The sequence below is a fragment of the Oreochromis aureus genome, linkage group 23 (assembly GCF_013358895.1).
Source record: "Oreochromis aureus strain Israel breed Guangdong linkage group 23, ZZ_aureus, whole genome shotgun sequence".
Taxonomy (NCBI): Eukaryota; Metazoa; Chordata; class Actinopteri; order Cichliformes; family Cichlidae; genus Oreochromis; species Oreochromis aureus.
Window position 1 is genome coordinate 29344162 of NC_052963.1, and position 111389 is coordinate 29455550.

Below are 111389 nucleotides of genomic sequence, written 5' to 3' on the forward strand. Positions count from 1 at the left end.
CTTGCCGCCCTGGTTTCTTCCGTTATTTTCACCGGTAGCTGATAGCGCCATGATTATCAGCAGCTACCCTGGCTAACTAGCCACATTAGAGCCACGTCTGTCAACAACTGCCATTTTAGAGTCAGATACAAACATGTGACTGGATAGATACCATATGCCGTAAATCTGGGCCCACTTGTAGTCAGGCCTAGCAACTTTTGATTGGTTGAAGTGACATGGTTACAGTGAGTCTTTTGGCTCAAACGATTAAAAAGATGTGTCAATCAATCAAATTATTCACAAAACAAGCATTTTAAGGTATGTTAATAAAATTAAATGATTTCTGCCCTTTAATACTTATTCAACTTACAAATGGTGTCCAGTGTGTGCCAAAATCGGACTTCTGGTACAACACCTGGATGTTTATGTATTAACAGTGTTGTAATTTCTCACTGTTTCACTTTAGAAACATAAATCTTTGCACATGATGTGTCATGATCCTGGGTCCGTTTGACCCAGCGTTTTGTGTTTTTCTATTTAGTGTGATTTTGGTTCTGTTCTTCTTCTGTTTAGTGTTTACTCTGTTCGGCCCGTGTGTGTCCTTGTATGTGTAGTTCCTGTTTTATTGTGACGGTCTGTGTCTTATGTCAGTGTGTCCTGTTTACGTTCCCCCACCTCGTCAGCTGTTATGTCTCCCAGGTGTGTTCCCTCCTGTTTCCCATCCCCCTGATTACTGGTGTGTATTTATTGTGTGTGTTCACTCGTCCTTGTTGCTGGTTCGTCTGTGTTGTTTCCCCTCAATCTCCCTGCGTCTCTCCATGTGTGATTTCCCCGGACCTCCCTGCATTTTCGTTTCTGGTTTGTTTTGTTAGTTAACCCAGTTTAGGTTCTAGTTTCATGTTCCCAGTGCCTCGTTGTTTGGATGTCCATCATTAATAAATACTCACCTGCACTTGAGCTGCCGCTTCCTGGTCCTAAGTAATTTCCACACGGCTTGCCCCGGCAATCCGTGACAGTATGTTTATATGTTGATTACTGAATTTCTACAATAAAATGCTGACTAAAGCCTATTTTTAAAAGGGTTATACGTCAAAAAATAAACACATAAATTAGGCGACAAAAAAATCTACTTGCTTTTTCTTTATTCCAGCCTCAGTAACTTTGACACAGTAACATCTGCTGCAAATTTACACCTCTGATGGAAATCTCACAAGTGCTGGCATTATTTTGATATCAAGATTGTTTACACGGAGTTTTTAATTGCAGAGAAATATGAGCCAGGAAAGCCCTTTGGTTAGGAACAGGTTAAGCTGCCATTTCCAAATGTTAGCTGCTCCTGTCTGCCTCTCTGTCACACAGACTGAAATGATTCACAGCCTTGTTTCTCAGACAACATGTGGTTTCAGTCTATCTAAACCTGTTCATACTTCTGTCAGTGGTACTGTCATTGTAACTGTGGACATACAGCATGGGAAACACACACACTTAATATTGCCAACACTTTTTTTAGGTACATAGTGGCCACTATCTCAGATATTCTTGACAGTCTATTAGCTTCTCTACCACCTCACCATTTCCATCTGTTCTTTCTCCTCCCCAGATGTTCATGTTTCCACACAGTGAACTTGAAGTTTTTATTTTTTATTTTTACAAGGATTATAATAGTCTATTACAGCTAGAGCCCCCCTACCTAACCATACTTCTAATGCCAGGTGCTCTGGATCATCTGCTTTACTCACTTCCCTGTATGTGATGTTTGGTTTAATAAATGTTGCAGATACTCCACCAGCAGCATCAAGCCTGTGATGTTTCACTTCAGCGTACCCATGGAAAAGTAAATCTAACTTCATCTTAGGCCATGTTTCCTGTACAGAGATCACTATGAAAAACTGCCTCTGCCAGTTTCTTCTCCTCGGTCTTTGATGTTTTCTTCACTTTCTTCATCAGGTCTTCAGACGCACTTTCCAGAAGGAAGCAACACTTTCTGCACAGAAACAGGCAGGGTACCGGTCCGGACCTATACAGGCTATCAGTCAGTACGACTACCACCGTTCCTTCGTCTGAAGTCTATAATCCTTAATCTAAATCCTTAATTTGAGAATAACCAACAGCAGCAATATCATCCACTAGCAATTCAAAAAGCTACCAATCCTGACATGTTCACACCGTCCAATCAGCTTGTCTCTCACCAACCAAACACACATTTCTTTAACTGTACAGAAAACATCTCCCTGTAGTTGACAGCTTCTACCACAGCTTTCATTGTAAAATAACGATTTTTTTTTTCTTTTGATGAAGCTAGGCTAACAGTTTACCCTGGTTCCAGTGTTTATTTTAATCTAGCATAAATACAGTATGTCCTTGGCCTGTCTATACAGAGAATAATCTAATTCTAATCAGTATCAAAGGAAGAAAAATATCTCACACATTTAAATATACTGAGATATATGTCACTTGCTTCTAGTTAATTGTTAGAGCTGCAGAGGCTTCAAGACTTCCTTCTCTGGCAAACATTCTCGCCATACCTCAGAGTGTCCAGTCTCCAGCGTGGATCCTTCAGTCCAGCCGACAGTAGCTTCAGTCCTGAGTCTCCTGGATGATTGTAGCTGAGGTCCAGCTCTCTCAGATGGGAGGGGTTTGAGCTCAAAGCTGAAGCCATGTAGGTACAGCCTTTCTCTGTGATCAGACAGCCTGACAGACTGCAGACACAGAAAACAACAATCCATCTGTGAGCAATGATTTTCTGTTTGTCAGATACAATAACATCTATTATACATTTTATCCATTCAATTTAATTTATTTATTAATTTATCTTTATTTATAAAAGACAATTCCCACGGTTTTTGTTTTCCCATCAATTCCCATGTTAAGGATGTTTCTAAGTAAAGTTCATCCATTATTTTTTATTTTTAAAGCTTATTCAATTTAGGGTTGGATTAATGAAAGCAGTTTTGAATTCTGAAAAAAATTCCTTTAAGGATGCAGGTGTAGTGCAAGGTTTATCCAAAGTAGAACTTCATTATCACAAACTGTTCCAGCATATAAACCTGAAATCTGTGTGGAACAACCGACCTGTACAATGTGCAGAACACTGAACGTTATTTACCGGCAGATCACGAGTCACCGCAGTTACTGTGTTTCTGTACCATGTTGAACGCAGTGATGAGAAAAAGAAGCTTAGCTCATTTCTGCTTTGTTTCATGAATACACTGTTATTGAGGAACAATAGGGTGAGCTCACCTCTAAACACTCAGCCTGAGGACTGAGGGAAGAGTTTTAGGACTAAGGTAAAGTTTTGGCACTGCAATAACAGCTTTGATGTTCCAATTACACACACGTTATGATTACATCTGCCCTCCTGAAAATAAACTCTCCTAGTAGTAACTATCACACCCTCAGCAAGCAAATAATATATTTTTTCCAGTGTTAGATTTCAGTAGAGATCATGCAACTGGACTGTAGCTGTTGTAGCACCCGACTGCTGTAGCTAGTATTCAAACAAGATCAAAGTGGTATTGCAGTACTATGGGCAGGGCCTGGGATTTCTAAATTAGTGATTTGCCATGGAATAACAGTTCAGAGATTACAAAATGTTAGTAATATTATTTACTAACATTTGCTTACTCTGGGCTCTTGATGGAGGCGGTCGCATCTCTCTCCCTCTCCCTATCTTTCTTGCTTGGCTTCTCATGTCCTTGTCTAGTCTCATGTAACTTTAACCCTCAGAGAGTCTCTCAGTCTTCTCCTCTAAAACCTAAACAATATGGATTTGATCAATTCGTCCTTCAACACAATTGACACCCTTCTCACAATGAGAAGCCTGGGTTCGGGAGAACTCGATTGTCCTGGAGGGATGTTTCCTGCTGGATACACGATGAATAGGTTGCAGCAGTGGTGCGTCATGTGTCTGGCGGGACTGTTGATTAAGGGCACAGAAGATTTACACCTATTCAGAACCATGATAACACGGTTCTTGCTGATCAGAGCTGGCTTATCAAAGATTAAAGAAAGCGGTCATGGCCATTCAAAACCCTACAAGGCTAGCCACTATGATCAAAGTGATGGGGAGAGCTGTGAGCACTTAGACTGTGCTTATTGAATGCGATATGGAAAAGATCTTGGAGAAGCACACGGCTGTTCAATGGGAAATTGACAGACCTGGTGACCAACGGACATTAGAATGGATGCAAAATTTGATGCAGCTTGTTCGCGCTAAACCCAAACAACCATTGTTGCAATAAATTGTTGCAGGCCTCTGTTGATGCTTGTGAGTGTTGTGTCAATATCTGTGTGTGTTGCGGTCTGAAAGCAAACAGGCAAATAAAATAAGAGTGATCACATGCACTAGTTTTAATTTTTTAACACTATTTACTCGTTAGCCATAGTCACTTACAGACTGGTCTACACCATGGCGACTGACTATGGATGATAAATGAATAACCTGGACCAGTATCTTGGCAGACAGGAGAGCCCTTTATCTGTTTCACTTTCACTGCAAGGACTGATACAGAAAATGTTTCCTTGTTTTATTATATTTACATTTTGAATTTATTAAGCAGTCTTATATATATATATATATATATATATACATATATATATATATATATATATATATTTTTTTTTTTTTTCCATGTTGTATTTTCACAACTTCTGGCATATTAAATACTTCTCTCCTTGAAACGCAACAATAGTTGCCCAGTTTTACTTTTGTTTTGTTTTGTTTTTCAGCTGGCAATGCTAAATCTGACCTTCTGATAAATCCGAACAAGAAAATAGCATAAATCAAAGTCGGATATACGAATAAACAGCTCTCTAAAAATGAATACAAACATGAAACTGAAGCTTTGATTGATGGAGGTCCTGCAGACATGAAGGCATATTCTCACAGGATCCGATTACAATGAAATTGAATAAAATGTAAAATAAATGAAAAACAAAACACGCCACCAAAGAAACAAGCTATGAACCAATATCTCTCTACACATGTAAAAGAAAGAAATTTCAATCATGTGTTTCCTGAAATATGGATATGGAGATTATTAAATAGCATAGAATATGCATTTTAATTGATGCCCAGTAGACACCATACTATTTAATTTGGAAACGGTTTTCATCCCATGCATGAAACGAGGGATGGGTCCACCCCACTTAGGTGACCAGAACCAGGAAACTGGAGAAGCTTGGCAAGAAATGACATCTAAGTCATCTGATCAATCTTGCACATCGGGAGGAGCCACTGTGTCAGCACTGGGAACCCCACAGTGTCGTATAAAGAGAATTACTGGCCATAGACTGAAACTTTAGACCAAAAATGCAGAAAAAAAAAGTTGCCACAATAAATATCCAAACCAGTCAATGTGGAAAAAGAGCTCAACATGCTCACAAACTCATCAAATTGAATATTTGGATTGTAGCAAAATCTGAATGATGTATTTGTGGACCTGGCACTATGATTTCTAACATACTTGCCATTGATGGGACACTGACTCTTTTCTACTCTGGAAAATGAGAAATGAGAAGTTAGCTCTTTCGTGGATACTCAGGCTTTGAATATTATTCTGGCCTTCCAACCCATCTCTGACCACCTGGCTGTCCTCACTATTAACAGCACCATAAGGACCTATATCATTGCTGTCTGGATAAATTGGGAATTAGCGATACAGTGAGCAGAACAACTGAAAGGAGCAGGCATCTTGTTGGCTGCATTGACTGCTGTGAAAGAAATGGCCTGCTCATCTGTGTGTCAAACAAAACATACCACAGAAAACATGAACCAAAGAATACTTCTCTTTTACCAATTAAACAGCAAATGTGACTGTAAAAAATCTTCAAACAGTAATTAAAAAGCTACTAAGCCATCCAAAGGTAAGTAAAAGGTCACTTGCCAATTCTAAAATGTTCAGTTGTTTATAGAATAATGTGATTCAGACTTTAAATGATCAGCAGTGACGACTTTTGGATCCTGACCTGAGAGTTTCTAGTGTACAATGTGGATTCTGCAGTGCAACAGACAAAAGCTTCACTCCTGAATCCTGTATGTCATTGTTACTCAGGTCCAGCTCTTTCAGACAAGAGGACTGGGAGTTGAGAACTGAAGACAGAGCATCATGGCTTCTCTCTGAGAGGTTACAGTGACTCAGTCTGAAAAATCAAACAAAGAAACAAATAAATAAATTAAATCACTCAAATGAAACAAATGTTTTAAATGCCAGCATGCAATACCATTAATGGTTAATTAAATAGCTTCATTAAAACACACCTGTCCTTCTATATTAGCACTTACTCCTTGTAAGCTCCACCTCCTCCACCTTCTAATTCAGAAGAAATAAAAACAAACTGCAAATCTAGTAGAAACATAATTTCAGAGTCATGATTGGATATTTAATCTTCTCAGATTCATTTTTACATTTTAGACCCGGATACTGAAATATGGCAGTGGTCAGCACGTACTTTCATAGCAGGCAAATGTTACAGACGATGACTCTGATCAGTAAATATTACGCTCATGCTGTAAGGAAATACCAAAGATAGGTAACATTGTGGTTATTGCAGCTATCCAGTAAGACATACTTTGTGCTGTTCTGCTGCATTTTCTGAACCTTGGTGAATGAGTTGTCAAGGATGATGAAACAGGCAACTAAGTGCAAGTTTACTTCTAGCCTTGATGTAATTTTGACAGCCGCAAATTTTTCACACTCTATCCCAGATGCAAATCAGACACACACACACACACACACACACACACACACACACACACAAGCACCAAATAAATAACTTTAACCACATGGATCCTTATCACTCAAGATTGGCAGAAGATTCTCTACTCAGAGAATATTGGTGATTTTAGATGAGAGAGATCATGTGGAAGATAATGACAGGGAAGAGTTTTCAGAACTTGAGGTATTCACTTTTGTCTTCACTGTATAGGATAGAGAAGACAGGAAGGGAGGGGGAAATGAGGAGAATGACACACGGGAAATGGTCTTGAGCAGACTCAGTCCCAGGCACTGGAGTCACGACTCAACTTTCAAAACAATGGGTCACCTGCTAAGCTGGGTAATCTATAGCAGCAGTCAGGAGTCTGTAATTTGAAGACAATGATGAGAATGACTATAAGTCAGCTAAAAAAACAAACTAAATGAACATCATCAGCCAACAAGGGGAAAAAACTGTGAGACTGGATGGTCTTCTTGCCCAAGGAGAGAGCCACCTTCATGGCTACCAATGTGGGGCAACCAAGGCTATCATAAAGGACAGCTATTATTGTACAAGCAGTTCAAGCCGATTTTTAACTCTGCTTCCTAGAATCCACTTTACAAATCATCCAGGTTAGGAGATGTTGCCTGATTTGAATTGTGTTCTAGATCCAATTGCAACAAAAAGAGCTGTTCTATGTGTGTCTAAGATGAACAGGAAGACAATATACATGCATAAATCTACAAAATAGGTATGCAACACACTGAAGAAAAGTCTGCCCATCATGTGTTTTATAAGCTGTTAGTAAATTATTATTCTTTCAATGGTGTTGAACTACAGGCTGAGATCAATGCTTAACTTCTAATTAAGCTTACAAAAGTAACAAATAATAATGATGAGAAAGCCTGTTTTAGACTGTGGTGCAGTTTATCAGCAAAGGCTGACAAAACCTTAAGAATTTGGTGCCATGAATTCGGACTTAGGTTGTTTGTTGTTGTTGTTTTTTTATTTGGTTGTTTATTTTTAAATTCAAGATTAAATTTTATGGCAACAATAGGAGGGATGACGAGGGAAGGTGTGTTTAAAGGTTAAATAGCTAAAACAGCTAGTTTCAGATTGAGGATAAACTGAGGTGCTGGACAATCTGCTTCAACCAGTTTGGAGTGAGGGGAGAGGACAGGCCAAAAACAAAACAAAAAAAAAAAATCACAATGTCGAAGACCAAGGCACAGTGTAGCAGACAGATTTTGTAGGGAGTTTATTAGTAAGTTACATTCAACAGTGGTGCATGAACACACAGAGTGGAAAGAGGTGAGTGAAGAAGCAATGCTCAGTACATCCAAAGAAGCACCCAGAAATCCAAGCTTAAAATAGTGTAACTAAGGATGATTCTATGGCTGCAATGATTCACTGAGTAATTCAAATAATTTGATTATTACTAAGTCACAATGGAAATGCTTTGTTTAATGCACGACCCGCCACCCAAGTAAAAGCTGTTGTTTGCCAAATAAATGTGTCAGAAATAAGTTACTGACACAACTGGATGTTAAATGGATGAGTACAATTGTACTTACAGAGCTTTGTTGGAGGCTTTGACCACTGGCAGCAGCCTCAGAAGAGCCTCCTCTGAAGCAGAGTATTTCTTCAGGTCAAACACATCCAGATCTTTTTCTGATGACAGTAAGATGAAGACCAGAGCTGACCACTGACCAGGAGACAGTTTACCAGTGGAGAGACTTCCTGAAGTCAGGCACTGTTGGATCTCCTCCACTAGAGAAAGATTGTTCAGTTCATTCAGACAGTGGAACAGAGTAATGCTTTTCTCTGCAGACAAATTCTCACTGAGCTTCTCCTTGATGAATTTGACTATTTTCTGATTGGTCTGTGAGCTACTTCCTGTCTGTGTTAGAAGACCTCTTAGGAGAGTCTGATTGGTCTGCAGTGAAAGACCCAGGAGGAAGCGGAGGAACAAGTCCAGGTGTCCATTTGGACTCTGTAAGGCCTTGTCCACAGCACTCTGGTGGACATGCTGTAGTTTTGGTGCATTAATAAATTTTGACCACCAGGAGGTTGTCTGTTGTTCTTCCAGCAGATTGACTGCAGAGTTGATGAAGGTCAGATGGACATGAAGAGCAGCCAGAAACTCCTGAACACTCAGATGGATGAAGCAGAACACCTTGTTCTGGTACAGTCCACTCTCCTCTTTAAAGATCTGTGTGAACACTCCTGAGTACACTGGGGCTGCTCTGATATCGATGCCACACTCTGTCAGGTCTGATTCATAGAAGATCAAGTTTTCTTTCTGCAACTGATCAAAAGCCAGTTTTCCCAGAGACTCAATCATCTTTCTGCTCTCTGGACTCCAGTGTGGATCTGTCTCAGCTCCTCCATCATACTTGACCTTCTTCAGTTTGGCCTGAACCACCAGGAAGTGGATGTACATCTCAGTCAGGTTCTTGGGCAGCTGTCCTCCCTCTCTGGTTTCCAGCACATCCTCCAGAACTGTAGCAGTGATCCAGCAGAAGACTGGGATGTGGCACATGATGTGGAGACTTCGTGATGTCTTGATGTGGGAGATGATCCTGCTGGCCTGTTCCTCATCTTTGAAGTACTCCTCCTTCTGTGGGTCAGTGAACCCTCTGATCTCTGTCGCCATGCCAACACAGTATGGAGGGATCTGACTGGCTGCTGCAGGACGTGTGGTTATCCAGATGTGAGCAGAAGGAAGCAGGTTCCCCCTGATGAGGTTTATTAGCAGTACGTCCACTGAGGTGGACTTGCAAGGGTCAGTTAGGATTGTAGTTTTGTGGAAGTTCAGAGGAGGTCGACACTCATCCAGACCATCAAAGATGAACACAACCTGGAAGTCTTCAAAGCTGCAGATTCCTGCTTCTTTGGTTTCAGTAAAGAAGTGATGAACAAGTTCCACCAAGCTGAACTTTTCCTCTTCCAACATATTCAGCTCTCTGAAAGTAAATGGAAATATAAACTGGATGTCCTGGTTGGCTTTGTCTTCAGCCCAGTCAAGAATGAACTTTTGTGTTAAGACTGTTTTCCCAATGCCAGCCACTCCCTTTGTCAGCACTGTTCTGATTGGTTTATCTCTTCCAGGTGAATCTTTAAAGATGTCTTCTTGTCTGATTTTTGCTTCTGGCCTGTCTGGTTTCCTGTATACTGTTTCAATTTGCCTGACCTCATGTTCATCATTGACCTCTGCAGTCCCTCCCTCTGTGATGTAGAGCTCTGTGTAGATTTGATTCAGAAGGGTTGGGTTTCCTGCTTTAGCAATCCCCTCAAACACACACTGGAACTTCCTCTTCAGATTAGACTTGAATTTAGGCTGAAAATCCTGAAGAACATCTGAATTTTTTTTTTTTTTTTAAAAAGAAAGAAAAAACAGAAAAAAAACAAAAGAAAAAACTTTGTTACCAAAAAGTACAATGTTCAAGTGTTATAATGTACCCTTACTGCTATGTTCACCATTTAAAAGAAGCACCTGACAGAGATTCAGTATTCAAATATAATTCCTGCTGTAAATTAGAAAGGAGACAGATAATGTAAACCTTTTCTGGCCACAAAAAAAAAAAAAAAAAAAATGCTTTACATTATTCTATATAAAAATGGCATTTTGTTTTCTGTTTTTTTCCTTAAAGCACTCAGGTCAAATGACTATGGCTTTTCTTTTTTTAAGGCAATCACTTTGCATTGTTTTAACAAGTAAAGAAGACTGGTGATTAATTAAATACAGCTCACATCAAATCTTCTAAGTAGTTTCATAGGTTTATGATGATTACCAAAACTCCTCCATGTCCGTTGGAAAATATTTTTGCAGCCCTTTAACAAATCCAAACATATGTTGTAGAGTGAAGATCTTTTCCTCCCCTTTTCTTACAATGAATTCTGAAGTTTCACACTTTTACATCGCAACAAACTGGTGGTGACCATTCTCATAGAGATACATGACCTCACCTTGCTGAGCAGATGGATCAGAGTTTAAACGCAGCTGAGAAAAAAGAGAGAGATCTATACTCTGAAGATGTCTGATCATTATCCTGCAGGCTTTGTCCCCTTTCTTCCTCACTGTATCAATGAAGCAACGTGCCTTGTCTGCTCTGGCTGGGTTCCTCTCCAGTATCGATTCTTTCTCCAGTTCATTTAAAACACCGTCAATTACAAGAGCTTCAAGGAGCTGTGTGAGGACTTCTGTTGACACCCTCCAAACAAAGGCTGACCGCACGCTGGCAAGCTCCTCCTCTACAGGAAGAAGAAAGAGACACAAACATGCTTCTCAATCTAAATCATGTGAAAAATACTCTAAATCTGTTGAATTAAAACTTTATCTCATGTTCAAATACTGAATTTTAGGGTGTGTGGGTTCAAAAAAAAAAGATTAAGACATGTTTCGAAACATTTGATTTTGATGTACTTATAATGATAGAAACTGTTTGTTTTAAAGGCAAGCATATACATAATGATGTGTAAATGTTCTGACATTTTTTTCTAACAAATGTCAGAATATCTTTGTAACATTTTTTTCTAAAAAAAACATTACAAAAAGGGAATCTACTTCATGTACATCCATACATCTCATCAGACAAACCATAGATTTCCTACCTGCTGATGATTTGGTTGGTGGTTGTTCTACTGTTTCTTCCATGATCTTTCAATAAAAACACAAGAAAATGATTTTACCAGAAGAAACTGTGAACGCAGTTATGTATCACATCACATTAATTTCTTTATGTTAAGGTTTTAGTGTCTCGGCCACATACATCCAACACTGATCTGTTTGGAATAAAACATCAATGACATGATAATAAGGTGATAACGGTTCATGTTTATACTTTTTTCAGTTATAAGTTCAATATAATGACAAAATAATATGACTTTATAAACCCCAAATTCTACTTATGGGAAACACTACTCATCACTCTCCATGGACTTCATTAGCAAGGTCCACATTTTAAACTATCAGCTCACACTTCACAACTGAGGCAGCCGCCACCATCAGAAAGTGTCTACAGAGAGACAGCTCCTTACATGGAAGACTCAGCTTCACCCCCCTTTAGATTTGCACCCTGTTAGACCTCTTCCTTATCACCACAAACACAACAAACATTTCTACAGGCAAAAGTAACTAGGTGTCCCCTACTACAGCCAACCTTCAGGAGGAAGAGGAAATTAAAGCTGTAGGCTCTTTCAAAGACACAGCATATATCCACTGGTTTAGACATGTAGATGACACCTGGTTTGAAATCAAAACTGAAGAAGCAGAGGCTTTCACTTATGGACAAATATAATGGTACTTAATGATGTCATAGACTGGCTGTGTGGAGGGCAAAGAAACTATAATTTCCTGTCCAGAAAAAAGAGTATCTATCCATTAAATCAGATCAGACACACACATTAGATAACCTTCAGGAATGTCGTAAAGACATAAAGATGAGAATGATTTCCTGCTTCTAAATACAGATAAAACTCAGATTTTTGTGCTTGACCCTAAAAATCTTAGAAATATGATATCTAACTAGATGTTTACTCTGGAATGAATTACCATGGCTTCCGGTTAATCTGTGGGGGAATCTTGGAGTCATATTTGACCAGGGCCCTATTCTAGGAGTGATGCTTCACAAACTCTGGGATAACATCTTTTCAACTTATGAGAGACACTTTAATTTGATGAATGTACTCTAACTCTGGAAACCAAAACAGGCTGTGTTAGCTTCACTTTACCTGCTGTTAGTACTGGAGATCAGTTAAAAAGTAAATAAAATCCTTCATATGTCCATCCCTGGAATAACATCAGCTATAGCAGTGGTTTCCAAAGTGTTGTGGGGGCGCACGGTATGAATTTAAAAAAAGAAAAAAAAGAATGCTTGGACACTGCTAGCATGATGGACAGGTTTTTTGATCGGGATCCCACAGAAACGTGAAGCATCACCAAATTTGCTTCCAAACCAACTTCCTTCCAAACCAAAGACTGGAAAATATGATGACACTTATCTCGCCTTTGTCTTCACCTGCACAACTGGAGCCAAGGTAGGTCTCTGCAACAGAATTAGTTTCCCCTGCATCGGGAGCACACGCTGGGCTGTCCAAATGACGGGCAAACGGTATGTCACTTTTTAAATTTTTAGTTCACAAACACTTCTTATAATGAAAATTTGGCAATGTTAGCTCTTTATACAGTAAAGTTACAGTGGGATGCAAATAATATTAGGCTGATCCTGCCACAATTTGTTCCCCCAGTTCAAATCATGGACAAACAGTATCCCACAGTTGTTTGTGTTTTTGTGACAGTCTGGCTGAGGCAGACTGTAAGAAGTGAAGGTGGACCCAACTGAAAAACGATGTTTATTAAAGGATGGGCTTAGAAATACAAACTAATAACTAAATCGTAAACTAAACTGGGTGAGCTAAACATAACAAAACCCTGGAACATGGATGTTTATGTAGAAACTTGGCATGAATTCATAATGTTGGAAGGATGACATGAAGACAAGGTAAAGTAACAGGCGCTTGGACAAGGAATGAATGAACACACACAGACTAAAAGTACACATGAGGTGATCAGGGGAAGTGGAAACACATGGGGAAACAGCTGACACAAGTTAACATAATGACGTCACACTGGAAGAGTAAAACTAAACACAACACAATAAGTTTTTCTTGTAGATAAAAGGGGGCCTAGCAAAAAAAGTTTGGGAACCCCTGAGCTATAGAGACAGGTAACGTTTCAGTTACCATTTAAATAGGTGGTAATCAGAATACAGTTAAAATAAATACAATACACGGCAGTCATTTCCTGTTTCATATGTTAGGCTATCCCCTCTCTATGCCTTCTTCAATTTTGATGATTAAATGCAGTTGAGCACAGGATTAGCTCAGTTGGATGAGCATGTAATCATCGCACGGCTGAGAGCTAGTGCTGTGCGATACCATTGATTTCCTTTCCCATCCGATACCAAGTAAAATTCAGGATGGTATCGACGATACTGATCCGATACTGATACTTTGTACAAAAACTTAATGTTTTATTGTTTTTCAAATTATAGCTTCATAATGATTACAGGACATCAGACTACTTGTTCTTATCGCTTTATAATGCAAAATCATCATATAGAAATAAAAAACCTAAAGTTGTGCACTATTTGAACACGTTGCCTGGCTGTCCCTCTCCTCCTCTTCAGTTTGCCTCAACATAAGCTTGTCATATTCGGTGATATGATTTACTCTGGGGTGTTTGACGAGGTTAGTGGTGTTGCCACAACACCTCACTGTCTTGCCACATGTATCGCAAAAACGCATCTTGGCTGTTTGTGGAGTTAAAATACGTCCACATATGACTCTGTTTACGCTCAGCTATTGTTATGAGTGCGCACGCCAAGGGGCTGCAACGCATTTATACAGCCGTACTTTGCACATGGGCGGAAGAGGAAGTAGTTCCTTCCAATGCAGACAATCTGAATAATATATATTCTTTCCACTGTGTTCCTGTTAATGATAAACTACAAATTTACCCCAAATTACTAAAATATAGATATTTTACTATGAGAATTGATTCTAGAACATAAATTACTGGTATTGGAGGAATCGATGTGTCAGTATCGATCCGCACACCACTACTGAGAGCGGCCGGTCTGGGAATCAAGTACAACCTGTGCCCCTCCCCTTTTTTAATATATATTACAGTTTTTCTCGATTGGTTTGGCTCATTTCCTGAAACCGAGATGACATTCTCAAAATAACATGGACAAATCTCCAAACCACCTTGCAATTGTTCACAACAGAATGTCATTTTTCATTGGTTTAATCAAATTGCAAATGCTTTAGTACATGTCTCAAGTGACTCTGTGCTTCTTTTCAAATGATTATGTACAAGTAGCTACAGTTAGCACAATGAGCCCACATTTAGCACATTTTCCAAATAAATAGATCTTGCCGATCTAAACTGATTAGTTGATTTTTCAGTGAAATGGTCACTCACTCCAAAACATATCAGCATGGTTTCATTGTGTAAGTCATCATATGCACAATTGTCTGTTCAACTGTCAAAATTAGTCAAAGATATAATACCATGAAAGAATATCTTGGAACATTTGATAAAGTTATGACAGTACTTGACAATCAATCAGGTGAAATTAGAACTAACGAAGGAGCAGTTTCCCACATCTCAGATGACCAATCAAACAGGTTGTTCAGATGTCTATGATTATGACTGCTGCCAAAAGTATATAGACAGAGCTTGGCCCGGGGCCAGTTTCATTTGCAGTGTGAACATGGAAGCACCTCGCCAAGTACAACAGCAACTTCCTGCTCGAGGAAGAGGAGGAAGAAGAAGAGGAAGAGGAGGAGTGAGAATGCGTGGAGGAATAGGGGGAAGAGGCCGAGGAGCACGGAGGCACCATGATGTCCCAGATGAAATCCGGGCCACCCTTATTGACCACGTTATAAACCATCGCCTCACAATGGCAGAGGCAGGTCGCCGAGTGCAGCCTAATGTGCCTCGGTCTACAGTCTCCTCCATCATCCAAACCTTTCGCAGGGAAAACAGGTACAGAACTATGCTATTGAACTATTCAGTGTTGGTGTGTGTAGGCCTAGAGTACTGTAATATCGTCATGTGATGTTATATGATACTATAAAAATGACAAAGACAGAAAAATGGAGAAAATACTGTGAATAGTATTCCAGTCACTGTGCAGTGCATCACACTTCTAGTACCATAAGACAGCAGTACAATTACATTGGTAACTCATTTTGTAACAAATTTACAGTGTTGACCTGTGACTTGTATGTCTAGGATTGGACGACAGCCTCAAGTGGGTGGCAGAAGAAAACTTCTAAATGAACAACAAGAACGAGAAATATGCAACATGGTCATTGCAAATAATGCCATCACACTGAGACAGATTCGTAATGCAATCCTGCTAGACAATGTAATGTTCCAAAATATAAACTCTATCAGCATCTCCACAATAGACCGGGTATTGAAGAAACATCAGATGACCATGAAACAGATTTACAGGGTACCATTTGAGAGAAACTCTGACAGAGTGAAAGGGCTGCGGTACCAGTATGTGCATGTAAGTCAACTACTGGTTGTCTATCATTGTAACACTATTACAGTAAGACATGGTTACCACTGTTTTTTTGTTTTGCGTTATCCTTTTCACCTTCAGAATCCAGCTTTGTGTGACTAGAGCATTTTGCCTAGAAATTGTCTTCAGTTTTCCACTCCCTGTTTGTACAGTACTTTAGATCCTCCCTGCAGTATCTGTCTCTACTTGACTGATTAGATTTATTTCTATTCTATTGTAGAGAATAATGGCATTAGAAGGCATCGAAACCCCTCACATCCTAGTGTTCGTTGATGAAGCTGGCTTCAACCTGGCCAAAGGTCGAAGGCGTGGCCGTAACATCATTGGCCACCGAGCCACTGTGGATGTCCCAGGCCAGCGAGGAGCAAATATAACAATGTGTGCCGCTATATCAGAAAGAGGTGTGGCCACACACATTCCCAGTTTAGGGCCCTACAATACACAAAAGCTCCTCAATTTTTTGGACCACCTTTATACTGATCTGATCCCAGAAAATGAGAGAGGTGTAGAAGGACCTCAGCTACCACATTATGTCATTGTGTGGGATAATGTGAACTTCCACCATGCCCACGCATCAGAACCTGGTTCACCACCCATCCCGGATGCTAATGGAGTTTCTTCCACCTTACTCTCCTTTCCTAAATCCAATTGAGGAGTTTTTTTCAGCTTGGAGGTGGAGGGTGTATGAGCATCAGGCTCAAGACCAGAGGGCCCTGCTGCATGCAATGGATGCTGCATGTGAGGACATCACAGGGGATCAATGTAGGGATGGTTGAGACATTCACGCCGTTTTCTTCCCTCGCTGCATCGCACGAGAAAATATCCGTTATGATGTGGATGAGAATTTATGGCCTGACAGAGAGCAGCGTCGATGGCCAGGAGGATGAGGATGGTGGCCAGGAAAGAGAGGGTGACAATGGTGACCACTGAAAATATTACTGTACTATAGTTCTGAAACTTTATTTACAGTATGGTAGGCTAGAGGTTTTTTTGTTTTTTTTGTTTTTTGTTTGTGTTTATAACTGTTCACATTTACAGAATCCTGTATATGTTTTCTTTTCACAGTATGTTCTCTAATGTTAACATTTCTTTGTACGAATAAAAATGTTTACAGTTTCCTTGAGTATGAGTGGTTTATTGGAGGCTGATTTTACTGTAAAATCTTTTGGTTTTATTCATAGTGGTATTCTGTTGCTAGACCTGTGCCTCAGTGACAAAAACGTCTAAGCATTTTGACTTGCAGTGCTTAAACAATGCCAAAGGTATAATGCATTTTGGGGCATTGACTATTTATATGGGAAGGATATTTACTTTTGACACATGGATAAACTCTTTTGGGAGAGATATGAGCTTTTGCAGGGGATCCATGGTGTTGTGCTAAACCATCCAGGTTATTCTGACAAAAGCACTAAATGAATGCGCATGTGCCAAGGCAATTGAGAAGGATCTGTGCTATTTTGACTGTACTGACCTTTTATATGGGAAAGGAATCTGCTTTTGAAGCATGGACGAAGAGTTTGGGGAAAGATATTTGATTTTGCTAGTGAGCTATAATGTTGGGCAGCACTGTAAGACTGTTTGGCCAAATGACCTTATGGTTTTGAGAATGTCATCTCGGTTTCAAGAAATGAGCCAAACCAATTGAGAAAAACTGTAAAAGGTAAAAGTCAAAAGCAAAGTTCTAATAAGCTCCAACTTTTACATTCATCAAATTACAAAGAATTAAGGTAATTAGTTGCCTTAGGGTAGGTATTTTTATTATGTTTTTTATGTCAAGAAACGTTCTTCCGCGGAACTTCCCATCAGCAAACTAGAAAAACTAGTAACTGCATGCAGCATACCTTCAGTTTGCACTACACCTGATCTTTGTGACGCATCAACAGTAACAACATGTTATTTAACAGAGCTAAATAAAGGCTGACAATTCAGGTTTGATTCACACTTTAATTCAGATTATAAAGGTTATACTTAAATTATACAGATTATAATTCAGATCAGATTAATTTAAAACAAATACATTTCAGTGCCATCATTTCTGTGTGGGACACGAATGAGGACCCACACACACGGCGTTGCACTTTGCTATGCACTTTATTGATTATGAGCTTGACACACTGAGCAGCTTTTCAGCTAACATACTGCTCTCTCTCCTCTGGTCCTGGCACCATCCTTAAAAGGGTTGACATGATTTGATGATGGAGGTGAGGTCTGTGAGTCAGCGTCCCCTGACACCACATCCTGAACTCATTGCTCCACCCCTCCCCTGCAGCTGAGCCATAAATCACACCCTGCCACACCCCCCCCCCAATGCAGCAACCCAAATACTGTACCTCCGTCCATTGGACTGCATACTTCTTCAGGTTGGCTGTGAGCCCCGCCTGCAACCACCAGTTGCATATGCTCTGCACAGGTGACACTGTGGATGATGACGTCATTTAAGTAGGTGGCAGCATATGCAGCACCCATTCCATTAGGCACTGAAAAGAGGCAGGGGCTCTGAGCAAACCAAATGAAAGTGTGACAAATTGGTACAAACTGTACGGAGTGGAGAAGGTTGTTTTTTCCTTGAACTCCACAGACAAGGGAATTTGCCGGTAACCCTTATAAAAGCGACCAGGGCCGAACCAGTCCAGGAGCTTTTCAAGCATCAAACTGTGACACTTTGATCCCTTAATTATCATCTGTAGGCAGAGAAATATTTAACTGAACAGACCCTCACATTATGTGTTCACTCAGTGCCTTCATCAATGTGGAACTAAATTCTCCTTGTTATCAGCCAAATATTCTTGGGCAAGATACGAACCTGTAGTTGCTCTCTGATCCATCCATCAGAGTATGAATGTATGCTACTGTTAGCTAGAGCACTTATGTAGAAAAGTGAATGGTTGAATGCTGAAGCAGGACCAGTGAAAGGGACTGTGTGAACACACTGATCACAGTTTAGCTCTGACACAGTCATACGGTTTACTTTATTTAAAATGTTTTTATTTAATTATTTATTAACTATAGATCCAGTCACACTTTCTACCTTCACCTGTGCAGTAAAGACTGAGAGCAGAGGTGAAACCAACCATCCAATCAATGAGCAGCATCAACACCTGACTTTATTCAGACTTTGTTATTGAAGATGCTGTTCTGTGGATGAAATGAGTGCAGATAAATGAAATTATGTAAATAGCCATTATGGATTTGGTACTGTCACAATTCAAAGCTTCCTAGATAGGTCAGCCAATGACTATGCAGCCTTTTGTTGGGTCTGAGACTAATATTTGCTAACATGTTGCTGGACACAAAATTCAGAAAGAACTTTTCAAAAATAACAGAAATCTGTAGAAAAAAGACATTAAGAACACCACCATCAGAAGCAAAAATTAAACCTTTGAGAAACTTTTGTTTCTCAAGAATACCCCAATTTTTCCAGTTATTTGTTGCATTTCAAGTTGTTCAAATCCAATGACTAGCTTGAAATGGTACAAAGGTAAGTGTTGAACTACGAGAGGTTTTAAAAAAAACATAAGGGTACCCAAAACTGAAACATAATGTACATTTCAGAATTATACAAAAAGGTCTTTTGAGGCACACTGAAATGGGTTAACAATTTAAAGCTGTTCTACAGCACAGGAGGTTGATCAAGCCTTGAAAGCTGGTGCTACTAATTCCTACAGGTGTTCCAACTTTTCTGCATTATATACAACCTCCTCTGTCTGTATAAAAGCAGTTTTGGAACACAGTGTGGTATCATACCCTCATGAGCAACAGCTGAACAGTATTAGGAATCAAAATTTGAAATTTTCAGTTCATCATGGAGGATCTTTGTATGCCATCAAGTAGGCGAAAGGATGGTTCCACAGTGTGTGACATCAGCAGTCAAACATGGAGGAGGAAGTGTCACGCTGTGACAGAGGAGGGCTCTGTCATTAATGCACCAGAGAAATGGAAGTGGTTCCTCAGAGTGACCCAGGCAGTAGCGGTTTTAGATACGGGCGACACGGGCGGTTGCCCGGGGCGGCATCGTGATGGGGGGGCGGCATCACGGGCATCGGCAAAAAAAAAAATTGTTCGTACTCATGCTGCCACGACATCATGCCAGCACATATTGGGAATGGCATAGGCACTGATCGGTTTTCTATCGCCCATTTGCAAATGAAAACCCAGTGATCATTAAAATTCAATACATTTAATTCTGGCTCCTACAAAGAGAAACGAGCAAAAGATACAGGTAAGCAGATGTGTCATTGGATAATGGCAGGTCATGTATCCTGAAACATTAAGAATCAGAATACTTTCTTAATTCCTAAGGTAATTATGTGGGTTACAGTTCCTCCAAGAAGAAATGGTAAAAATAGTAACAGTAACAGACTAAACTCCAAACAATATATACAATAATATAATATTAATTAGTCAGTTTGTTGATTGTTGATTTGTCCTGTTCTCATTGTATGACGAATTATGATGTCTGTTTAGTAGCCGTTTGCATACTATGCATACTCTCTCTCTCTTCATATGTGTATGTGTGTGTGTGTGGGGTGGGGGGGGGGGGGTGGGGGGGGGTGTTCGCCCAGGGCACCAAACAGGCTAGGACCGCCACTGGACCCAGGGAACGGTTACTTTGTCCCATTTGGATGAAAATTATCTTAAATTCTAAAGGAAGATCTGAACAATACTTTTGTCCTCATCACTTTCCAAATCAACGCTGCACTCCTTCAGAGAGCACTTCAAAGTCTCCTGAGCTTAGAAACCAAATTAAAGGTGCAATCTCAATTTAATAATGCTGTCTTCTTCCTTTTTATTTTTCACAACATACAAACTGGTGTTTATAAGTTTCTGTATGAATATGCTGTTTATTTCCTTATTTTGACACTAAGTCTTCAGCAGCTGACTCACTCTTACCAGTAGATGGCACAATCTCCTCATTCTCCTTTTCCATTAAGTGACTGAAAACAGCACTGATGTGGATTATTTAACTCTTAGTTTTTCCTTAGTTTTTTATTTTCCAAAAAGTAACCTTTCTCCAAAGCGGATACATTTGAAAACGTTGTTGCAGTGTGGACAGCGTAACCGCAGGCTTTCGGAAACGATGACACAGTTTAGTCATGTGATGCAGTCATGTGACTAATTAAACTAAGATAGCAGAGGGCATTATACAGTAGTTATTTTGTTTGCTCTCAATTTTGACAGCCCTATTAAAGATTAATATCAGTTTGTACATGCTTCAGATAGCTTTTCTTCAAATTCTGTAATTCTCAATCGGTTTTGCAACTTTGCACTTTTGTGTTACTCGCAGCAACAACTCCACCTCATTGTCAGTCCATTTAAAAAACTCAGTGCTTTTCCTTGACATTTTGCTGTGATGTTTCAAAGAGCCGGAAAGTAAATAAACGGCAGGCAGAAATAACACAGGTCGAATCATCATACATTTCACGCATGCGTAAAACAGGAACATAAGCGTTTCAGGCGTTTCAGTGTTGACGAACAACTGTTCGGAAATGATTAAAAACACAAGTGTGGACGCGTAGTGTTTTCAGACGAAAATGTTTTGAAATTTATCCGGATTAGTGTAGACATAGCCTTAGGAAGCTAGAAATACAAAGGACTAAACTATGAAAAACATTAAATCAAAGAAGATTAAATATTAATAAATAATCAAAACATAAGCACTGGGTCACCAGACCCAGGACCATGACATCTGGCAGCTGTTTTGCTGTGGCTGCATTAGAGATATGCATACAATAAAAATAAGCTCTAAGCTAAAATTCACATAGAAACAGTAAAATATGATGGTGATCAAAAAAGTCATGAAAAAAGGAATGATATTAAACATTAGCTCAAACTGAGCAATGTCATTGTCATTTGTGGACATCAACACATCTGTCTTTGTTTTTGATGCAGCATTTTATAAAATTCAGATCTGATATCATAACAAAGAAACAGCTTTAAAAAAAAATTAGCATCAAAACAAATCTAATGTATATCACCAAAATCCACCAGATTCTACTCCAGGGCCCTTTGTGATAGTTTTCATGTTTTATTCAAACTAAGGTGAAACACAGCATATGCAGTGCTATTCAGGCATATTAAAATATTCCTAAAAATGGATCCTGGAATAATTGTAGCTTTCATCTTTAAAGGAGTGAAGAGGAAGAAGTTTACAAGGAATCATTTAGAACAGTTTAAAACATCAACTCATTGAATCCATTAACCTTAAAATGCGTTTCTGAGTCAAAGACACAGACATGTACAGACTGATCTGTTCAACAGTCAGAGTATTTCTCTAACAGGAGGACACTCTTTACACTCAACTCAGCACAGACACACTGAGGCACCATGAAAAGACAATAAAAATCCAGGATAAACAGGTTCAGTGAATGTGGTGTTGAAGGTGTGGAGGCGGATCAGAGTGCCAGATGAGACTTTGTAGAAGGACAAAGTGCCAGCAGGACAGTCCACATACACTGCTACTCTGTTAGAGATAGAGGAGGAGTAGGAAGAGGAGGGGGGGATGGTTGTGGATCTGCAATTGTGACAGACAAACTGAGGACCACCATCAGTGCAGTGCAGACTCCAGGAATGATCATTGAGTCCAAACCAACAGTCATCATTGTTTCCTTTCCTTCCGATTCTTCTGTAACTCACTGATATAGAAATGTTTCCTTTCCACTCGACCTCCCAGTAACAGCGACCAGTTATTTCATTACTACATAGCAGCTGAGGCCAAACATCAAATCTGTCTGGATGATCAGGATATGACTGAACCTCCATAATATTATGTGTCACCTTCCTGTTGTTGTCAGACAGTTTGAGGTTTCTATTTACTGTGTTTGTGTCGATTGCGAGTTGACAGGAATCTGATGGAGAGAACAAACACAATCCAACTGCAGTTATTGATCCATCATCTGTTCATTGATTAACACTTTGATGATGAATACTGACATCAGAGATGTAAATCAGTGATGTGACAGTTTGAAGATGTCATTGTTGAGGTGTGGTGAGAGAGAAGAGAGGACCCAAATGCAGGACTTGCAGCCAGATTGAGGATGTGGATGGTGTTTATTGCAAGGACTGGACGGACAGAACATAAACTGACTGAAACTGAATGAGTGGTGGACTGAACTGAACCAGAAAACACACATGCAGATTAGAGGACAAGACAAGTAACTGAGGAAAACTGATGACTTAAATATCCTGGATAATGAGTTAAAAATAAATGAGCGGCTGCGTGGCCAGTTGCTAAGATGACTCAATTTGGGTGGATGACCGCATGGACAGTGCGTAAGATGGATCAGTTCGAGTGGGCAACTGTGTGGCCAGTGCCAAAGACAAATCAGTTCAGGTGGGTGGTCGTGTGGCCAGCGGCAGCACCCGCGATGCTCCACTGTGGACCAGCAGAGGTGATGGGACACCTTTAACAGGTGGGAAGGTTGCTGGTGGTGTGGTTTGGCAAAGCTCTCCAGTGGAGAAAAAGCAGGACCCGCAGGTGGGAAACCTCTGGTGGAGACTTGGCACCGGAACAGGTGGAGGAATTGGCCTAGGAATTGACCCTAGCCGTCCCAACTCGAGAAACAAGTATGGATGCAGGGATAGGTTGAGTGGCTTCCCTCACCTTAGGTGCAGGGACAGGTGCAGGAGCTGGCTGGACATCAGTCACCCAAGCCCAGGGAACAGGTATGGGTGCTGGAGTGGACTGGGTCTCAGCTGTCCTTGCCCTGGGAGCAGGCATGGGTGACGGCTGGACGTCAGTTGCCCCTACCCGAGGAACTGGCAAGGGTGTGGGGAAATGCTGAGCGCTATCTGCCCGGGGAGTGGTACAGGGACTGGCTGGGCCCTAACGGCACTGCGAACAGGAGCAGTCTGAGAGACAGGTCTTGGGGCTGGGAGACAGGTCTTGGCATGGAGACAGGATGAGAGAAGTGATCAGATCTGGACTTAAGAATGTCCTTTGTGAAGCCTAAAATGGCAAAACAGTTTTATGGGTGCAGGGTGGTAATTAAAATTTTTTTGACAGTCCACCACAGGTTGACAATAACCAATCACTGGCTTTTTTAGTAGAAGAAACGGTATTTGGTCTATGGTGAGGAGGAGTCTTTGGCTCATGGTGAAAACGAGGAAAAATGTCTGACTCACTCACCACCAGATATTGCAGCTTGCGAGAGCAGCGGCAGCAGCGGGAGCTTTGCCTCCTCTTGACAGAAACAGCAGACCTGCTAAATGATGTAACCTCCATCACGATGAGATGCCACGACAAGGTGGGAGTGCTGGTGAGTGAGGCAGTAGGTGGACGCTTGAGGACCGAGCAGCCGGAGGTCAGAGGCTGACGCCCATTCCCCATGACTAAGGCTTGCGTGCAGGCGAGGCAGCAGGTGGAGGACTGCAGTGCCTTCAAGGACTCTCCAGAGCCAGATGAGTCCCCTCAAAGACATGCTCATGTTGGAGCATAAGCGACAGATTAACCCCAGCTTTCTTTCCAGAAAGAAGAAAGCGGCCTGCTGTGACTGGTATAATTCGAGGTCCACTGCGTTCATATCGTGTCTTCGCAGCACGAGTCTCGTCATTCTGTCAGCATCATGGTGTGGTGTGGTGAGAGAGAAGAGGGGACCTAAGTGCAGGATTCGCTGGCAGATTGTGAATGTAGATGGTGCGTATTGTAAGGAATGGATGGACAGAACATAAGCTGACTTAAACTGAACTGGGTAACACACACATGGATTAGACTGTGACAAGACAGGGAACTGAGGAGAACTGACGGATTAAATACACTGAATAATGAGGATGATAAGAAACAGGTGAGTACACAGCTGAACTTAATCTAACTAACAATACATAGGAAGTGGAACAGAACATAATGCACACAGAAAGATAACTAAGACAGTAAAACAGGAAACGGGAATAGAAAACTCAATGGTGACGAAGCTTAACTGAAAACACTGGGTCAACAACCCAGGCACCCTGACAAAAGATGGTTGGATGTGTGCTGCTTTGTTTTTATAAATCACATTAAAAACACACTTACACTTCCTCAGACCTGGTTTTAACCATGGGACTCCAGCAGGCTCCACCCTGGGAGGAGGAGGGGAGGGGAAAAATCATTTGTCATTAAGATTACTTCCGGTCTGAGTTATTGTCTGATTACTGACAACTTAGTGAAGACAAGCAGAGAATTAGAAAATCATTCATTTTCAAATATATATTCTGTTCCATCAAAATATAACAATAAAAATTAAATTGCAACTGTTGTTGGCTACAATGTTAAAAATAATAAAATGAACAACAGCAGCATCTCTGACTGTGGTAATACAAACCTAAATATGTGAAGAAGGCAGCAAACACTGATCCTTGAATATTTTATTTATATATACAAAGATTTAACAGCACAGTAGCTAACAACACTATGCTAAGTGAACTGCTGTGGATGATTAGCAGCAAAGCACATTTTGTTCAACAAAATCATTCTCAGCTTATGCCGAGGCTTTTTGTTAACTGTTCTCTACATTCACAGCCGATCCACAATAAATATGTTAAAGTACTCTCTTCCTGTTCTATCAGACACTCTTCCCCATACCTGAGAGTCTTGAGTCTCCAGCGTGGATTCTTCAGTCCAGACGACAGCAGCTTTATTCCTGAGTCTCCTGGATGATTGTAGCTCAGGTCTAGCTCTTTCAGATGGGAGGGGTTGGAGCTCAGAGCTGAGGCCAGAAAAGTACAGCCGTCTGCTGTGACCAAACAGCCTGACAGACTGAAAACACACAAACTCCATCTGTGAGCTATGATTTTGTGTTTGTCAGATACAATAACATCTTTCAATTTCCATCCATTCAATTTCATTTAACTTTATTTATAAGAGACAATTCCCAATGGACAACAGTAGTCAGCTCAAGTTGTCAACAGAGTAAGGCAACACACTACAATATTAGCGAGAAAGCAGCGTCCAAGATGCAGCTGTGCACATTGGCATACTCCCCCATGTTGCTTGTCTTGTGTTTTTATGGTGTGATGATATTTGTCCTCTATGTGCTGAAGTTTTTTGTCTTCTCCTCATGCCAACTCCTTTGGGGATCAGTTGGAGCAGAAATTCTTTTTTCTCCTGATCTGCCCTTTTGTGTTACACATTACACATTCCTGTCTCCCCAAACAAGTTTGTGTATTGTATGTATGGTCGGCAAGGTCAGTCATCTCAGTTGCAGGGGCAACTGCAACCGACAAAGAAACCACCCACCTCTCTCTCTCTCTCTCTCTCTATAGATATATCTATATATCTCTATAGATATATCTATATATCTCTATAGATATATCTATATATCTCTATAGATATATCTATATATCTCTATAGATATATCTATATATCTCTATAGATATATCTATATATCTCTATAGATATATCTATATATCTCTATATATATATCTATATATCTCTATATATATATACACACACACATACACATATACACACACACACACACACACACACAGTTAAGCCCATAATTATTCATACCCCTGCCAAATTTTAACTTAAAGTTACTTTTATTCAACTAGCAAGATAATAAGATGATGTACAAGATGCATCATTGTGGGAAAAAAAAAATATTTCTCAGCTTTTATTTACATTTGAGCAAAAAGTATCATGTCCTGAATTATTCATACCCTTCACAAACTGTCACAGTCTCTGGGAAAATCCAAAGTTCCATCCATTCCAAATAGTCAAAGCTGTTCTAAAGCATCCTAATTACCCTGATTAATTGGGAATAGCTGTTTTAATCAACTCAACAGGTGAAAAAGAGCAGCTCTCTGCAGGTGGTTTGTGGACAGTCATGGCTAAGACAAAGGAACTCAGTGAGGACCTGCTGTTACGTTCCCCTGAGGGGTCTAGGCGGTGAGGGGAAGTAACAAAAAGTGTCCGGGTCAGAAAAAGGAGACAAGAAGGCAAAATGGTTAAAGTAAATAGTTTTAATACAAACTTTAATAAAGCTAACTAAGAGACGGACAAGCCGCTATCACCATTTAAAGAAACAAACAAAACTCAAGCGTTGGTCAATAAAGTACAAAGTAAGTCAAAAAGAGAGAGCAGCTCACCAGCTGCAAACACAGACACGCAGCTCACTAGCTGCAAACCACAAAACACAGCTCACTAGCTGCAACCACACTAATGGCACTCTGGCCCAGAGCTCACCTTTCCCTGTGCTTAAATACTCTTAATTACTGACGAGAGTCAGCTGCACAAAAGAAAGGTGGCACCTCAGGCAGATGGGAGATTGTAGGACACACCCACACAGGCACCTTCAGGATGAGGCCCTGCTAGGGCCGTAACACCCCCTCCCATAAATACAAACCCGTGGTTTGTCAAATGATTACAATAACCAAAACAATAAAGTCCCATAACCGTTGCACCACCAAAACTGTAGGCTTTCCACCTACCAAACCCCATAGGAATGGTTAGGCATTTCCTGTGGGAACTGCCAACCCCATCTCAGTGGGTTCACAACATTGCCAGAGAGTGGCCCCAGACCCTCAAAACAGTGTCCCATGTGATAGCCAGGGCTTTGGACCATCACATGTAGAGAACCCAGCAGGCAGCTAGCAGGCTTTACTGAAACACAGACATGTTTGTTAGCAAGGGGTGCAGGTCTGAGTGGTGGTTTTATACAAGATCTATCCACCTGCAGGTCATTTTGAGGAACTGGGACATTGTCAACCAGCAGCAGCTCAGGGCTAGTTGACCCCTTACACTGACCACAGGAGCCCCGTAAACAACTATGCCCCAAGTGTGGTCCTTTGCTGGGCCTGAAAACCTTGTCAGTTTGAGAACCACGACTGACTGCTTTAAAATCAGGCCTTCCTCCCTTTGGATGCACTTTCCGCTTAAGTGCCAGTTTCACACAATCAGCAACCACATGGCCAGGCTTGTGGCAGAAGAAACACAGTTTTGCTTTGGAACTCGAAACCACCACTTCTTCAGCCTTTCTAGCTGGCTCACTCCTAGCTCTCCAAGGTGTATTATGGTGAGAAAGGATGTCACATTCTACAGCGTTTGTTTTATGAGTTAGGGTAAACTCATCTGCCAGTGCGGCAGCCTGCTGTAAAGTGAGAGCCCTTTGTTCACTTAAATAAAGGGCAATATACTCAGGCACTGCGTTCTTGAAATCCTCCACCAGCACAAGCTCACGTAACGACCCCATATTGTTAACCTGGCTTGCAGAGCACCACCTATCAAAGAGCTTTGCCTTTTCCCTTGCAAAGTCAAGATAGGACTGACCCTGTGCCAACTCCAAACCTCGAAAATGCTGTCTGTAGGCTTCAGGTACAAGCTCATAGGCTTGAAGGACAGCACTTTTAATTTTCTCATAAGCTAGGCAGTTGTCACCAGACAGACTAGAACAAGCTTCCTGAGCCTTACCTGTAACTTTACACAGCAACATCACCCCCCCCACACATCTTGAGGCCACTGCAATGCAGTCGCTATGCGTTCAAACACACTGAAGAAGCTCTCAACACTGGCTTCACAGAAAACTGGAACCAGGTGGATGTTACTGCTCACAAACGAGCCTCTAGACGCCTGTGCGCTGATAGCTGTATCATCCATTTTAGGGGCGGAGAAGGCTTAGCAAACACACCCTAATTAAGACTCTACCACACCCCTCTGCCAACTCACTCAGAGACTACTGAACAATTAACGGAAAACTACACAATTTACTTTAACTGACCAACTTACCTCTTGCTGCATACACATTAACAAATACAACTTACCCAGTTCCTAAGCACACCAAACTATACCTACCTATCTTCTGGAGCGTGCTGGGCTCGAGGCAACTTTAAAGGCAGAACTTCAGCGACCGGAGCCCTGAATTGCCTACCCCCAACAGGGAACTTATCCCCACCCAGGATTACTCCAAAAATAAGAAAGGCAAAACAACAAAAGAGTGCCCGAAGGAAAAACTTAAGAAGCTCAGCTGGACACTCACCTAACTTAACTGGGAAGTTGTGAATCTCTAAAGGTGACAAAAAGCAAGATAATCAAAAACCAATTCCAACTCAAAACTCCCTTTTCGACAATCCCGGATGAGCCCCCCCTTGTTACGTTCCCCTGAGGGGTCTAGGCGGTGAGGGGAAGTAACAAAAAGTGTTCGGGTCAGAAAAAGGAGACAAGAAGGCAAAATGGTTAAAGTAAATAGCTTTATTAAAGTTTGTATTAAAACTAACTAAAAGAGACGGACAAGCCGCTATCACCATTTAAAGAAACAAACAAAACTCAAGCGTTGGTCAATAAAGTACAAAGTAAGTCAAAAAGAGAGAGCAGCTCACCAGCTGCAAACACAGACACGCAGCTCACTAGCTGCAAGCTGCAAGCTGCAAACCACAAAACACAGCTCACTAGCTGCAACCCACAAAAGCACAGCTCACTAGCTGCAACCACACTAATGGCACTCTGGCCCAGAGCTCACCTTTCCCTGTGCTTAAATACTCTTAATTACTGACGAGAGTCAGCTGCACAAAAGAAAGAAGGTGGCACCTCAGGCAGATGGGAGATTGTAGGACACACCCACACAGGCACCTTCAGGATGAGGCCCTGCTAGGGCCGTAACACCTGCGGCTGCGCATTGTGGCTGCTCACAAGTGAGGAAAGGGCTACAAGGCCATATCCAAATGTTTTCAAGTTCCAGTGGCTACAGTGCAAAGTATTATTAAAAAATACAAGATGTTCCGCACTGTGGAAAATCTCAGAGGATGTTGTCGGAAGCCAAAAGTGAAACCTGTGCTGGCCAGGAGGATAGTGAGAGAGGTGAAAAAGAATCCAAGGATCACCACCAAGGCCATTCTGGTGAATCTGGGCTCTGCTGGTGGCAATGTCTCAGGGCAGACAGTCCAACGGACACTGTTGGGTTCCACGGATGCTGACCAAGGAAAATGCCACTTCTCCAGATAAGGCACACAAAAGCTCGTTTGGCCTTTGCAAATGCTCATCTGGACAAAGGAGAAGATTTCTGGTCTTCAGTGTTATGGTCAGATGAAACAAAAATTGAATTATTTGGTCACAATGATGTTGCCTTCATTTGGCATAAAAAAGGAGAAGCCTTCAACCCAAAGAACACCATCCCCACTGTCAAACATGGTGGTGGGAACCTAATGCTTTGGGGGTGTTTTTCAGCCAATGGACCATGGAACCTAATCACAGTAAACAGCACCATGAAAAAAGAGCAATACATGAAGATTCTCAACAACAATATCAGGCAGTCTGCAGAAAAACTTGGCCTTGGGAACCAGTGAACATTTCAGCATGACAATGACCCAAAACATACAGCAAAAGTGGTGAAGAAATGGTTAGCAGACAACAACTTTAACGTTTTGCAGTGGCCTAGCCAGAGTCCTGACTTGAATCCAATTGAGAATCTGTGGAGGGAGCTAAAGATCAGGGTGATGGCAAGAAGACCCTCCAACCTGAAAGATTTGGAGCTCATTGCTAAAGATGAATGGGCAAAAATGCCTGTGGAGACATGCAAAAAGCTGGTCTGCAATTATAGGAAGCGTTTGATTGCTGTAATAGCCAATAAAGGCTTTTCTATTGATTATTGAGAAGGGTATGAATAATTCTGGACATGATACTTTTGCTAAAATATAAATAAAACCTGAGAAATATTTTTTTTCCACAATGATGCCTCTTGTACATCGTCTTATTATCTTTTGGGAGACACCTGTGTCATTTCTGGTCAAAAAGAACTTGCTGGTTGAACAAAAGTAACTTTAAGTCAAAATTTGTCAGGGGTATGAATAATTATGGGCTTAACTGTATATATATATATATATATATATATATATATAGTGCAGTCTTTTTTTAGTTGCTGTTTTTTTTCATAGTTACTCAACAGCTATCGAGCTGGTGAGTAACAGGTGTCTCCAAAAACATCAGAGCAGTTTTGCCAATATGTGATGTCTTGATAAATCGAACAGATATTTGAAGTTTACACAGCTACATTCTCATCTTTCGGCTGAGGACCAAGTGGAGTCCCTGACCCGGGTCAGGGACAAGTTCCCCCCCCAAGTGGAGGAGTTCAAGTATCTTGGGGTCTTGTTTATGAGTGATGGGAGAAGGGAGCAGGAAATCGACAGACAGATTAGTGCTGCGGCCGCAGTGGTTCAAACACTGTACCGATCTGTTGTGGTGAAGAGAGAGCTGAGTGTAAAAGCGAAGTTCTCAATTCAATTTATCGGTTGATCTACATCCCTACCCTCACCTATGGTTATGAGCTGTGGGTAGCGACCGAAAGAACAAGATCGCGGATACAAGCGGCGGAAATGGGCTTCCTCCGAAGGTTAGCTGGCATCTCCCTTAGAGATAGGGTGAGAAGTTTGGCCAATCAGGAGGGGCTCTCCAATGGCGAAAAAGCAGGACCAGGATCAGTAGAGCCACTGCTCCTTCACATTGAAAGGAGCCAGTTGAGGTGGTTTGGGCATGTGACAAGGATGCCTCCTGGGTGAGGTGTTCTGGCCATGGCCACCTCCTCCGCACAAGCTAGAGGAGGTGGCTGATGAGAGGGAGGTCTGGGCTTCTCTGCTTGAGCTGCTGCCCCCACAACCCGGCCTCGGATAAGCGGAAGAAAATGGATGGATGGATGGATGGATGGATATTCTCATCTGAAAATATCTTAAAAGTTTATTTTGTGACCCAGAAAGAGTAATAATATAGCTAAGTAGCTGACACCATATTCGGAAACTGGAATTGGCTGAACCGTGCTATGAATTCTGAAATACGTTGGGCCACGAACCTGACCCATCCTTCAAATCCGGGGAAATGAAGGACGTGTTTGTCAGTGCAAACGCATTTGTTGCCCTTTTACTGAAAAGACTTTAGTTTGGAGATCTTATTGGATTGCTACATTCTCAAGTATTAGCATAGGCCTGCAAAGTAGGATGTATTTGTGCCAGCTTTACGTTTACTTTTTGGGGCAGTAATTGTTCCTATTACCAGTGCTCTACACTGTATGTGGGGATTCATTGTACAGTTAGTATATTGCTGTTTTTTGGTTAGCCTGAATACTAAAACATGCCATTTTATTATTTTGGCTAATTAAAGGACTGTTGCTAAGATCTACTTTACATTGTGTATTGTGTAATTTACTGCACTGTTAGTCACTACTGTTCATTTTCATGGGTAATACTACTTTTACAAATCAGACAAGTAAATTAAAAGTAAATTAAATTATATAGTACGAAAGTACACTGAAAAAAGAACCCAGAGCCCACTTACTTAATAGCATTGCGTAAATAAGGCCTAAAATAAGTATAATATTGCTTAAAAATATCAAAATTGTTTTCAACATGATACATATGAATACAGATTATTTATGAACAAATACTATCTATTATGTATTATCCTATTGATTTGTTCAGTACGTATTTTTATTTTATTTTTTATTTTGCATTTTCCTGCTTTTGTTTGTTGAAATATTAAAGACATAAAGAGATTCAGTAGACGTCAGGTCTTTGGGTCCTTGTGCTGCTAAAAGAGGAAAAGGAACGCAAATTAGCCATGTGATGTAGGTTAAGGGGCTATCTGATTAGTTGAGAGAGTACCCTGACTACCCTGCTGTTTGCGTGCTTTGCCTTGCACTACTGTGGAGAGCTTTTAAAGAAGTGCATGTACTGGATGTAGCCCGGATAGGAATTCCGCAGTAAGTACTTATAATTCCCATGGACTTAAATGCAACAATAAAATAGGTGTTACTTTCCCGGTCATTTCTCAATATGCGTATTTGTGTGTACTTGCGTTGTCGTGGACTTGTGATATGTCATCATTCACAGACCAAGTACTGTTCCAATTCAAAGTAAGCATCAAGCCAAGTAGGCTTAAAATTCCCGGGTGTGTTCTCGCTCCTCCGATTCTGTCGAGCATGCATCAGTGGTGACTTGTGTGGACTTGGTGAAGCCAAATATCCCAGAATGCATTTTGTCCAAAATTCAAACACGGCAATGGAGGAGAAAAACAGCTAAAAAGTTTTAAATATTATTGTTTCTGTGACACAAAATAAACTTTTAAGATATTTTCAGGTGAGAATGTAGCTGTGTAAACCTATAATATCTGCTCAATTTATCAAGACATCACATATTTGCAAAAGTGCTCTGATATTTTTGGAGAGGTCTGTTAGCCCACCAGCTCAGTGGCTGACTGGAAGGTCAAGGCTCATTAAAGCTGGCGAGAACAGCGGACTCCCGGGACGTCGCTTGACTGTCTACTAAAAATAAAAATAAAAGCGTTCTAACATCTCACCTGTCTGTTTTTATTCAAACATACATGTATACTATTTTTCTTAATAGAGAGATTAAGCTTGTCTTTCTGTCATGTAGTGATTGTACTTAACTGTATAAAGCCTATTAGACATTATAAAACAAATCATATGCAATGGCGAATTTTGCCAAACTGCTTAAAATACCTTTTTAAACTCTTTTTTTTCCCTTAAAGAAATCTACTAAAAATTGCTAGGTGGCAATTTTTTACATCATGTGTGATTTCCATTCCAAATATTAATCACAGTTAAATTGACGGGAGATGGCAGTAAAAACTCTGAAGCTGAGGTATCACCAACTACACTGCCGTTCCAATTGTAGAATGATTGCGCTGCGTTCTGGGGAAGTCTGGACTTCCGTCTAATTTTACAAAGTACAGACTAGCAAAAACAGACTTGCATACTTGAGTACTTAGACAACACCTGTGTTTCCGTCTGTGTTTTCCAGCTGACAAACTGGCCTGTAATGAGTGTGAATGTCAGTGTGCTGGGGGCCTATATGTGAGTATAGCGCATTTAGTATATTTACATAGAGTATTTCTGATAAGGTATCAGTGAGTTAACCACTAAGACTTAGTATCATTTCAAAGGGTATTCAAAGAGTATATTTCATTTACTGAAGGAACTGTAATATCATTTGAGTTAAAAAAAAAACAAAAACAAAAAAAACGTGTGTTTTTGTACATTGTCTGTCCTACCCTTATGTTCAGTAAATGTTCAGTTTCTGTCCTAAAGAGTGGTCTGGGGTCAATTCTTTCTTTAATGTTTATACAGGCAAGGGATTTACTGTTAGTATCCCTGATTCCTGTCCATACGAGAACCATTTGTGGTATCTGTGCTATAAAGAACCCAACACCCCAACTAGGAGGTCGAAACTGAGGTAAGTGGGGTTAGACTCAGTATAACGAGTGGGTTGCTACATGTACAAGGACTTCTGACCTTAAACAAGAGCAATAAACTACAAAAAATCTGAGACCAAGTCTATCAAAATGTCCAGCATGGATATATGAAAAATGAAGAGGCACTGCATTGTATATAAAATGAAATATACTTGGGGAAGACTACTACATTTATTGCGGTAACCACACAGGTTTAAAGCTGTTTTGTGGGAGGAGCAAGAGCTGGTCTGGTGTTTTGGGGAAGTCAAACCCAGGGTCGGAACTGCTTCAGTAATGCCTACCATGAGTCTTATTTTTAATTAATTGAAAATAATAATCCAAAAAAAACAAAACAAAAAAAAAAACTAACCAAGCTCAAATGTGTCCTATTACAGGCAATCACATGGGTATATTTCACATTGACCAATACCTCTTTTTTTTTTAAAACTGAACAAACATGTCCTAAGTTCTGAGGTTGCTAATACAGGATGAAGAAACTTTCCTTCTACTTCTGTGGATGCCATGTCTTAGACAATCTGAGGTTTTTATTACACTGTTTTCGCCCCTTTATGAAGTATTTACACCAAAAGTGTTAGTGGGGGGAAAAGAAAGTGAAAAAAAAGTTTGAGAGAACTGTTAACAAATAGGTCACCTGTAATAAATGGGTTACAGTCTTATGAAACATTCCATCAGTTTTTCATTGCACACAATGCAGGGGAAAGGTTAGAATAACAATTAAGTGACTTTATTATATTTAGGTTTTTTCCTACTTTCTAAAGAAAATATACTTTCTGCATTAATATGACTTAGAACTGATATTTGGGCAGGATTTATTTTCTCCTTCAAACCATTGGTGTTTTTTTTTTTTTAGATAATTCTCTCTCTCTCTCTCTCTCTCTCTGCTTTTTTGAGTCACTGAAGTTCACCCAGCTGTTCTTTCTTCCTCCTATGATGAAGTCAGGCTCAAAATTCTTGTTTTTTTGTGGGGGGGTTTTGACAAAAACAGTAAATCCGAGCAAATATTTAGGAATATGTTGCTAATAATTGTGTAATGAACAATCAATACTGCAAGAACCTTCAGAATACTGTCAGAAATTGGGATTTTAAGTTTAGTGGACAAAGTGCCTCTGAAATAAAGACTTCTGTTTTTAAGAAAGAATAAAAATCTCAATTTTAAGAAATTTAACATTATGTTGTGTAAATTCAAATTAAACAGTGAATAAATATCACCGATAACCTCCTATACTGATTATTTCTATGAAGACATTTCTATAATGTTTCCCAAAATTCTATATCATTAATGCCCATAAGAAGCTTAAATATGTCATTTGGAAGTTTTTGTCCTACTAGCGTGAAAGGATATTGGTATGTCATAGACACAAAATCTCTCTATATATGTAAGTTTATCAGTTCATAAAGTAATTTTCTAAAAAGAAAGAATAACAAAAACAAAACGTGACTATAAAAAATGTTATGACTGTTTTTCAGAGTAGAATCATCCACTCAAAGGTAAATAAAAGGTCCCTTAACAATTGCTAAGCTTAGCTGTTTGTGCAACAATATAGATTTTAAATGACAGTGTATGGACATTTTTGAATCCTGACCTGAGAGTTTTAAGTCTACATTGTGGAGTCTCCACTGCGCCAGACAGAAGCTTCACGCCTGAATCATGCACGTTGTTGTTACTCAGGTCCAGCTCTCTCAGACTAGAGGACCGGGAGCTAAGAAACGAGGACAGAGCTTCATAGCTTCTCTCTGAGAGGTTACAGGCGCTCAGTCTGAAAATTAATCAAGAACACAAATAATATGTTTCATATATTTAATCACATTTTTTTCAGTAATACTATGGAAACCTCATAAGATGCAACAACAAATGGATGGACTTTAATTGGTTAATTTTCAGAAACAAAATATCTCTTGATCTGACCTCAGACTAGTCAGCTTGCAGTTCAGATTTTGCAGTCCAGCAGAAAGACTGTCAGAGCTTCTCAATGAGAGGTTAAAAAGACTCAGTCTGAAAATTAAAACATGAACAATGAAACAACACTCGTTAAACTGTAATCAGGGTTCAGTAAGGAGCTACTTACTACTACATTTAGCGCTATTTACTTGCAATGTGTTTTAAAGAATCCTTATCATCTGAGGTTAAACAGGTTAAAAATGTGACAGTTTCACTTAAAACTAATTTAAAAACAACAATTGATAAAGCGGACATTCATGGGCTAAATCTTTAACTGTTTAATTTTGTCAGCTGAAAAAAAAGACCAAAAGAAAAACAATGAATATACTTGATCTGACCTCAGAGTTCTCAGTTTACAATGTGGACTCTCCATTGCTTCAGACAGAAGCTTCACTCCGGAATCCTCCAAGCTATTGTTACTCAGGTCCAGCTCTCTCAGGCTCGAGGACTGGGAGGTGAGAACTGAGGACAGAGCTCTACAGCTTCTCTCTGAAAGTTCACAGATGCTCAGCCTACAAAAAAATAAGAAAAAATACAGAAAGATTATATTTATGGCATTTGTTCAACCTAGACAATAAAAACTAATATATTGGAGTCCACTAGAAGTTATCGTTAACTAGAAATCTCTTCAGTCATAAAATGAAGGAAACTATTTAAATTTCCTTAAAATCCTAATTACACTTCTGTATTTGCATATAAATAAGTTACAGGCTGTTCAGTGCGCAGGGTCTTTTAGGAGATCCATCTGTGGTGATCTGAATTAGGCTCTCCTGCTCAGACACTGATGACGAAGTAGGCACGGAGGTGAATGGGTGATGTATCCAATCATTTAACCCGCCCATCTATGAGAAGTATCAGCATAACTGCGCCGACAGCTCCTGAAGGTGCATGTTACAGTCATGCTTTACACTGTTTGATAATGTGTGCTTCTGTGTTGTTTTTGACCATGCAGTTCTTCCAAAGGTTTAACTTCTTTATCATGGCCACAACTTTATCGTAAACAATGAATATGGTTGTAGAAATGCGTTGTAATCCGAGAGTGAGTTTGTTCAGACAGGAAAATATATCACACAGATGAGCCAGGCACATAAGGTACTCTACATCATGCAAATGTTCAGACAGGTCAAAGGGATGGTTACTGAAGAAAACCTTACGTTCTTCCCTCAGCTCAAAGAAACAGGTCAGCACTTTCCCTCTTGAGAGCAAGCAAACCTCTGTGTGGAGTAATAAAGTCTCAGGCTTGCTGCCCATCTCATTGCACAATGCAGCAAATAAGTGGGAGTTCAAAAAGTTAACAATTTTTACAGTGGTGTCCAAGACATGTTTCAGACGGACAGGTATTCCCTTTGCAGCAAGAGCCTCTCTGGATGCTGCAGTGTACCCAAGAGGAATCTGGCGCTACTGCTTGCACACGTAAACCACACCTCTGTGTCTCCCAGTCATGGCCCGTGCACCATCAGTGCAGATGCCAACACATCTGTCCCACACGAGTCCATGTGTGATCATGAATGTGTCCAACTTTTGAAAAATATCTACTGCAGTTGTCCTTTCTTCGAGTGGTTTACAGAACAGCGTGTTCTCCTTGACGGTTCCTTCATGAATGTTGCGCAAATATACAAGGAGATGCGCCAGGCCAGCCACATTCGTGGACTCATTCAGTTGTATTGCATAAAATCCACTGTGGCGTATGTGCTGAAGTAGCTGCTGTAAAACATTTTCTGATGTTGCATTGATGAGACAGCATTGTTTGATGATGGAATGGACTGTATTGTCTTTTTTGCCTTTTCCCCTCAACATTCTCACTACCATATCTAAAGCAGCAGGGAGAATGCGGTCCTCCACAATAGTGTGGGGTTTGTTGTTTTTAGCCACTCTAAAATTGACCATGTAAGATGCTTGTGGTCTGTTTTTATTCATAGGATCTGGATCTCGAATACAGCTTTTACTTGTTGAAAGTGATTTTAACTGTCGCTCAAAATATTCTCTTGGTTTATTTTTCAAATGGGGATGATTTGTCTCTAAATGTCTGCGCAATACTTAAGGTTTCATTGAGTTGTGAAACAATACTTGCACAATTATCACATTATGGCTGGGAAAATCACCAGTATTTATACATGTGAACACCAGTGAAATATAATTGTCATCATATTTGCGCTTCTTTGTGTTACAGTCAGAGGCGACATGCTTTCTCCCACTTTGAGGCTCCACATCAGACCCTTCGTTACTTTCCACATGACTGTCTCCATCTATGCTAGCTACTTGGCTAGTAACCACAGATACATCTGTGCTGGCATCCCAATCTGATGAACACATTGTTGAACAATCACCTGCACGGTCACTGGCAAATGCATCTTCAGATATGAGCTGACTGGTGGTAGTGGCCACTGTTTCGGTGGCAGAGCATTTTTTCTGGTTAACCATTTGTCCATTTCTTCAACAGTGCAACTTCAACAGTCAGGCGTCAGTCAATTGGGGAAGTCGCACCCATGTATTTTGTCAGTGCAATTGTTTTGCTAAACACCAGAGGGTGGTATATACACATGTATGTAATAGCCACATTAAACTGTATTAGTGCAAATTTAGGTGTTTTGAATTGGTAATTACCCTGTCCCATGTATCACCTACAGCCTCTCCCATACCCCCGAGGGTAGGTGTACCCTAGTTTGGAAACCAGCGCAATAAAGAATAATAATATAGAAAAAAGTGAACTCCCATATTGAACTGAGCAGTGCACTAATGCAGAGAAATTACTTTAGAACACCAGAGATGAAATGAATGATAACTGAAGAGTAAACAGTAACAGAACACTGGACTGGTCCATGAGCTTTTGGTACAAAGAAAAAAGTTCTGGAAGGTACTTTGATAAGTGATAAACCCACAGATGTCTCAGAAATGCTGATAATTTCTGCTGCTCTGACAACTTAAAAGGATCATATGCTTGCAGATGATCATTCATTTCAATTTTTAAGGTTTTTTAATGGATCAGCACCCATCACAATGTTTAAATTTGTTAATTGCTCACTTGATTGTTTTTTTGTTAAGTAGAATCAACATTTCAAAAATAAAGGGATGAGTACATTTTTACTTACAAAGCTTTGTTGGAGGCTTTGATCACCGGTAGGAGTTTTAGAAAAGCCTCCTCTGAAGCAGAGTATTTCTTCAGGTCAAACACATCCAGATCTTTTTCTGATGACAGTAAAATGAAGACCAGAGCTGACCACTGAGCAGGAGAAAGTTTCTCCGTGGAGAGACTTCCTGAAGTCAGACACTGTTGGATCTCCTCCACTAAAGAACTGTCATTCAGTTCATTCAGACAGTGGAACAGATTGATGCTTTTCTCTGCAGATAGATTCTCACTGAGCTTCTTCTTGATGTACTGGACTGTTTCCTGACTGCTCTGTAAGTTTCTTCCTGTCTGTGTGAGCATTCCTCGTAGGAGAATCTGACTGTTCTCTAGTGAAAGACCCAGGAGGAAGCGGAGGAACAAGTCCAGGTGTCCATTTGGACTCTGTAAGGCCTTGTCCACAGCACTCTGGTGGAAGTGCTTAAATGTAGATTGTCCCGTTTCAGACTTCTGGGAGGTTGTTTGTTCTTTCAGCAGATTGAGTCCAGAGTTGATGAAGGTCAGATGGACATGAAGAGCAGCCAGAAACTCCTGAACACTCAGGTGGATGAAGCAGAACACCTTGTCCTGGTACAGTCCACTCTCCTCTTTAAAGATCTGTGTGAACACTCCTGAGTACACTGAGGCTGCTCTGATATCGATGCCACACTCTGCCAGGTCTGATTCATAGAAGATCAGGTTTCCTTTCTGCAGCTGATCAAAAGCCAGTTTTCCCAGAGAATCAATCATCTTCCTGCTCTCTGGACTCCAGTGTGGATCTGTCTCAGCTCCTTCATCATACTTGACCTTCTTCACTTTGGCCTGAACCACCAGGAAGTGGATGTACATCTCAGTCAGGGTCTTGGGCAGCTGTCCTCCCGTTCTGGTTTTCAGCACATCCTCCAGAACTGTAGCAGTGATCCAGCAGAAGACTGGGATGTGGCACATGATGTGGAGGCTTCGTGATGTCTTGATGTGGGAGATGAGCCTGCTGGCCTGCTCCTCATCTCTGAATCTCTTCCTGAAGTACTCCTCCTTCTGCAGGTCAGTGAATCCTCTGACCTCTGTTACCATGGAAACACAGTCAGGAGGGATTTGATTGGCTGCTGCAGGTCGTGTGGTTATCCAGAGGCGAGCAGAGGGAAGCAGGTTCCCCCTGATGAGATTTATTAGCAGCACATCCACTGAGGTGGACTTTCTAGGGTCAGTTAGGATTGTAGTTTTGTGGAAGTCCAGAGGAAGTCGACACTCATCCAGACCATCAAAGATGAACACAACCTGGAAGTCTTCAATGCTGCTGATTCCTCCTTCTTTGGTTTCAGTAAAGAAGTGATGAACAAGTTCCACCAAGCTGAACTTTTCCTCTTTCAGCACATTCAGCTCTCTGAAAGTAAATGGAAATATGAACTGGATGTCCTGGTTGGCTTTGTCTTCAGCCCAGTCCAGAGTGAACTTCTGAGTTAAAACTGTTTTCCCAATGCCAGCCACTCCATTTGTCAGCACTGTTCTGATTGGTTCATCTCTTCCAGGTGAATCTTTAAACATGTCTTCTTGTCTGACTCTGGTTTCTGGTCTATCTGATTTCCTGGATGCAGTTTCAATCTGTCTGACCTCATGTTCATCATTGATCTCTGCAGTCCCTCCCTCTGTGATGTAGAGCTTTGTGTAGATCTTATTCAGAAGGGTTGGGTTTCCTGCTTTAGCAATCCCCTCAAACACACACTGGAACTTCTTCTTCAACTTAGATTTAAGCAGAGGCTGACAACTTTGAAGAGCCTCTAAATAAATCATTAAAAATAACAAGAAAAAAAAACAGTCTGTTTATTTCTTTGTCTTTTTTTTTTTTTTTGCATTTTTACATATTTTTTCTTCAAATGTACTTAGATCTCAAATTACAATACTGAAGAAATCTTATTAATTATAAGTGCACCATCCTGCTATTAAAGTGAAGAGAAAATTGTTTCAGTTACATTAGTACTAAACCAAAAAGCTTGGATGCCGGACATTGTTTACATTCTAATGTTTATTCATATTTCTTGTAGTTTTTTTCACTTCAGGGTATCTGCCTGGAGGATAGACAGCAGGTAGTATTTTGCCTGTTACCAGCATGATGAGGAAGTGGGAGAGAAGCAAACAGCTGCTGACGTTGTTTATATTCAACAGTGAATGATTTAGTCTATCTTCTTGGACATACGCAGATGGATATTAGCCATCACATAACAATCATATATTTACCAGCATTCCCTTTAACAAGTTTTAGATCATTTTATTATATTATCAAATCTGTGTCTTTTAGTGATTGTACACAGGGCAAGAGCATGGTGACAACTGATCACTCATACCAACATTTACCATCTTTGTGTTTGGTTTTAAACAGGTTTTAAACTGTGATGAAGGACGGGCAAAGATATCACTTTTCCTCTTCCTTTTTGATCAAGTGTGTACTTCCACTGACATTTTAACGAATGGTCTCAAAGAGTTACTTAAATTACTTTTCCTCTTGTTTGGATTGTTGTGTTATTTGTGCTTCTTCAATGTTGATGTCATGAAAATACATCTGTCTTCATTCACTGAGTGATGCTCAGCTTGAGATACAACAAATCATCACCAAACCAAAGAAGCTCCTGTTCTGTTATAATTTTAATAAATGGAACTTCTGCACAGTCACACTAAAGGTTTTTAAACCTACATATGTAAAATTAAAAAAAATGGCTTTGTGGCTTGTGTAACCAATGGGAACATTTAAAAACTAAACAGGTTTTCAACTCTGGACTTCTCCAAATTTTGTCACTAAAAATCCCACTGAACTTTCATGCTGTCTTTCAACTGCTACCTACACTGTTTCAAATAAACGTCTGAGGGGAATTCAATATTTCACATTAAATTCCTGCCGTAAACTCGAAAATGGATTATGCACATTGTGACTCTTAGAAGACTGGAATATTTTTCCTTTATGGGCTTCTGAAGCACTCAAGGCAATCAGTTTTCACGGTTTTAACAACTAAATAAGATTACTGTTCACATAAATAGAGCTAAGAAAAAAATCAATGTTAAAAAAATAATTCTGAGCAGTCTATTTTAAGTTAAACGCTTATGTGATATAATTTCTCTCAAGTGTAATACTTTAGTTTACTATTCTCTGTAAGTACAACACACTTAAAGCCCTTGGTTAGTACAACATACTTCTTATTCCACCTCATTACTTTTCAGGGAGTTGTTTTCAGCATGTCTCTAAGAGATTTTTTTATTCTTTTGTACATGTTTGTAGTTTGTACATGTGATGATTGTGGTCAGAGTGGTCTTGCAGGCAAGGATTTAAGAGGTAATTGCAGGGTTTATTCTGCTACCAATACATCTAACGATCTTCAATCCTTCATGGCCGTTTGGGAAAGGGTTTTTTTTTTCCATTGTGAGCAGCCCTTTAATAAATCCAAATGTATGTTGTGGAATGAAGTTCCCGCTTTCTGCTTTTCATTATATTAAATTCTGAGGTTTTACACTTCACATCTCAACAAACTACAGAGAAAAGTGGACTCACCTTTTTGAGCAGATGGATCAGAGTATAAACGCAGCTGAGAGAAAAGGGAGAGATCTATAGTCTGAAGATGTCTGACCATTATCCTGCTGGCTTTGTCCCCTTTCTTCCTCACTGTATCAATGAAGCAACGTGCCTTATCTGCTCTGACTGGGTTCCCTTCCAGTATTGATTCTTTCTCCAATTCATTTAAGACACCGTCACTTACAAGGGCCTCAAGGAGCTGTTTAAGGATTTCTGTTGACACCCTCCAAACAAAAGCTGACCGCACCCTGGCAAGCTCCTCTTCTACAAGAAGAAGGAAGAGACATAAACATGTATCCCCCTCAAACATTGATGCCAAGGGGATCATTCTGAGTAAAGTTGCTTTCTTTTCCAAGCCCCTTAGACTGACAGTTGTCATGTTATGAAAATGTGCCAAAGAAAGATTAAGACATGTTGCAACAGATTTGAATTCGTGACCATTTTTAAAGACAGTATATAGATACAGGGAGTGCAGAATTATTAGGCAAATGAGTATTTTGTCCACATCATCCTCTTCATGCATGTTGTCTTACTCCAAGCTGTATAGGCTCGAAAGCCTACTACCAATTAAGCATATTAGGTGATGTGCATCTCTGTAATGAGAAGGGGTGTGGTCTAATGACATCAACACCCTATATCAGGTGTGCATAATTATTAGGCAACTTCCTTTCCTTTGGCAAAATGGGTCAAAAGAAGGACTTGACAGGCTCAGAAAAGTCAAAAATAGTGAGATATCTTGCAGAGGGATGCAGCAGTCTTAAAATTGCAAAGCTTCTGAAGCGTGATCATCGAACAATCAAGCGTTTCATTCAAAATAGTCAACAGGGTGGCAAGAAGCGTGTGGAAAAACCAAGGCGCAAAATAACTGCCCATGAACTGAGAAAAGTCAAGCGTGCAGCTGCCAAGATGCCACTTGCCACCAGTTTGGCCATATTTCAGAGCTGCAACATCACTGGGTGCCCAAAAGCACAAGGTGTGCAATACTCAGAGACATGGCCAAGGTAAGAAAGGCTGAAAGACGACCACCACTGAACAAGACACACAAGCTGAAACGTCAAGACTGGGCCAAGAAATATCTCAAGACTGATTTTTCTAAGGTTTTATGGACTGATGAAATGAGAGTGAGTCTTGATGGGCCAGATGGATGGGCCCGTGGCTGGATTGGTAAAGGGCAGAGAGCTCCAGTCCGACTCAGACGCCAGCAAGGTGGAGGTGGAGTACTGGTTTGGGCTGGTATCATCAAAGATGAGCTTGTGGGGCCTTTTCGGGTTGAGGATGGAGTCAAGCTCAACTCCCAGTCCTACTGCCAGTTTCTGGAAGACACCTTCTTCAAGCAGTGGTACAGGAAGAAGTCTGCATCCTTCAAGAAAAACATGATTTTCATGCAGGACAATGCTCCATCACACGCGTCCAAGTACTCCACAGCGTGGCTGGCAAGAAAGGGTATAAAAGAAGAAAAACTAATGACATGGCCTCCTTGTTCACCTGATCTGAACCCCATTGAGAACCTGTGGTCCATCATCAAATGTGAGATTTACAAGGAGGGAAAACAGTACACCTCTCTGAACAGTGTCTGGGAGGCTGTGGTTGCTGCTGCACGCAATGTTGATGGTGAACAGATCAAAACACTGACAGAATCCATGGATGGCAGGCTTTTGAGTGTCCTTGCAAAGAAAGGTGGCTATATTGGTCGCTGATTTGTTTTTGTTTTGTTTTTGAATGTCAGAAATGTATATTTGTGAATGTGGAGATGTTATATTGGTTTCACTGGTAAAAATAAATAATTGAAATGGGTATATATTTGTTTTTGTTAAGTTGCCTAATAATTATGCACAGTAATAGTCACCTGCACACACAGATATCCCCTAAAATAGCTAAAACTAAAAACAAACTAAAAACTACTTCCAAAAACATTCAGCTTTGATATTAATGAGTTTTTTGGGTTCATTGAGAACATGGTTGTTGTTCAATAATAAAATTATTCCTCAAAAATACAACTTGCCTAATAATTCTGCACTCCCTGTAACTATGTGCAAGTGCTCTGACATTTTTTTTTCTCCAATAAGCGTTACAAAAAGGCAAAGGGTTGTACCTCGTCTCTTTACATCCATACAGCTCATCAGACAAACCATTGATCTCCTACCTGCTGTAGAAGCTGCTTTAGTTGGTGGTTCTTCTACAGGTTCTTTCATCATCTTTCTATGAAAACATGAGAAGATGATTTTAACAGAAGAAATTGTGAACACAGCCATGTGTCACATTAATTTATTTATATTAAGGTTTTAGTGTCTCGGCCACATACATCCAAAACTGACCTGTTTGAAATAAAACATCAATGACATGTGAATGTGGTGGTAACCACATGATAATAAGGTAATAATGGTTGATGCTTTTACTTTTTCAGGTATTAGTTCAGTGCAATAATAAAATAATCTAACCTTGTAAACCACAAATGCATCCTTATCCTCATCTTTAACTTATACTGTCAGTCTTCAGTTTTATACCCAAACTGGGTATAGAAGTGTGATCCTCCTACAGTAATGTGTGTATGTGTATATATATATATATATATATACACACATATATTCCCAGTGGAACCACCAAAGCAGCTGGATAGCGTAGTGGTTAAACTACACGCCTTTGGAGCAGAAGATCGCAAGTTCGATTCCTGCCTAGGGCGTCTGTATCCAGTAAGGGTCCTAAGGCTAGACCCCCTATGCTAAGCGAGCCTACCGCAGACATGAGCGAGACAGATAAATATGAAGGCATGCCGGCTCGGACGTCGCCCGGATCAACAAGGTCCGCGTCAGGTGTTGAGGAACCAGGGAGCCCTGATGACAAGTGGGCTACTGGAACAAGAAGGCATTGGTGGGCAAGAGACGAAAACAGGGCGTTGTTGGAATGCTACTACGCAAGTAACCCTGGCGGAAGGGGTTACATGAATAGGATGAGGGACCTATGGATTCTTCGATACCCAACATCCACAATGAGGGCGAAACAACTAGTAGCTCAGTGTTCCAACATTTGAAAGAAGGGACTGCTCTCACAGTTAGAGATTGACGAGGTACAACATAAATGCTACGGCAAGGAGGAGTCAGAACGCCAGGTCAGGGGGGAGATATCATCACCCCCACCCGAGATTGGGTACATAGCCCCAAGTGCGATAAGAGAAGGATCGTTGAGTGCCAGAGGAACTGACCTGAAGGATAGGATCATGGCCAAGCTTAAAACCTGGATCCCCCGTAGCCGGTTACCAAGATTACGTGAAGTACCCTCAGAAGGTCTGCTAGATGATGTTAACGCAGCACTACGGATGATACCTACAAGCTGATCTACACTACGGCAGCAGTGATCAGTGAGATGCTTGGCTACAAGTTGAACAGCCACAAGGGGCAATACCCTCCATGGAGGAGTAGCACGAAGGGAGGTTAGCCAACTAACGGAGTTGCGACAAAGAAGGTGCATAAGAAATACAGCAAGCTGCCCATACCTGCGGCCTTGGAAACTGCCAAGCAAAGACTCACAGCCTTGGCCAGCCGCTTGAGGAGGTACACCAGAGAGAGAGAAGGCAGGAGAATAAACCAGCTGTTCTTCACAGAACCAGCAAAGGTGTACTCTCAGTGGCAAGGGAACAATAAGAGAACAGCACCACCAAGGCTGGAGACGGAGCAATACTGGAAGAGCATATGGGAGAAGGACGCAACCCATAACGGCAATGCTCAGTGGCTAGTGGATCTGAGGGCAGACCATAGCGACCTCCCTGAACAGGGTCCAGTAACCATCACAGTGGCAGACATCCAAGAAAGGGTCTGAAGAATATAAAGAATTGGACAGCACCAGGGCCCGACATGGTTCACGCCTACTGGCTGAAGAAGCTGACTGCACTCCACGAGCGTCTGGCAGCACAAATGAACCAGCTGCTAGTTAACGAGAGACACCCGGAATGGCTAACCGAAGGTCGGACGGTCCTGATCCCCAAGGACCCCAAGAAGGGACCGGTCCCATCCAACTACCGACCAATAACCTGCCTCAGTACTACATGGAAGCTCCTGTCAGGCATCATATCGGCTAAGATGAACAGGCACATGGGTCAATACATGAGCGGGGCACAGAAAGGGATTGGCAAGAATACCAGAGGTGCAAAACACCAGCTACTGGTAGACAGAACAGACTGACCAACCTGTGCACAGCCTGGATTGATTACAAGAAGGCCTATGACTCAATGCCCCACAGCTGGATACTGGAATGCCTAGAATTGTATAAGATCAACAGGACCCTAAGAGCCTTCATCAGGAACTCAATGGGGATGTGGCACACAACACTAGAGGCCAACTCCAAGCCCATAGCACAAGTCACCATCAAGTGCGGGATCTACCAAGGAGATGCTCTGTCCCCACTGCTGTTCTGCATAGGCCTGAACCCCCTCAGTGAGATCATTAACAAGACTGGCTACGGATACTGACTACGGAACGGAGCAGTTGTCAGTCACCTCCTGTACATGGATGACATCAAGCTGTATGCCAAGAGTGAACGAGACATCGATTCACTGATACACACTACCAGGATATACAGCAATGACATTGGAATGTCATTCGGACTGGAGAAGTGTAGTCGGATGGTAACAAAGAGAGGGAAGGTAGTCAGAACTGAGGGGATTGAACTACCAGAAGGCAACATTGCAGACATAGAGGACAGTTACAAGTACCTGGGGATCCCGCAAGCGAATGGGAACCATGAAGAGGCCGCTAGGAAAGCTGCAACCACCAAGTACCTGCAAAGGGTCAGGCAAGTCCTGAGGAGTCAGCTGAACGGTAAGAACAAGATCCGGGCCATCAACACCTCGCCCTGCCCGTGATCAGGTACCCTGCTGGGGTAATAGGCTGGCCAAAGGAGGAGATAGAAGCCACTGACATCAAGACAAGAAAGCTCCTTACCATGCATGGAGGGTTTCACCCCAAGTCCAGCACCCTGAGGCTGTACGCTAAGCGGAAGGAAGGGGCCGGGGACTGGTGAGTGTCAGCACCACAGTCCAGGATGAGACAAGAAACATCCACGAATACATCACGAAGATGGCCCCAACTGACAGCGTGCTCAGTGAATACCTCAGGCAGCAGAAACCCAAGAAAGAGGAGGAAGGCGAGGAACCATCATGGAAGGACAGGCCCCTGCACGGTATGTACCACCGGCAGATAGAGGAGGTGGCTGATATCCAGAAATCCTACCAGTGGCTGGACAAAGCTGGACTGAAAGACAGCACAGAGGCACTAATCATGGCAGCACAAGAACAAGCTCTGAGTACAAGATCCATAGAGGCTGGGGTCTATCACACCAGGCAAGACCCCAGGTGCAGGCTGTGTAAAGATGCCCCAGAGACAATCCAGCACATAACAGCAGGGTGCAAGATGCTAGCAGGCAAGGCATACATGGAACGCCATAACCAAGTGGCGGCATAGTGTACAGGAGTATATGTGCGAGTATAACCTGGAAGTCCCGAGGTCAAAATGGGAGATGCCCCAAGGGTGATGGAGAATGACCGAGCTAAGATCCTGTGGGACTTCCAGATGCAGACGGACAAAATGGTGGTGGCTAACCAACCGGACATAGTGGTGGTAGACAAACAGAAGAAGACGGCTGTAGTGATCGATGTAGCTGTTCCGAATGACAGCAATATCAGGAAGAAGGAACACGAGAAGCTGGAGAAATACCAAGGGCTCAGAGAAGAGCTCGAGAGGATGTGGAGGGTGAAGGTAACGGTGGTCCCCGTGGTAATCGGAGCACTAGGTGCGGTGACTCCCAAGCTAGGCGAGTGGCTCCAGCAGATCCCGGGAACAACATCGGAGATCTCTGTCCAGAAGAGCGCAGTCCTGGGAACAGCTAAGATACTGCAGGGACCCTCAAGCTCCCAGGCCTCTGGTAGAGGACCCGAGCTTGAAGGATAAAACCGCCCGCAGGGGGCGTGCTGGAGTGTTTTTTTTTTTTATATATATATATATATATATATATATATATACATACATACATATATGTAGATATATAGATATATATAAAATTAAGAATATTTAGCCGAAAGTTTATTAACTTTGCTGCAATTCTCAACAGGCATCAGCGCGGTGACATACACTGTCCTTTAGTGCTGGAGCAGCAGGAACACCAGTTAATCTGAAATCTCTTTGTCTCTCTAAAACAAAGTGACAGCAGACTGAGTCAAAGAAAGAAATATTATTTAAACACCAAGGATCAGCAGAGTTAATGTGTTGGAGAATTGGACGTTCCAGTTCATTCAAATGCAGCTGCAATCAGAGAAACAGATGCAGAGACAGAGAAATATCATGTGACTGAACAAGAGCTCAGCCTTCTGGTTCAAACTCTGTACAGACACAAGAGACAGCAGCACCAAGTGATGATTTCAATGACCTTGTTCCTGTTAAACACAGTTACAGTTTTAACAGAATGTTTTACTGAAGTTGTTTGAAAACACGTTTGGTATTATTACTATTACCTGGTTAGTACTTTTTTCTGTGTTGTGTGTTGTAGTACAATCTGAACTTTTATTTGGGTCCAAAAATGTTGGACAGAAAGCAGAATCTCATCTAAACCAGATGTGCAAACCCACAGAGCCGAGAGCAAAGGTAAGTAAGTAAGTAAGTAAACTTTATTTATTAAGCGCTTTTCACAGATAGACCATCACAAAGCGCTGTACATAAATAAACAATAAAATCAATAGACAATGTACACAATATAAAAGATCACATGTAAATAATGTAAAAATATAAAATATGAAGAGATCAACAAAAGGCTTGTTTAAACAGAAAGGTTTTTAACTGTTTTTTAAAACAATCCACAGAGTCAAGCAAACGTAACTGTAGTGGTAAATTGTTCCACAGCCTTGGTGCAACAGACTGAAAGGCTCTGTCCCCTTTTGTCTTAAGTCGTGTACGGGGAACAACTAAGAGACTCTGAGTCTGTGAGCGGAGATGACGAGCAGAAGTGTATTTTATAAGAAGCTTGGATAAATAATCTGGGGCCTGGCCATTTAGTGCTCTGTATGTTAAAACAAGAATTTTAAAGCGAATTCTAAACTCAATTGGGAGCCAATGTAAAGAATATAAGATGGGAGTGATGTGAACACGCTTGGTAGAACGAGTTACTAGTCTGGCTGCTGCGTTTTGTATTGCCTGGAGGCGAGAGAGAGATGATTTATCCAAGCTAGTAAACAGGGAATTACAATAATCTAAGCGTGATGACACAAATGCATGAATTAGTTTTTGCAGTTCAGCTGAGGAAACCATATGTCGCAGTTTAGATATGTTTCTTAAATGATAGAAACAGGAACGAGACAAAGATTTTACATGAGAGTCGAGGCCCAGAAAAGAGTCAAATATTACTCCAAGATTTCGAATATTTGACTTGACAGATGGACAGAAGGAGGCAAGAACCTGACTGATTCTAGAATGTAGCTCAGGAGGAGCTATGATCATGGTCTCTGTCTTGTTAGTATTTAGGACAAGGTAGTTGCTTGAAAGCCAATCAGAAACCTGGGTTAAGCACTGGACTAGGGTGGACAGCCTATCCAGCTGGTGAGGCTTAAAAGACATATGGAGCTGAATGTCATCAGCATAAAAATGATAAGACAGGTCGCTGAAAGATTGAATGATACCAGCTAAAGGAAGCATATAAAAAGAAAATAGTAATGGACCTAAAACTGAACCCTGTGGGACACCACAGGTCAGGGCAGCAATGTCAGAGGTGAAAGGTATCTCTGCACATCTGCCTGTGTTAGAAGAGGAACTTCAACTTCATGTTGTTACAGTCATGTGACTGTTAGTGGCTCAGAGAGCTGTAAAAAAAAAAAAAGGAAGTGGGGTGTCTAAGCAGTTGCTATGTTTCTGATGTCACACAGACTAGGATAAGGTTTCCAGCAGAGACACTAAAATGCAGCAGTGATTGTGTCTAAACAGACAAACATGAAGTAAATGCATTGAAGCTGCTGTCAGTCTGAGTGTAATCAAATGTCTGATTGAATGTATGTCAAGCACCATAGATAACGTATTGGAATGTGTTACCAGAGGTGTGGACTCGAGTCACATGACTTGGACTCGAGTCAGACTCGAGTCATTAATTTTATGACTTTAGACTTGACTTGAAAAAAGGTTGTAAGACTTGTGACTTGACTTGGACTTTTACACCAGTGACTTGGGACTTGAATTGGACTTGAACCTGTTTACTTGAAAAGACTTGATATTTTACCCAAATCTAAAATTTAACATACATATTATATAAAAAGTGCGGACCATTAATTCACTTCATTCATTCATTCATTCTTACCACACTCCGTATGCATGTGAGCGTGGGCTGTAGCACAGCCAATCAAATTAACCAGATTTTTAAAAAACAAGAACAAAAACGCTCGAGCCAAAAATGCTCCCAAGAGTAATTTCTTTCAGGTACATAAACTACGAAGTAGTCAACAAAAAACGAAATGCAATATGCAAAACATGCAAGAAGAGAATCACAGACGGAGATGGAACAACTTCCAACTTTGTCCGACATTTGAAGTTGCATAAAGAAGGTAGGTGGTGCTTTTTTTTTTTCTTTTTTTCTTTTTTTTGCTACGATGAGACAGCTGACTTCATCTTATTAGCAAATGTTCTTCGGGCTACGTTGATGATACTGTTTGGCTTTAACAGGTATGATATGTTTGTCATGCTATTTTAAATCCGGTCCTGCAAGCGCATCCAAGAATAACATGCAACTTGTTAGCTCAGAATTGTCGGTGAATGGTGAGCAGGGTCCGTTTCAGAAAGTGGGTTCTGTAGCTGTACTCAGTCTCTCTCCGTCTCTTCCCCATCATTAACCCCGTAGATTTAACCCAGTTTAGACTGACAAATATTTATTTTACCATCACATCACAATTCAAAATCACTGTGTTTAATTTGCAATTAGTGTATGGTCGTGTTTAACTTTTGCATGTCTGAGCCAGGGAAAAATTTTTTTTTTTGGTTAGAAAATCTGGCCCACCTTAGTGTGTAATTGAGTAGTCCTGCTATACATGGCCTTTTTCTTCTGTCATTTATGTCAATACATCAAATAAAATACTTTGATCTTATATTATTAGCTGTTGTTTATTTGCAAAGGTTATTCTCAACAGGGATGCTAGACAAAACGGCGTTTTCTACAGACAGCCTAGCATACGCTCTCCACTTGCGAGTGAAAAAAAAAAAAAAAAACACCCCTTCCCTATTGGTGTTAGAGTTTACCATGTCAGCCAATCAAAAAAAATGATAAGGCAACATGTGACATTTGGTTGTTTAGGAGAAGGGGAAGTTTTAGGAGTGACACCATGACGGAAAGCGGGCGAGCGAAAGAAAGAGAGAGAGAGAGAGTTTTCATATGTGAGACATTAGTGACGTTTAGCGTGTTTGGAGGCTGTAGTTAGTTTGTTGTGTAGTTATTGTTTTGTATTGTGTGTCGGTTAGACTGCTGAATTTCATATTTGATCTAAAAAAGCTGTCACAGGCAGATTCCAGTGTAAACGCTGTCTCCACATAGAAAACTGGACTGTTGCACCTCCAGTTGTCAGACCTGCAGGGTTTAGGCCTGTGGTGTTCTCCTCCGTCTTATACTGAACACAAACTACATTTTTGGACTGGCACAAATAATTTGTGTGCCTTCTTATTTGATGCAGCACACCTGATTGTTCTGTAAATAGATTTAAATGGTTATATAAAAAACGCCTGAGGCCTTGGCTGCATTTTTAGGTAAATAGTACCATATAACTTTGTTGTTTGCAAAACTTGTGCATAATTTTTAGAAATGTACAATTTCTATTTGCATTTCAAGTTATGAAAATGATTCGTTAAACATGTAAAAAATATAACTTTTGTTCTACTCGGATTCTGAATTTTTGTCTGAATTTAGATCAACTGTGCTAATATAGTATACCAAAATGAAAAAATAACTCAAATTTCAGATATTTGAGGTTGTGCTGTAAATAATGATACCAAACAAGGCAAGAGAAACATATTTTAAAAGTGAAATATAGAAGTAAAATCAAAAGTAGTCAAGAACGGCCAATTATACCCGGGACCCCAGAGGGTTAAAAAAAAGACTTGAAAGGACTTGAAATTCAAAGTTTCGGACTTGGGACTTGACTTGAAAGTTGTCTGTCTTGACTTGCGACTTGACTCTGACTTGCTTGACTTTACTTGAGACTTGACTTGTGACTTGAGGATAAAGACTTGGGACTTACTTGAGACTTGCAAAACAATGACTTGGTCCCACCTCTGTGTGTTACTATTGAAATCCATGTTGAAAAAGCTAGCAATATAATTCTAAGTTGCATCTATAGGACACCAGGGTCATGCCTTAACACATTCAATGAAAAACTTGCTGCTATGTTTAGCATCCTAAATGATAAAAAAAGTGCAAATAATTTGTGGTGATTTTAATATAGATTTGCCAAATCCAAATGGAGATCAGAAAACAACAGATTTCATCAATACAATGTATAGTAACTGTCTTTTCCCTGTAATTATAAAACCAAGTAGAATAAGAATTGATACAGCTACATTTATAGATAATATATATTTACAAATAAAACTGACTATGAAATAGTAGGTGGACTTCTTATAACTGATATAAGTGGTCATCTTCCTGTTTTGGCAATTTTTCAAAAAATTTTTGGGGTCAAAACTAAACAAAAGAATCAAACATTTGACATGATACGACATAGAACAACGAGAGCCATTGCTGCCCTCCAGGTGGACTTAAAGGAACACAATTGGAATGAGGTTTTTGCAAATGAAGATTCAAATAGTGCATATGATGCATTCTTATCAACTGTAATTTCACTATATGAAAAACATTGTCCTTTAATGAAAATCACAAAAAGCATCACAGATCAAATAAGCCATGGATCACAAAGGGGGTAGAAGATGCATGTAAAAAGAAAAATAATCTATATAAGAGATTTATAAAACAGAGGACAAAAGATGCTGAAATAAAGTACAAGTCATATAAAAATAGATTAGTAAATATTATAAGAACAAGTAAGAAAGAATATTACCACAAATTATTGGAGCAAAGTAGAAGTAACACACAAGAAACATGGAGGTTATTAAATAGTATAATCGAAAAGGGCTCAAAAAATAAGAATTATCCAGACTAAAAAAGATAAAGATAGTGTGCTTGATAAAACTAAAGACATTGCAAATGAATTTAATGATTTCTTTGTAAATGTTGGCTATAATTTAGCAAAAGAAATTCCAGAGTCAAGAAAAAATAACGACCTAAATAAACATATTACTCAGAATGTGTCCTCCATGTTTATTGGTGCTGTAACTCATAGAGAAATAATTAACATTGTGAAAACATTTAAAAATAAAAAGTCCACTGACTGTTTTGGTATTGACATGATATTAATTAAAAGTATTATAGAATATATAGTGAAACCTTTCGCATACATTTGTAATCTGTCCTTTCGAACTGGTGTGTTTCCCTCAAAAATGAAAATAGCAAAAGTTATTCCAATCCATAAAAACAGAGAGAGATGTCAATTTACCAATTACAGGCCAATATCACTACTCCCACAGTTCTCAAAAATTTTAGAAAAGTTATTTGTTAATAGACTTGATAAATATATTGAGAAGCATAATCTCCTAAGTGATAACCAATATGGCTTTAGAGCGAAAAGGTCCACTTGGATGGCAGTGATGGAACTTGTAGAAGGGATATCTAATGCTATAGATAATAAGGAATATACTGTTGGTGTTTTTATAGACTTTAAAAAGGCGTTTGATACAATTGATCATTCTATATTAATGAATAAATTAGAGAGCTTTGGTATAAGAGGCATAGCATACTAGTGGATGAAAAGTTACCTGGATGACAGATATATATATGTCAAAATCAATAATGTAAAATCTAATCAGTTGAAGGTAACTTGTGGTGTTCCTCAGGGCTCTGTGCTGGGCCCTAAAGTATCCATATCATATATAAATGACATATGTAGTGTTTCCAAACTGTTAAAATGTGTATTGTTTGCTGATGATACCACTTTGTATTGCTCAGGTAAAGACCTAGAACAGCTTCTGACTACAGTGGAAAAGGAGTTAAATATATTAAAAAACTGGTTTGATATAAATAAGTTATCGTTAAATATAAACAAAACAAAATTTATTATTTTTGACACTAGACAAATGAAAAATGTATCTAAAATCAGGGTTAATGGAATTGAAATTGAAAGTACACGAAAATAAATTTCTTGGAGTGATAATTGATGATAAGCTGAGCTGGAAGTCTCATATAAACCATGTGAAAACAAAAATTTCAAAAACCATTGCTATTCTCTACGAAACAAAGCACGTCCTGAACAAGAAATCATTATACACACTTTATTGTTCTGTTGCTTCCATATATGACTTATTGTCTAGAGCAGGGGTGGGCAATCTCAGTCAACGAGGGCCGGTGTCCCTGCAGGTTTTAGATCTCACCTTGAGTCAACACACCTGAATCACATGATTAGTTCGTTACCAGGCCTCTGGAGAACTTCAGGACATGTTGAGGAGCTAATTTAGCCATTTAAATCAGCTGTGTTGGTTCGAGGACACATCTAGAGATATGGGGTAATGCATATAAAACAAATACTCTTCCTATTTTCAAGTTACAAAAAAGAGCTATAAGAATTATAAATCAATCAAACTATATAGAACCAACTAACATTTTGTTTATGAATCTGAATACCCTAAAATTTTATGATTGAATATAAAATGGCACAGATAATGTATAAAGCACAAAATAACTTGCTTTGCCGCAGTACTCAGAAGCTGTTTAAAGTCAGAGAGAGTCAATATGACTTAAGGGGAACAGATTTCTTTTAAAAAAACAAGATAAGGACAAACATAAAGCAGAGATGTGTTTCTGTTAGAGGAGTTAACTTGTGGAATAGTTATGAAAGTGATTTAAAAAGGTGTAGTTCATTTTCCTTGTGTAAAAACATGTTTAAAAATAGAGTATTAGAAAAATATATAAATCAAATGGCCTGGTAAATGGTAAATGGCCTGTATTTGTATAGCGCTTTTCTAGTCCCTAAGGACCCTGTTAAGGTTCAAAAATATAGGGAAGGAAACACAGGAGGAATGCAAGTAACCACACTGGTCCAAAGGGTAAAGACGATGATTTTAATGAAATGACACGCGTGGGAGAATGAGCGGACTCCGTAAGCAGACAGCCCCACAATCTCATCCTCCTAACATCAAAATACAGTTTTATATGCATCAGAGTATATTTAGTGACGCCCCCTCATTGCGTCATCACATACATCAGCTTCAAAACCACAAATGTTCTATTTGACAGCTTAAGGCACAATTAAAAGTACACTGGCTTCCATCTTCTCCCGGTGGTTTCCGTAAGCCAGCTCAGCTCTCGCATCGTGCATCTACTGCTTCATCAGTCAACTCTCACCTACACCCTAACAGTGTGTGTGTGTATGTCTCTGCGCGTGCACAGAGTGTGCATCTGCTTTCTGAACCTTAGTTGACCTCACGTGAGGCAACCAGGCTAAGGCCATCCTGTGTTGTGATGATCTTAACTTCTATGTAAAATGTATAAACTCATTATACAAACCCAGACTCTGGTTTTGGTTTCACTTTTGCAAAAGCACACCGTTTCCTGTCAGCCTGCAATCAGCTTCTCCCCACTGAAGACTATGTGTAAGAATATAAAACATTCAGAAACCTTTAAATTATAGATTCAACTGATTATAACTGAACCTGTAATAAAGACTAATATAATACCAATATATTTTGAACATCTGAGTGCATCTGAATGCAACATCCCTATTAACATGAAATGTTAATGATGATTATAAAATAGCAGCAACTAATAGCAGGACAATATTTCTATTCCTGACACTCCCTCTCTTGACCTCTTGACCACAAGAGGTCACCATACTGTGTGTTGGGTCACTCCTTGGCCCATTCAACTGCTTCCCTGTCCACCCCTGACGTCATGGACATTTAGGATCACTGTTCTTAGCTCTGACTCTCTCTTGGCATCCTGTGACTTAACAAATCAGACAACCTCATGTCATCTAGGTGGTCTTAGTTATAAAATGCCCTCTCCCACTTGAGAACACTTCATGCTTAAGTGGTCTCTGCTCCTCTTCTGGGTCCCACTCTTCTGGGCCTCCTGCAAAGGAAACAAAACACTTTCTCCCTACTATGCTCTAAGTTACTCTATTCCTCGATTGTTCTCAAAACATGAACCTAATTTCGTATTTGGTTTTTGACTTTTATTCCTATATAATCTTAAACATCACTCATCTCAATCTACAGCTTTCTAACAGTCTTACAGCACTGCTGTCATACGTTTCCTGTTTTTCCTTATCTGATCATCAACATCCTGTACACAAAACTGCCACTGCTGCAAGGGCCTCTCATCTAAAGTCACCTTTCACAAGCAAAATCATCATAAAATCATTATAAGGGCTTATTCTACTGAAAGGATCAAAGAAAAACAACCATTTTAATCAACTAAGTTTAAGCATATAATCAATTACTCCTAAATAACTTTCATCATAGCTAAAAGCTGAACTCTAACAGTATTTTGAACTCCCATTTCCTGGGTGATAACCTGTTTGAATATATCATTTTATTTCATTTTGCTGCTTTTAATGTAATGGTACATTCTAATTATATTTTATCAGTCATTATATTTTATCAGTTTTAACCAAAATACATAAGCTTTTCCCCTTTGGACCTGGTTTAAAGCAAAAACTTGATCCCTTCAACAAGTATTTGTTATCCTGTAACTGCATTTTATATAAGAGGACTAATTTAGAACTGCATGTGTTATCTCCATATTTTACATGTCACCCAATTTAGTTACAAACGAAACTCCTATTCAGTTAAATGCTAAATGGATTTCAGGCCTTTTGCCTGGAATCAATACTGTCAGGTCTTAATGAACTCTATATGTCTGTAAGCGTGTGCAATCCTTCAATAACTCAGGTCATTCTCACAGTAGATTGGCTAATCATAACGTTAACCAAAAGTTTGTGACCCTCAAGAGACGACTCTCTGAGCCACAAAAATGCACAAAAATGCAATGTGTATGAAAAATCATTTCTACATATATAATCTCCAATATTATTCATTTGAGTCAGCGAGACTTTTAACATCCTCATAAAAAGCTCTCCTCTACCCTAAAAATAAATCTATTTACTACATTATAACAACATTCTAACATTATGTCACTGTTACAACTTATCCTAAAAATCAAAAAGAAATCCCACATTTTCTACTCATAAAATCTTCACTATTTTCCCCAAAGCATATCCTTTATTCCCACAATTTCCCCTTTAAATTTGGTGTACAACTTCTTATTAACCCCAGCAATTTATCTTCTAAACAGAATTCGGTTCATTTTACTCCTTTCTTTAGAATTAACAATCTCTGCCTCAGTTTTACCATCTCTAAATTATCAAACAACCCCGATCATTATAAAATCCTAGTAAAACCCCTTTCAAATTAAACAAATTAAATCTTAAATCCTCTCTTTTTGACACATCTCATGTGGCAAAAACTCAACATGCTCCACCCAAGCTTAACAAATCAAAAGGAAAAAAGGTTAGTCATTTCATTTCTCAGAACAGCTCAGCAATTGTCCTCTCCGGTGTTTTGCTCCAGCCCTGAAAACCTGTGTTTAAGGAACAAAATCAATTTAATCATCATGTCAAATCTCCTCAAAATCGTTGCTCCATGCAAAGTCTGGATCCTTGGAATTTCCTGAAAACAAAACCTTTACTCAACTCTCCCCCTATATGATCCAATCTGTGTCATGACACAAAATAAACTTAAACAGAACAGTTATTAATCATGTGTTACCTCAGTTAATGGTAACTTAAGTTACATCAATGTTTCCTTTTAGCATTTTATAATGTATTAATATGGTCTAACCCAAATCAACAAAGCAGAAATTCACCCAAAGGAACATCAGCATCCCCAGATTTAAGTCTTCCACTTCTCCTGTTTGTCAACCTTTATTTATTTCCCCCTTGGTCCAACCACTCACATTCACTCACATGCATTCACACATGATATTTTTGCTGATCTGCAGCCTCCCAAGCACGTCATCAGATGCTCCACATCAGCAAAATGAGCTCAATCATTTGCATTTGTTTCGTTTCGCTTTTCCTTTTTAGGAAAATAGTTCTCTATACTTTTGACTGGATTGAATCGATACAACCCATTTTTAGACAGAGACTCGCCGCCAATCAGTCTCTGATTGTAATCAATTATAATTCCGTAATGCCCACCTGATTTTCGTACTTGGTAATTTTGTCAGCGCCGTCCATTCACTCTCTTCCAGGCCTGCTTAGAACAAAATGAAAAGAGAGCTGATTATTAGCTCATCAAAGTACAAAACAAAATCACCTGACAGGTTTTTTTCCTGAGTGCACTACTACAAAAAATTTTTGGGGCCCTCTCAGACATATCCATGTCTTAATTAAACACCCTCTCTGGAAATAAAACAACGGCCTCAAAATCTGAAACAATCTTAAATTTCACCCGTTCAACACACGAAAACCTCGTCAAAAGATCAAAGACCGTTTTCATTCAGCACAAGATAAAAACCAATTTCAACAACGTATCATCCTTAAATTATAAATTTCCTGTCCAAATCTGCCCCTCTGAACAGACCTGACCACCGTAATCAAATATCCTGATACTTTACCATTATATATTTCTCCCCATACTCTTCATCAGCCCCGATCTCTCTTGAACTGAAAGCCTCCGACACACACGCACACAGGAAGTGTCTTTGTCACTCACTCACTCCAGCTAATTTGCATAAACCCACAGCTCAACAGCCAACTTAACAAGAGGAATACATGTTTAAACCTTATCACATTATTGAATTATTTTCATTTTCTTTCTATACTAATCACTTACTTTGATCAATCAGTGCAAGAGCACTCCTGAGTCACTCTTATAGAGACTTTTCTTTTGTTTTTCCATCTTTTTAAATCTTTCCATCAATTGTATTAACCATTCACACCATTTTAACCCTCATGAAATTAGCAGGCTGATTTAATTACGTATGTTTGTGTTCTTAGCCAGGTTTTAAGTCATTATCTGTTCATTAATCTTCATGAGCTTGTCTCTGTAAGGTTAGTGCATTTTCTGTTTGTATGTGTGGTTTTTTTTTATAAATGTTTCTTTTGCAGTGTTTCAAACTCCTTTTGACAGGGTGTATTTTCTCTCTCTGGTTCATCACTGGTCATTGTTAATGACATTTCCCCTCCGCCTGTGCCCAGTGGCCTTACCTGTTAAATCCCGTCTCCTCCAGTGACTCCAAGGTCACTCCGGGACTTAGGTTCGAGCAATCGTGACTGCGCCTTGCCTTAGGTTGTCCCAGGGTTTCGAGGTGGGATCTTACCCGTCATGGGCTGTCCAGCCTTCCATGCCCGCCTACTACAGGAGCCAACTGGGCAAGAGTGTTATCAGGTCTAGGGACACACTGGTTCTGGAAATTAAAGGAGTGTAAACTGCTTTCTTTATTAAACTTTCCAACAATAATTTCACATGTAACAGTTTGTGTACGTGCATTTTCAATTCCTTAATGTAATTGTTAGTTCCTGTATTTATTTCTCTCAGTCTGTCTCTTTTCTAAAACCTGTAATTAATATAATTTTATTACTTTATTACTTTTTCTTAACACATGCATTCGCTTCATCTTCTTAGAATTTAACTCTGTCTATTTCTCTGGGTGCTCCCTGACATCATCAGTCACACACACCTTCCTCTCACACACACTTTTAAATAGAGCTCTTCCAAACATCAGGACAACTAACACTTCTCCACGGACAGGACCATTCTTTAGGTCAGTTTTATAGCATCAGTCACCCAATAATCTCTTAACTGGGTTTCCCAAGTACATATACTTATGTATTTTCAATCGGAAAAAATACACTCAACCTGTCATAACATCTCTCATGGATTTCTTGAATTAAAAGCACTTTCAAACTTTAAAACATCCTACTTTTCCTCACACAAGAAATATATTTCACACTCCTTTATTCCATACACACCTTTAAAAGTTCTAACCTCTTTAGTCATTCAGTAATCGTCTCACACACTGCCTTTTCTCTCTCAAACTGCCATTTTCCACTCACTCAGACAAATCATGCAGAGTCACTCAAATCAAATACTGACAGCCTTCACACAGTTAAAATCACGCAAAATACGCTTTCATACGAGTATTTTGGACATGCCTTCCATGATCAGAAAGAGCAAGTCAAAAGAAAAAAAAAAAAAAACTGAAACCTCTCATCGTCTCACCGCTTCTCCCCACACACACATAACTGAAAATAAAACACACCAACCTTTATGGCTCACGAAATATACATCTATCAAAATTCAGTCATTTACTATACATCCACACTAATATATTCACACTGTATTTACACTCTCATAATAATCAAAACCAACTTCTTATATACAGGCATTTAGCAAAAGCTCAGTCCTCTCGAAAACTGAAACCACCCTCTCTGCGGCGTCACTGCTGCTCATTTGCATTTACACACACCATCAGTGCACATCCGGCTGTGCATGACTGACACAGAGACTGATCTTACTCATAGATCTCATATTTTATATTACAGACGTCTTATTAATTACAACTGCACAGATTTTTTAGGCCTTGTCGCTCCTACAAATTTCGACAAATTTATCCATAACGGTCCAACCGATAAAAGTCCCTGACTTTTTTATGCGACCAATTTTAGCCAGTATTCCGTCCCCTGACGGTGGCCCGATTGCTAATGCCCTAACCAAATTTATCGTAGCCAAAAAGCGCAAATAGGGAGACTCTAACTCCTAGCAATTTCAGAGGTTCCCAAGTTCTCTCCCGCTGTCGACGGTACTATCCCTACTGTCCTAGTAGGTCTAAGATCAGCGTCCTGTCTTAGCGCAAGCGCTACCAAGGAGAAAATGCGCTTCTTAAGGGTCCCAGACTCCTCGTCCTCAAGTAATTTTAGAATAATTTGAAACAACAATCTACACCCAAAACAGGATTAAGATTAAGGACAACCCTCAACAGTTTTGGAGATTCCCGAGTCCTCCTCGAATGTTGCCCGAAACTATCCCTAGTCATCGCTAGGTGAAGGATAAATTTCTCTATCCAGCAGGGAGCGTCACCTCCGAGAAAGTTCTTAAGGGTTGCATAACCAATGGGACTTGAACCCACACAATGACCAAATTCCTATCATTCTAAAGTTCACTTCGCAGTCCAACTGCTTTAATTCTCTTTTCATTCCTTTATTCTCATTACTCAGTACTGTCACTTATACTTCCTTATCATTATCATTACTTCAACCTTCAACTTTTCACCAAAATCAAAGCAGACATCTACCAGTAGTTTCAGTGAGTAGACTTTCAATTTACACAGCCCAATTTGACACACTTTGGTTCATAAGATCAACAGGTGGTGCCTACCTTTTTGTTATATGCCGGCTTGTCACTCACTTTGACCACTGACCAATGCCTGAGCGCCTGACGCCTCGGACCTTTCTCCATCCTGTCTCACTTCCCCCCTCGGACGAAGCCCCAAATGTTAAGGTTCAAAAATATAGGGAAGGAAACACAGGAGGAATGCAAGTAACCACACTGGTCCAAAGGGTAAAGACGATGATTTTAATGAAATGACACGCTGGGAGAATGAGCGGACTCCGTAAGCAGACAGCCCCACAATCTCATCCTCCTAACATCAAAATACAGTTTTATATGCATCAGAGTATATTTAGTGACGCCCCTCATTGCGTCATCACATACATCAGCTTCAAAACCACAAATGTTCTATTTGACAGCTTAAGGCACAATTAAAAGTACACTGGCTTCCATCTTCTCCCGGTGGTTTCCGTAAGCCAGCTCAGCTCTCGCATCGTGCATCTACTGCTTCATCAGTCAACTCTCACCTACACCCCAACAGTGTGTGTGTGTATGTCTCTCTGCGCGTGCACAGAGTGTGCATCTGCTTTCTGAACCTTAGTTGACCTCACGTAGGCAACCAGGCTAAGGCCATCCTGTGTTGTGATGATCTTAACTTCTATGTAAAATGTATAAACTCATTATACAAACCCAGACTCTGGTTTTGGTTTCACTTTTGCAAAAGCACACCGTTTCCTGTCAGCCTGCAATCAGCTTCTCCCCCACTGAAGACTATGTGTAAGAATATAAAACATTCAGAAACCTTTAAATTATAGATTCAACTGATTATAACTGAACCTGTAATAAAGACTAATATAATACCAATATATTTTGAACATCTGAGTGCATCTGAATGCAACATCCCTATTAACATGAAATGTTAATGATGATTATAAAATAGCAGCAACTAATAGCAGGACAATATTTCTATTCCTGACAACCCCAAAGCGCTTTACACAACCAGTCATCCACCCATTCACACACACATTCACACACTGGATCAAGAATCAAGAATGAAAAGAGCAAAAATAATAATACTGAAACCCTTGGTTGTTTTGCTTTGATTATTTTACTGAAATTTAATTTAATGTAGTTACTCATCTAAGGTGCAAAGTTTTTTTGTTTTGTTTGTTTGTTTGTTTGTCTGCTTTGATTTGTTTTATTCTTTGCTTTGAGCCCTATGTACATGAGCTGCATGCTAAAAGATCTTTTGTTAAAAGGGTTGGTGTAAAGTATATGCTTCAGCCAATACCTTTTGATTAGCCTTGTCTCATGCTTTCTTGCTTTGTGGTCATCTTTATTTTGTATTCACTGAGATATTTGAATGCTAATCAATAAATCAATCAATAAAAATAATGAACATACCTGTCCTTGATATTAGAATAATCCATCAGTCTATTTTAGTGCTTCTGCTCTGTTACACTGCATTACATTGTTTCTACAAATTACATTTCCTGTGTGTTGAATTAAAATCAAATTAAAAGTACAAATCACAGTGTCAATTCTTAAATAGATTTTTATTGCAGAACATCAGGAGCAGGAAGTGTGTTTTTTACTGTGAAGACAAACCAAGTGTAAATGTGTGTGTTGGTGAGCTCACAGTCAGTGCATTCCTCGTTTCTCTCAGTGGCCTTAGAAATGCTCACTCTGCTGTACATAACTTATTTTCAAATAATAACGTTGTTAAACGACTTTCATAGTAAATGTGGATTCACATAGAGATAAAATGACATCATGAGAGAGTTTTTACCACCCTGTCCATCAAAAAGACGATAAGGAGAAAGTGTGAGGAGACCTCTGGGTTGAAGTGAGTGCATCAGTGAAAAAGGTGAAATACTCAAATAAAGCAGAAGAACTTAACGCTTTATTGACCAATGGCCAGCCGACGGGCCCATTTCACAAGCAGTCTTTAAACGACTATAACTCATCATTTATGCTAGAGAAAGCTAGGTTTCGAAAAGAAGAGAAGCTGCGCTTTACGGGGATATTTTGCGTATTACGGTAGCACAAAGCGTTCACAAGCTACAGCTGTCTGAACACAGAAATATTCTGTTCTTTTGTATACTTCATCTGTTTGTATGTTGTATACTCATTGTGTGTTCAATAAATTTCATTAAAAAAAAAGTCTAAACACAGAAGGAAAACTCAACTCCGCCTAGATTTTACCATGTGTGCTTCGCACTACCGTAACTCATCGACCATTTGAGCTAGGGAAAAAATTTCACATGGTTACTGAAAGAAGAGAGACTGAGTTTTACGGGGATATTTGGTGTATTATGGTAGCACAAAGCGTTCACAAGCTACAGCTGACTGGAGAAAGAAAAGTCAACACCGGTTAGTGGTGCGCTTAATGTGCACTTCGCACTAATGTAACTCTTGGACTATTTGGGCTAGAGGGACATTTCAAACGGTTTCTGAAAGACGACAAGATGGGCTTTACGAAACGTTATGATGCATCATTAGAAAGCATGAGCAACGACGGTCAATAAAGGAGAGCAGAGAAGAAATGTACTGAAGGAACTTTCAGTGCTTTAAGTTACAGAAGCAGGTCAAACTTTTAAAGAAGAAACTGCCTCTAATGTCTGAGAGAAAAGATGAATTCAAACCTGCTGCTGGTCTGATTCCAGTCTGCCTCGTTGGTCCAGCTGTGAGTCCGGCAGATCTGTGCTGTTTGTGCTGAAGACGGTCGTCTGACACGGAGATCAGCAAAGAGAAGGGAAACAGGAAGAGCAGGAAGGGAGGTGCTTGTGGGGAACCAGGGATTAAGCAATGTCAGAAATTCTCAATTTTGCAATTTAGAAACATGTAAAAATGTTTGTTGGAGGCTTTCTGTCCTGTTACTGAGCGAAGCATTAAAATTATGTTTCTATTGTAGTTTCTATTGTAGTGACACTTTAAACTGGTTTGACTACAGATCAAAGAAAAACTCAGTGTGTTAGTGAAAGTTTTTTTAGCTGACCTTGGAGTTAAGGTTACTTTGTTTATACCCATAGCTAATTTGCTTTGCAGAAAAATTATAGCATTTGGCATCCCTTCACAAACACACATTCCTAGTTAAAACCTCACAAAAAACACATATATAGTACTTGAACAATATGAATCAAATAAAAAACACATCTTATTTAGTTCAGTGACAGCAACAGGGACAAAGCTGTTTTTATAACGCTTTGTCCTACATCTTGGAAATAGGAACCTCCCTCCTGGGGAAAGAAGCTGAAATTCACCCTGTACAGGATGGTAACCATTTTTAAGAATTGATTAAGCCATCTGTTGTACCTGTGTAGAGTACAGGGAGGCTAAACAGGACTGTTACTCACCTATCAGACAACTGGACCATCTCACTATCTGATTCAGTGAGTTTTTCTCTGTGACAGAGGTCTGACCAAATCATGTTACCAAACAAAAAGATAAAACAAACTCAATAAAAGAACGATAAAACAAAGTTAAAATTTTTCAGTCATTGTGGAAATGAGCAAGTTTCCTGAGGCAGTAAAGGTGCTGGTGACCCTTTTTACAGGCCGATTTGCAATTCTCATCAAAGTTCAGTTTTTCATTGATTATAGTCCCAAGATATTTATATGATTGCACTTGCTCTATTTTCTGTCGGAAAGAGCCCATCACAGCACAAAAAATAGCTTTAGTAAAGTGTGGAGATTCAGAAATTCTTTTATTGCTGCCATATAACCTGCATTATTATAATTGCATTAATAACATATTTTACAGCATTATTCTATTAGTAATATTTCTTACAGGGTTCATATTGTATTGAAGATGTCTGTCATCACCTTGACCTTTTCTATTTACAGGTGTAGTTATGATCATTGTATACACATTGCATATTGGTGCTTATTTGGAGTTGATGTTCCATCCAAAAGGGTCTTAAGCTTCACTGGTGCGACCGTCCAGGTGATACATGCTGAGGGAAGATGAGAACACAGAAGGTTGACTGCATGCATGCTTACAATACACATAAATCTAGTAACAGGCCTGAGCGAAGGCCCAAATGTATTCTGCTTCTTTTTGTAACCTGTTGCACTTTAGTCTAATTGGTGACTGATGACAAGGGTCAATAATTAGCCCTTAGAGACCCTGAAGCTTGAAATTTATTACCTTGTATGGAAGGTGTTATCAAAAAGAGAAGTTTTATGTCTGTTTATAGCCATTAAAGATGTACAAGATGTACCATTGACTGTAAACAATGTATTTTTAATCTGTAATTGACGTACGTGGGGGCGTGATCCCCTATGCTATAAAATCAGCATCCAGTGTATTTTTGTTAGAAGACATATGCTGATATTTCTTCTCCTGTTACAAATGATCTTCTTATGGCCTCTGACAGTGGACTCATCTCTGTGCCTGTCCTGCTAGACCTCAGCGCAGCATTCGATACCGTCAACCTTAATATTCTATTAGAGCGATTAGAACATGCTGTAGGTATTACAGGTACTGCGCTGCAGTGGTTTGTATCACATCTATCGATCAGAATCCAATTTGTTTATGTAAATTAAGAGTTATGTAAATGGAGGTTAATTATGGAGTTCCACAGGGTTCAGCACGGACAAATTCTGTTTACATTATGCATGCTTCTTTTAGGCATTATCATCAAAAGACATAACACATTTTCACTGCTATGCAGATGACACCCAGCTCTATCCCTGAGGCCAGATAACACACACCAGTTAGTTAAACTGCAGGAATTTCTTAAAGACATAAAGACCTGGATGGCTGCTAACTTTCTGCTTCTTAATTTAGATAAAGCTGAGGTTATTTTACTCGGCCCTGAAAATCTTAGAAATATGGTATCTAACGTTTTTTTTACTCTTGATGTCATGACCTTGGCCTCCAGTAATACTGTGAGGAACCTTGGAGTCATTTTTGACCAGGATATCTCCTTCGATGCACATATTAAACAGATATTTAGGACTGCTTTCTTCCATTAGAAATATCCTGTCTCAGAGTGATGCTGAAAAACTAGTTCATGCATTTATTACTTCTAGGCTGGACTACTGTAATTCTTTATTATCAGGATGTCCTAAAAACTCCCTGAAAAGCCTTCAGGTAATCCAAAATGCTGCAGCAAGAGTACTGACAGGGACTAGATAGAGAGAGCATATTTCTCCTGTATTGGCTTCCCTTCATAGGCTCCTTGTTAAATCCAGAATTGAATTCAAAATGAGTTTTTCTTCTTCTGTCACCTTTTACAATCACTATGTGTTAATAGACCTCTCTGCATTGAATCACACTTGTTATTAATCTCTGTCTCTCTTCCACAGCATGTCTTTTATCCTGTTTTCCTTCTCTCACACCAACTGGTCGCAGCAGATGATCGCCCCTCCCTGAGCCTGGTTCTGTTGGAGGTTTCTTCATGTTAAAACTCAGTTTTTCCTTCCCACGTTCGCCAAAGTGCTTGCTCATAGGGGGTCATATGATTTTCGGGTTTTACTCTGCATCTATTATTGTAGGTGCGACTGTGGTTTTGATTTGTCACGATATAAATAAAATTGAATTCAAGTGAATAAATATTTGCGAACAATTAGAAAAGGTAGATTTAAAAACACTTCGTGTCATGTGTGTTAATTAAATTGACACCATGCAATTCATTTTCTCGGCAGGAGAGGGCAACAAATCACCACTGATGAAGAGTTCAAGGAGATGTTAGTGACAGTCCATGTTTCTTTGATTGGATTAGTTTTTAAAAGCAGTTGATTTTATAAAATGACAGAAACATGAGAGACGCTGAATGTCTTGAATATTTTATACACTGAGTACTATTGAATGTCCACTTATTTAAGAATTATGGAAAAATCACATTAAGAAAGAGAAATCAAACATTTGTATTCATTTTCATGAGCTCAGACCTATTGAAAGTGCAGAGGAGCTGGTTGTGAACTGATCTTTAGAGAAACACAACATACTGATATTGACTGTGAAGCTTTGAGTGAAAAAAAAAAACGTGGATCCTGGAATAATCATAGCTCCATCTTTAAAGGACTGAAGAGGAAGAAGTTTACAAGAAATCATTTAGAAACTTCATCAATCATTGAAACAATGAATCTGAAAATGTGTTTCTGGGTGAAAGAAACAGACATGTACAGACTGAACTATCAGTTCAACAGTCAGAGTGTTTCTCTAACAGGAGGACACTCTTTACACTCAACTCAGCACAGACACACTGAGGCACAAGGAAAGAAATAAAATGCAGGATAAAGAGATTCAGTGAATGTGTTGTTGAAGGTGTGGACGTGGATCAGGGTGTCAGAGGAGACTCTGTAGAAGGACAGAGTGCCGGCAGGACAGTCCACATACACTGCTACTCTCTTAGAGACAGAGGAGGAGGAGATGGATGTTCGACTGTTATCGTGACAGACAGAATCAGGACCATTATCAGTGCAGTTCAGACTCCAGGACTGATCATTGTATCCAAACACACAGTCATAACTGTCTCCTTTCCTTCTGATTCTTCTGTAACTCACTGACATGTCAACTCTTCCAGTCCACTCAACCTCCCAGTAACAGCGACCAGTCAGTTCATTACTACACAGCAGCTGAGGCCAAACATCAAATCTGTCTGCATGATCAGGATATGACTGAACCTCCTCCACATGTTTCACTGTCCTGTTGTTGTCAGACAGTTGGAGATTTGTGTGTACTGTGTTTGTGTCGATTGTGAGTTGACAGGAATCTGATGGAGAGAACAAACACAGTCCAGCTGTAGTTATTGATCCATCATCTGTTCATTGATTGACACTTTGATGATGACTCCTGACATCGGAGATGTGAATGAGTGATGTGACAGTTTGAAGATGGTTGAATGTGTACTGCTTTGTTTTCATGAATTACATTAAAAACACACTTACACTTCCTCAGACCTGGTGTCAACCATTGTTCTCCAGCAGGCTCCACCCTGAAAGGAGGAAGGGGGGTCAGACCAGCACAGTCTCTTTCAGCATGTACACATGAACATTACATTGCTCTCTGTTAGTAGACCTCTCTGCATTAAATCATCACTTGTTATTAATCACTCGCTCTCTTCCACAGCATGGAGTGTTTCCTTCCCTCAATTGCCAAGGTGCTTACTCATGGGTGGGGTCATACTATTTGGGGGTGGGGGATTATTGTAGGGTCTACCTTACAATATAAAGCACCTTGAGGCAACTATTGCTGTTATTTGGCACTGTATAAATAAAACTGAACTGAAAATTGAATTGAATACACTTACTGTTAGACACTGATAAAGGAACAGTCCAACATTTTCACACTAAACTTGAATCCATACATTGATCAAGCTGCTGATGATTTGGACTGATCCTGGATCTTTCAGTTCTTTGAAGTAGTTGTTGGATTGTTTGTTACAGCAATAAATCTGAATGAAGTCAAAGCATGGCTCCACCATTTTATTCAATGAAATATAGATGTTCAGTTTTTTTTTTTCTAATCGTACTCTCACGAACCTTTACCTTTAACTTCTTGATGAGGTCTGGAGAGTATGAGATGGAGCTCTTGGGTGTTTTGCAGCTACTCTTTTGTTTTCTTTTTTCCTGGGACACAGTCTATTCTTTCCCTTGCATACACTTCTAATAATATTTTCCCTTTTCTCTGGGTCTGCATTTCTTTTTGTGTTCTTTGCCCCTGTGCATAGTCTGTCATGCCCTCATCTGGAAATATGTTGCAAAAAAACCTTAAAAATTATTTCAGACATTTTATAGTTAAGTGCAAGACCAACTCAAAAAAGACCATCAAAGATTCAACCATGTTACAGTTATTCAACCTTGTTGCAGTAAAAAATGCAACAGCATTGATGATTGATGATGGTTAATAACAGCAGTAACTCTATATTTTGCTAACACAGTGATGCCACATTGCAATTAGGGCATAAAAAGATTGTAATATTTTAAGAATTATTGCTTATTTTTTCCTATACAATTGTACACTATCCTTAATGCAAATAACAGAGTTCAAGTACTGATCCTGACAAGTTTCATCTGGTTTTAAAAAACTTAAAATAGGACAGTTGACATGTTGTGTGCTGTGTGCAGCAGGCAGGAAAGAAGGACCCTAATGCAGACTTGTGGAGACGAAATGTAAACTCAAAGAACTCAGCTTTATTACTGGCATAAATCAAAACAGAAAACTAAAGTGATGAGGCTAGAAACAGAGCTTGGAACAGAACACACAGGCGAGTATGAGGGTACGACGCAACGATGAGCAGGGGAAGACGCAGACACCAAATACAAGAGGTGAACAGTACCAAGAGGAAGCAGTTGGGAGACATGGCTGACACGAATTACACAGATGAGACGGGGGAGAGCAAAACAGGAAGCATGAGACAAAAGCAGACTTGACACAGAGACATAGACATAACAGGTTTGACACCAAGCACACAACATATGGAGATAAAACTGAACAGACTAAATCTTCTGTAGGGATAAGACACCAAGCATACAGGGAGGCACAGAAACAGAACATGGAGCACAGAGACAAGCGTGACAAGGAAGACACAGAACAGAGAGAGCACGGAATCAAAACCTAAAAGCTAAACTCTTAACAAGAATAAAACCGAAACACCAGATAGTAATAACCAAAACAGCAATACTAGACAATCAGAACAAAAACCATAATACAGACTGACACCAGAACTCAAAACACTGGTTTACTGACACAGGACCAATAGCTTAAATAGAATTGCATTGGAGATCGTGTGGAAATATTGGAATTTCAGAGATAAGTTGTACAATTCTTTTAGAAGTAGATGTATTAGTAGTTAAAGTAGGTTTGTAAATTAACACATTAATGCTAAATCTTTCGTAGTAATTCGAATATCTTTATATATATTTCTTATATTTGATATTCAGCTAAACTGTACAAATAGTCATGAGGGACATGTAAATATGCTTGCATGAGATAGAAATAAAGCATTTTGTGATTATTTACACATTATTTTTTATTTATTTGAAATAATCCAAAAAGTCAATAAATGGCAACAAAAAACATTTATTGTTCCCGGAGAAACTCCTGGAGTTCCACAACATAAATATCTCATTATCATTAAACTATACTAGTGTTTCTGTTGTGATCAAAGAACAAACTTTGTAGCATTTGTAACACACATGACAAAAAGGAACTGAGTGAACAACAGAGAAAACACTTCAGAATCAGATTACTCTATCATTCCCTGAGGAAAGTATATTCTTCCTTCTCTATCAGACATTCTCTCCATACCTGAGTGTGTCCAGTATCCAGCATGGATCCTTCAGTCCAGCCAAAAGCAGATTTATTCCCGAGTCTCCTGGGTGGTTGTAGCTCAGGTCCAGCTCTCTCAGATGGGCGGGATTAGAGCTCAGAGCGGAGGCCAGAGAAGTACAGCCTTCCTCTGTGATCAGACAGCCTGACAGACTGCAGACAGAACAATTGATATGTGAACACTTTTTTGGTCCTGTGTTATTGCTCCTTGCTTCTTCTTTTTTTTTTTTAAGATTAATTGCCATGCATTTAGTTCATTTTAGATGTGCTTTATAGCAGCAAAAATTTAGAACACATAATACAAGTTGTGTCAACTTTTATTATGATAATGAGGTACTATAAGGTTTTTCTTTTTTTTTGTTTTTTTCTTTCCCTATTGTATTTGGTAGTTTTTGTCAGTGTGCAAATGTACTACTTATAGTACATGCAGTCAGCTGAGACTAAAATGCTTCTCCCACTGAAAACACTACATCCAGATTAACAGAATCAACCTTCTGGAACTTCAGTCCTGCTGTTTCTTTAAAAGAACTCTGGCTCATACGTCGGGCTCTGTGTCGGGCTTGTAGCCGAAAACTAGCTTTATTTTCTCGTCTAGGTGAACTTTGCTAGCGAGAGACAGAGAGAGGTGTTGAAAGGCTGCTCCAACTGAACTTATTGTTTCGGAGGAAAACACGAAAATAGTGTACAGTCGAGTCGTAATAGCTTACAACTGGGCTCGTCAGGCACTCTTTTTGGCTGCAGTGGTTGCTATTATTATATTTACATACTTCCATCTCGTACTTTTCCACTTTCCTTTTTCTCCCTCCCTCGCTCACAGACACATCAGGGGTATAGCAGTCCATTCTCCGTGCAGCACGGACTACACTGCCCATAAGGCTACATTCTTTAGGGCTATGCCTGTAGCACTCTGTCTATTGCCTTCATATTAAATAATTTTTGAATAATAATTTTTAAAAATATTTCTTCACGTCATTATGTGGGCAGCAAGCAGGGGTGACATGGGCCATGAGATTGATAAACAGGCATTAGAGCCTCTTATTGCGTGTTTTGTTTAGGTTTCCACCGGCGTGAAATTACCAGAAATAGAGAGGGCATAGCCGAACATATCAAACAGGAAAATACCGCCACGTAATCCATTTATTTCAACAAAGTAACTGTATTCTGAATACCACCTTTTTAAACGGTAACTGTAACGGAATACAGTTACTCATTTTTTTAATTTTAAATACCCAACACCAGTACATGTATTCCGTTACTCCCCAACACTGGACCTTGTTTTAAACATCTGTAAATGGGATCCTCAGGAGCCACTCATCCAGTTTGGAGGTCGCTGTCCCGACTGCTCCGATTACTACAGGAACCACTTTTGCCTTCATCTTCCATATCTTTGTGAGCTCCTCTCTCATCCCATGGTATTTCTGAAGCTTCTTATATTCCTTCTTCCTGATATTGCTATAACTTTATATAGCTACGACTAGGGCCATCTTCCTTTGCTTGGTCTAGCTCCTTCTTTAGCCATTTCATTATCCCAGTAGTGTATCTGCTCACTGGTAGGGCATACGTATTAATTGCCCAGATCATGTACTTCCCATTCGGCTGACTCCTCAGAACTTGTCTTATTATCTGGGTGGTTGTGGCTTTCCTAGAGGACTCATTTGCCTGTGGGATTCCCAGGTACTAGAAGCTGTCCTTAGTGTCTGCATTGCTGCTTTCTGATAGTCCAATTCCCTCAGTTCTGACTACCCCCCTTCTCTTTGTTACTGTCAGACTACATCTCCAGTCCAAATGGTTTTCAGATGTCAATGCTGTGCATCCTAGTGGTGTGGATCAGTGAATCAATGTCTCATTCACTTCATGGCGTACAACTTGATATCATCCATGTAACACACCTAGCTAAGGATTGCTCCATTCCATTGTTCGTATCTGTAGCTAGAGTAGTTAATGATCTGGCTGAGGGGGTTCAGGCCTATTCATTACAGCAGTAAGGACAGAACATCCCCTTGTAAATCCTGCACATGGTGGTAACTTGTGTGATAAGAGCCGTTTAACTGGCCCTTGTAAGGTTGATGAAGAGTATGTTTATTACAGGACAAGCACTGTGGAATTCCCAGTACCAGTGTGGTCATGAGTTTTTGACTGCCCTGCTGAGTGTTTCTGCTGCCTCCTCTCAACCACTGAATACAATCCACATTACAACACAGACTGGACATGTGTACCTAGTCATATATAGTCGCATACACTATATACCTACACTGGAGGTTTTTATATATTGGAATCGCCATGTTAATCATTTAACCTATATATTCAAACTGTATATGACCCATCACCTCAGGTCAAATATTATGTACATTTATATTGAAACTTCATACCACTTGTACACTCGCCAGCAGCTTTTTCTGTCTTTGTATGTCTCTGCTGTTTGTGCTTAAAGGCTCAACACCCCGGGGTTTGCTTTGCATTCTTTGCTGTATGTTTTCTTGCTGTTCTGTGTATTGTGATGCGCTTTTTTGTTGTTCATATAACTCTATTTAATAAACTGTGTTTATTAACACTGGAGGAGGAGGCTGGAGGAGATTTCCTCATTGTTTCTGTCTCCCCTATTTCATCCCCTATCTGGATGAGAGACATGAGAGAAGTAGGAACAGACAGAGCGAGAGAGAGAAAAAGAGACAGAGAGGAAGGCAACACGACAGCTTTTGTGCATAATAATGTCAATAAAGTGTCATGCATTGTGCAATGCTAAAAAAAACATTCCTTAGAAATATGTATGGCAAAATTCTGTCCCATTTCTGTGAGAATAGTCTTACCTTCCTTTGGCCTGTGTACTTTCTTTGGTTTTTCTTTGTTCTACACAAAACCTATAAATATTTATTTATTTCCATTTTCAGTTTTGTTTTAAGAATTGGAATTTCAGGTCTTTTTTTTCATTTCCCACAGTCTTCTGAATTATGTGTTTTATATCTACAATTCATAACAATAAAAGGGAATTAATATATCTCAAATACAAAATAGCCCTAAACTCAGCCCAGCCAACTATTAGTCAGCTATCAAATGTGTATGAAGTCACTTGTTATTATGAAATATAAAACATACAAACAAACAGAAAATCTGAATATTAAAAAAAATCTACAGTAATGGAGAGCATAACACCACAGGAAAAAGTTAAAAGAAATTTGGTGATTCTGTGAGGGTTAGCTGTTTAAGTATTAACACAATTCAATTTATTACGATCAGCAAAAATAGCAGATTCCTGACCTGAGAGATTCCAGTTTACAATGTGGATCTTTCAATCCTTCAGAGAAAAGCTGCACTCCTGAATCCCGCAGGTCATTGTTACTTAGGTCCAGCTCTCTGAGACTAGAGAATTGGAAGTTGAGAACAGAGGACAGTGCTGCACAGCTTCTTCCTGAGAGATTACAGCCATCCAGTCTGAAAAGCAATATTTGTGATAAGAGTAAATCACTGTAGACCTAGACAAAAGAAAAGAAAAAATAAATTTCTATACCCACTTCAAGGTTAAAAAAAAAAAAAACAACTAAAATTTGAGTTGGAGCAAAAATGAAATATTTTAAATTTCCTTTGTGAAAAAACAATTAAATCACTCTGTCTAAATACTCCTTTTGACATAGTCAAAAGGCACTATTGGTCATTTTCCAATAGAATGCAATAGAAAAATAAAAACTCCTGGAAGTGCGTGATATTCTTGCAAAAGCATTTAAAATAAAAACCATAAACAAGCAAGCAAACAAACAAAGGAACAAATAAATACATATAATACTTACATAAGTATTTACAACCATGAAACTAAAAATTGAGCTCAGATGTATTCTGTTTCCACTGATACTGTTATCTGTCAGATATATCTAAAAGTTGAATAGAGTCCACCTATTGATTGGGTATGATTCATAAAGGCATATGAGAGCAAAAACAGGGAGGTAATCAAAAATCCAGTGTTGACTCTAACAAAGTAGAAGAAAGGAGAATGTTCTAGAAAGACAAACATTTATACAGTACTCCACCACTCTGTCTTTATGGTAGTTGCCAGATTAAAGCACTCCTCAGTTAAAAAGACTATGATATGCAACCAAATTTGTGATTCGTAAGTATCTTTGCTAATTCTGTTTTGTTCTGTATTAATCAAAGCCATATAAATGAGTTTGTCCAGGAAAGAGCCTCATGAACCTCTCAAATAGCTATAATCATGATAGAGAATAGCTTCAGCATGGTTATCAGCACCTGGGAACATCAGCTCAAAGACAACAGCAAGCCTCACTTTAGAGCATCTCCATTGCAATTGTGAATTCATAAACTAAGTCATCTGTAAACTTTTGGAAACTTAAAAGTAAAATCTTTTTGATTTAACTTGAAGTTTTTTTTTCCTTATGGAAAGAATCCATTTTAAGTTTTTTCTATTTGCACATTATTTCTTTTTTTTAAATACTACTAGCACTTCAGTTTGTATTAAATCATATTTCGATTTATATTATTTTTATTTTGATAGTCCTATTAGGTAATGTCCAAAATAAATTATTATTTTAAAATTCATATGTTTCCTGGGCTATTGTTTTAATTTGCTGTGGTACAAGACAACAGAGTAATATTCACAGGAGGGCAGACGTGAGCAGGTGAGATACTGGAGCCTAGAAATGGAGGCTTGCCCACAGGAAGTGGTTAATTAATTAATTTGAAAAAAATAACGTGTTAAAAAAATTAACGCATTTAATCACACTTTGCATTCCAAGCAAAGAGGAACTTTTGTCAATGCAAGATTTCTTGGTATACCTATTATACTGATACAGCTACAAAAATGGAAGAATCTGAAGAAAGGGCATTGATCGGAGGCTAATTTAATTTCAAAAGACTACCAGACGGAAGCCTTGATAAAAGCGTGGTGTTGTGCAAACTGTGCAAAAAGGAGTTTGCATACCACCGAAGCACTTCAACCTTATGGTACCATCTAATGCAAAACATGTTGCAGAGCTGTTAGCACTAGCAGTCCGAGTACCAACAAAACGTGTTGGCAGCCCAAACTTGAGGACTGGCTTCAGGACCAAAATTAGTAAGTCAACATCGGACAAAATTACAAATTCTTTCGCAAAATGGATTGCTCTGGACTATAGACCACTATCAGTGGGGGTTAGAAAATGTGCTACAGTTAGCGTCATGTGATCCAACTTTCCAACTGCCGTGTCGAAAGCTTTATGACACTGAAAAGTAAACAATACTGGATATATTACAGACAGCCCTGCTAATATATAGGAAGTACACCAGGAGGAAACAAGACTGGGGCAACAGAAAGAGCCACTCATACAGGATGTTTCCACACGGTGGAATTCAACGTTGGGTATGGTTTCTCGTCTACTAAAGAATCAAGAGACTGTTTTTACTAGTTTAGAAAAACAAAAGCACAAGCTACAGTCGTGGCCACAAGTTTTGAGGATTACATAAATACTGGAAATTGGAAAAGTTGCTGCTTAAGTTTTTATAATAGCAATTTGCATATACTCCAGAATGTTATGAAGAGTGATCAGATGAATTGCATAGTCCTTCTTTGCCATGAAAATTAACTTAATCCCCCAAAAAACTTTCCACTGCATTTCATTGCCACCAGTGCAGAGCTTGCTCAGGAATGGCAGCAGGCAGGTGTGAACGCGTCTGCACGCACAGGGAGGCAAAGACATTTGGAAGATGGCCTGGTGTCAAGAAAGGCAGCAAAGAAGCCACTTCTCTCAAAAAAAAAACAAAAAAACATCAGGGACAGATTGATCTTCTGCAGAAAGCATGGTGAATGGACTACTGAGGACTGGGGCAAAGTCATATTCTCCGATGAAGCCTCTTTCCGATTGTTTGGGGCATCTGGAAAAAGGCTTGTCCGGAGAAGAAAAGGTGAGCGCTACCATCAGTCCTGTGTCATGCCAACAGTAAGGCATCCTGAGACCATTCATGTGTGGGGTTGCTTCTCATCCAAGGTAGTGGGCTCACTCACAATTTTGCCCAAAAACACAGCCATGAATAAAGAATGGTACCAAAACACCCTCCAACAGCAACTTTTTCCAACAATCCAAGAACAGTTTGGTGAAGAACAATGCATTTTCCAGCACGATGGAGCACCGTGCCATAAGGCAAAAGTGATAATTAAGTTACTCGGGGAACAAAACGTTGAAATTTTGGGTCGCCCCAGATCTTAATCCCATTGAGAACTTGTGGTCAATCCTCAAGAGGCGGGTGGACAAACAAAAACCCACTAATTCTGACAAACAAAAAGAAGTGATTATGAAAGAATGGGTTGCTATCAGTCAGGATTTGGCCCAGGAGTTGATTGAGAGCATGCCCAGTCGAATTGCAAAGGTCCTGAAAAAGAAGAGCCAACACTGCAAATACTGACTTTTTGCATAAATGTCATGTAATTGTCGATAAAAGCCTTTGAAACGTATGAAGTGCTTGTAATTATATTTCAGTACATCCCAGAAACAACTGAAACAAAGATGTAAAAGCAGTTTAGCAGCAAACTTTGTGAAAACTAATATTTGTGTCATTCTCAAAACTTTTGGCCACGACTGTAGTCATTTTAACTCCAACAGAGATGGTAAAACTCCAAAAGCTGGCAATTGTCCTTGAGCCATTCAGGTAAATGAAACTGTTTTATAACTTACTGTTACTGTTTCTTCAAAAAGCTCTATAGTTGACAGTTATTGGGTAGATTAATAATTACTTTATTGAACTGTCTACTACAGGTTTGTGACTGAGCTTCTTGGAGGTGAGACATATGTGTCATGTTCAGTGGTTTTACCTGCTTTCTGCCACCTGCATCACACCATGGAGGTCTCATGACTCAAACTACATGGTGAAATTTAAGACTGCCTTCACATAGGACCTATCCCAATGTGTAGCTACACTCAACTATCAGTGGCTCAAGATAGCTACTGTGCTTGACCCACGCTTTAAGGACTTAAAGTGTCTTGCAAGGGGAGAGCGAAAAGAGGTTTGGACCAGCCTTGAGACCCTGCTGCAGGAACAATGTAATGATGCCACCACAAAAGAGCCAGCAAAGACAAAGATCCTCCTCCTCTCTTCATTGTCTTCAGACTCTGTACAAACTCAGGGCCCTGTTACCCAGGCCTTCCTCATCTGAATCAAAGCAGAATCCACCATCAGCGAGACAGACTGCCGGCTGCAGTGGTGGTCCAGTCAAGCAGGGACCCACCCACAGCTGTCTGTCCTGACCCGCAAGTATTTGATTAGTCCTGCCACTTCTGTCCCATGTGAGAGACTGTTCTCACTTGCAGTTCAAATAGTAACAAAAAAGAGAGCTGCCTTGAGCTTTGAAAATGTAAACAGGCTAGTTTAAGTAACGGGCTGAATGAGATAGACAATAAATAAGCATAGAGGTATTGTGAGTCCAGTGGATTTGTTATTTTTTGCACTAAAATGTTCGATGATCACTCTGTTTTAGCCTAATGTACAAAATAATTAAAATAATAAATAATAAAATACAAAATACTCAGAGTTTAGGGTGATGTGGTTCAGATAACCTTTTATGTTTCTGCCTTATGTTTTAAAGAAGGAAAAACTGCAGTTTATGTTGAAAATTTTATTATTATTATTATTTAAAGACAATATCATTTTGAAAATGTACTTAAAGTACTTAAAATAGCACTTTATTTTTAGGTCTGCCCAATTTTGGCCAGGGCTATTATTTTTGTTCTCTGTTTTAAATTGAAATGCAGTTTAAATTCTGTTTTTCCTCAGATAAATCAAAAGAACATCAACATCAAAAAAACCATTTGCGCTTTGGTGCAAATTTTCTTGTGTGATTAAATTCGATTAATTGAGATTAATTAATTACAAAGCCTCTAATTAATTAGATTTTTTTTTATTCAAGTCCCACCCCTAGTTTCTTGTAGCAAACACTTTGAATTTGTTTGTGCTGATATTCATTTGTTTTGTGCTGTCGGCTTTGTGTTAATACCTAAATACTGAGAGAAAGATTATTTGTGTGTCCTCATTAGGATAGGGATTTGTGTAGGGTTGTAGTCTGTAGGTTAATATTATTAAATAAGACAATGCATTTCTGATCATTTTACAGATAAAAGTGATGTAATGTCTTTGATATGCTGCTTAGCCATGGTGGTGACTCTCAAAGCTGAGCCAAGTAAGATGGATAAGGAATTGAATTGATAAGTAATTTCAATAATGGAATCAGAATTGCTCAATTCTTGCCAATTCCCATGTTTAATACTTATGTACATATTATATTTTTGGTTTATATTTTTGATCAATTTCCCAAAATTTCAAACAAAATCTTTTTACTATGTCATTATGGGGTTATTTTGTGTTCAGTTTTGAGGTAAAAAAAAATTAATTTGATCCATTTCAGGTGAAGACTGTAATATGACAAAATCTGGAACAAGCAACCAGCTCTGAATGCTATCCAAATGTATTTTCTTATTTTGGCAAAATGGATCCTGGAGGTGCTTAGTGTTGACATCTGAATTATTCTGGAGAGATAACACTGAAGGATGGAGAGAGAGTTATGCTCCACCGATTACAAAGTTTCTCAACTACAGGGACAAAGGAAAGATAATCTATACTTAGTAGAGGGAAAAATATGTTTTTATCTGGTAGCATTTTCTATTACAGCTCGGTAATATAGGGGTAATAGTAGGGTAACAAGGGGAAACAAAAGGGTTATTACTATGCAATTACCAAAGTAATAACTATGTAATATCCAAGTAATATCATGGCAGCAACAGTGGTTACAGTTGAGTAATATTAGCCTGACCCGTGACTGACACCCTCATCACCACTGTGGACTCATTCCGCTTCCTGGGTACCACCATCACCCAGGACCTCAAGTGGGAGCACACCATCATCTCCGTCATAAAGAAGGCCCAGCAGAGGATGTACTTCCTGAGGCAGCAGAAGAAAATTCAATCTGCCAACATGGATTGCATTTATATAGCGCTTTTCTGGGCCCTCAAAGCTTTACAATTCCACTATTCATTCACTCTCACATTCTGGTGGAGGCAAGCTACAGTTGTAGCCACAGCTGCCCTGGGGCAGACTGACAGAAGCGAGGCTGCCATATCGCGCCATCGGCCCCTCTGGCCATCACCAGTAGGTGAAGTGTCTTGCCCAAGAACACAACGACCGAGACTGTCCGAGCCGGGGCTCGAACCGGCAACCTTCCGGTTACAAGACAAACTGCCAACTCTTTGAGCCACGATCGCCCCGATGACGGTGCAGTTCTACACTACAATCATTGAGTCCATCCTCACCACCTCCAACACCGTGTGGTATGCTGGAGTCACCATCAGGGACAAACAGAGACTGCAGCGGGTTGTGCGCTCTGCTGAGAAGGTGATTGGCCGCAGACTCGCATCTCTGCAGGACCTGTACACCTTCAGGACACTGGGGTGTGCAGCTCAGATCACAGCTAACTCTTCTCACCCTGGACAGAGTCTGTTTGACCTGCCCCCCTCAGGCAGGAGGCTCCGGTCCAAATGGCCATAAGAACAGTTTCTGGTCCATTTGGGCCAGAACCTCATACCATAAGAACAGTTTCTTCCCCTCTGCTGTTGAACTCATGAACAATAACCATAAGACTGTTCCTACCACAAACACATGACCCTATACTGTGTCATCTACATCTGTTCCATTTTTGCACTGATCATCACCTGCATTTATGTATATATTAATCTTCTTAGCACTTTTAATTTTCATTTTTGTATTTATTGAAGTGTTTGTCTTATAGTATCTTTTGCACTAAGTACCGCAGCAATTTCCTAATGTTGTAAACCTCCTCAACCTTTGGCAATAAAACCCTTTCTGATACTGGTTGTTTTAAAAGGTTATTACCTGGTTATTAATATGCTAATTAACAGAAACAAGCAGTTTTGAATTTTGCAGCTCTATATCCTGCTTATTACACAGAAACTACCACAGTTGTTTCCAGATAATACTCACACACTTTTAAAGTTTGCTTTAATAGGTTATTAATGTGTTATTAAAGGGAAACAGGCAGTTTTGCATTTTGAAGCACTCTATCCTGCTTATTACACAGAAACTGCCAGGGTTATTTCCAGTTAATGGTCACATTTCTTTAAGTTAGCCTAATAGGTTATTCATATGCAGTGTTGGGACTAACGCGTTATTAAGTAACGCGTTACAGTAACTACGTTATTATTGTGGTAACGAGCACGGTAACTAGTTATTATGCCAAAACCAGGAACGCGTTACTCGTTACTGGGATTTAGATAGGCTCGTTACTCGTTACTTCGTGTGGTGGATATCGCGCGGAGCATCCACAGATTCAATAACATTAGCAAGTGGTGGAGGCCAGCAGGTGGATGAAGGAAAAGGGAGGCAAGAGGAGAGACCCGAAGCGGCCGCCGGTCCACGTGTCAGGTGAACTGAACTTCAGGTAAGAAGTTATGACCTGCAGTCTATCTGAGTCAGATATAAACCAAGTTTAGGTGGAGTTTATTTTCGGTATGCTGACATTTTCGTACTGCGTGCTAGCTAGCATGACGGAGTTTCTATACAGCTGTGTGGGTGCTATGTTACTGATGTTGAACTTTATTTTGTTCATACGGTTAATTATTAGAGTTGCCAACCGTCCCGTAAAAAACAGAATCGTCTGGTATTCAGAGAAAATATTACGCGTTTCGTACTGAGGTGAAAAGGAACACAGTTTGTCCCGGACTTCAGCTACAATGAAAAAGACACAAAGCTGAAGCTGCACAGCTGCCTCTTCTTCTCTCATTCTCTCCTCTCCTGTTTCTACTTCAATCACGAAACTGATCAATGATCAGCTGATCGGCTTTTCTCTCTTGTTTATTTATCGCCCACTTTGCGCCAGAAAGAGGAAACCAGCGGATGTCGCGTTAAACAACAGCAGCACGTTTAAGCTTGATCAGCTGTTGTTAGAATTTATTTAATATTAATTTCTAGTATCAGCTGATGTTTGCTGGAGCCACAGCTGTAAAGCTGCTGGTCATGATATCGGTTTGGTTATCTGGTGAGAGGAAACATGCAGATGAAACCAGGAGATGTCCTTACTGAATCATCAGAGCTGAACATGTGATGGAGAAACAGGTTTACCTTTTAGGTGACATGAATGAGTTGAAGGGAAGTTATGAACTGTTTCTGAGAGACAAATAACACCAGGATCCTTTTCTAAGTAGCTGACAGCTGGTAAATGTGCAGGGGTGGATCTAGCAAAGTGTTGCCAGGGGGGCAGGTAGGGCATTAACAGGGAAAGGGGGGGGACAAAGAAATACTTTTCTTTATTATTCTCATTTAAAATGTCTCGCTTTAAAAAAAATAATTATCTGAGTATTACAACAAACAATTGATAGATTGATACATATATACCATCAGAACAGTGTACATCACTGTCACAACAGTGTTTATTTTCATTCAAAGGCTTTATGATTTTTCCTATAATGGTGGTCTCTAGTCAAAATACCCGGGACGATTTTTTTGTCCCAGTCCAGCTCTGTATGCAGCTCATCTGCAGTCTGGTGTTACCTACATCTTCCTATTCAGAAGGCAGAATTTCCAAGTTCTGAGTACAATCGAAAGCACCACGACTGCAGTTTTTGTGTTGGATGTAAAAAGCAGGCTAGAATCATGGCGACGGTCAATGACGGTCCAGGCGTGGGATTTCTCTCGTGGAAATGTGCACATTATTTTTTCCTTTCTATTGGTAGGTGGCATAGTGCACTTGTGGCATGTAAGCAAGATAGAAGACTGACAATCTTGCTGCGTATCCAGTTACGGAAGCAAGACATTAACAAGAGAATTCTGAGTAAAACCAAAGTTACTTTCCCTAGTAACTAGTTACTTTGAAAGTAACGAGTAACTTGAAGTAACTGAGTTACTTTTTTAGAGAAGTAACTAGTAATGTAACTAAGTTACTAATTTAAAGTAACTTACCCAACACTGTTCATATGTTATTAAAGAGAAAATGGAATTTTTGCATTTGGCAGCTCTGTTTCTTGTCTATTACACAGAAACTGCCGTGGGTAATTGAGGGATAATAACTTAGAAATGATTACCACATTATTATGTTCTTGATTATGTTAGTTTAGATGAATCAACACCCGCAAGTCACTCTAACTACCAAAAACTACGATGCACAGGCCGAGGGGGCGGTGTAGCAGCAATTTTTCACACCAGCCTATTAATCAACAAAAGACCAAGACAGACTTTTAAATCATTTGAAAGCCTGATGCTTAGCCTTGTCCACCCCAGCTGTGAAACTCAGAAACCAGTCTTACTTGTTATCATCTACCGTCCACCTGAGCCTTGCACAGAGTTTCTGTCTGATTTCTCAGACTTTTTATCTGATTTAGTGTTCAGCTCAGATAAAATAATTATTGTGGCTCATTTTAACATCCATGTAGATGTTAAAATGACAGCCTGGCATTTAATCTGTTATTAGACTCAATTGGCTTCTCTCGAAATGTAAAAGAACCCACCCACCACTTTAATCACACTCTAGATCTTGTTTTAACATGTGGCATAGAAACTGAACAATTAACAGTGCTTCCTGAAAACCCTCTCCTGTCTGATCATTTCCTGATAACATTTACATTTACAATAATTGATTACACAGCAGTGGAGAGTAGACTTTATCACAGTAGATGTCTTTCTAAAAGCGCTTTAACTAAGTTTAAGAATTTAATCCACCCATTGCTATTGTCGTCAATGCCCTGTACCAACACAGAGCAGAGCAGCTACCTGAACGCTACCCCAACAGAGGTCGATCATCTTGTTAATAATTTTACCTCCTCAATATGTATGACTCTGGATACTGTAGCCTCAAAAGGCCTCAAATCAGAAGTACCTGACTCTGTGGTATAATTCTCAAACACATAGCCTAAAGCAGATAACTCGTAAGCTGGAGAGGAAATGGCGTGTCACAAATTTAGAAGATCATCATTTAGCCTGGCGAAACAGTTTGTTGCTTTATAAGAAAGCCCTCCGCAAAGCCAGAACACCTTACTATTCATCACTGATTGAAGAAAATAAGAACAACCCTAGGTTTCTCTTCAGCACTGTAGCCAGGCTGACAAAGGCTATGTTCACACTGCAGGTCTTAATGCTCAATTCCGATTTTTTGATCAAATCCGATTTTTTTGTCTGCTTGTTCACACTACAAATAAAATGCGACAGCAAAAGCTCTCTAGTGTGAACTCTCAAAGCGGCCCACATGCGCAAAAGAAGATGTCACACACAACGCGCTCTGTTTAGACCCAGAGCAAACAATATTGTTTGACTGATGGCCCTTAATATAAAGACTTTGGACTTTACGTTTCCCAATTTTTGCTTTAAGTTATTTTGTTATTTACATAATAATGTAAATAACATAATAATTATCCTTATTGCTGTTTTAGAGGAGCGGTGCTTCAAAGGATAGTTGCAGATTTCTGTCAGAATCTGCAGATTATACAGTACAAATAAAATATTCACGTTTCTCCAACATTGCCTTCCCAACAGTTTCACTGGATGGCCAGGAAGCGTTCGCGATGTCTTCTCGGGCGCTTCTCCGGCGCTGATAATTGGCGTCTGTCTTGTGTCAGTGATGTAAAAGACAGATTAAATGCGACATGACCGTTCAAACAGCAGTCGTTTTCTAAAACATCGGATATGTATCGGATTCAGTACCACATACGAAAGTGACCCAGATCGGATTTGAAAATATCGGATTTGTGCCGTTCACACTGTCATACCATGATCGGATATGGGTCGCATAGGGTCAAAAAACTCGGATTGGATGCGCTTTTGCCTGCAGTGTGAACGTAGCCAAAAAGTCAGAGCTCTATTGAGCCAACCATTCCTTTAGCGTTAACTAGTAATGAATTCTTGAACTTCTTCACAAATAAAATTTTAATCATTAGAGAAAAAATTACCCATAATTATCTCACAGATTTAATATTATCTACAGCTACTTTTAGTACCATTGATATTCATTTAGACTCTTTTTCTCCTATTAATCTTTCTGAGTTACGTTCAGTAATTGCTTTCTCCTGTTAGGAGTTGGGTTCTGGTTATGTGGTGTTTTTCTCAGTACGTGTTTTTGGTGCCTCCCTTTTTGTATAGGTAGGCAGGGCAGTGAGTCACTGAACCTGGCACACCTGTTACTCATCAGCTGCATTCTTCAGAAGTGTTCTTTAGGAGCTACCTGACAGAAGACTAGTGTCGGAGTATTGACGTTTTTGGAGAGTCTGTAATTCTGCCCCTGCCTGCTGGAGCCGTTGGATTATTTCTGGTGACTGTAAGGAATTTTGTTTCCTCCCCAAGATTTCGCCTCGTCTGGTTTGTTTCCATCTGGAGGTTTTGGCAATAAACAGTACCAAATCGAGTGCATTACCTGTGTGTGTTTCCGTCACCTGCACGTCTTGGCTCCACGTCCCCATTCATACGCTATTATACATACTCTGTCCTTGTAAAACCTCCCCATCACTGTAAATAAACTGTCTTCACAGCAACTCTGCCTCCGTGCGTTCTGCTCCCTGGTTCCATCTGCATTTGCCATAACATCTCCAAACTTTCAACGTGACTTTTAGACCCCATTCCTACAAAACTGCTCAAAGAAGTCCTACCATTAATTAATGATTCAATCTTAAATCTGATCAACCTATCTTTAATAATTGGCTATGTACCACAGGCCTTCAAGGTGGCTGTAGTTAAACCTTTACTTAAAAAGCCATCTCTAGACCCAACTGTCTTAGCTAATTATAGGCCAATCTCCAACCTTCCTTTCATATCAAAAATTCTTGAGAGTAGTTGTCAAACAGATCATCTGCAGAGGAATGGCTTATTTGAAGAGTTTCAGTCAGGTTTCAGAGCTCATCACAGCACAGAAACAGCTTTAGTGAAGGTTACAAATGATCTTCTTATGGCCTCTGACAGTGGACTCATCTCTGTGCTTGTCCTGCTAGACCTCAGTGCAGTGTTTGATACTGTTGACCATTATATTCTATTAGAGCGATTAGAACATGCTGTAGGTATTGCAGGTACTGCGCTGCAGTGGTTTGTATCATATCTATCTAATAGACTCCAATTTGGTCATGTAAACGCAGAGTCCTCTTCACACACTAAGGTCAATTTTGGTGTTCCACAGGGTTCAGTGCTAGGACCAATTCTGTTTACATTATACATGCTTCCCTTAGGCAGCATCATTAGAAGACATAGCATACATTTTCACTGCTATGCAGATGACACCCAGCTCTATCTATCCATGAAGCCAGATAACACACACCATTTAGTTAAACTGCAGGAATGTCTTAAAGACATAAAGACCTGGATGGTCGCTAACTTTCTGCTTCTTAATTCAGATAAAACTGAGGTTATTGTACTCGGCCCTGAAAATCTTAGAAATATGGTATCTAAGCAGATTCTTACTCTGGATGGCATTACCTTGGCCTCCAGTAACGCTGTGAGGAACCTTGGAGTCATTTTTGACCAGGACATGTCCTTCAATGCACATATTAAACAAATATGTAGGACTGCTTTCTTCCATTTGCAAAACATCTCTAAAATTAGAAATATCCTGTCTCAGAGTGACGCTGAAAAACTAGTTCATGCATTTATTAGTTCCAGGCTGGACTACTGTATTTTATTATTATCAGGATGTCCAAAAAACTCCCTGAAAAGCCTTCAGTTAATCCAAAATGCTGCAGCAAGAGTACTGACAGGGACTAGAAAGAGAGAGCATATTTCTCCTGTTTTGGCTTCCCTTCATTGGCTTCCTGTTAAATCCAGAATTGAATTCAAAATCCTGCTCCTCACATACAAGGTCTTAAATGATCAGGCCCCATCTTATCTTAATGGCCTTGTAGTACCATATCACCCTATTAGAGCACTTCGCTCTCGCTCTGCAGGCCTACTTGTTGTTCCTAGAGTATTTAAAAGTAGAATGGGAGGGAGAGCCTTCAGTTTTCAGGCCCCTCTTCTGTGGAACCAGCTTCCAGTTTGGATTCGGGAGACAGACACTATCTCTACTTTTAAGATTAGGCTTAAAACTTTCCTTTATGCTAAAGCATATATTTAGGGCTGGACCAGGTGACCCTGAATCACCCCTTAGTTATGCTGCAATAGACGTAGGCTGCCGGGGATTCCCATGATGCATTGAGTTTTTCCTTTCCAGTCACCTTTCTCACTCACTATGTGTTAATAGACCTCTCAGCATTGAATTGTACCTGTTCTCAATCTCTGTCTCTCTTCCACAGCATGTCTTTATCCTGTTTTCCTTCTCTCACCCCAACCGGTCACAGCAGATGGCCGCCCCTCCCTGAGCCTGGTTCTGCCGGAGGTGTCTTCCTGTTAAAAGGGAGTTTTTCCTTCCCACTGTCGCCAAAGTGCTTGCTCAAAGGGGTTCATATGATTGTTGGGTTTTTCTCTGTATGTATTATTGTACGATCTACTGTACAATATAAAGTGCCTTGAGGTGACTGTTGTTGTGATTTCGTGCTATATAAATTAAATTAAATTGAATTGAATGTCCTTTTGTTCAAAACAATACTTAAAGACTAAACGCATGATCACATATTTACTTACAGTGCTTTGTCGAAGGCTCTGACCACTGGCAGCAACCTCAGAAGAGCCTCCTCTGAAGCAGAGTATTTCTTCAGGTCAAACACATCCAGATCTTTTTCTGATGACAGTAAGATAAAGACCAGAGCTGACCACTGAGCAGGGGACAGTTTATCTGTCGAGAGACTTCCTGATTTAATGCACTTTTGGATCTCCTCCACTAGAGAATGATCATTCAGTTCATTCAGACAGTGGAACAGATTGATGCTTTTCTCTGCAGACAGATTCTCACTGATCCTCTCCTTAATATACTGGACTGTTTTCTTATTGGTCTGTGAGCTACTTCCTGTCTTTGTCAGCAGCCCTTGTAGAAGAGTCTGATTGGTCGGCAGTGAAAGACCCAGGAGGAAGCGGAGGAGCAAGTCCAGGTGTCCATTTGGACTCTGTAAGGCCTTATCCACACCACTCTGGTGGAGATAATGGAGTTTTGGTTCATTCAATAATTTAGATTTCTTGGTGATTATTTGTTGTTCTTCCAGCAGATTGACTCCAGAGTTGATGAAAGTCAGATGGACATACAGAGCAGCCAGAAACTCCTGAACACTCAGATGGATGAAGCAGAACACCTTGTCCTGGTACAGTCCTCTCTCTTCTTTAAAGATCTGTGTGAACACTCCTGAGTACACTGAGGCTGCTCTGACATCAATGCCACACTCTGTCAGGTCTGATTCATAGAAGATCAGATTTCCTTTCTGCAGCTGATCAAAAGCCAGTTTTCCCAGAGAATCAATCATCTTCCTGCTCTCTGGAGTCCAGTGTGGATCTGTCTCAGCTCCTCCATCATACTTGACCTTCTTCACTTTGGCCTGAACCACCAGGAAGTGGATGTACATCTCAGTCAGGGTCTTGGGTAGCTGTCTTCCCTCTCTGGTTTCCAGCACATCCTCCAGAACTGTAGCAGTGATCCAGCAGAAGACTGGGATGTGGCACATGATGTGGAGGCTTCGTGATGTCTTGATGTGGGAGATGAGCCTGCTGGCCTTCTTATCTCTGAATCTCTTTTTGAAGTACTCCTCCTTCTGTGGGTTAGTGAACCCTCGGACCTCTGTCACCATGTCAACACAGTCTGGAGGGATCTGATTGGCTGCTGCAGGTCGTGTGGTTATCCAGAGGTGAGCAGAAGGAAGCAGGTTCCCCCTGATAAGGTTTACCAGCAGCACATCCACTGAGGTGGACTTTCTAGGGTCAGTTAGGATTGTAGTTTTGTGGAAGTCCAGAGGAAGCCGACACTCATCTAGACCATCAAAGATGAACACAACCTGGACGTCTTCAAAGCTACAGATTCCTGCTTCTTTGGTTTCAGTAAAAAAGTGATGAACAAGTTCCACCAAGCTGAACTTTTCCTCTTTCAGCACATTCAGCTCTCTGAAAGTGAATGGAAATATGAACTGGATGTCCTGGTTGGCTTTGTCTTCAGCCCAGTCGAGGGTGAACTTCTGAGTTAAGAATGTTTTCCCAATGCCAGCCACTCCTTTTGTCAGCACTGTTCTGATTGGTTTATCTCTTCCAGGTGAGGCTTTAAAGATGTCTTCTTGTCCGATTGTTGTTTCTAGACTGTCTATTTTCCTGGATGCTGTCTCAATTTGTCTGACCTCATGTTCATCATTGACCTCTGCAGTCCCTCCCTCTGTGATGTAGAGCTCTGTGTAGATCTGTTTCAGAAGGGTTGTTTTTCCTGATTTAGCAATTCCCTCAGAGACACACTGAAACTTCTTCTTCAAGAAAGACTTAAGATTTGGTTCTAAACCTCCCATGGGAATTCCTAAAGGAACAAATGAATGAAAGTCTACATTCAGAATTTATTATGTGCACATACATGCATTTTATTCTATCTTTGAGACACTAGTAAATGTCTCATTCATGAGGCAGCTTAAATTTTTATCTATCTCTTACTGCTCAGCAGACGGTTAGCCAGCTCCACCTGCTTCATTCTCCTCAAGAAGTCTAGTGTGATCTTCAGAACTGCCTCACTGCTGCTCCTCTTCCGCTCATCATCCTCCATCTGAGAATGATGAGCAGTTGGGTAATCTGGACTCAGAACCTTCTGTATCTTCTTCAGCTCGTTCTTTATGAAAGTGATGATGTTGTCCTCCAGCAGCTGGAACAGAATAATTTATGAATGACCCAATCAGACTGAAATCATGGAGCCAAATATCAGATCCATGTTGGACACACTGACAACCCACTGGTCTACAAAGAGCAGCATGGAGATGACCCTGAACAGAATAGATGTAAAAGTAGTTGTTGTAGATGTACAGACCATAAATATGGAGTCCAGGTCTGTTTGATGCTGCTGGGCAGACTGACTACTGGGAACCTCTGAGCTCTCCTGGTCCACTCTGTGGAGGAATCATAAAAAATTAGATTAAGTACAGAGTCACTATTCAGCCATAGAAATGTTGACAAAGACCATATCACTGCAACAACTCAAAATCTTACCAAGAGTATTTGTCTTATTTCTAGTCAAAATTATCTCATTACACTTAAAATAAGACAGAATCAGCTAAAGGGCAACATTTCAGTAAGCTAAAGGAACTTGTTTCAAGACAGTAAATCTTAAAACTAGGGAATTTTCACTTGTTCCATTGGCAGCTTTTTTCACTTATTTCAAGCTAAAATATCTTGTATTAAGTAAAAAAAAATCTAAGCAACGTGTAGGAAAATCTGGCATAACGTCTTGTGTTTCCATTAGGAAACACAGTCATAATGGGCACTCATTTATGTACTGCCTGCCTTCCTGTATTATACAATTTCTCAGAGTGTCCATCATTATCATGGAATCATAAATTGTGAATGGATGCCATGGTTAGCACTGTCCCCTCACAGCAAGAAGGTCATGGGCTTGAATTAAGTATGTGGTTGGGGTCTCTCTGGGTGAAGTTTTTATGTTCTCCCCCATGTCTGCCTGAGTTCTCCCTCCATATTCTGACTTCCTCCACAGTCCAAAGGGATACATGAGGTTAGGTTAACTCAGTGGTTTTCAAACGTTTTACATCATTCCCCACATGGCAGGAAGAAATACTTTCATGCCCTGTCTAAACAAAACAATGAAAGAGAAGTCTAGCTGCAACTTTATTTAGATAACAAACTAATTCACAATAAATTCTTCAGAAATTTTTGTTTTAACCAAACAACTTTCATTTCAAACAACTATTTGAAACTTATGTCACTAGACTGCTTCATTAGTCTGCACCACTTCTTCAAAAAAGCAACAAGCTAAGCAGAATGTGAACATTGCCAGAAATGCAAAAATGAAGTTCATTCTTAGTCTTATAAAAATAAGAAATCCAGAAACTTGTGAACAGTGATGAAAAATATATAATTTAGTGCGAGGTTAATACTATTCGCTCTTAGTGACTGAGCCTGTTTTTGACTGCAGAGCTTTTCAAAATGTGATTACAGGCTTATATACTGCCACACTCAAATCATGTTCAATGTTCAACCTAGATCTAAACTTTGTTTTTAGTGAGACAACAGCAGAAAACCCCATCTCACAGTGATAGGACGTGGCAAACGGAAGCAGAATGCCCACAGCTTTCTGTCTTATGAGTGGATGCTCCCTCTCCACACCAAGCCAGAATTCACTCAGTGTTTGAGCTGCAAACCTAATCCTGACTGTGGAGTTAGAGGTGATCTCGATGAACTGGTCTTCTTCAGCAGAAAAAAAATCAGAAGGTGCAGAATGATGCATTAAATGGATCTCTAACCCAGTCATATTAAGCACTATTGTTTGGAAAGTATTTCTGAAAAAATGGTCTCAGGGAAGAGATGTGTTTTTTAAGCCAGTGGATCACTGTGGTAGATCCCAACTCACTGGCTTCAATAAAGTTCTTCATTGATTCTCAAAGGAATCAACATTTTTTTTCCTCAAGTCGCCTGCTGTACATCTCAAGTTTTCGAGTGAATGCACTGATTTTGTCTGGCAGTTGAGGAAGATGTTTGTCTCTGCCTTGAAGCTGAAGATTTAAACCATTAAGCTTTCCAAATATGTCACTTAGATAGGCCAGCTTCATCAGAAAGTCTTCATTATTAAACTTGCTTGCAACTTAATGCATGCCTTCCTCCTGTAAAATCATCTCAAAGTTTAAAGAGTCGTGTCAGCACTTTACCTCGCAAAAGCCACCTTGCCTCACTGTAAAACAAAACAGCTACATGCTTGGCTCTTATCTCCTGACAAAGTGCAGTAAACAGTCGCTCTTGAAGGGGTCTTGCTTTAATCAAATTCACCACGACAACAACGTCAGTTAAAACAGTGTTGAATTTGGGGTTAATCTGGCTCGATGCAAGCACTTCTCTGTGTATGAGGCAGTGCATCTATTGCGCATTTGGTGAGACAATCTTGATAAGTGCCTGCAACCCCTTCTTTTTCCCTGCCATTGTCTATGCACCATCCGTGCAAATGCTTACACAATTTTCCCATTTAAGGTCATGTTCTGTAAAATAACAGTCACGAGGCTTAAAGAGCTCATCAACGGTCGCTCTACTTGGGACATACTTGCAAAACAGCAAATCCTCACACAAAGCAAACATCAGCAATTGACAAAGAGTCTTTATTGTTGTCTGTAGCCTCATGCACTTGTAAGGCAAAAAGCTTGTTCTTTAGCGCCTCAATTAGTTGTTCTTCAATGTCACTTGAAATATCACATATGCACCTTGCAACTGTGTTATTGAAGAGAGGTATGGCCTTTAATTTTGCAGCACTTTTCTCATATATAAAGCTGTGGGGACTATGAGCTCTTCAGCTATCTTGCCTGGTTTCTTGCTCTGAGCAATTCTGTATGCAACTTTATATGATGCCATTAATGCTTTGCTGTTTACTGATGCAGATTTTACAAAGCGTTTTTCCTGCTGATGGTGTTCTCCAAGTTTTCTTTGAAAGAAGTCAAGTGGCTTATGGATGTCACTGGGGTGTAATGTCTCTGTCTTCTTAATTTGTTGGGCCTCATACTGTCACCTGCCAGAGTTTTCAAAGATAAAAAACACACCGGTCTCTCCTCATCTCCTACCACATTCACCGTGAAAACATGAGCATGATATGCTTCATCATATTTTCCGTTTGGCTTATTCTTTGGCTTATTATCAGCACTTTCCTCATTTGTCTCAGATGAAACGCATATTTTTCTTTTTGTAACTGTAAAATATCTCTCCATTTTGATGACCAAACCTGTGGCAGCAGCCGATGCAATATTATTAACATAACTGCCGCAAATGTCTTTGTTCCGCCGTAAAAGTGATTCAGATGTTAAATATTAGTTCCGCATGACTTTTCTGCCAGGTAACTTGCACCCCACCTGTCAGAACTCTGCGCCTCACCAGTTCAAATGTAGCATTTCTTTCAGCTCAACAAATATCAGTAAACCGCATGCAAACTGTTTGTGTGCAGTTTGTCTCACAGTGTGTTGCTAGCTAAATGTCCAGCTGCTGTATTTCACAGGGAGATAAAAGAAAGAGAGCCAGCTTCACTCAGAGATGGAGAAAAATAAGAAAGACAGAACAAGAGAGGAAGAAGAGAGCATTGCAACTTCTGGTATGATGGCGCCTGTGTTTGGCTTTGCCGCTGCCGGGTGGAGTTTGTCCCGCTCTTTCGTCATGCTGTTTTTCTCTGCTCTTTCTATTTGTATCAATAATGTACTGGCTGCCTTGGTTTATGATCGTTTGACGCTGTTATCCATCCGATCTTCAATGATGGCTCAAGATGTCTCATCCTTCTCCTCCTTTGGCACTTTCCATCCTCCGCCAGTGGCTGGATCTCTGGCCGGCGTCCTCAGCAGTCCCCGCAGACCACGTAGAAGGAAGAAGAGCAGGTATCCAGGTGAAGCTTAGGCTTTTCTGGCGGCGGGGTCTGACTGGAAAGCGATGTCGAGCGTGCTTTGTTACCTATGCTCAGAATAGCTCCATGGAGGGGAATTTGTTTTCCACCTCCCTGCTTGGATACGCAGGGCCCAGCTCTCCGAGACCGTGCTGCCTCAGGAGGGTTCATCCAGTCTCTCCTGCTGACTGGAATCTACGAGCGTGAAGGCTCAAACCCCAAGTATTTACGTCCTTTAGCTCGAGCCTCTGCTAAAAATGATGCTTCCACCCCGCCGAACATGGTGCTTTTAATGCCCGATCATTGACTAATAAATCGTTCGTTCTTAACGATTTGATATCTTCTAAAAAACTGGACTTCTTATTTCTGACTGAGACCTGGCAGCGGGACTTGGACTATTCGTCCCTCATTGAACTGTGCCCGAACGGCTATTCCGTCATCAGCCAGCCTCGGGGATATGGTCGTGGAGGAGGTCTCGCTGTGGCATTTCAGGGCCGTTTCTCCTGCCGCTCAGTGACAGTTGGACACTTTCTTTCGTTTGAACTACAGCTGATTAAAATCGGAAGTAAGGATCCTTTTTATTGTGCTGTGGTGTATCGTCCACCTGGTTCAAATAGCTTGTTTTTATCAGAGTTTAGCGACTTCCTGTCCTCTACTATGAGGTTGTCCAGACTGCTTTTAGTTGGGGATTTTAACATGCATGTTGATGCTGACTCTGACCTCTTTGCCAGAGGTTTTATCAACATTATGGATTCTTTTCATTTTACCCAGCATGTGTCAGGCCCCACACATAACAAAGGACACACACTGGACCTTGTTTTTACTTTGGGTTTGAATATTGATTGTATTTGTTCTGAGGACATTTTTATCTCTGATCATCACTGTATTCTTTTTAACATGTCTTTTCATGAGCCTTTGTCTCCTGTTCACCGGACAATTATCTCGCGCATCATAAATTCTTCCACAGCGGAGAATTTCTCGGATGCTTTTAATTTAACTCTATCCCCGCAAAACGGCGTTGATTTCTTAACAGATCTATTTAATAACCATTGTTTTTCGATCTTAGATTAAATCTGTCCGGTTAAAATGAAACCAGTTTCTGTTTCCAAGTCCTTACCCTGGCTAAATGACAACATCCGCTCCATAAAACGTGATTGTCGTAAAGCTGAGCGCTTATGGAGGAAAACTCATTTAAATGTTCATCTCCTTTACTTAAAGGATCTTTTAACAATGCAATTAGAGATGCGAGGGCTGCTTATTTTCCTCAAAGAGCAGAGGTAATCCTAAGGTGTTATTTGACACTATTACTGATATTATTACTCCTGCTCCACCTGCTGCCATTACTTCTTCCAATGAAGACTGTGAAACATTTCTTTCCTTCTTTCTAGAAAAAATTGGTAATGTAAGGAAAAAATTGTCCCCATCAGCATCTGCATTGTCAGTTCCTACGCCAGCTCAGCCTGTCATTTTAGAAAGCTTTTTACCCGTCTCACTATCAGAGCTGGAAAAAATTGTTAATGCAACAAAAGCATCCTCCTGTTCACTCGACATTTTACCCACATCGTTATTCAAAAATGTCTTCCACTCTATTGGTCCCTGTGTTTTCACCATAGTTAACACCTCACTGGGGTCTGGTAAAGTCCCTGCTTATTTTAAAACTGCTGTTATACACCCCCTGTTAAAAAAAACCTACGCTGGACCCATCTCTCACTAGCAATTACAGACCAATCTCAAAAATACCGTTTATTGCTAAGATATTAGAGAAGGTTGTGGCTAAGCAGCTTACAGCAGTTTTAGACAAACATAATATCTTTGACAAATTTCAGTCTGGCTTTCGTAGAGCTCATTCTACTGAGACAGCCCTTCTTAGAGTTTCCAGTGACATTCTGATGCAGAACGATGCAGGAAAGTGTTCTGTACTCCTAATGTTGGACCTCACGTCAGCCTTTGACACTGTTGACCATTACATTTTGCTTGAAAGGCTGAAATACTGGGTTGGTGTATCTGGGTCTGCCTTAGAGTGGTTCTCCTCGTATCTCTATGAACGATACTTTTCTGTGGCGGTCTCTAAGTACAGGTCATCTTCCACGTCCCTGTCCTATGGTGTGCTGGGGCCCTTATTGTTTTTAATATATCTACTCCAGCATATTTTGAGCCCCTTTGAGGACATTCGCTACCACTGCTACGCAGACGACATCCAGATATATATGTCTTTTAAACCTGAAGATGTTTCTAAGCTGCAGATTCTAAATGTGTGCTTAGAGTTCATCAAAGGTTGGATGGCTGACAACTTCCTCCAACTTAATGAAGAAAAGACTGAAGTCCTGGCATGTGCTCCAGACAGACATGTACCTAACATAATGAATGCTCTTGGTCCTCTCTCAACCTTTGTGAAATCGTCTATCAGGAACCTAGGGGTAATCTTTGATTCTGCTCTTACCCTGGATGTTCACGTCAAATCTCTGGTGCGGTCCTGCTTCTATCATTGAAGAAACATTTCTAAATTGAGCCCTATAGTATCTCATACTGAACTAGAGATTATTATTCATGCATTCATTTCATCACGATTGGACTACTGTAATTCACTGTTTACATGTCTAAACAAAAACTCCCTGGAGCGTCTGCAGATTGTCCAAAATGCTGCAGCAAGGCTTCTGACAAAAACATCTAAGTACTCTCATGTAACACCGTTGCTTATACAGTTGCACTGGCTCCCCGCTGAATTCAGAGTCCATTTTAAGATACTGGTTCTGACATTTAAAGCTCTTCAAGGACAAGCACCAGCCTACATCATTGAACTTTTACAGCCCTATGTCCCTAGTAGATCCCTGAGATCTTGTGATCAGGGCCTACTTGTTATTCAGCATACAAGGCTGAAAACCAAGGGAGATAGAGCTTTTGCCACTGTGGCCGCCAGAATGTGGAACTCTCTTCCTCAGAACTTAAGACCTGTGGACTCAGTGATCACTTTTAAAAAACAACTAAAAACACATCTTTTTAGAATTGCATTTTGTTAACTTTTGTCTGTTTTTGTTTTATATCTTGTGAAGCACTTTGTGATCTTTTATCTAGAAATGTGCTATATCAATAAAATTTTACTTACTTTTACTTACTTACTTACTTACTTACATAAAATATAAGGTACGGACTGCTCATTTAAAGCTTACATGTAAGTCTTAATGTTTTAAATCTGATATTGGGTCTGTACATGTGACATTATATTTTTTCATATTATGACATGTGCTGGTAAAGAAACTGAGGGAGACTATGTTATTTAAAGACTGTATGAAAATCCTCTGCAGGTTAGTGCAGGAGAAACAGGTTAGTTTGCTGCACTGTGATGGATTTAAAGTAAAGAACAGTGTGTGACTGGTACACAGTGGCTGTGGTTTCATGCTCACAGTTAGCTTACATCAAGTGTAGCAGAGATTCATATGAATTTTAGCTGATGATGCTGAGATTCATTGACTGAATTCCACCATCATACAAACTTTATACCATCTAGAAAACAGAAAGCATAAACAGTTTACTGTCAGTGTAGGAGATGGAAATCAGCCAAGACGACTCATGAAACATCTGCTCTCATATCTGGTTGAATTCATTTGTGCACTCCATTTGTGCTCCACAGAGAGCAGCAGGTCAGCTGATCACAGCCTGTACACTGAGAAAATCTACTGGAGCTCTCAATAGAAATTATTGTGAGTTATGATTCTTTTCCCCACACTGAGCAATTGCAACCAAATTCAGGGTTCCCCCACCTGCTGAAAGCACTTTAACCTCTGACTGTACACATTTTCCTGTTTAGAGGCAAAGTCACCCTCTACAGGAAATAGGAATATGTGTTTTATTTCTTTTTCTTCATTTTCAAGCTGAGTATAATTAGAATAACAAAAGGTTAAACCAAATTTTGTACTTTCATCTACTGATATTATTTAGTCTTCATGTCAATATAGCACAAGATTCAGTTAGCTTGTCTAGCTGTGTCTCTGTGTTAGCCATGCAGCAGACTATGGCTGCTGGGATAGGCTCAGGAGTATGTTCAAACAGCCAGAAATAGACTATATGGGGCTCTGTTTAAAACATCTAAGGCAAAGACTCAGTAAAAAACCAAAGGATGGGGCTAAACCTGTCATAACTGAAAAATCCACCTAATAATTTAAGTCTGACCCACCTCTCAAATTATCTATAGTTCAGTTTTAACAAGTTTAACAAACAGACAAACCAAACATTCCTCTAAAACAGTAAGATATAAAGACTGGACTGAAAATGGGTGAAAGAGCAGCCAATGTGAAAAGAAAAACTTTGAAACACCTCAAAGAGCCTGAAGACCATTTCAAAATTAAAAAATAAATAAAATCACAGCTCGAGAAAGTATGTCTTCTGATAAGCACCAAGTGCATATAAAGTGATGGATGGCTCAAAACTTTTGCACAGTACTGTAATTTAAAGACATTTGTTGTCACAAAATGTAGGTCATACTTAAATAAAACAAAGGTATGAATTAATAACAACCCAGGAAACAATAAATGAGAAATTTTATTTGTACTGGTCTCAGACATAACCTCCACATCTGCTCTCTGGCCCACAGTGTGAGGAAGTTTGTGCACATGAATATATTTTAATTATTTATTTAGATTAGACTGAAATTAGTCAAGGAATGAATGTTTTGATTATAAAAGATTTTAAAGTGTAAAACAACTTCAATGTCCATGTGCATAACTCCGACCATCGTCTTACCAAAGACCTTTTATCCTGCCTTGATAGCTTTAGTTTTAAACAACACATTAACTTCTCTACTCACACTAAGGGCCTATTCTGCTGTTCCGGACTTACTCCTTCAAATTGCACAGCTGACGAGCTACCAATCTCCGATCATCTGCTTCTCTCCTTTAATGTCCAAATGACCTTCTCCATAATCAAGAACTCCCACACTCTCTCTTTCCGGAATATCAAGAAAATAAATCTTGATATCCTTTCTTCTGCTCTTTCTAGCCGTCTGTCTCTCAACAACCTGTCTACTCTAGATGATCTGGTCTCTTATTATAATCATAGCCTCTCTCGTTCCACTAAAAACTAGACCTGTATCCTTTTCTCACTCAGCACCTTGGTACACTTCTGAACTCCAACTTTTTAAAGCTAAAGGTCGATGACTTAAAAGTCTCCATAAGAAAACCGGCCTTACTGTTCAAAAGGAAATGTTTAATAATCATGTTCTGTTTTATAAGGAGTGTATTAACCAAACTAAATCTGCCTATTACTCTGCCATTATCTGTTCAAGCGAGGATTCTACTAAGACACTTTTCTCACTTTTCAACTCTTTTCTCAGGCCACCTGACTTTCTACCTGCTCATCTCTACTCGTCTAACCTCTGTGACTCTCTAATGCTATTCTCCACTGAAAAAAATCATAAGATACACTAAGACCTGGCCCCTGATGTTACATGTAGCTCCCCCTTCCCAACCCCACCCCATTACATTGCCTTTCTGCCTTCAAACTTCCCTCTGTCACTGATATCTCTGATATCATCTTCAAATCAAAGCCTTCTACCTGTCTGCTTGACCCCCTTCCTACAGTCTTAGTCAAGGCCTGTCTACTCTCTCTTCTTCCCCTCATATCTGCTATTATCCATTCTTCACTTACCTCTGGAACTGTTCCTGCTTGGATTAACTGAAGGCTTGAAAAGCCTTCATTTATTCCAAAATGCTGCAGCAAGAGTACTGACAAGGACTAGAAAGAGAGAGCATATTTCTCCTGTATTGGCTTCCCTTCATTGGCTCCCTGTTCAATCCAGAATTGAATTCAAAATCCTGCTCCTCACATACAAGGTCAGGTTTTAAATAATCAGGCCCCATCTTATCGTAATGACCTTTTAGTACCATATCACCCTATTAGAGCACTTCGCTCTCACACTGCAGGCCTGCTTGTTGTTCCTAGAGTATTTAAAAGTAGAATGGGAGGCAGAGCCTTCAGTTTTCAGGCCCCTCTTCTGTGGAACCAGCTTCCAGTTTGGATTTGGGAGACAGACACTATCTCTACTTTCAAGATTAGGCTTAAAACTTTCCTTTTTGCTAAAGCATATAGTTAGGGCTGGACCAGGTGACCCTGAATACTCCCTTAGTTATGCTGCAATAGACGTAGGCTGCCGGGGATTCCCATGATGCACTGAGTTTTTCCTTTCCAGTCACCTTTCTCACTCACTATGTGTTAATAGACCTCTCTGCATTGGATCATATCTGTTATTAATCTCTGTCTCTCTTCCACAGCATGTCTTTATCCTGTTTTCCTTCTCTCACCTCTACCGGTCGCAGTAGATGGCCGCCCCTCTCTGTTTCTATTATCGTGCGATCTACTGTGCAATATAAAGCGCCTTGAGGCGACTGTTGTTGTGATTTGGTGCTATATAAATAAAATTGAATTGAATTGAATTCTTTCAAAGTTGCCGCTATCACCCCAATTCTGAAAAAAAAAAAACAGGTCTAGATCCCAACAACCTTAATAACTTTCGTCCTATCTCCAATCTACCATTTCTCTCAAATATTCTTGAAAATATAGTTGCTTCACAAGTTCGTCTACACCTAACCAACAATAACCTTTATGAACAGTTCCAGTCTGGTTTCGGTCCCTCTCATAGCACCGAAACTGCTCTTATAAAAATAACGAATGACCTTCTTATGGCAGCTGACTCTGGTCTCCTCTCCATCCTTATTCTCCTCGATCTGAGTGCAGCCTTTGACACCATCTCTCACTCCATCCTTCTCAGCAGATTAGCTTCTAATGGCTTTTCTCATACCACGCTAGCTTGGTTCAAATAATACCTGTCTGACCGCACTCAGTTCATTCGATTAAAATCCTTCACCTCTCAGCCTTTTCCTCTGTCTACTGGGCTGCCGGTGCCCCAGGGATCTGTCCTTGGACCCCTCCTTTTTATTATTTACCTCCTCCCACTTGGGCATATTTTCCGTAAATATAATATTGAGTTTCACTGTTATGCCAGCGACACCCAGCTTTACCTGTCCGCCAAACCCGACTCTACTCTCCCTCCACCCTCCCTTACCCTCTGCTTAGCTGAACTTAATTTATGGTTTTCAATACCATCAATAATGTCACTCGCTCAGCATATTTCCACCTCTATAGCATCAATCGCCTCGGCCCCTTCCTCACTCCACATGCTACTGCTATCCTCGTCCATAGCCTCGTTACCTCTCGGATCGACTACTGTAACTCACTCTTACTTGGCCTTACACAAAAATCCATCAATAAGCCTCAACGTGTCCAGAACTCTGCTGCCCGTATTGTTACTAGGACTCCCTCTACCCACCCCATCACCCCTATTCTGAAGCAGCTTCACTGGGTCCCGGTCAAATCTCGCATTAATTCTAAAATACTACCCCATACGTTTAAGGCTATTCATTCTCTCTCCCCACCATTACTTTCTGACTTGGTTCAGATCGCCATCCCATCCTGGTGCCTCAGATCATCCTCCTCCCTTTCTCTTTCTGTTCCTTCCTCTTGTCTTGTTTCTATAGGGGGCAGGGCTTTTAGCCGCTCTGCCCCCCGACTTTGGAATTCCTTAACAACAGACCTAAGAAATATCACTTCATCCCATTTTTTTAAGTCCAACCTCAAAACCCACCTATTTAAAATTGCCTACTCCTTATAACCTATCCCTGATCTTAAACTTTCTATCTGCTACTCTCATTACTGTATATATTTCATGTTTTTTATGCCTGTTTCATGTTTTTTATGTATTATTATTATTATTATTATTATTATTATTATTAAAACATGTCTGATTAAGCTAACTGTGAAATTGTAGAAGTCAAGTTTTTGTGAAGATAGGTGACACACTAAAGTTTTTCACTTGATTCCTTGTACCTGCATGACGGATGTGAATAAAACGTGAACCACAGTACTGGACAGCTGTGAGATCCTCTCTTTTTCCCCTGAGATGTGCACAGTGCAGGTTTTGCCGATTTGGAAAAAAAAATGCTAGAGGGGATGACATGTCTTTTGTCCAGAGAATTGGCCAATTATCATGAACCACCTGTTACTTTCTGTGGAAAAACATCTTTAGCCAGATAGTGTGAGACTGTTGGTGAGTTCAGTGCCTTTGTTTGCTGGATGGATCCACATTATGCATGAATTATCTTGCAGATTGGGATGTATGTTCAGGTGGTTCAATAAACTAGTTGTGTTACTTTATTGTGCAGAGAGACAACACTATTTGCATATGATTTCTCACCACACTGCCTTCACTGCTCCATTTACTTTCTTCAGTTCCTCTTTTTTGTCCTTCAGTGTAGGGCTGCCACAAACGATTATTTTGATAGTTGACTAGTCGCCGATTATTTTTGCGATTAGTCGACTAATCAGATCATGCATCTATTGGACGTAAAACGTACAGCTTATTGCACCAGCATGCATCTGCTCTTATATAACTATCATTAGCTTACAGCTTTAAGTGTTTAAGGTATGTGCTAACTAAAAATGAAGACAAGATGATAGTTTATTAAATTTTAATGACATTTGCAGATTGTTTCGGTGGAGTTTATTAAACTCAGAACATCTGCTCCTTGCTATCTAAAATATAACAGGACACCGGAGTATATTCTCGAGCATCTCACACTTCTGATAATCAGTTGTCTGCTTGACATTTATTCAGCTGTGTAAAAACTATAACTTTAATCTCAGCCAAACCGATTTACTCAGGAACAAATAAAATACTAAAAAAAAAGCCAAACAATAACATTTTTAAGTTATCTAAGTGACTTATATATCATGTTTAACCTGAGTAGTGAAAGACGGCGGTGGGTTTGAAAACGATTTGCTGGGCGTCCGGTGTTCTCATCGCTATCGAGCTGGTGGGTAACAAACGTCTCCGAAAAGCGCTTTTGAAAATATGTGGTGTCTTGATAAACTGATATTTGAAGTTTACACAGCTACATTCTCGCCTGAAAATATGTTAAATGTTTATTTTGTGACCCAGAAAGAGTAATAAGAGTAACATAAAAAATCTAACTAGGTGCCGCCATTGTTGACAACTATACTGGGCCGTGCTATGAATTCTGGGACACAGCTTCTTCTTCTTCGGGGTTTAATGGCAGCTGGCATCCTTGTACATGCAGTGCTGCCATCTACTGTTTCAGTCCGTTATTACACTCTTAAATACTACTACTTATTCCTGCGTCTTTTGGGATCTTACTAAGCTTCAAACGACGCGTCGACTATTAAATTAGCCGTCGACGATTTTAATAGTCAACGTAATCGTGACTAGTCGACTAATCGTGGCAGCCCTACTTCAGTGTTTGAGTCACTTTATCAACAGGAAAAGTCAGACTCTTCAGTCAGTATTTCCTGTTCAATCAGACATGACTTTAATACACAGTTCTTCTTTTCTTAAATTCGTCTGAAACCCAACACCATACTGGTATCAGCATCTTTCACAAACCTGTCCAAATCAATCACCAGGACAACAACTTAAAACAAAGACTCCTTAATCAAGTGGCATAAAAACACACCAGCCAAAAACCAAGACAATGCAGCGTGCTAACAAGAGATGCTATCAATAGGTCAGTAGGCCTCAAAACAACTACAGCAAACAACACCAACTAGAATTCAAAACTGGCACAAAACCAAAACACAATCAGTACAACTGAAACCTTCAAGTAGCCCATAACAGGCTGCAGGCTGCCGAGCTGCACAGTTACAGACTCACACCAACAACAGTGAGCATGAGGTACATTAGGTATTGGCTAGCCTCACTCAGAGTTACAAGGGTCAACAAGTGAACATGACTTTTGTCTAAAGTTCACATACACAAAGCAGCTTTACAGAGGTCATCATGACTACCACATGGTGCCTTTGACAGCTGTTTGACACGTCGGCCATCTTACTCTAGAACTTTCTCAGTTTCCTGCCCACATTAAAAGTCTGGCAAACTTTGACCTGTTTATCTGAAGTGGACTTCATCATCACAACAAGGGCCAAACCAGGAACAGCACACAAAATAACAGAATGATGGTGGTCTCTGCAGCACCCACCAGCTAACTTAACTCAGCAAATCAAACAGCACATGGTGTGTGGACAGATGGATGCTTGAAGCTTACATTTACTTGGAAAAACTACAAACTACTCTTTCTGTCAGCAGTTCAGTGAGCAGAAGATGAACTGATCTCCAACAGGCACAAAGTCAGAGAAGAAACTTTCTTTTCTACATTTTAGCAGATTACATTTTGATTTTTATGTGATGGATTTTCAGAAAAGTGGAGAATAGTGGAGAGTGACTTTAGTTTTTAGAAGTTAAAAATAATAACCAGTGTTTGAGTCATTTTTGACACTCTGAGTTTTACGAGCAAAAGTGAAATCTGTGCAGCAAAGTTAGTGTTACCTCCTCTAACTTCCCACAACATAAAGCACAACATGACTGATGGAAGAAAACATGAGCATGATAGAAGTGGGTGGATCAATCCAAATATAAATAATATTGATACCAGCCCTGGAATTGGTATTAGGTTCATACTAGTGTGACAGGATTGATGTTTTGTTTCTGTCGTGTTACATATTGCCCAGAGTACATTTAAACAACCAAAGTTAAGTAAAAGGCCTTTAGAGACAAGTAGGCCTACATTTACATTCCAGGTTAAAAAAAAAACAGTTTCAGAATACATGAAAACTGTAAAGGTAAATTTTGTTCTGTTAACTTTTGTGGAAAGCACAAATAGCAGTGATTTAGTGGTCATTAAAATGTGATAAGAATTTGCAAATTGATGATGATTCATCTTAAAAGCCATGACACACTGCTCTCCCCTACATTAGTGGATTTTCAGTTGTTTAAAAACCAATGGGTTGTTTTTAAGAGACAGTTTAAATGGGATTGAGGGAATGATGTGTTTGCACTGCAGTTTATATCCAACAACATCAAGCAGTTAAATCAAAGAGTTCATGTTACTAACAGCTCACCTCTCTGCAGCAGACAGAGGCTGGACTTTAAAACCAATCATGTAAGCTTTAGACTGGTCACTCTTTAAGGACACACAGCTGGGTTCAGGTCCAGGTTGGTTCCTGTGAATAATGATGGAGCAGTGATGTGAGTGCTGAGCTGTGACATGAAGAAGAGTCATGGACAGTTAGAGATGATCATCTCACCTCTGAGCTTTGGTCTGGCTCTCATGCTCCCCACACAGAGTGGTTTTAGAGGGAGGGACTCCCTCCTCTCGGTCCTCACACTGATCCATGCTGCTGAATTTACATCCACATTAGCTCACACACACTTTCTACCTTCACCTGCAGAGGAAACACAAATCATTCATGTGCACATCAGCTGAGAGCTGCTGAGGTCATGTCTGATGTGTTGGACTAACATCCACTGTTGTGAAATGATTGTTGGATTTTCTTTGTTTCGCTTGTATTTTTGTAGGGTCTTTAATATATATATATATATCTACATATATATATACATATATACATATACAGGTATATATATATATATGTATATATATATATATATATATATATATATATATATATATACATATATGTATAAATCACATTGAGGGACCTGTTTTTGTGATCTGACGCTACATAAATAAAACTGAATTGAGTAAAACTGGTTGATCATATTAGCACGTGTGTACCTGAATAATTTGTTTCTGACACCGATCTGCTCAAATATAACTGGACGTCAAACACAATCATGATTCAGGAAACACACTCACATTAAATGGTGATAGTCTGAGACATTCAGTGGTTATTGTGAAAATTTAAATAATTTTTAAATAATCAGTGCCAGGTGTTACAGAGAATACACAAACATCATCAGTGTTGTGTAAGTTTAATTTTAAAGTGTCCGCGATAAATGAGTTATTTTAGTAATTGAGAAATAAAATGATGACTCGACAACAGCCACCTCAGAAATAAATGTGTTCTTTGTTTCAGTGTTTGAGACAATGTTGATGAGCAGCCAGATGTTAAACAGGTGAACACCGTGTAGGCAGGTAAACTCCAGAGGTGCTGACTATTATATTAAACTTGTTTTTAAGTCTAAAGAACACACACCTACATTTAGTCTTAATGACCATTATAAGCTGTCTTTTAAACATCCAGAGATTTATATGATCTGTTTCCTCATGTTTAATAACTTTCATGCAGCTAAGTACTTACAGTCACTACATGACTGAATGACTGAAACACAAACTTCAACTCTCTTAATAAAAAATATTACATGTGTATTGAATAAAAGCAGGTCAGATATGTTAGAATGATTTTTGTTTGTTGGTTTGTTTTTATTTTGTGTTATTTTGCGAGCTGGTTATTAGATGCCGCTCCAGCCAGCCAGAGAATCCCCCACCGCCCCGCCCCTCTTCTCCCTGTTAGTTTTACTAACTAAAAACATCTGTTCTCTAATTGGATTGTTAAATTTATGATTGACATGACATCGACCAATCAGCTGAAAGGAAGAAAAATTGGGTCAAAATTGGTACTTGTAAGTTGAAACTCACACACAGCCAGGGAACTTGAGTGCAGAGTTTTACACATAGTTTTTTGCTTTGTATCTGTAACCAGACATTAAAAATTTTTTATAACTTGTGTAAATATTTTTTATGAACACAAATCTTTTTTTACAGACACACAAATTCTCATCTATAGACACAAACATAAAATTTTCAGACATTTTGGTTTAAAAGGTTACAAAACTCAGTTCACAACTACGCATTTGATTTACAAGTGCAAAATATTTATGAACATAACTTGAGCCCATACAGGGGAGAGGTGGAGAAGTGGGTTCAGGGAAGGCTGGCTGACACAGCAGTTATCCACCGACCATGCCTTTCCTATTTCAGCTGCCTGGGCCAGAGGAGGGCAGTTTGTGTAGTGTGCTTAGCAGCATAAGGCAGGTGGAAAGCTGTGCAGACAAAAAGTGCAAGGAAACCATGCAAATAAACATTCTGCATCTTGCAACACCATGTGCATCGGGTACTGGAAGGACCTATGACTGACAAAGCCAGTGGAAATACTGGAAGGACTGGCCAATATGCATCAAAAGCAGGTGGCAGAGCATCAACTTCACTGGCTGCATGACAAAGCAAAGGTCCAGGTGAAAGCCCTAGAACCCTGGCCGCTGCCTCTCACCATGGCCCAGCAGTGATACTCCACAAAACGGATGAGGCAGATGATGACCAGGACTTCCTTGAGGTTTTTCAGGAAGCATCAGAGGCATGCCATTGGCCTGAAAAGGAGTGAGTGCTGTGGCTGCTGCTGCTGACAGGAGATGCCCAGGTAGCATCCCTTAGCCTCCCTGCAGCAGCATGTTAGTGCTTTGCCACTGTCAGGCAATCATGGTGAAACCCACCGCTGACAGTGGAGAGCCGGCCAGTCCTTGCCATGAGGAGATGGCTCCACGTCAAGGCTGTAGTTCGGCCAGCTGCCACAGACCACTGTTGTTTCCCTCTTCTTTCTCCGCAGGTCTGGGTGGCTTTAGATGCTGCTCCCCACTCAACGGGAGTGCAGGGGCAGGACTTGTCGAGGGACTGGTGACCAAGACACATCCATCGTGACTGCCAGCTAATGGACATGGGACAAGTGTTCCATGTTGCTGGCCCTTGCTTTGAGAGGGATGTACAACATACCGCTAAGGTGCTAAGGGGGTATGCATAAGGCTGTGTGAACTCAGGTTGTATGCAGAGTGTTGTCCACCAAACCCTGATTTGGCCAGAGGCATTGGTGGAGGCAGAGTGGGTGGAGGTTACGTGTCTATATGTGAACATACACAAATATTGCATTGTGCTGCTAAAAACCGGAATCTACCAGGTTGATGCCTAAAAGTCGAAGGGAAGGGATTTTCCAGGCTGCTCATTATAAACCCATGGTGGGGCGTATGGGATATGATCAAAATATTATAATAATGCCCCAATTTTATTGACTAAGCATCCAAGTTTAAATTGAAGGAACATTTTTCAATAATCAGTTTCATAGGAGCTTTTTCTTTATTGTGTGTTGTAGAAAGTAACTTCTTTTATTCAGGTCTAAACATGTTGGACAGGAAGTCTGAATCATATCTAAACCTGCAGACCCAAAACCTGAGAGCAAAGCTGTCTCTGCACGGCTGAGTGTGTTAGAAGAGGAAGTGGTTTCATCAAACTCTAGCATGTCTCATCATCACAGCTATGTTTCTGTTAGCGGTTTAGTGTTTGTCCCACATACAGGCTCAGACAGGTGATAAATACAGTAAGTGTTGTTGCTAAGCTGTTGTTATGTGCGTTTATGTCACACAGACCGGGATGAGGTGAATTATAGACCAGATAAACTTCAGGCCGTTCTCTTCTTCCTGCTTAGTTCAGAGGTCTTAATTCTGTCCATTTAACACATGGCAGTTTAGATATTTTCATTTCTGATCTTTCAAATATTGACTTTACTGGAACTTTTGCTCGAGTGGAAAAAAAACTGAAGTAGATTCCTTCTGAGCTCCAGAAAAGACTTATTTTCTTCTCTTTGCATTCTTGTACTTTCCCAGATCCAGGGGCTCCCCCAGGAGGAGGGGTGAATGTGCCCCTGTATCTCTAAACATTTTATTTATCCGTGAGCAGTATCAGCTTTTAGACAACAGAAACCATCAGCAAGAATTTTTACATGAGTCCAGAAATAAAACTGTCAGCCTACAGAGCTGCTAACTCAATCTAAAATGCATGCTAAACTACAAACTCCACCCTGTGCTGAGAACTGAAAAGTCTTCACTGTTATTTTTTATCAGATCATCATTCAAAATATTTAAACTGACTCTCTGTGAAGTATTTTTTCCTTCAAAACCAGAAACAATAAATGTGTCTAAACAACAGCAGAAACTTGCAGAAACTGAAGACAAAACACTCAACCTAATACTTACATATAAACTAAACTATGAACCTGGTGTCTGCAGCAATCTTTTGTATACAGGCTATAGATAGAGGCACAGTGGAAAGAAATATTTAATCCAGTGCACACAATCACAAAAAGGAAGAAGAAGTTTAACAATCTGCAGATGTTAGCCAGGAAAACATTAAGGATTGCTTCCATTACCTTCACATGAACCTTAACATGGAGATGTCAGAAACACGAAGTTCAGGAAGTGAAAGTAAACTTTAAGCAGGAAGCCCTTCTGGCTAGGCGTGCCATTTTGATAAGGTGGAAGGCTGCTGCCCCGCCCTCCCATGTTCAGTGGCTTACTGATCTCATGTTGTGTCTCAGGCTGGAAAAGATCCACTGCTCCATCCAGAACCAAAAGGACACATTTGATAAAATTTGCAGTCTCCTTTTGCAAAACTTCTCTAAACTTCAACTTAAGGATGTTCCAGCTGACTAACGGATTTGCTTCTCCATAGTGGTCTGATGTCTGTCTGTGTTAATGGGAACGTGAAGCTCAGTGATGTTGTAGCTAACTTCTGTGTGGTTCTTATGGAAAGGGCTAGTTAATATCATAATCCCTCCGGGTTGTGGCTTTTGTTATTTTGTTGGGGGGGGGGGTTGTTTTTGTTTTTTCTCTCTTTTTGTTTTTTTTCTGTTTCTTTTTTCCTCATTGCTTGTTTGGTAAATAATAAGAGAGGAAAACAATGTTCCAACATGAGAAGTTCTGTTTTGTATTCATTGTAAACAGTTTGTGTTCTCCGTCTTTTTTTTCTTTGTAAACTATATTCACAAATACTCACAAATATTTTGAATAAAAAAAACTTTAAGCAGGAAGGAAACACGCAGAGAGGCACCTTCACAGAAGGGCACGTTCACAATCAGGAGCATCGAAACACTGTGTGCTCTATTGGAAACTCCCAAATCTCTTGCAGGTTGGGATTTATTTCTGCTGATTTTCCTGTTTGAAACATAAACATCTGTCATCACTTTGTTGTTCTTCTTCTGGCAGCATTAGAATATTTTAGCATTGAACTGATGTTTCTTCAAAGCTTATTTCAACATGTTGAAGTCATAAATGAAAGTGCAGACTGAAAGTGGATCACATGATTTTTAAGGTGTGTCATGTGACATTTTCAGTATTGTCACACATGCCTAGATTGTCCCTGATATCATAACTGCTCAAACACTGATGATTATATTTGAAGAATTATTGCTGATAGCAGCGAAGTTTGAATTAAGCTCTCTGTCTGTGCTGATTTGTTGCCCTCTGGAGGTCAAAACACAAACTGCTAGGCACGCTGATAGCAATGCTGATGTATTCATCTCAAACACTGGCTCAGGGCAGACTCCTTCATCCTTCTCGAACGTGAGGCCACTCTCAGACCAACCGGAGCTCTGACCTTAGACCTCCTGACCCTAACCATTTCAGTCTCTGCATCTTTAAATGCAAATCTGTCCATACAGAGTCCATAGCAGAGCAAAAGAAGCTAGAAGCTGTTCTATGAATGATGTTCAAACCAGAGTTTCTGTTTCCAGCTCAGATGTGTTAAACGCTGCTGCTGTGCTACATTTGTCATTTCCTGCTTTCACTACCATCCATGTCAAAGTGCTGAAGTCATCTTATCACTTTAATGCAGTAAAACAGGAGGTGTAAGTTGGACATTTATTTACCGTCATCACAAACACACAGCTGTATTAGCAAAACCTGAAAATCATGATTTGATTATTATAATTATATGTCCCGTTTATGTGGATGCACTTTTCTATCTCTCAGTGCTGAAGCAGACATCACTGATCACATGACTCTGAGGGATGTTTCCAGCATCGGCAAATCTGAGCCATGAAGATTTAAGGCAAAGCAGGTCTGAGCCTGTGTTAGCAAGCTGTACCTTATAAAGTGGCAGTAAGTGTGTCAAGGACTGTAATGATAAGAGCCAGCAGGGGGCAGATGAAAAGCACAGAGAGTTGAGGTGCTGTCAGAGAAGCAGGCTCACATCAGACGGGGCATATTCCATAATCTATACCTGAAATAATCATCAAACACACAGCAGAGCAGAAACATGTGGAAACATCTGGAGCTCAGTCTCAGTTTGATCCCTCAGAGGTTTACCTCAGTCCTGCTCCACTGCTTCCTGTTTACAGAGTCACATCATGCTGTGTACTGAGAGTCATATGGTCAAACTGAGGACCTGGTACTCTGACAGAGAGCTAGCACAGTTATCCTAATGTGTGACATCACTTCTAACCAGAGAGCATTCAGCTTTCACAGCCAGCCAACATCCTGTGACACTGAGCATGTGCATACACAGGTCTCAGCTTCCATCACTCACTAGCTCCAGCCCTCCACTTAAAAGCCCAGAACAAACCTTGTGAACAACACAGCGCAGACAGAGGTGATGTTCACATACAATAAGATAGCACACAAATGATTTGTGCCACTACAAAAAATTGTTCCTGTCCACCAGCAGACATTAGTACACATCACAGGCCTGACAACAGGAAGTGTATCACTCATAAAAACTACACAATTCAAGAGCTGAACAGAGTCCAGAGTGTGGAGAACCAATGAGAGTAAATACAGAGAGAACTGAGAGCAGAGCAGCCAATCAGATGGGTTCAGAGCCGAGGAGGCGGAGCTGCAGACTGAGGTGGAGCAGAGCGGACTCACATTAGAGACTGCAGATGATAAACTTTGACAATAGTTCATTGATGAACGTGTGTTTATGTGAGGTCAGATTATAAATGTCCTCAGTGAGCTGTTCAGTCTGTTTAGATCTTATGTTAACGCAAACATTATTGCATGTTACCCACAATTCATGTGAAACTTT

At 40.0% G+C, this 111389-nt stretch overlaps 3 protein-coding genes across 3 annotated transcripts; 1 reads left to right on the forward strand and 2 right to left on the reverse strand.

Annotated features, from left to right (window-relative positions):
- Positions 1–14923: 14923 nt before the first annotated feature.
- Positions 14924–16428, forward strand: LOC120436301. The gene is made up of 3 exons (XM_039607069.1): positions 14924–15229; positions 15479–15761; positions 15997–16428. Exons 1-3 carry the CDS (start codon positions 14955–14957, stop codon positions 16426–16428), a joined length of 990 nt encoding a protein of 329 aa, XP_039463003.1. The 5' UTR covers positions 14924–14954.
- A 7893-nt stretch (positions 16429–24321) lies between these two features.
- Positions 24322–64711, reverse strand: LOC116314069 (NACHT, LRR and PYD domains-containing protein 12-like). The gene is made up of 11 exons (XM_039607070.1): positions 64637–64711; positions 44687–44742; positions 42523–42807; positions 40422–40762; positions 38971–39149; positions 36220–36393; positions 35849–35935; positions 35526–35699; positions 25333–25506; positions 24656–24830; positions 24322–24369 (listed from the first exon to the last, which is right to left on the reverse strand). Exons 2-11 carry the CDS (start codon positions 44736–44738, stop codon positions 24322–24324), a joined length of 1689 nt encoding a protein of 562 aa, XP_039463004.1. The 5' UTR covers positions 44739–44742; positions 64637–64711.
- Positions 64712–67771: 3060 nt separating this feature from the next.
- Positions 67772–104887, reverse strand: LOC116309330 (NLR family CARD domain-containing protein 3-like). The gene is made up of 9 exons (XM_039607278.1): positions 104830–104887; positions 104644–104745; positions 90136–90214; positions 89769–89973; positions 87840–89637; positions 74526–74699; positions 71250–71423; positions 68888–68934; positions 67772–68712 (listed from the first exon to the last, which is right to left on the reverse strand). The coding sequence occupies exons 2-9, from the start codon at positions 104682–104684 to the stop codon at positions 68189–68191; spliced, it is 3042 nt and encodes a 1013-aa protein (XP_039463212.1). The 5' UTR covers positions 104685–104745; positions 104830–104887; the 3' UTR covers positions 67772–68188.
- Between the last annotated feature and the right edge of the window lie 6502 nt (positions 104888–111389).

Bases quoted from the DNA above. Each gene is read 5' to 3' on its own strand.
- LOC116314069 (XM_039607070.1), bottom strand. From the start codon at position 44,738: ATGATGAAAGAACCTGTAGAAGAACCACCAACTAAAGCAGCTTCTACA. The intron at 39,150-40,421 runs GCTGAAGACAAA...GAGATCCAACAG, and splicing joins AGAAGTTCACTCTGGACTGG to TGTCTGACTTCAGGAAGTCT. The intron at 24,370-24,655 runs GTTTCCTGTTTT...TCCTGCACTTAG, and splicing joins CCATTGAGTTTTCTATTCCC to GTCCCCTCTTCTCTCTCACC.
- LOC120436301 (XM_039607069.1), top strand. From the start codon at position 14,955: ATGGAAGCACCTCGCCAAGTACAACAGCAACTTCCTGCTCGAGGAAGA. The intron at 15,230-15,478 runs GTACAGAACTAT...TTGTATGTCTAG, and splicing joins ACCTTTCGCAGGGAAAACAG to GATTGGACGACAGCCTCAAG. The intron at 15,762-15,996 runs GTAAGTCAACTA...ATTCTATTGTAG, and splicing joins TGCGGTACCAGTATGTGCAT to AGAATAATGGCATTAGAAGG.
- LOC116309330 (XM_039607278.1), bottom strand. From the start codon at position 104,684: ATGATTGGTTTTAAAGTCCAGCCTCTGTCTGCTGCAGAGAG. The intron at 71,424-74,525 runs GTCAGGAATCTG...TTCTGTCTGCAG, and splicing joins TGTAAACTGGAATCTCTCAG to TCTGTCAGGCTGTCTGATCA. The intron at 68,935-71,249 runs GTATGGAGAGAA...TCCTCCTTTCAG, and splicing joins TGGATACTGGACACACTCAG to GGTGGAGCCTGCTGGAGAAC.